The sequence below is a fragment of the Callorhinus ursinus genome, unplaced genomic scaffold (genome assembly GCF_003265705.2).
Source record: "Callorhinus ursinus isolate GAN/ISIS: 27379988/994484 unplaced genomic scaffold, GSC_fseal_2.0 scaffold9, whole genome shotgun sequence".
NCBI classification, from domain to species: Eukaryota; Metazoa; Chordata; class Mammalia; order Carnivora; family Otariidae; genus Callorhinus; species Callorhinus ursinus.
In genome coordinates, this window is record NW_027397071.1 from 18,575,925 (window position 1) to 18,720,103 (window position 144,179).

At 36.8% G+C, this 144,179-nt stretch overlaps 1 protein-coding gene and 1 long non-coding RNA gene across 6 annotated transcripts; one reads left to right on the forward strand and one right to left on the reverse strand.

Annotated features, from left to right (window-relative positions):
- Positions 1–1,750: 1,750 nt before the first annotated feature.
- Positions 1,751–109,017, reverse strand: SNX7 (sorting nexin 7). Of its 4 annotated transcripts, none has more exons than XM_073896259.1 (10): positions 108,789–109,017; positions 108,067–108,217; positions 83,008–83,190; positions 77,220–77,330; positions 76,714–76,878; positions 74,424–74,622; positions 69,613–69,812; positions 66,756–66,842; positions 32,630–32,782; positions 1,751–1,798 (listed from the first exon to the last, which is right to left on the reverse strand). In XM_073896259.1, exons 3-10 carry the CDS (start codon positions 83,176–83,178, stop codon positions 1,760–1,762), a joined length of 1,125 nt encoding a protein of 374 aa, XP_073752360.1. In that variant the 5' UTR covers positions 83,179–83,190; positions 108,067–108,217; positions 108,789–109,017; the 3' UTR covers positions 1,751–1,759. The 4 variants fall into 4 exon arrangements, with proteins under 4 accessions (XP_073752360.1, XP_025728052.1, XP_025728050.1 ...); XM_025872267.2 differs by lacking the exon at positions 1,751–1,798 and adding an exon at positions 8,093–8,517 and having other exon boundaries at positions 108,789–109,012; XM_025872265.2 differs by lacking the exons at positions 1,751–1,798; positions 108,067–108,217 and adding an exon at positions 8,093–8,517 and having other exon boundaries at positions 108,789–109,013.
- On the forward strand, positions 34,055–35,617 carry LOC112824421 (uncharacterized). Of its 2 annotated transcripts, none has more exons than XR_012379231.1 (3): positions 34,055–34,260; positions 35,047–35,216; positions 35,393–35,617. It is a non-coding gene; the product is annotated as an uncharacterized lncRNA (long non-coding RNA). The 2 variants fall into 2 exon arrangements; XR_003208428.2 differs by having other exon boundaries at positions 35,047–35,167.
- Positions 109,018–144,179: the final 35,162 nt, after the last annotated feature.

Here is a 144,179-nt window from a genome sequence, read left to right on the forward strand (position 1 = left end):
GCCACAAGAATGAGATTATACAGTCGGCCAGCAGAGAAAACTCTGAGTGCACAAGCGTAGACCCTGAGGGGCTTAAGGCAGAAACAATAGACTTAAAGGAATAGAATCAGATTGATCAAGTAGGATGGAGCAGAGCATAGATTCTGGGCTTTTGGATTTCACCAACTAGTGAAATTTTTTAAAAAATAAGTGAAGACAAAGTGATGGTGTATTAGTCAGGGTTCTCCAGAGAAACAGAACCAATACGTGTGCATGTGTGTGTATGGAGAGAAAGAGACACACACACACACACACACACACACACACACACACACACAGAGTGTATTATTATAAGGAACTGACTCATACATTATGGAAGCTGACAAGTCCCAATCTGCAGTTGGCAAGCTGGAGACCCAGGAAGACTCAATGTTTCAGTTTGAATACAAAGGCATGAAAAAAGCCGATATCCCAGTTTGAAGACAGCCAGGCAGCAGGAGTTCTTCTCTTAGTTTTGCTATTCTATCTAGGCAGTCAACTGATTGGATGAGGACCACCTTACTTTAGGGAGGGCAATCTGCTTAACTCAGTCTATAGATTTAAGCGTTAATCTCATCAAAAACACTTTTGTGGAAACACCTAGAATAATATCTGACCAACTATCTGGGCACCCTGTGGTCCAGTTCAGTTGACAAAGAAATAAAGGATTACAGATAAACTTTTATTTTACCAAGTTAAGGGCATTGCATTACCAGTACCTAATAAAATAAGAGGCACATTTATGACTTTAACAAAGACCCTGTTTCTAAACAATTCATAAACTAAATTAGGTTTAACTGTAGAAAACTACAGTGCATTGTCCTTAATTTTCTGATTTTAATGTGACCCAAAGAAAACTCTGCCAGGATGAAATGAGTCAGAAAATTGTGGTTTGGAGACTATGGGGAGAGAGCCTGCAAGGGAGTAAAATATTAAGGGGGCGGGCACACTGCTAAAATCCAGGAATGATGTGACAAAGAACTTATTTTCTGTTAATGAGAGTATGGAAGGAGTGAAGAAATTGTTAACCTTAAAAATAAAACTGCCAGTATTTTACCAGGAAAAAAAATGACATTTATTCAGGAATAGCAGAGAATTACACTCTGGGACAAACAAGCTACTGCAAAACCATAGAGCAGTCTGGAGAACAAAGGAGAGGAACACTCTTTTATAGAGGAAAGGGGGGAAGTTGGGAAGGCTATTATTATAAACAAAAAGGCTTTTGAAGTAAACTGGGAGTTCAAAGGATAGTGGCTTTTCATTGGCTGAGTTATGGCAGTCTCTCATTGGCTGGGCTGTTGCCTGGTTGAGCAGAGAAACCTTTCTTCCTTCTGCTGAACCAGGAACATCATAGCTAAAGCACTATTTGCTTGCAAGGTAAGTCTCTTCCTGTTGGGTCTGCAGTTGATGACGAGCTGTAGGGCATGAAAGCTACCCCTTCTGGTCCCCAGACTTCATCTTAAATGAGGTTTCCTTTTATTAATTTTTACAAAATACAGAGGGCAAGCAACTCAGAGTCATTATACTCCTTTGAGCTTTTCTTTTCTCATATGAGAAAGGTTGATTGAGATATTATTAAGATCTGGTTATCAAATGTCATGATTCTAGATGTCTAAATGAAGTACATCTGCCAGATGACAGAAATAAAGCAATATGTCAAAAGCTTAAGCTTCAGGGACCTGATGAATGATGGTGCTACAGACAGAAAATTGTGAAGTCATACTATACCTACCAGATGCCTCTAGTCATTCTGCAGTTGTAAGAAATCCACGATTTGTTCCTTTTATTTTCAGAAGAGAAAGAAAATAAGGCTTAATCTTATCTTTAAAAAAAAGCAAATTAAAATAAAACAGCAAATTAGGTCCTTTGCAAAATATCTGTAGAGAAGGAAATAAATGGGCACAATACTATTGCTTTAGCTGTGAAAATGTTTTTTAAATACTGTATATTTGTGCAAGTTCCATTTGAGACAATGAAAAAATTAGTTGCTTTTCAAATGGACAATCAACAATTCTCTGTCACAGGTTGCAGAATAAAGTAGTACACTGCTAAAGGGGGTAAAAATATAACATGGTGGAGGAGTCCAGGAACAAATTGATTAATTACAAGATCAGTTATAGACATCGTCCCTTACATTTAAATTAAAGGTGCCTAGATGCCATTTTTTAGGTGCTGGTTTAAAGACCTGGTTATCTCCATACAGAGTAATTTCATTACTCTAACATTTCAAATCCTTATGAAACAGTGAGAATATTGTACTGATCAGTGAAACTGGGTGTAGCAGTCCCTCAATACTCCATTCATGTAAGATGATCATGTATTTGAACATATTTGTAAAAGAATCACATCTTTGTCATTCAATATCTTCTTTACATCAGTGTACTTTGATGGAATCTCAATGCCTTATTTCAGCAGAGGAATATATTTTATACACTGGTCTCAATCAAACCTAATCTAAAGGTTTTATTTTCAATACAGATTAAGGCACTAATGACTCTAATTTCACAGTCTTGTGTATTTCTTAGCCAATAAAATTATGATTGACTTCCTATATAATTATATGTGCTGGACTAATGGTTTATTTACACTTGTAATCTCTAATTCATGTTCTTTGAAGAGCTATTTTTACTTTAGTTTTTTCTCATTGAAGAGTTTTAGGCATAAGAACAGAATATTGTTAAATATATAAATGTGTAGAACTTGAAAAATTCTAAATGAATAAAATCGTATTTTCATTTTAAAATGAGAGTGTGGACCTAAGGTATTATTTTATCTTCCCTGATATTCTGCTTACTTCTGCATAAAGTAGCTCTTTTCTTTTTGGCAAGTGAACATGTAACATGTGGTCTGAGTTAAAGCTGCCATCTTCTTTGGTCATAACCTCCCTGCCTGATATAGTTTGTATAAAAGTGAGAACCTGACCTAGGCTGTGTTGATTGCAGTATTTTGGTTTCTAGCCACAAAGATTGGCCTGGGGCAGAGTTGAGGGGGCTAGGAAGGCACTGGCTGTATCCGAAGGCAGGTCTTCCCTAGGAATTTTCAAATGATTTAAAACTGGAAGGGAAGAGCTCTTTCCTTCTTCACAGAGAGTTGGGAGCTTGTGATCCAGGAGCTTACTGGTAGACATTAATCTAGCCCAGGATTTCTCAACTTCAGCAGTCTTGACATTTCCAGTCAGATAACTTCTTGTTGTGGAGGCTGTCTTGTTCATTGTAGGATGCTTAGTAGCACCCGACTTCTACCAACTAGATGCCAGTAGTACCCTTCCCCCACAGTGTGGCATCCAAAAATATCTCTAGATATTACATATTATATATTATACCATACTATATTATTAGATTCTGCTAAATATCCCCCAGTTGAGAACCACAGAATGAGCCTCATGTAAAGGTAGCAATAGGAGTAAAGGAAGTCAACCCTTTCAAGAGAAGTAGGAAATAAAGACAGAAGGAGAAATAAACCTGTTCAGGACCAGTTATACCCAAATATACCCTTTTCATTTTTGGTTACATAACTGCATCAATTCCCTGTGATCTAAAGTAGTTTGGTTTGTTCTTTTGTCAAAAAGATAAAAATTCTGAAACAATAACAGAAAAATACAAACGGAGGAATAGAGCCAAAGCACAATAAAAGACAAATCAATCCATAATAGGACTTGATCAAGGCATAGATTCAACTGTGAGTTTTGAAAAAAATATAATAACTTGTAAACCTGTTTAAAGCGAAGATAAGATAAAGAAATTGATTATGAAATAGATGGTCAATAGCATAAGTGTACTTATCTTCACTTCAGAGCCTCTTATCTTCAAGGTAGTCATGGCATGAGGAAAAAAAAGAAAAGAAAAGAAACAAACCCAGATTTTTATTTGTATCTTCCTGGGATTATACACATGTCCAGTGATGATTTCCTACTTAAAGTATGTGTCTCTGTGTGTGTTTGTAGTTCTCTAAAAATGGAGTGTATATGTTTTCTATCCAATCAACTGCCAGTAATACAAAAAGAGAAGGAAAAGTACGAACAGTGGACCAGACAAGTAATATCTCCAGGTCAGATCTTATCCTGAGCCCACTGATTCCAAAGCTCACATGAGTCATCCTCTATGATGATGACTTTCATCCAAGTACAACCTCATTTCCTGTAAACATAAGGAATAAGTTTCTTTCTCCCTAGAATTTCAGGTCAAAATGACAGATTCAGCATTGATGTTTCTACTTTGAAGAGCCAGTTGAGGTAAAAAGACTTTTAATTTCCCCCTAGGTAACTGGAATGAAAGGGGTAGGGGAAGTGGAATCCTCAGGGGCGGGGGGGGGGAAGAACAGTAATACCTGGCTACAAGCAATATCACAAGATGGACTTAAACTATTTTCAAAACATACTAAGTCTATTACTAATTCTATATAACAGCTACTGGCACATCCACTTAAAATCCTTCTTTTGTCTTTTTTGAAAGGCTGTATGACTCAGAGAAAATTAACTGAAAGCAGGAAATCTGTGTTTTGGGAAGCAGTTATTGAAAGAAGGCATGTGTTGAATGAAAAGTATATGTAAACTTCAGGGGAAATCCTTCTTTTAAGTAAAAATCAAGTGAGTTATTTTGTTGTTGTTAAGAAGCTTTTTTATAATGAAGTATCCAGTAGTCATATTTCTATATTAATAACATTCATCATAGCACACATCACAACAACCAATTCAAAAGCTATACCAGGTGTCCCACCTCTAGGATGACAACATAAGGAATTCCATGGACTTGATCCCCAGTGTGAAAATTGTAAAACAGCCTCTTCAGCAAATAGTGTTGGGACAATTGGATAGCCTCATATAAAAGAATGAAATTGGGCCTTTCCCTCACATCATATGCAAAAATTAACTCAAAATGGATCAAAGACATAAATCTAAAAGTTAAAACTCTTAGAAGAAAACATAGGGGTGAATCTGCATAACCTCAGATTTGAGAATGGATTCTTAAAAATTACACCAAAGCATAAGCAACAAAAGAAAAAAAAAACAGAAACAATGAATTTCATCGAAATTAAAAACTTCTTTGCTTCAAAGTGCATTATCAAGAAGTAAAAAGAAGTATCTGCAAGCCATAATCTGATAAGGGACTTTTATCTAGAATATATAAATAACTCTTAAACTCAATAATAAAAAGACAACCTCACTTTAAAAATCGGCAAAAGATCTGCATAGGCATATCTGCAAAGAATATATATAAATAGCCAAAATCACATGAAAAGATGCAACAGGAAATACAAATCAAAGGTACAATGATATATCATTTCACCCAATAGGGTGGCTATAATACAACAAAAACAAACAAAAACAGAAAATAACAAGCATTCATGAGGATGTGGAGAAATCAGAACCCTCATACACTGCTAGTTGGAAATGTAAAATGGTGGAGCCACTTTGGAAAACAATCTGGCAACTCCTTATATCGTTAAAATACAGTTGTGCTATGACCCAGCAATTCCACTCCTATGTAAAGGCCCAAGAAAAATGAAACTATGTTCTCACAAAAATGTATACACCAATTTTATAGCATCATTATTCATAATAGTCAAAATTGAAAATAACGTAAATGTCTATCAATCAAAGAATAAACAAATAAAATGGATAAACAAAATGTGGTATATCCATACAATGGAATATTTTTGGCCATTTTAAAAAAAGAATAAAGTACTGACAAATGCTACAATATTTGTTGAAGACATGTTAAGTGAAATAAGCCAGTCATTAAAGATCACATATTATAGGATTCCACTGATATGAAATAATGAGAATAGGCAAATTTATAGAGACAGAAAACAGATTGGGGGTTCCTTAGACCTGGGGATATGGGAGGGGGTAGTGGTTAGAAAGTGATAGCCAAACGGTATAGGGTTTCTTTCTGAGGTGATGAAAAACTAGAAGCAAAGTAAATAACTATAAACAAGAAAATATCTGCATAAATTACTACATATTCACACCATGGTATATTGTAGACCCATTTAAGAAATGTATTAGAGCTATTCTTTACTTTGAACATTTCCACACGATATTGTTGAGTGACAAAACGAGAGACAAAATAGCATGTATAATAGGACCTCATTTTTATAAAACAAATTTTAAAACTGTGTTTGGGAGCAGGTGTATGTGTGCGTGTGTGTGTGTGTGTGTGTAAGTCTGTACCGAATACTATGGGTATGGGAAAATGTAAGGAAGGATACATACTACTTAACAAGAGTTAGCTGTGTGGATATGCATGGTATTTATGTGGGATGGCAGTCATGTGGACAGAAAGGGAGAGAGTGGGGGAGGAAAGACATGCAAAACTAAAGAGGAAGAAGAAAGGTACTGAATCTAAATATAAAGCATTTTTATGTGATTCCCGTTTAAATAATTAATGATCTTATTGGCTACCATTTCTCTGGTAGGTATTCTTTCTTTCCCCAGTTTTATTGAGACGTAATTGACATCTAACATTTCTAAGTTTAAGGTGTATAACAATGATTTGATATATGTATTTACTACAGAATGATTACAATAAGATTAGTTAACATCACATAGGCACAGTTACAACTTTTTTTCCTTTGTGATGAGAACTTTTAAGATCTATTCCTTTAGTAACTTACAAGTATACAATATTGTTAACATACAGTCATCATGTTGTATACACTACATCGCCAGGGCTTAAGTTATAACTAGAAATTTGTACCTTTCGACCACCCCACCTAATTCCCTCACCTCCTACTGTCTGGTAGATGTTCTAAGTTTACTATATCATTTTAACCTGTGAGTTAGAGATTATTATCTCCATTATCTCTAGACAGGGAAAACACAGCTTGGAGTAGTAAAATAGCTTGCAAAACAATATGGTTGGGCCATCCTAATAAACAGGAAGAATTCTCACCCAAAATTTGTGTTAGATGTCAAGGGTAGTGATGTCATAAATGCACTGAGAAGCTATGAAAAGGTTTATTACTTACATAATGAGCTTTTCTGGGGAGAGTTGGGCAGGCCTCTCAGGCTGTTCTGAAAATGATTTGAGAGAGCTAGAGAAGGAGAATGGTTTGGGGTTTTTATGGTGGGTCAGGGGGTGGGTTCCTACATGCAGAGACGGGGTCATATGGTTTGAACTTCATGTCAATGCCAAAGGAGGGAGCACTCGGGCTTTCTTAGCAGCTTGACCAGATGTGGCAGGAGGGGAAGAAGGGAAAGTGTGCTTAAAAGCTACCAGCAGTCGAACATCAAAAAATGGAGTCAGATTCTTTATCACAGATGGTTCAAAAATTATACATACCAATATTTATGAAAAACGTTTAGCTTTGTGTATCTAAAACAAATGTCTAAGTTGTTTTTGTGACACTTATTTAAGGCTAATACCCAAATGATACTTAATGTCCTGTATGTAACGTAACATGCATGACCAAATACTCAAACTTTAAAGTCTTGAGAAATATCTATTTCAAAAAATTAGCAAATATTAAATAACCAACATATACAGTTTCTAAATATAGCCATAAGATAAATATGAAATCACTCTGGGGGCGCCTGGGTGGCTCAGTCGTTAAACATCTGCCTTCGGCTCAGGTCATGATCCCAGGGTCCTGGTATCGAGCCCCGCATCGGGCTCCCTACTCCGCGGGAAGCCTGCTTCTCCCTCTCTCACTCCCCCTGCTTGTGTTCCCTCTCTCGCTGTGTCTCTGTCAAATAAAATCTTAAAAAAAAAAAAAAAAGATAAATATGAAATCACTCTGTATGGTATTACTTGATTACTAGGTTTCATAGGATTACTAACTAATAACTCAAAGAATAATGTAAATCTATCTTGGTAATTTTTTTCAATTGGGAAAAACAATTCACTCTTACCAAACCAACTTGTGAACAGTTATCATTAATGTTTAATGATACTAAATTAATTTTTATATATTTACTTCAAGTTCCTAATGTCAAAGTGAATAGTATTTTAGAGAAAATTGTGATGAAATAAAGGTGAATACATAGTATGCTTGGTAACATGCTGAATTCTTATCAGAATCTGCTTCAGAGGCTTGAGCTACTAGTACAAAAAGAACACACCACAGCCAGGCATTTCATATTAAACTTTTTATTAAAACTGAGTCTTCGTAATATATTTAAAATGACATGTTCCACAAACAAATATTTGGGCAAAAAATTTCTATATGTACTTATTGGCACACAAATTTAAAATAAAAACTAAGCTAATACATACATATATATATGTATGTATAACATATATATGTATGTATTATAAATTCATATCAATTATCTGGAATACCTGAGTTTCAAGCTGTTGGTTTTCCAGATAGTGTGAAACATTTTTCATCTACTTCATAAAGGACACAGCCCATCCAGAAAGAATAACTTTGGTTAATAGATGCTGTCTCCCAAAGATCACACATAAGTCCTCAATGGGATTCAGGTTTATCTTCAGAGGTTTCTTCCATGTGGAGGTCAGTCTGTGATGCAAGGAAGGATTCCCATGTAGCAAGGCACTGAATAATGGAAATACACCACGAGATCAACAGTAGTTAACTTTCAGCAGTGAAAGGATTAATAAATCCTTATGTATTTGTTCCTAGGGCAATCTGCCCTGCTCCTCTCTCCTACCAGCAAGCCAAAATCCTTGCTGTTTTCTACATATTTTAATTCCTAATGATGGATACTATTGCTAAATAAGAGGAAAACATAAAAGGTTAAAAAAATGAGCATGGATTAGTTTGCTAAAATAACCCAGTATTACCCCACTGTCAGGAAAGGAAACCACTAAATTATGGAGGAAAAGATGGACCATTTGCATCCAAGGAGGTAGGCGTTAAGCATCTAGACAGAGGACTGGGGATATAAGCACGCATCCATCAGATTTGAATCCCACTAAAAGTTTGAGTTTGGGCAAGCTGATGAATCTTTATTATAGTTTCTCCAGCTATAAATTAGATTAATGACAGTACTTACCACTAGGGCAACTGTAAAAATCAAAGTTCCATAACCTGTATAAATCTCTATGCAGAATGCTTAACACAAATTAAGTGCTCAAAAAATTAGCAATTATTATATTATGACGGTCTCGTGGGACTAGATGGTGAAACTTAGTCATTGATGTGCCACAGGAAATGAAAAAGGATCAGAGGAGACTGAAGGTGGTGGGGACATGACAACAAGAATGTGGCCACCTTTGTGATGTTGCCTAGGACTGACCTGCCTACTAGCCTAGTCTCAGTTATCTGTATGAAGTTTATCCACAGCATGATTTTAATAGTTCACACGTATTTAGGATTCTTCTAAAACATACTTACTCTAACATATATTTAGCACGAGTTAAAATTAATTGGGAAAGGAATAATTTTTTTTCCAAATGTGGACTGCTATATACAAATACACAGATATGTAGTTTTTTATATAATATACTGCGAAGTTGGACTGATTAACACTGGTTTACTTGCCTAAACTACTTTCACGTCACTTCTTTATCCTCTAATCCTGTTATAGCTTTAGTATGTCCACGTCTGACAAGTACTAAGTGACAGAGCAGCAATTTCCCAAAGACAGTACAAACTCAAAAATTTCAACCTCCCAAATTATAAATGTGCTGTGTTCCAAAAAGTATAAGTATGTATGGACTTATGTAGGTGTATGCGTGTGTGTATGTATATATATATATATATATATATGCATATATATATATACACATATATACATATATATATACACATATATATATAAAACAAACTGAATAATGTTTTTTTTCAAACTGAAGATTTAGAATATGGGAAGCATTTTGCCAAATAAGGTTTTTATAAAGGTTATATGCAGTGATTTGATTCTGAGATAGTTTCAAGAGCCTAGGAAATGAATAATAAGGCTATAAAATTATATATTTGCATGAGAACAGTAGAAAATACTGTTGAAAACTTAATTACCAAATTTTAAAAAACTGAGTAAATTACTGGGTAAAATGTTGAGTATTTACTTTGTGATATATGTATTTTGAAAGTCAGGCTTGGTATAATACAGGTCTCATAAGAATAATTAAGCTTATCAAGACTTTAAGGAATATTTTAGATTTAAAAACTTTAGAGAGTACTGGAAGCCAAGTATAACCCACAAAGCATAATTTTAGTCATTGTGAGGAATTAGTTCTGTGATTTACCTTTACTCTTTAGTAAGTTACTAACTCTCTGATTTTCTACTTTGGGTGTAAAATAATAATACCTATCTCATCGGGATGAAGAAATAACAAAATAAGATACGGGTAAGGAAGGAGAGGGCAGGGAAAAGAGAGAAGGCCAAGGAGCTATGACAGGGACCACCAGGCAAGAGTGGCCTCCTCTGACATGGTTCAGGAGAAGAAGCAGATGTCTTTACATCTAAATGCTTATACCCATGAAAGGGCATTAAGATAAATACCTCACATTTGATCTGTTTCAACTTTTAGACCTTACATCTTTTATAACAGTCCAAACTATACATAATTTGGGAGGTGGGGGTTGACATAAAACATCCATTTACTCAAAAAATATTTTTGAGTTCTTATTATGTCAGGCACTATGTCAGGGTCTGGGGCACAATCCTTGACCTCATGGAACTTATGATTTAGCAAAGAAACATAAGTAAGCAAATATAATCAACTTCAGGGTCTATGAAGTTACAGGATATGATGAAAATAAATAGTAGTGGGATCTAAATCAGACTAGAATGAGTTAAAAAACGTTTCTTAGTAGAAGTAAGCCCATAAATTTCTGTACATGTCTGTGGAAGGGCAATGTGAGGAATAACGTATGGTACAGTGGTTAAGAACTTGGGCTTAGGACTTCTGTTGCTGGCCAAAATGGTCAGTAGATAGATAGATAGATAGATAGATAGATAGATAGATAGATAGATAGACAGACAGATAAGAAAAAATATATGAAATGACAATTTTCAAGACCCTGAACATCAGGCAACAAAGAACAGTGATCCCTAAGAGACATGATAAAAACAATCTGAGCTCTACGATTACCCTACTGTAACGGGCAGAATTGTGTCCCCAAAACTTATTTGTTGAAGCATATTCTGAGATACTTCAAAATTCATTTGTTGAAAATAGAGGATCATACAGGAAGAGAGGAAAAAATAAAACAAGACAAAACCAGAGAGGAAGACAAACCACAAGAGACCTTTAATCATAGGAAACAAACTGAGGGTTGCTGGAGGGGAGGGGGTTGGAGGGATGGGGTAAATGGGTGATAGACATTAAGGAGGGCATGTGATGTAATGAGCACTGGGTGTTATGGAAGACTGATGAATCACTGACCTCTACCTCTGAAACCAATAATACATTATGTGTTAATAACGGAATTTAAATTAAAAAAAGAATAATATAATAAATAGAATTTTAAAAAATTCATTTATTGAAGTAGCACAGAATGTGAAAGTATTTGGATATAAGGCCTTTAAAGAGGTGATTCAGTTGAAATGAGGCTGTTAAGACGGGCCCTAATCCAATCTGACTAGCGTCTTATAAGAGGAAATTGGTTATAACAAGAAGACTACAGGAGTGACAGCAGAGAGAAAAGACAATGTGCGGACACGGGGAGAAGGCTGTCATCTGCAAAGCCAAGAAGAAAGGCCTCAAAAGAAACCAAGAAACCAAGCTTGCCAACATCCTGATCTTGGACATCTAAACTCCAGAACTGTAAGAAAATAATTTTTTGTTGTTTAAGCCACTTAGTTTGTGGTGTTTTGTTATGGCAGTCCTAGCAAACCAATACACCAATGTATTGCCTTAAGAGAACGTCGAGGCCACGGTGGAAGAAGGTGAACTTATATGTAGCCAGGCAGACTTTCTGAGTTGAAGAGATGGAGCTAAGAGTCTATAGAAAAGTAATGCAGGAGGCTTCGGAGAGCAGAGTACCAGAGAAGAAAGAGTGCAGACAGAGCACTCTGGAGATCTGTGGTGGGTCTCCCTTGGGTGTTCAGTGGAGTCCTGATCAGTACATGCATGTAGGAAACTACCTGAGGCCTGGAAAAAAAAGCCACCCATGAGAATTAGAGTGAACAGTGTCCATGTTCTCCCAGGGACTAGAATAGTACAAGATCCCACCAAAGAGATTGGAAAATCCCGTAATTCATGAGATATTGGGTAGGATACAAAGAAGGGTCTTGCCTCAATACTCTCCTGCCCTCTACTAAAAGCTGCTCAAGTACCATCTATCAGATCTTAAAAGTAAGACCCTAAAGGATCAAACTGTGTCCAAGCAACTGAATTAAGTGTGATAGGGATACAAAAATATTCAACATGCAACAAAATTCATAATATCTGGCATCTAATTAAGTTTAACAGGATAAAAAGAAGCAAGAAAACATAATCCATAATGAGGAGAAAAATCAATCAATTGAAATTTATATACAATGCAATATTACTCAGCCATAAAAAAAGAGTGAAATCTTGCCATTTGTAACGATGTGGATACAGCTAGAGAGTATAATGCTAAGTGAAATAAGTCAGTCAGAGAAAGACAAATACCATATGATTTCATTCATATGTGGAGTTTAAAGAACAAAACAAATGAGCAACGGGGGGAGAAAAGAGAGAGGCAAACCAAAAAAACAGACCCTTAACTATAGAGAACAAACTGAGGGTTACTGGAGCAGGGAGGTGGGCAGAGGATGGGTTAAATGGCTGATGGGGATTAAGGAGGGCACTTGTAATGAGCTCTGGCTGTCGTATGTAAGGGATGAATTCTACACCAGAAACCAATATTACACTGTGCTAACTAACTGGAATTTATATAAAAATTTGGAAAAAAAAAAAAAAAAAGAAACTGACCCAGAATTGACAAAGATGTTAGATTTAGCAGACAAGGACATTACACCAGTTATTATAAAAATGTCCTAGATGTTCAAAGAGTTAAGTAGAGGCATGGAACAAATGAAGAATAGACGTCTACAAATTAGCCTTCCAGAGATGAAAATCACTATGTGTGAGATGAAAAAATATAATGAATGGAATTAATAACATGTAAGACCAATGCAGAAGAAAAAAATTAGCAAACACGAAGGCATAGGAATGGAAAATATCTAAAAGAAGACACACAAAGAAAAAAGATCAATGAGGGGCTTCTGGGTGGCTCAGTCGGTTAAGCAGCTGCTTTCGGCTCAGGTCATGATCCCAGGATCCTGGGATCGAGTCCCACATCAGGCTTCCTGCTCAGCGGGGAGTCTGCTTCTCCCTCTGTCCCTCAACCCGCTCTCATGCTCTCACTCTCTCAAATAAATAAATAAATAAATAAATAAATAAATAAAATCTTTAAAAAAGAAAAAAGATCAACGAGAAAGAAAGGAAAAGAGCATCAGTGAGCCAGAGGACACAGCTTGCAGTAGGATAATATATATGTAATTAGCACTGCTAAAAAGGTGGGGTGCACAAAAACTTTTGGAAAATATAAAGGCCATAATTTTTCCAAATTTGATAAATTATAAACCCACAAATCCAAGAAACTCAACAAACTCTAAACATAAGAAACATGAGGAAGAATGCATCAAGCCACTTTATAACCAAATTGCTCAAAATCAGTGATAAAGACAATCTTTAAAGACAGAGAAAAATGATACTGTCACATACGAAAGAAGAAAAAATAGGGATGAGTATTTCTCATTGAAGATGATGTAAATGAGAAGACAGCAGAGTAATATTTTTAAGGTACTGAGAGAAAAAATACTAAAAAAGATAAAGGATTCTATGCCTAGCAAAAATATCCTTCAAACAAAGATGGAATAAATCTGAGTCCAGTCAAAAATGAGATTTTCTAAGAGTGACAAATAAATAAGATCGGGCATCAAAAACAAAAAAGATGGAATAAAGATATTTTCTGACATACAAAAGCTACAGAATTGTCACCAACAGACCACACTACAAGAAATGTTTTTTAAAAAAGAAAAATTTCATCAAGCAAAAAGAAAATGAGACCAGATAGAAATATGAATCCATTCAAAGGAATGAAGAACACAGAATATGACAATGATATGGAAACATATATATTTTTCTTATTCCTTAAATTTATTTAAAATATAATTGACTACTTAATTATTAATAATAATAGTAACAAAACCTTGTGAGGCTTATAATACATGTGCAAATAAAATATATGACAAAAAGAACATGAAGGCCAGGAGAAAGAAAATGAAGAATATGATTATAGGTTCTTAAATGACACGTGAATTGGTATAATATTACTTGAAGGTAGACGATGATAAGATTAAGCTACAAATGGGTGCCTGGGTGGCTCAGTTGGTTAAGTGACTGCCTTGGGCTCAGGTCATGATCCTGGAGTCCCGGGATCGAGTCCCACATTGGGCTTCCTGCTCATCAGGGAGTCTGCTTCTCCCTCTGACCCTCTTCCCTCTTGTGCTTTCTATCTCTCATTCTTTCTCTCTCTGAAATAAATAAATAAAATCTTAAAAAAAAAAAAGATTAAGCTACAAAAAATAAACCTGAAAATAACCACTAAAAAGTAAAAGGTATATCTAATACACCAACAAAAGATCTAAAATGAAGCAATACAAAATTGTCTATTATCCAAAAGAAGGCATAAAGAATAAAATGGGAGCAAAGAAAAAATAAAAAACAGCAAAATAATAGACTAAAACCTAGCCATATCAATAATCAATTTCAGTGTTAATAAGTACATACTCCAATAAGACACAGATTGTCCTATTAAATAAAAACAAGACCCACCTATATCCCACTTATAAGAAATACACACAAATACATTTAAATTAAAAGGGCGAAAAAAATATATACTATGTAACATATGTCAAAAGAAAGCTAGAAGGGCTATATTAGATAAAATAGATTTTAGAACAAAGATTATTATCAGAGATAAAGGTTATTTCAAAATGATAAAGGCATCAATTTATCTAGGCATAATTTAAAATATTTATATATATGTAATGGGAGAGTTTTAAAATACATGAAACAAAAACTGATAGAAATGTAAGGAGAAAGACAAATCCACAATTACAATTGATTTTCTCACAAGAATTGACAGAATATGTGGACAGAAAATCAGCAGTGATACAGAAAACTGGAACACCATTATCAGTCAAGTTGACCTAACCAGTATCTATAGAAAGGAAAATACATGTTTATTCTTGTGCATATGCAACATTTACCAAAATAGACCATATTCTAGGCTACAAAAGAAGTTTCAGTAAATTTAGAGTCAAGTCACATGAAGTTTGTTCCCTGAACATAAGGGAATTAAATTAGAAATCAGTAATAGAGAGATATCTGAAAAATACCCAAATATTTGAAATCTAAACAGGAAACTTACATATATAATAACCCCTCTGTCAAAGAAGAAATCAGAAGGAAATTTAGATAGAAAGTATTTTGAACTAAATAAAAATAAAAACACAGCATATAAAAAGTTCTGGGATGTGACTAAAGCAGTACATAGAAATTTATAGCACTAAATGTCTATTAGCAAAGAAGAAATTTTGCAACGAGCACTGGGTGATGAATGGAAGTGTTGAATCACTATATATGGTACACCTGAAACTAATATTATAGTATGTTAACCAACTGGAATTAAAATAGAAACTAAAAAAAAATAAAATAAAAGAAGAAAGGTCTTAATAAATGATTTGAGTTTCCACACTAAAAACAAACAGACAAATAAATATATAGGGGAGCCTGGGTGGCTCAGACGGTTCAGCATCTGCCTTTGGCTCAGGTTATGATCCCAGGGTCCTGGGATTGAGCCCTGCATCGGGCTCCCTACTCTTCGGATACCCTGCTTCTCCCTCTCCCTCTGCTGCTCCCCCTGCTTGTGCTCTCTCTCTCTGTCAAATAAAGAAATAAAATCTTTAAAAACATAAACAAGTAAAACAAATTAAACCCAAACAAGGGAGAACTAGAAAGCAAGCAACCTAGCAAGTAAGCAAGCTGAAAAGACCAGGGTGTGAATCAAAGAAAAAGAGAAAAAATATAGAAAAATCAATGAAACCAAATGTTGGCTCTTAGAGAAGATTAATAAAAGTGATAATCATTAACCAGACCCAAAAGAAGAGATATGACACAAATTTCTAGCTGTTAGAACTGAGAAAGGTGACATCACTCCAGATTCTACTGAAGGAAATAAAGTAATATTATGAAAAACTTTATACCTATACACTGACAACTTAAAATGAAATGGACGAATTCCCTGAAAGACACAAACTACACAAACTCACTCCAGAAGAAACAGAGTAACTCAATGAATTTGAATTTGTATCTTCTCACAAAGAAAAGTCTAGGCCCAATGTCCATCACTGGTGAATTTTATGAAACATTTAGGGAAGGAATCATTAATTCTATACAAACTCTACCAGAAAATTGAAGACATGGGAATGCTTTCCAATTTACCAAAACCAAAGACAGTGTAAGAGAATAAAATTACAGACCAATATCTCTCGTAAACATAGATACAAAAATTCTAAACAAAATTTTGGCAAATCCAACAATCTATACAATGACCAAAAGGGGTTGATCCCAGGACTGTAGGATTGGATTAACATTCAAATACTGATCAATGTAATTAGCTGTATTAAATGCAATATCATCTCAATAGACACAGAAAAGGCATTTGTCAAATTATAATGTCCATTTCTGCTTTTAAAAAACTGTCAGCAAATTAGGAATTGAGGAGAATTTCCACAACCTGAGGAAGAACACCTACAAAAAACCTAAAGTTAACATCAGAGGCAGACATGCATTAAATATTAGCTGTCATTAGTATTTTATTTCTTTTCAATGCCAAGGAAAAACAGAAAGTAAAACTCAGCCTTATATATACTCAAAAATCTCCTTACCAAATTTTGAGTATAAACAAAGCCGGAAACAGAAAAGAACCAAAATACAAAGCACTTTAAATCTCTAGCTACAGTATCTACAAAGCAAGGAAAGTTATTAACTGGGACCGATGGCCCAATAGAGAGCAGACCATACTTTGCATCTGGGATGAGCCCCATTTCCCCTGTGAACCTCATTTCTACTAGAGCCCTCTGGCCTCCTCTGCAAATCCATACACAATTCTACTATCTGGTAACCCTGCAGGGCAGCCCAAAGCAATTACTGCTTTCACAAGATATCACATCTTTTGGATAATTCTGCCAAACTATCATTTGAATAAACTTCTGAAGTCCTCAAGGTAAAATTCAAAATGTAATTCTGAGCAGTCTGCTCTATTTAGAATTCCTGTCAAATAAGTGATCCAAATTACACCAAAGACAGCATTAATTCTCCCGTGAAGAAACTTCTATTGTCATATTCTGCTTCAACTATTCTAGTTTAATAAATGTCTAAGGAAGATATTCAGTAGACATCCACTGATTAGTGTTGTGAATTAAAATTTTCATTTCCCAACTAAGTCCTAAATGGGACAGTGAAACTTAGTAAAAAAGACAAAACAGCTACAGAACTATCTCCTTACCATCTACCATACAATAGGAAGAAAAACAATTTATGTATTTTGAAATACGAGTTATAGCATGTTACCATAGAAAAACAATAGAAAAAACATGACACCTGCAATATATAGCAATATGAATATTTGCTCAGGCATTATCATGGTTGCTTTATTATGTATTACCTGCATATTACCACCTTACAATGACTGTTACGTATCTTATTTCACAGATGAGAAAGTTGAGGCACAAATGGTTAAGTACATCTGTGATATTACAAATCTGGTAAGTAGTACAGCCAGTTTTATTCATCAACAAATGGAAAGTAATCTCTCAAATGACCATCAGGATACATTCAACAAGTCACTGGGCCATCAAGATGAGATACCTTCTTTTACCTAGTGGAAAAAGGGCAATTCTGGAAGGAGAGGTGGGTAAGAAAATGCATGACTGCAGGGGGCATTAAGCCAAAAAAATTTTAGGAAAGTGTGTATGTGCAGGCTGAATGTGTAGAAATTGATTCCCTACACACCTCTTGGAAATTCTTTACATATTTCTAGGAGCACACACACCCTTTGAAGAGGACCTAGTTAATACATGCCAGGCATACATTAAGTACTCAGTAAATGCCGATGATTACAGAGAAGGAATGTATTGAACTACACATACAAATATGCTGGTCATCACAAAAATTGCAGTTTTCAACCTGAATATTAATTAATTGACATCCTGGCTTCTATTGCTCTCTAAACCTGAACTAGGTAGCTCCTGACGCTACCAGAACTCTTTTGGAATTGTGATAGATTTTTTTTTTCTAAATCAATATGTCAACTGCCCCTCCTGCCAGTATTTAATATTACCCTGTTACCTGGTATTTGCACATCTATCCAATCAATGCACATAAATCGATTTTAAAATAATAAGAGATAATCCCTAAAACTCTTTTCTTTCTTGTTTTTTTTTTAGTATGAAAAACCAAGTAAAGACTCAAGAAATGGATTGTTTGTACCATGTAGTTAAGCAATTTAGTTCAGTATCTCCTGTGTCCATGACTGTGATAATTGAAGGAGATAAACAGTCATCAAAACAACAGCAACACGATCTCAAAACCTACTGTGAGACTTGCTTATAATTGTAAATCATGTTTTTTGTAAAAAGATATTTCTGTTATTTGGCTTCTCATTGCTTCCTATCAAGGAACTGATTTTTTCCACTTTTAAATCATTACAATTAGTGAAGCAAGCTAATATCTATCAAAATTAAAGTAACAATCGAAAATACCCAGCACCACTGTGGGCCTGACCTTTTTAGCAGCACCCAGCAGCTCATTCTAGTTTTAGATTCTCATATTATCCTCTGAGAATCAACAACAGGAATTCCACTGTGAGTGGAATAGTGTGTCATAATCTTCCACACATATCATTTTATTTGATACAACAATACTTTGACAAAATCGAGGAACTGGATCTTACAGTTAAGAAAACTGTGTCTACAGATTTCAGTACTTTTCCCACTGTCTCCGGTGCCTCACTGCAGTAAAAGTGAGCCAATAAATATGCTGTACATGCTACTGGGCAGGATGTTGGGTGATCAAAAAGTAAATTTATCACAAATCCTCACTAATTGAGAATCCAGTGCACGTTTTCTCCAGGTGGCTCCAGTTTGTAGCCGAAGGCCAAAAACTGTAGCTTCTCTTTGAAGGGCAGGACTGGAAAACAAAGCTTGGGGGAGAGAGATCCAACAGGTAAACAAAAGTCTTTTTGTTCCTATACACATGCTTAAAACTTCTCAAATGCAGGGACAGAATATTTAGAAAATAAGTTTTAATTCCAAAGCTAGTTTTGAAAGTAAATCTGTTGCTATTTCAGCAAAAGTGGTGATAAGAATTCGCCATTAGAAAAGATAAATGTCTCTTCAGTTCTCATAAGTATGTGGTAATCCTACAAGCAGATGTGACCAAATTTTCCAGAGAATGAATGATCACAAAAATGGTGTTTCTACAGATACAATGTAGCTTCCAATGAAAGCTTGCATGTTTAAGAATCAGTATTTTCTCAAGTTGGTGGGGTGTGAAGAGGTTCTGTCCTGCAGTGTGACTTCAAGCAAATATCTTCACTGCTCTGGGCCTGTTTACTCACTCATAAAGTAAGGGGCTTGGACTGTAATGTCCATTAAGTGTGAGCCTAGAATTAAAAGTGAATGCTTCCAGAGGCAGCCAACAAGAAGATGGAAAATGAGATCACATACAACTTATAAATCTGTCTTGCTCTCTTTGCCTTGACACAGTGTGGAAATGCATCAAGCATAAAATTTTACCTCTTTCCTCAGTATTTGATATTTACAAGATAATTATCATTATAAATAATTTCCAAAGAGATGATTCATAAACTGAGAAATATTTTCAATTACTACTATGGCTAGTCTACATTTATTGAAACCTTATTAATGTGCTAGGAACCAAGCTAAGGACATCACATATATTTTTATTCATCTATCTATCTATCAGCTTTGAAACTTATTTCTTTTATTGGCAATTTCAGGCTCAAGTAGAGTCAATTGTAGCTTAAGGAGTAAGCTGCAGGAGACTCCTAGAAGGATGTTTATGAGTATAAAAGCTTCAAAATAATTTATTTTTACTGACTTACAGGGAATACTAAATTTTCCTTCTAGGAATTTTCTTTCATCTTTCCTTATTCCATTCCATACATGCATACACACATACATACAGATATATTTTAATACCCAAACAAATCTGTGATGGAGGTACTATTATTTTCAGCACTTTATAGAGAAGGATACTGAGGCTCACTAAAGTAAAGTCTTCGAGGTCTCTCAGCTCAAAGTTACAAACTGTGTCTGTCCAAAGCCATGCTCTTGGCCAACATGCAATGTCAATATAAAGTTAATGTCTCCATTGGTAATGCTACCACCCTGTTTGTGGAATAGCTAATAGAAAATTTAGTTCCATCCAAATTATCACCTAAGTCAAATTAATACAGTATTATTTATATATCTCCATGATAACAGTAAAATAACTATACATTTGCCTGAAACAATAACAATTAAACCTATCATTATGAAATGTGATAAAGCCAAACTTTACCATATATTTTTTTTAAACCAGAAGTTTCCATATTAAGCCAGAAGTTGTGCTTCTAGTTTTTTCCTACTAATCTAAAAATATCTTTTAGACAGTACCATGATAATTGCATGTCTTCTAATAAATTAAAAATGAAAAATATGACTGAGTGTCCTCTAAGTATTGTCTCAAATATAATGCTGTCTCAAATGATCTTGGGCACAAATGATATCACAAATGATACATTTGAGGAAACATTGAAGCTCAAATATGTAAACATCTCTGTACTAGGCCAATTTCACTGCAAAATAAATTACATTATAAGAACTGTAGATCATGCCTAAAATGAGGGTAACGGAATGCGTAACATTACAGTAATTGCTTTTTACCACCTAAGCTTAAGATTCTAAACAGTACCGAAAACTTACAGGGACTGCATATTTTAAATTGTGAATGTAATCAATCCAGAAAGAAATTAGAGATGATGTTGCTAGAGGAAAGCAACTTCTATTATTTTGTAATGGCTCAAAGTTGCTCATTACATTTCATTTTTGGAAAAGTCTAAATTCAGCTTCTAAGAATCATCTGCCAATTTATAATTTTAGAACTATCAACCACTTTAAAATAACAGAATTTGCATACTTTTTCTAAAAATTACTTTTACATATCTCTCAAGAATATAAGTAATAAGCTTGATTTATAAATCCTGCAAATACTTAAAAGACTAACAGTTAATGCAAAAGGGCTCATTAGCTACAAACGCCATCTTGTGGTCCACGTTTTTATTATTTTTGTCGTATTAGTCTGGATCTCTAACTCAAGATCTGCTAAAGAAAGAACGAACCCTGGATATCATTTATTCCCTTTCTCTCATTTTTACACATGGGAAAATTGGAGCTTCGAAAGGTCTGATACATTGGAAATCTTTAGAGAAAGAATTCATACAAGAGCCAAAATTTGAATTCAAATCTTTTCAACTCAAACTTTTTCTATTCCTTATCGTCATTGTTTTTGACCGATAATATGCATGATGTCCAGCTTAGTACTAGACACTTCAACACCAAGCTTATCTGTGTCTGTTCAACCACACCTTGAAAATACAGCAAACTATATACCTTTGAATTACTGAAAAATTATCAAGGCGTAGCTATGATGCTTCAATGCATTATTTTAAAGCATTTCACACATGTGTTCTAATTTTATTCTCTTAAAGATTTATGAGTTCAGTGTGTGGACAGGGGTGGGGAAGGGGAGGATTATCAATATGTCTACTGACAAATTAGCAAACTGGGTTTAGAGAAGACATGATTAAGATTTTACAATTAGCTAGAGGCAAGCATCCTGATACCCAACTTTAATTTTTTTCATTAGTCAATCCACCTTTTTTCTTCAAGATGTTGTATCATGCAGTGTGTACACGTGCACATGTGTGTCTTACATCCCTTCCTTTTCTTTATGGGAATTACATAGTTATTGATCTGTAGAATATAGTCTATCATTTACGAAGCACAATCAGATGAAAGTCCTTGATTCAGAAACTAGATACTTTTAGAAATTATAAATATGTAATCTTCTATTCAAATCCTTGATTAGCTTAACAGAAAAATTCATCTAATCCAAAGGATGGGAAAGAGGCAAAGACAGTCTATGCTCTAGCATAACTGTCCACTTCACACCTAAACTTGACTTCATTTGTACAGATAATTGAGAAATAATATCACAGAATATAAGAGATTAATGTGAGTTTTTTAAGGGAAGTTTTTAAGAAAGCGGAAACTTGAAAAACACAAAAATCTTCAAGACTCATGAAACCTAATAAAAGATGTCCATGGTTATATGAAAATGTGAGCTGTAGCTATGGCTTTTGAATGTACAATTCACAACAGAAATTCTCACTTAACAAAACAACAAGATACAGCTGACTCTTGAATGACAACAGGTTTGAACTACATAAATCTACTTATCTGCAGATTTTTTACAGGACAGTACTCTATATGTATTTTCTCTTCCTTACGATTTTCTTAATAACATTTTTTTCTTTAGCTTACTTTAGTGTAAGAATACAGAATATAATATATATAACTTAAACAATATGTGTTAATTGACTATTTTACTGGTAAGGCTTCTGGTCAACAGTAGGCTATCAGCAATTAAGTTTTTGGGGAGACAAAAGTTGCACACAGATTTTCAGCTGCACGAGGGGTTGGCACCCCTCACCCCCGCATTGTTCAAGGATCAACTGTAGTTAATTATATAATTACTTTAGAATTCTAAAAATGAAAATTGATTTTAAAGTTTCCTTAGAAGTAAATAAAAAATCACACCCTGTTACATATTTCTATAATTGACTGTTTTATATACACTTGAATATTAAATAGATTATAAACTTTTAAATGAGAAAGGACACTATGTTAAGCCTGAGATGAGCAGACTCTTAGAAAACAGATGGAACTTCAGAGCAGTGCTTCTCAAACTATCGATGGTGAAGAACACAACTTTTTCTTTCAATCTTCAAGGACCATTAAGTGATGCTACTGAGCATGACTGTCTGCAGTATAAGCCACATGAATCACCACAAAAGCTGAAAGATACTGGCCAATACTTAATTGGCCAATACTTAATCAACATAACAAGTCTACTAATCATCTACCTAGATGTCATGGCGATGTCTAATTGCTGTAGAAGATTTTAATTGATTACTTTCAACTTCTGATTTATCTTGTTATGAATCTGCAATAAACAACTTAAGGACTGGGCATCAGTCCACACGTTAAGTAGCATTACTTTAGAGATCAACATAATTACCCAAGGTTTCCCAAATTGTGTTCCATGACATGCTAATCCTGCAAGAAGAAGTGCTGATCTAGTCAAGGAAATTATATCTTCAGATTCACAAACCATATAAGCACATAAAGTAAGCTGAGAACTTCTTTAGGAAATAAACCTGTTTAACTTTATTTAATCCAAACTTCTTTGACTACAGAACTTTTTCTTTCAAAAGGATCACTCATTAACATTACAAAACACTAATTTTCTATAAAATGCATTGAGAGACTCTAGTATAGACAGAATTACTGATTTACATTATTCGACAATTGCTAAAAAACTCCCAGTGGCAAGGAATTTATTTCTTTACAATGGAATTTAATATAATTTAGAAAATTGTAACATAAAGGAAATAGTTTTGTGTGTGTGAGTTCAAATTATACAATTTCCAAGAGCTGGTTTTAGATATATTATCTGAAGCAACGATAAAATGTGTAATCCTTCCTCCATGACTGCCCTCCAAATACCTTTCTTCTTTTCTAAATTTTTGAATGAAGATGCATTTCTAAGACCATTATCACCACAACCTTATTCTGATTACCTCTTAGTTTGTCAATGTTTCTTTCAAAATGCATCATTAGGACTGAATTCAGTATTTTGAATAGCTAGTGAAGGATGTAGATAGTTACTTTGCTCTATTTTTTTAAGTCAGAAGTGTTTTCTAGCATAACAAGACTTTAAGATGGCTGTCATAAAACTTAAATTTGGAAGAGAGCAAATTTCAATGTGATCACCAGATAAAGACTTAGTGAATTAAATGAGCTGACTTCCACAAAGTATACTATTATTTCACATGCTGAAGATAATTTATTGCAAAATAATTTTGGCTTCAGTATAAAGACTCCTTTGGAAAAAAACCAGTTAGAGGTAGATTTACAACCTGGAATATGAAAGCAGGACCCTGTCATCAATGTAGAGGATAATATTTACCTTCTTATTTGCAATAGTAGGGGAACATTCACCTGTATCACCAAAAACCTGTATCAAATTATTGAGGTATAGTTCAAAAGGTAGTTGGCTACAATACAGCAGTCTTTTAAGCTAAGTAGAATTGAAATTTACTCTAAGAGCTCACAGTTACCTAAACTTCAGATGGTTTTACAATAAAGGTTCTAATGAGCACTAAAAGTTTCACATTTCTGTTAGTTCCCTAAGTCTTTTATAAAGAATATTTGTTTATTCCATAAATGCTTCCGTGAGCAAATAATCTGAGACATTAAACAAAGGTGAATAGGTTTTTTTTCCTAGAGAGTTTCTTGGAAATGTAAATGTGCTAAGGTGCATTGCCAACCTTCTCCAATAAAGTGAAACAGTATAACCTAGATGGAAGGCACTTGGCTATTAAACTGTCATAACCAAAGACAGCCAAAGGAAAATCAATGGAAATAAATGACTGTTGATCAACTATGCCCCCAAATATACAAGATTTAGAGACCCAAAGAGCTATACATAGGGACTTCCTCTATTTGCAATAGTTGAATTAAAAAAGTTATTTTTACACTCTCTTTAATGTCGTTTTCCCTCAGCTCAGATTCTCGCCTCTTCACTTACCCAAGAATCCTGTGTATAATCTATCAAACTGAAAAGGCAGCTTCCTGGTCTCTGTGGTAGCTAATCTCCAAAGATACACTTCCCCACAAACAACTGATAATAGAGAACTCTAATAGCCTTCCATGAACATTCTAAGGTTTTTAGTGATGATTTTATTTCTGTAATCAATGGTGAAACCTCTCATCAAACAGTAAGAATACAAAGTTTTAAAATTTTAGGATAAAACAGAGTTATTCATCTCTGTTTTCCTTGCTCTGATGATTATTACTGTATACCTTTAGATTCTATTTAAAATAGGAACTGATTGCTCACCAAAAAAATTATTTCCATGGCATAGATAATAAAAAGAAAGACAAGATGAATCATTAAATAATCAGTAGTGTTGGTCTCTCTACTAAAAACACAAAGGGAAAGCTCCTAGGTATTCAATGGGTTGCCATTTAACGGCAGTAAGATGAGAACTTGGTGTTTTCTTTTTGATGAAGATGACCATCCCTAAATGAATTGGATGGTCCATAGAAAAGTGGTGTGATGCAGCCTGAATTTGCTAATCGAGACATGCAGGCCCCCACTGAGTGACTTCCAGTAAGTAAGAAAGTAGATAATGTGGGCATAAGAATGCAATGGATTGAATATTTTAACTGGTATAAAATTGGTTAGGCTGATTAGAAATCTAAGCACCTTAGCCTTTCAAGCTGGGTGTGTTTGCTTTCCAGGAAATCTAGTCTACACACAATGGGAATCTATTCAATCCTGGGGTCTATATAATGTAGTTCTGAAACATTCTTCAAAGAGTTTCAAAGGTATAGACTCTTCTGAAGGGCTGTTTTAGCACCATCAAGAAATCTGTCTTCTTGGGTCCTGGGGATCAGGTCAGGTACCAGCTTTAGTAAATGGTATGAGGCACATGGATTTAAAAAAATCCCCTGACATGGATTTAAAAAGTCCCTGTCTGAGACAACTGAATTATTCCCAGCTGTAGCCAACTTCTTTGTTCTTATGAATAGGGAGTTGAGATACATTAACTTTAAAGAAAGGATCTGTTTACTCGGTTTCATCCTAAGAGACTGTCAATATAAAAAAATAGTTTAAATGGTTCAATATAGACCACTTATTATGCCTTTGTCCCAACATGTCAAAGGAAAGCTCAAAAACTACCTGTCATTCCTTGGGGTCAAAATGATATTAAATAACTCTCTCTGGGAAGATCTCTGGCACTCCTACCTTTCTCTCTACAAGAAAGGCTGTTCACAAAGACTTGAGCAGTTATGTGATTGTATATGGCATATTATCAGAAATTACAGAGGTTAACTATCTTGGAAACAAGTGTCATTGTTCCAGCATTACCCAAAACTTTCTCTGAAACTAATTTTAGTATTTACCTAGGAAAGAAAAACAGTCTGCATTTCTCCTGGGTGAGCAGAAGTCTGCTGATCTTCCTGACTTAAGTCAGTTTAGAACTAAGGGCTACACCTAAGGCTTGGTAAGCACTGCTTTGGGGCTGGTAAAAGAAGGACTTTGGCATCGCTCACTGGAAAAGAGAATTTACCCAGACTTCTCTTTTACTGGAAATGGATAGCTGTTGTTTTATTATCTCTTCAAATATACTGGATTTTAGTTACTTTTTATTTATATTTACCTTAATCTTTCAATTTATACTTTCATTCTCCTTGATGGAGAAAACAGGAATGAAACAGAATTGAAGTAGTTCTGTCTTTTCAGCTGCCATAACATGGCTTCCATTAGAGGTTCGCTTTACTAATTTTATTAGAGTTTATTAATTCCTAGCTTTCTTGCATCCAAAGAGGCTCCTCAACACGCACTTCCATGGGACTTTGATACTCTTTGGAAGTCATTCACTTTTTTCTCCCAAACCTCACTTCTTCCTGAAATGTGCCTCCTGACACTGTTTCCTCTGTCTTCATGTTTGTGTACTGTTGCATCTTTGCCTTTCATAGTCCATGGTCCGCAGGTATGATCATATCTGATTCTTAACTGCTTCCCTTTTACTTTTTAGAATTGTTCATTCCTCTTATGTCATATTCTCTTTTTCAGTCTGTGACTTTGCAATTACAAGTAAATTTTCTGTAACTTTCTAAAACCCCTTTACTAGATTCTAGGGAATATGACTGAAAATGGCCAGGGTTTCCTTCCTTTGCTCTTGCCTCCCAGAATGTGAAAAGCGTAGTTTCTCCCCAGGTTTCTGTCATGTTCTAGAACAGTTACTCTCTGTTGGATGGAATTAAGTCTAAGGAAGCTATTTCCCCTCACTGCTTCTTTTAATTCATGTAGATGAACATAGAGTCCATCACTTATCTGATCCCAGTTTTCAAAAGAAGAATGAAATTTTGGACAGAAATCTAAATGCCACCCAGAATCCTGCTTATCTGGCAGTTTTATAATCATTATTAATATAGACTGACCTCTTCAAGTCACCATGCTTGGGAGCTCTCTTTACCTGGACCAAGGTGCTTTAAATTTATGAAATTTATAACACGTTCCAAACTATGTAGTGCACCCCTGAATTGAAAGCAAACAACTCTTTCACTAGAATTTATTTTACCATTCCCCAGCATAACAAGGAATACATTTTTTAAATAAATACAACTATACTTGAACTTCTGGGACGTTCAATGCTCATCTATTACTTACTTTGTAGGACTACTATAACATATATATATGTTTGTGTGTCTTTTTAAAATTTTTCTAATTTTCAAGTGGTCCATAAATAAGAGGACTTGGATTTTAGGAAAACATTAGCTGTATTATTCATCTGGCTAGATGGTATACTTTTGCAATGATTTTTTTCTTTCTTCATTTATTTTCCAGAAAATGTCCTATGCTATAATAATTTTTTTGTTTCCAACACTTCCATGTTGACACATATATTTGTATTATTCCGTAGTGATAGAACCCTTCGATTAAATCTGTTCATTACAAGTCAAGTAAATAAAACTAATTTAAATACTCTTCCATTAAAACAAAGCCGTAGTGATCAAGTGAAAAATACATAGACTTACTCTTCTTCCCCAGTAAATTCTAAGGTCCTAATGGCAAGATTTAAAGTTTGAATTTGGATGCTCCATAGTGCTTAGCACAGGATTTTGATGGTAAGAGATTCTTAAAGGAATGATTTCACATGAGACAACTGACATTCTTAAATAAGATTGATATAATTTGAAATGAAATGTCCTCTGGCCTGGTTATTTCTTGAAATTCTTATCCAGAAAGTTTTTAAAGTCTAATGTTCATAATTATTTGTAATAGTATTGTCTGTGAGAGCAAAAAAATAACATAGAGGTTCAACTATTAGTTGTCACCTTTGCTAACAGAAGTATATTAACATGACTGTATTATGTTAAGATTATACATTATACAGAAAAGTAAACAAATGAGAAATATGGAATGCAAAATAACACATATCCACTGTAATCATCATGACACAGAATAAATAAGTCATCATGTTTTTCTGCTGACACATTCAGAAAGGGTCATGTAGAAATCTTAAAATATTTTGACCTGAACATAGCAAATTATTTTTCTGTAACTGTATTTAAATATGCCACTCTCTCTAGGAGAAAAGATTACAGGCATTCTTTATTTTTTAATTTATATATTAGTGTACCTAGCTTTTGTTGTTTTTGTTTTTAGTGTGCACATATATTAATTTTATAACCACAAAAATAAGACTATGAAACAAGGACTTCTGTACATTAATATTATACAGCAAACTGAGCAAAGGCATAAATTATATTACTTTAAGTATTACATTCACTTAAGTATTATATTCACTTAACTATAAACTGGTTTATTTGGCAAAAATTAACATTATGTGATCTTTTCACTATGATATTAAAATTGAACTTTCAAAGAGTATATTCTTTCAGTGTGCAATACCTACCAAAGACCACTTCCTTTCAAATCTCTCCATCATCATAATCATCATCATTAACATCAGCATAAACAACACATAAACAGACACACTTCTGTACCTACCAGAGAACAATTAGAAAATGTCCATGCACTTAATCTAGCATGTCATGTTTTATGGTTTTAACATCCCTCCACATTTTTTTTTTAAAGATTTTATTTATTTATTTGACAGAGAGATAGAGAGCACAAGTAGGCAGAGAGGCGGGTACCAATATACTTTGAAATTACTCACCTATGTTCATTTGGAATTTTGTTGTAATGCTTTGTTAATTCTTGTTTAAAAATAAGTGAAATTTATTCTCAATTATTGGTCATATAGGACAAAATGGAAATAGCTTCATTTTACTTATTTAGAGTTCACTTGGAGATACCTGTTTTATATTTGATATCAACTGTCTCCAAGTAAATTCACACATCTAAGTACTACATTTGAATATGACAATAGCTGGCTTCCTATACAGACCCATGCCTCATATTTATAATCTGATCTTCCTCTCTCACTTTGACATTTAAATTTTAAGTTGTAAACGAGCTGTGACCATTTCACTTCATAAAACAAGTCCAAAGGCAAATGTTTATACACCAATTCATCTATCATACTAGGAACAAACCCCTTTGGGGATTTATATTTGCAAATGTTGATTAAAAAAAAAAGTATTTCCATAAGAATGTGATTAAATTAAAAAAGGAAATGGAAAGATTCTGGAACATTTCACTTCTCTGTGTATCTAAGATATTCTGAAGTTAACAGATAACAGCAGACGGTTACTGTTTCAGGCCACACAGTCTATGTGCTAATTAGGAAGCCTTGATTGTTTAAGGGCTCCAACTTCCTGATTATGCTTGTACTGTTACAGCAATTCAGTTAAAAGTTATTCACTCAGGGAAAAAACAACAAATAATTGAAACCGTAGGGTTTTTCTGAATTTAAGGAAAACCAATGATTCCTTCAAAGTTACATATTTAAGATGCAGTGCACTTGATACATTTTAGTAACATTTAGAAATATAATTCATTTGGAGGAAAGAGTTAAAAACATACTGATATAAACTGCTGTGAAGAACAAGATTGGCAATATGGCAGTATGGCACAGTGATGCTAACTTAACTGTTTCTAAGAAAACAGTATTTTATATAATACTGTTTTGTATAAACTGAATTCAGTCTATGAGAAAATATGACAAAAATATGAATTTAAATGACAGGTATAGTCAAGACCCAAATATTTCAGTTGGAGTTCAGTGGAATTGCTATGAACATTTTCCCTTAAAAAAAATAAAGTCCACACTTAGAAAAAATTTTTTGCAGATCCTATCATTTAAAGGAAAATACAGTCAGTGCATTTGTCATGTGATTTTTATACCCTAATATATTTATGTTTTATAATCATAATCACTTATATTGTATATTTTAATTTTTGAGGCATTTTCTTATAAGTTATTTTGGTTGGTTGTTATAACAGTTCTGTAACATCAGAATGAACAGTTCTAATGTAAAGGAGAGAGAAGGCTATATTTGTGGATTTAAATAGTTAAGGGGTAATAAAGCCTATGGTGGTCAATGTGCTTTAGTCAACAAAATATTTTAAACCATTTCAAAATCTGAGACTTATGGGAAATTCCTTTGAGATACTTGAATTTACTTAAGTTTGTTAATGTAGAATAAAAAAATTAAGGAGAGAGAGAAAATGATCTTTTCAATCACTTGAGGCTCTAGGCCACGGCCATGAAATCCCTGTGTCAGGTCACATCTCTGTCTGGTGCTGCAACAGTTCCCTAACGATTAGGTCTCATCACGTCCAGTTGTGTTGCACTCTGACCCATAAAAGCCAGAGTGACCTTTCTAAAAGGCAAGTCTGATAGATACTGTTGTTTCCATGCTGAAAACTCTTCAATGGCCTTTCCTATTTCCCTTAGGATGAAAAATAAAAGATTTATATTATCAGGCCCTCTTCAGCCTAGTGGGGTTCAGGACACATGGCAGCAAAATATGGCACCTGGCCAGACTGAGTATTTTAAGCTGAAGGACTTTGAGACTACGGCAGAAGCAGAAAAGTCACTTGGACCTTTCAGAACCTTGATCCCCTGATGCAGGTGATAAAAGCCTCATATGAAAGGTGCCTTCCTTATATCCAGAGGAAAGAGACGTCCTTATCAAAGGGAAGCAACACAAAGAAGACACCTAACAAATAGGACTTGTTAAATTTGTTTATTATACTTACCTCATACTCCTTAATCTACCAGATTTCTACACAACTACCTACCTTTCATCAATCCTCGCATAAAATACTCAAGTCTGTTTCTTCTAGACTCCATGTCCTTAGGAAGGCTTCCGTGTCTCAGAGAACTTATATTAAATCAATTTGTATACTTTTCTCCTATCAATTTATCTTTCTCATTTTAATTTTCAGACCTAGCCAAGGACCCTAAGAGGGTTCAGGAAAACTTTTTCCTCCCCTACCAAAACCTTGTTTTTCAACTCAACATGACCTGTGCTTCTCCAGCCTCCAAAAAAGAACCTCCATTATTTGAACATGTTTGCTCACTTCTAGGATTTTCTGCATGTATTTTCTCTGACTGGAACTCTTTCTCACATCTTTATCCGTCTACCTTATTCATCATTCAGGTCTCAGTTTAAACACACCCTTTGCAGAACCTCCCTCATTCCTTCTAGATCAGGTTAGATGCCTTTGTAATGTCTTTCCAAGCTAGAATGACTTATACTTTATTACAATCTTTTGCATTAATTGTCTGTTCCCCTGGGTGACTGTGCCTCCATGAGAAAGGCACTGTATTTGTCTTGCATGCTGTGGTCCCCTCCAGGGCCCAGCACAGGGTCTGCTGGAAGTAGGGGCTTAAGAAACTCATGTTAAATGAAAATATCATTATCAGTTAGTTCATCTTTCAAAATATACAGTATTTTATAGTATTAAACTGACATGCACTACAGACTACAAAGCATAAAATAATATTCTTAATGTGCCAATTTCATACAGTCATTAATCCAGCCAGAGATAAGGTGAAAGATGTATATTTAAAATGTACCTGCTAGGAAGAGTATGTTTAGAATATGCCAAATTAAAAAAAAAAAAAAGTGATAGTATAAAATTTATTTAAAATAACAACTACCTTGGGGAACTGTTAGTTGTAAAAAAAATAATCATTTGAAAAGCAAAATGATGAGTAGGTTCTATCTTGAACTGAAAAAAAAGAGAGAAGGGCTGAACTAAACTAAACTGAACTAAAAAAAAAAAATAGAAGAGCATGCTACAGAAGGCTTTTTGAGGTTTTGAACAGTTACAGAAGGCAAGGTGGAATCAGCAGGGACACAAGATATAGGAGCCAATTTGATTTTCTGCTCGTTCAAACCTCTGGTCCTTTTCTCATGTTGCAAACCCTTTCTAACATAAGAGAAGGAAAGGGAGAGGAAATAAGATGGTGAATCAGTAGGAAGCATTACCAAGTGCTTTTGAAAAATTCAAATCCTTCCAAAACAAGAAAATATGGGGAAAACAAATAAAGCAAAATGGCATCATATTTCTTTCTCACATGAAGGCTCAAATTAGGCACTTGGGGCATGCTGTGTAAGAAGGAAGACTTTCATCCTTCCTCCACATAAACACATTTGTTTCAGTGGGTGGGTTCAGCATTACTCTGTTGGCACCGAGCCACCAAGGAGGCTTTTGAATGTGACACTTGGTTCCTTAATAGACTCTTTCAACAAAGGACAGACAGAAAGTTAAAGAGAGGATAACTTTCATAAGATGAAGCAATATCACATATCACTAATTACCTGTTCATAATAGTGGATATTCTCCTCAGCCATATCTGTAAATGCTGACTTGATATCATTTTGCATATTGTGTTTCCATCTTTCCCAATCTGCTTTCAGGGCATTATTAGCACATTCCACTTTATCCTCAAGTTTTCCAATCTCTTCTATAAGCTGAATTAGATCACAAAGAGAGAAGCATCAATCTACGATCTACCTATTCTTGTTACTGAATGAATTCATCATCAAATCTCAGCCAGTCATTATATCAAAACAGCTTAAGAGTAATTCTTTGTTTGGAAAGTCACCGGCATTTACCCTTTGTACTAACCAGCTATAGTAAAAAGAAGACTGGATTCAGCCAGAGATGCTGAGTCGAGTTCTAAGGTCTGCCACCAATTAGCATTTGCCCTTGGCTAAGTCCCTCAAACCTTGGGCTTGGGTTTCACTATTTATAAAACAGAGGAAATTGAACTACAAGTTATCTCAAAATTTTTTGCATTAAGTCTCATTACCACTATTGTTTATGGTGATAATATTTATGTTAAGAGGTATGGTTTCATTCCCCAGCTTCCCATTCCTGGCCTCATTTTTCAGCTGTTTTTAGAAGGATCAATTAACTGACATGTTATAACATCCACTCCGATTATGCAGCCCAACCTGGAGGCCCAGGGCATTAACCTGCCAAACACCACTGAGCTAGTAACAGAGGTAGGTTTATATCTCAAGACACCTGACACTGAATCCATGCGCCATCAGACAGGTTTAGTGTGATATTTACACCTCCTCCTATCTCACCCACCAACCTCTGAGCATGTAATCCATCAATTTATTGTTTTGTATTTGGTGTATTTACATATTAATACATATATTTATACATACTTTATTTATGTACACTATTTATTCATAGGTTCAGCACATGTTTATTAAGTGCCTTCTCTGTACCAGGCATTCTTCTAGGGCTTGGAGATTCAGCAGTGAAGATAACAGACAAAAAAAATCCCTGCTGGTAGCAGAGCTTATACTCAACCAGGGAGAGACAAACCAAAAGCAAGGTAAATGAAACAGGAACTATCGATCAAAAAATTAATGCTAAAAAGAAAAATGAAGCAGAAAAGTAGGGGATGTAGGATAATGCAAGATCACATAAGATGACAGGGGCAAGCCTAAATGAGGAAGTGTCATTTGATTAAACATCTGGAGTCAATGTGAGAGTGAACCATGAGACTCTCAGGAGAAAAATCATTCCTGGCAAAGGAAACCACAGGGCAACAGCCTGGAAGTGGAAGCTTGCCTGGATGGCCCGAGAAGAGCGTGGAGACTAGCATGGCCGTGGCACGTCGTGGAGTGAACAACAAAGGGAAGGTTCTAGGAGATGAAGTCACAGAAGGAACGGGTGACCATATCCTAGTGAGCCATGCAGTTTGTGGTAAAATTCATGGATTTTACGGGGTGAGATCCTAGGCCAGGAAGCTTCGAGCAGAAATGACACCATCTCTTTCATATTTTCAAAGGGGCATCATACTTTACCATTGTGGTGTGAATGAAAGTATCTGAAAAAGGCGATTACTTAAGAAGATCCCTATTTCAGAGGCGTTAAAATGTGAAAATGTCTTAGAATCAAAATACGTTATTTTGCTTCAAACGCTCATGTGAGTTATTACTCTTATTATTATTTTCATCATCATCATTATTATTTTTGCTATGGAATTTCACTTTTCTATCCTTATTTCATCATAGCTTTATTTGCTTTTATTTCCTAAGAATAGACATTTGGCATTATATAAATTTTCCATTGCCAATGGGAGATCTATTTTAATAGTAAGGTTGACTTCCATGTTTTTTTGCGGGGGAAAGGAGATATTTTTTTACTTGTTTTGTGTGTTAACTATCTCAGTGAGGCCACTTATTATTTTATGAGTATGTATACCCTTTGGGCTGATTATTTTGTTAAATCTTAGAGAATCTGTCTAAAGAGTTGTCAGTGGTATATTAATGGGACATCTGATGGTGGGCTGTGGATGCTAGGGGATAAGCTAAGAGTAAAATTGTTGAAAGTCCAAATATTTCAAACAGGATCTGGGTCTGCTGGAAAAAGCTCAAGGGTGGGTTAGAGAACTTCACTCCTCCGGGTTGTTGGATGAAATTGTGCCATTTTCATAGCCAGATGGAAATTATTAGCAAAATGTCTCTCTTACAGAGAATCAGGAGGTACATACACCAACTGTAAGCTCACTATTATTCTCCTCTGCTTAGCTTTTGCAGTCTAAAATTGCTATGCACTGGAGTGGGATTACTGGCAGACTGCTCTACTAAAATTGGCTTTAGGAAACAGTATCTAAGTCATATATATTTTATCTTTCTCCCCTTCCTAACAGTTTAACATGATGTCCCTGCCATAAGGGGTTTCTAAGAGTTTTCCCTTGATCAATCTGCAGCTCCCTCTCCTAAAAGCCCTTGGAAGTGATGATTTGGCTGATTGGCGCTTCTGCTCTGGCTGAGAACTACTAGAGAAGTCCTGTACTGTTCTCTGACCTCACTCTCACTTACAGAAAGAAGGTTTGTAGCCTTATCAGCACAGCGTTGGGATTAAGAAGACTGATAACAGGTTAGACTGACTTCAGTTTAAGTCCCACTTCTGTCTTTACAGACTATGTGGCATTGGGTAAGACTAGCTGTTGAAGCCCTAGTTTCTTCAACTGTAAAATGGATATAAAAATAGCAATGCCTACCACACAGGGATTTTAAATGCATGAAATAATGAACACTAATTGTCTTTCACAGTGCCTGACAATTTGCCTACTAAATGTTATGTATTACCATCACCACCACCACCACTATGACCACCACCACCACCATCATCATCATCATTATCAGTTGGTGAAACTGAAGTTGATTCCTTCTCCTTTTCCAGTATTTTGATCTCTGGAAGTATTGCATTCCTCTGCCAGGGTCTTGGTCTTAAGTCAATTCCTAGTGCTATTGCTTAATCTGTTCTCACCAGGGTGGAAGATGATGCATATGCTTTAAATATATATGATCAAGTCTTGTCATTTTTTGTAGCTATACAAGAGTAATTTTTCTTTCTTTGATGATTTCATCATTATTTCAGTTGGAAAAGGAGAAAAGAGACATTAGGTATTTCCCCACACTGAATCATCTTCCCATAATTTCAATTCTAGGAAAACTCTAATTGATAATAAGCACAAAGCACCTAGTTCAAATGAAGAGTGAGCTGGACCCTATCTTTCCTAATAATTCACAGAAGCATAGTATGTCCTTTCCCTTAGTTGACTTCAATTTTAGCAAGTTCTTTGGTATAAGGAACTGTGCATTTGGATGGTGCCATTGGGCTTAGGACATATACACTCCACAACAGTTAACAGAAGAGGGAGAGTAAGATGTGCCAGAACCTGGAGGCCAAGGAAGGTTTCAATAACTCTAAAAGTAGGAAATTCAATTCATATTCTCTACGACAAAATAGCACAGAAAAAACTGAATTAAAAAAGGATTAAGGCTTGAATAATTGTTTTCACAAATCCTGGAAGTGATTTTGCCCTCCGTTAGTGGAAAAACAGAAGAAGCAAACAACCCTTTTTGCCAGGAAAATGCTGTAGTACCAGAATAAGTAATACAAGATTGTAAGATAGTGAAAAAAAAAGGGGGGGAAGATTCATATTTAACAGCAAGGCTAATGGGTAATTTCTAGCTTCAGTTATATTCAGCTAGAAGTTAGCCACACAATCAAATGAAAACCATTAATACCAAGAGCTCAGGCAAACAAAACAAAGCCTTCGTCCAATAGTGATTCCCTACTATGGTACCAGTAATAGCAATGAGAATAATAACCATTTATTGCATTTCTGCCGAGGGCCATTGCATTAAGCTATATACTTTACATATATTATTTCATTTAATCTGCATAATAATGTTGCAAATTTGGTATTATTATCTTCCTTTTACAAGTTAGGAAATGGGTAGAAAAAAATGAAAGAGATCTCAGAGCTTTTGTGACATTATAGAGATTCAAACCACTGCCTGCCTAAGTCAAAGCCCATGTTTTTTCCACACTGACTAAACAGCACCAAGCTAGCTTGCCTGTGGATTTCAAGGCTGAACCAATTCAGCTTTAACTCAAGGAGTCTGTAATCTACTAGAATATACATATACAAAAATGAAATAAAAACTAAAGACTATAATATGAAGCAGAATGTGATATATACCACAATGGAGGAAAAAATTAAAGTGATATAGGAGGACACAGAATGGAGGATTATTTCTGATTGGAGCAGGGGACATTCTGACTGTCAATTCAGTAGGCAGAGACTGGGGAAGAAACACCAGGATGAAGGTAAGGCATAAACAAAACTGCACGCTACAGGCTGTGATAACAGAATGGATAAGAAGTACGTTTGGAGTCTGGAGGTAGGCAAGCAGAAACAAGAAATGCTGCTGGACAGGTTGATGAAATATTCACTGCTTGAGGGTATAAATGATATTGAGCATGAAACGGATTCTTCAGGAAATGGTAAATCACTGAAAGTTTTTGACCAGGACAGAGCTGTATTTCCTAAGTCAGAGATATGCAGGGATGGTTAAAGAGAAAGGAAGGAGGAGAGGGAAAAAAGGAAACCAGTTAACATTCATTGAAGAACGTTATGAAGAAACAATGGTAAGTAGGATCTGCTTCATCCCGATTCACTCACTCATCCAGCAGCATTCACTCAGCATCCGTCTAGTCTGTGTTAGGAACTAAGATAAAGGACATCCAAGACTGGTGCAGGAAGACCCAGAACTCACCTCCTCCCATGAACACACCAAATCTATACCTATATACGGAGCAATTTCCCCTGAAGATCTGAGGGCTGATTGAATAGCCAGACAAAAAATACCACAAAAAAAGAAAATTAGAGGCCAATATCCCTGATGAATAGAGATGTATTAGAGATGTAATAGAGATCCTCAATAAAATAGTAGTAAAACAAATTCAAAAGTACATTAAAAGGATCAGACACCATGATAAAGTGGGATTTATTGCAGGGATGCAAGAATGGTTCAATATCTGCAAATCAATCAGTGTGCTACACCACATTAAAGAGACAAAGGGTGATGATCTCAATAGATGCTGAAAAACCATTTGACAAAATTTGGCATCCATTTATGATAAAAACTCTCAACAAAGTAGATATAGAAGGAATGTACCTCATCATAATAAAGGCCATATATGACAAACCCACAGCTAACATCACACTCGATGGTGAACTGAAAGCTTTCACCTTAAGAGAAGGAATTAAGACAAAGCTGCCCACTGTACCATTTTTATTCAAAATAGTATTGGAAGTCCTAGCCAGAATAATTAGGCAAGAAAAAGTAATAAAAAGTATCCAAATTGGACAGAAGTAAAACTGTCACTATTTGCAGATGACATGATACAATATATAGAAAACTCTTAGACTCCACCAAAAACCTATTAGAACTAATAAATAAATTCAGTAAAGTGTCAGGGTACAAAATAATATGCAGAAATCGACTGTGTTTCGATACACTGATAACAAACTACCAGGGAAATTAAGAAAACAATCCCATTTACAATTGCATCAAAAAGAACAAAATACCTAGGAATAAATTTAACTAAGGATGTGAAAGACCTGGACACTGAAAACTGTAAGACACTGATGAAAGAAATGAAAGACAACACAAATAAATTAGGGTTATTCCATGCTCATGGACTGGAAGAATTAATATTATTAAACTGTCCATATTACCCTAGCCAATCTACAGAGTCCACAAAATCCCCATCAAAATACCAATGGCATTTTTCAAAGAACTAGAAAAAATAATCCTAAAATTTGTATGGAACCACATAAGTCCCCAAATAGTCAAAGCAATCTTGAAGGAAAACAAACAAAGACAAAAAACAAACAAAAACAAAGCTGGAGGTGTCATGCTCCCTGATTTCAAGCTATACTACAAAGCAACAGCAATCAAGACAGTATGGTACTGGCACAAAAAGAGACACAGATCAATGGAATAGACTAGAGAGCCCAGAAATAAACCTACACATTAGATGGCCAATTAACATACAACAAAGGAGGCAAGAATATACAGTGGGGAAAAGACAGTGTCTTCAATAAACAGTATTGAGGAAACTGGACAGCCACATGCAAAAGAATGACACTGGACCAGTATCTTATACCACATACAAAAATAAAATCAAGATAGAGACTCGAATGTAAACTTGAAACTATAAAACTCCTGGAATAAAATAATAGACAGTAAATTCTTGAACATTGGTCTTAATAGTATTTTTTCGGACCAGTTTCCTCAGGCAAGAGCAACAAAAGCTAAAACAAGCACATGGGACTATATCAAATTAAAAACTTTTGCACAGTGAAGGAAACTATCAACAAAACAAAAAGACAACCTACTGAATGGGAGAAGATATATGCAAATCACAAAACTAACAAGGGGTTAATATCCAAAGTGTACAAAGAACACACACAATTTAATATCAAAAAAACCAAACCACCTGATTAAAAAATGGACAGAGGACTTGGATAGATATTTTCCCAAAGAAGCCATACAGAGGGCAACAGGCACATGAGAAGATGCTCAATATTAGCAGTCACCAGGGAAATTCAAATCAAAACAATGAGGTTTGACCTCACACCTGTCAGAATAGCTATTACCAAAAAGATAAGAAAGAACAAGTGTTGGCCAGGATATGGAAGAAAGGGAACCCTTGAACACTGTTGGTGGGAATGTAAATTAGTGCAGACACTATGGAAACGAGCATGGAAATTCCTCAAAAAATTAAGAATAGAACTACTGTATAATCCAGCAACTCCACCTCTGGGTATTTATCTGAAGAAAATGAAAACACCAATTCAAAGAGATATATGCACCCCTATGGTCACTGCAACAGTATTTATAGTAGCCAAGATATGGATGCAGCCCAAGCGTCCATACACAGATGAATGGATAAAGAAGATGTGCTGTATATATACAAGGGAATATTACTCAGCCACAAAAAAGAATGAAATCATGACATCTGTGACAACACAGATGGATCTAGAAAGTATTATGCTAAGTGAGATAAGCCAGAGAATGACAAATAGTGATGATTTCACTTACATGTGGAATCTAAAAAACAAAACAGAAACAGATTCAAAGATACAGGAAAGAAACTGTTAGTTGCCATAGGGGGAGGGGTGGAGGGGTTGAGGGTTGGGTGAAATAGGTGAAGATGATTAGAAGGTACAAACTTGCAGGTATAAAATAAATAAATCATTGGGATGCAAGGTATAGCACAGGGAACACTGTCAATAATATTGTAATAACGTTGTGTGGTGACAGATGTAAGCAACTAGATTTCTCATGGGGATTACTTTGTAGTGTATATTGAATCACTACGATGTACACCTGAAATAAAGAGGGTATTGTATGTCGATTGCACTTCATTAAAAAAGGAAGAAAGAACTAAGATCAAGAGTGAAGAAACTGAAGGACTCATGCCCAAGGGGAGAGATTAAACAATCAAGCAGATAGAGAAATGTGAAAGACATTTCATGTAAAGCAAATAGCAGTATACAGTCTTAGAAGCATGTTTACCTGGGAGTATCTGAAAAATTACAGGTGGTTCTTTAAAGTCGGTACCTAGAGTTTGAGTGGAGGAATTGCAAAAAGATGAGGAAAGAGAGACAGGCAGCTGCCAGATCCTGAAGGGGTTTCCTTTAATAGAAGACAAGTAAAATCACCGAAGGAGTCTGAGGAAAGGGAAGGACCCAGGGACAGTGGTAACGATCAGATTCCTGATGCAGGGGCACTGAGAAGAGAAAACTGAAATGCTGGGAGACAGAATCCGCAGGGTTTGTCAACTGACAATATGTGGGCATTGGGAGAAAAGTCTGTTTTGCCGTGAAGACTAACGGGAACAACAGGTGGGGTAGGGTGAAAGAGGAAATGAAGGCCTGAGGGTGACAGGAATAGTCTCACAGGGTGAGGTACTCTTCTATGTAAACATTCAAAACCACTCAGTTGTATGTAGGGCATCAAACAATTTTTGGAGGTCAACAGGAGTCAAGATCACACTTCAGCTTTGCAACTTCCAAAGTGACTTTGCTGTAGTAATTTGGGTAGTTTGGACAAGCAGGGAGGGGATAGGGAAATACCAATTATATGCCAACACAGATCAGCCTTTTAAATAACAAAAAGTGAGAGCTACATGTTTGTGGGGGAGAAGGAAAACTACAAGGAAAATACCAGAGAAGTGCTCTGCATCTCAGTGCAGCTGATGCACACTCCCTAGCTTTTGGGCAAGACCAGACTTCTCTTTATTACCAAGGTTTTTAGTGTGATATTTTAATGATGCTTAAATTGCCTTAGAATTCTAGAACAGGAAACAGTGATGCGGTTCATTTGAAAACTATTAAAACATTTGTTCCAATAAAATGAATGCCTAATCCTACTCATTAAAATACATAAATATATAAATCTGGTTCTATTTTTTGGCCATATCCTCTTGTGATTCAATCAATTATTTTGTAGCACTATGCTTTCAAGGTTCTCAGAAAACTGTAAAACATTTTGCTGGTTTGAAGTAAGTAATTCCAATGTCATTTACACTGAATATCCTCATTTCCAGAACATTTCTGTATGTCCAGGGCTCTGCTGCATGTGGGGAGCAAGACATGTACCTGTTACAAGGGAGTGTGACCTGCCTCAGTGACAAGTTCCCTGCCTCCTTAACGACAAGATATTTTTGCATCTAGATTGACCCAGATTCCACATGTACTGTCCACTGAAGCAGCTCCGCTCTGAAGAAGTAACATTTTATCTTTTTTTGTTGCCTTAGGGCATTAATACATTGGTTTGGGCTCCTTCCCTTTTCCTGAATTTTGAAAAATTTCATAATCACACACATGTATAATAGTCAAGTTTCCTCATCTGTAATATGAGGAGAAAGAAAGTCCCTACAGAATAGGATTCTTTTGAAAAACGTGTTGGTAAAAACTCTGGGACTAAGCATTTAGCACACATTAGGGTTAGAGAAGCACTCCCAAGTGACCACAGAAGGATTAGTGTGTCAGAAATGTCCTGAATGAATCTGCCCGCTCACTCATTTGTACTGTCTTAAGAGAATCCTTATTGAGGACCTGCTTAAAAAAAGGAACGACAGTCATAAGGGAAACAAAGAGATCCTTTATCAATAGCTCAGAAAGCTTCCCCCCAAACCCTAATATACCTGAAAGTGTTGGTGGCTGAACTGGACAATGCAGCCAGGCCAAAAAGTCTATGTAAGGCCATTCTATCAGGCCCTCCTCCAAATCAGGAAGAGTCTAGACATTACTTCCATTTTAAGGAACTAGGTTGCCATGTCACCCCTTAATAAAGTATTCCACTTTAACTAAGGAATATTCGTATCTTGTTAATTATGGAATGATAAAATCCTAAAACAAAAAATGCAAATGGACCTTTTGCTTCCCCGACTCTGAAGGCACTTTAGAGTATACTTCCTAATAACTAACAATAACTGTTCAGCAACCTAAGAAGATCCGCCATATTTCCAAGCATTTTCTTAGGCCTTTAGTTTTTCTTATTTATCAGAGATTAGTTATTAGTTTTTAGAAAATATATTAGTTCAGTCAACAGCTACTTGTTGAATACTAACTATGTGCCGAGGACCATGCTAGCACTGGTGTAAAATATTTTTCTTTTCTCACTCATTTTTTGGCGTACTGATTTCACAGAGACAGATCTTTACATAACGTCAGGAAATTCTCTCAATTCTGATGCAATTTCATGATGAGACCAATATGGAATACCTTAATCTATGTCTCTCAAGTTGGAATTCTTATATCCACATTAATACTCCAGGGATGGCCTAGAGAATTGCTAAAGTCATGAATAAATGTGGCATAATCTTTTATGATATTTTATGTGGATAGATATTTTATGGAGATCATATACAAATATTTTTAAATTAACACAAACACAAATGTATTATGGAGTAGCGATACTCAAATGAAACTTTAAAGTAGAAGAGCTTAAACACATGTTGAGCTTATATTGGCAATTAATGGGTGTCTCTCAGATGACTGGGGTATATGTTCCAAATTTTCTATGTCAAAGAAAGTAAACTCTTTCGGTAAAAATGTTGGAATTACACACTACATTAAAATATGTGTTAGAAGCAAATCTGCTTGACTGCGGAACTACATATTTAATAAATAATTAATGTACTTTGGCACGATAATTCTAGAGGAGTTAATTGCCATGATTACCAACAATTTTGTCAAAGTATCATTTATAAAAATTACAGATTGAGAAAGCAGCTTCCTCACAAGTCTATTTCTCCAGGAATAGCTGCCAGGATGATGGAAGAAAATACCAAACTTTTTTCAATCACTGTGATCTATCACTGCTAAACAGCAGTCTAGGGGGATTTCACTGACCTCTTGAAGAATCGCCCTAGCTGACTATTCGAATCATCCATCTTTCATCGCTTATGTCTTATATTATAATCTAGAACAGGGGCAAGTAAACATCCCTTTTCTTCACCCCGTCACTGTTCTCCATTTGCAAGTACAGTAGTAAAGATATTCAGACAGCACAATTAAAACTTAAGAGTCTCTCTTAAGTCAGTATCATGACTAAGTCAGTATCATGACTAAGCCCCTAAACTAACACTGAAACAGCTCTTGAGGGTCTGCTCCAAAAGCGTTATTGGAAGAATTTTTTCTTCATTAACAAGTAATGGCCAACTCACAAAACTCAGTCCAACATGGAACTAATTATGAAGTTAGCAAGACCTTGATATAAAAACTGATATTCTTGGCATTAGCAATAGTAATGACAAGTCATTCTTTTTCTTTCCCCAGTTTTATTGAGATATAACTGACAAATGAAGTTGTGTATGTCTGAAGTGTACAAGATAATGATGAATCATTCTTATTTAGAAATATAGATATAAAAGTCCTAAAACACTGAGCAAGCCAAATCCACCAACGGTCAAGTTGAATTTGCCCAGGGTTCCAATGATGGTTAAAATGAGAAAATCTCTTAGTGTAAATAACCACATTAAGTGTATGATGGATAAAAATCATAGACTTATAGGAGTGGATGCAGACAACTATTTAATAAAATTCGCCATCCACTTATGAACCAACTTCCTATCACAGAGAATAAGAACTATCTGAACCTGATTAAAAATATGAGGGGGGGAGGGGATATAGCAAATATCATTACTAATGAAAAAAATCTTGAAAGCATTTGTGGTAGAATCAGGAATAATACAAGAATGTCCCATCACTAATAACATTATAATGCATTTTTTAGCCAGCTCAGTAAGAAATGAAAAAAAAAAAAGTATAATGATTGAATAAATATCATACATCAACTAAATAAACAAAACTATCAATATGCACCCATGATAGGATTTTCTACATAGTAAATCCCAAAGAGTCTACATATTATTAAAATTAAAACTAATTTAAAAGATCACTGGATATAAGATAATATGCTCAAGTGAATTACATTTCTATACTCAAGCTGGAAATAAAGTTATAAAATAAAATTTTTTAGATTTATAATTTAAGTACAAACAAAAAAAATAAGGTTCTTAGAAATAAATTTATCACAAAATGTATAAGAACTTTTTGGAAAAGACATTTTTGAATTTTACTGAGAGATATCCAAGAAGACTTAAATAAATGGTGAGTATCTGACAAATCATTCTATTTTACATCTTCTGGCTAGTTCTCTTTCCTTTAATTTAAGCTTAAATATGTTTCTCAGATAATCCTTTCCAGAACAGCATTTATGTACAAAGTAGGTCCGTTTGCTGTTTCTATTTTAGTCCATTGTTCATTTCTTTAACGTTGATTAGAAATAGCTATTATTTTTATTTCCCATGTTGAAATATAAGTTGTACCATGAGGACCATGTGTCTATCTTTTGACCATTTTACATCCCCAGTGCTTACACTATGTGGGAATTTGATAATTATTTGTAGAATGGATGAATGATTTTAGAAAAGTGAAATATTAGTAATGAATCTAGGCTTGTTTCCCTACTGCCTTTCCAGTGATTATTTCTTTACACTTTTAAATACCACCTGAAATTAAAATGAGCCTGTACCTAACCCTAAAGTAATATTATCACCAAATTTTTTAACAAAACAATACAATTTGAGAATAATAGCTATTCTTTCTTAAAAATACCTTCATTGTTTTCTTTTTGAAATGGCTTCTCTATTATTTCCTTTTTTGGAAAAAAAAATCAACCATTCAATCTATTTATTCAAATGCTAAAAATTTCTCTTCATCATCAGAAAAGCTGGGAAATTATCATTTCGAAAAGTTCTTGAAAATAATATACCTAAATAAAAAGATTTAGATTGCCACTCCATCAGAAGACAATAGAAAATTCAAAAATCCAATTCTAATCTGACAGCTACGTCTTCTTAACAAGTATTAATTAAATTGCAGGGGAGAGATAAGAGGGCTCTTAACAATAAAATTATATTATTTTCTGATTCGTGAGAGAGGTAAGATGTGTCTGGAGAAATCAGATGCCTGATTATACAATGCTGCTCAGGCATACATATGATTACTAAGTAGTACCTTTTTTATGTACTTTACAATACACACATTTCTTAAAAAGTAGAAACCTTTCTCCCTGAAACCCATTGGCAATTTTGTTATCCAAATGTAACATGTTCAGGAAAACACAATGCATTTTTTTAAAAATGTCACTTTGAGTCATAAACACCCACAAATGTAGCTGACACATCACCTTTCAAGTCAGCATCTCCACCACCACTAACATCCCTCAAATAAAGAATATGATTTCCTGTAACATTGGAGGCAACAAAGCCAATTATTTAAAAGGTCCTATTTTTTTAAAAATGTAGTGATTTCCTTCGAATCTTCTGCACAACAGAGGCATAGAGGCATAGTAGATACATATCGGATTAAAGAGGATTCATTGCTTTCTAGGTGTTTCCATGAGTCTTGTTCATTTAAACCTCCTAAAAAGGTATGATGTGTCTCCTTAAAAATTAAAAAGGAAGTCAAGGTCTTTGACTCTTCAGATGTAATAATTTCCTGTGTTTGTTTCTGAAAAGCATAATCTAAGCTTAGAAAAGCAATATGCTATATTATCATTAGGTTTTACTGAGGTTAAAAGTTACTTCAAAGCAAAATCTAAACATGTCTTTTACAGGCCTTTACAGGTTCTACAATTTTCTGCCAAGAGAGACTTTTATTTTATTCACTGTTTAACCAAACAATATCTCACTTGTAAAGCAAGCATTATTTTTCCCATTTTACCAACCAGAAAAAAAGTAAGGCTTTTGAGGTCTCAGTGACTTCTTTTGTAACTTCTTCCTAGAACCTGGGTTCTCTAACTTGTGATCCAACCCCCAACCTACTACTCAACTCCAAAATGGGCCAGGGAACTTCAGAGCATGAAAAAGCAGCTCATAGAGCTACACACAGGAACATCCATTAATATGTAACTCTTTTATTTAATTGATATATAACATTATATTAGTTTCAGGGGTACAACATAATGATTCAATATTTGTACATAGAGCAAAGTGATCACCACAATAATAAGTCTGGCTAACATCCATCAGCACTCAGCTACACATTTTTTTCTTGTGATGAGAACTTTTAAGATCTACTCTCTTAGCAACTTTCAAACATATAATACAGTATCAACTATAGTTACTGTGCTGAACACATTACATCCCCTTGACTTATGTATTTTATAACTGGAAGTTTGTATCTCTGGACAACCTTATATTTAACTCTTATTCCATATTTTTAACTTATTTGCATGGTTTATAATATATGAATTTAGGAGTATAACTTGATAATTTGTGAATTTAAAATGTACATCTAGTGGGTGGTGTGCTCAGAAATATTTAAGTGATAGAAGCATGTGATCAAAAAGTCTAGTGACTACATGTTATCTTTGCTGAAGTACTGTTACATTACACTTTTATTCAAGTGAATTCTCTTGATGTTTCCTTCAGACATTCATCTCTTTTCCATCTGAATTCCTACCAAACCTAAAACCTCTATTAGATATGACCGTTCCTCTCTGACCCAATCAACCAAATTACCACCCATAAAAAACAGCTCTTGCAACATATTCTAAAACAGAGCTAGCCAAGAGAACTTTCTGTGATGACAGAAATGTTCAATTCTGGACTGTCCAGAATAGTAGTAATAGCCCTATATGACTACTGAAATATAGTTAGTTCAACAGAGGAACTGAGTTTTAAATCGCATTTAATTTTAAGTAATCCAAATGTAAATGAGAATAGCCACATGTGACTAGTGGGTACTATCCGGTACAGCACAGCTCTGGAAAGCTATGATTAATATAACTGGAATAACAGATATGCTCAACTATATAAGTTAGATGTTCTCTCCCACAAAGGTATCCTTCAATAACACTCCTGTTTTCCTAAAAAGCCTCTCATATTATTGAATATTTTCTGAATTACTTCATTCTGAAAAACATGATAATAATTTGGAAGAAATATTAACTTGAAACAAACTCAGTTAATGGTACTTATGGAAATATAGATCCACTAATAGTCCACTAATGGAATTGGTTTTTTTTTTTTGAAGATGACACACAATAATTATTTCTAGGAAATGACTCATAATTCAAGTGCTTGATTATCATTACAAGTAAGTATTTTAAAGTTTACTTTTAAAAACACTGCAAATAGACAAACAAAAAGAGTAACAACTGGAGATAGACTAGTCCCATCATACATAAAATTCATTCTAAAACCTCCATTAGTGAAACAGTATGGTTGTGGTGCTTAACCAACAGGCAGATCAAAGGAACATACAAAAAGGCTTAAAATAGGTGCAAATGATCCTATACACCAACAACAAGACAGAAGAGAGACAAATTAAGGAGTCGATCCCATTTACAATTGCACCCAAAACCATACGATACCTAGGAATAAATTTAACCAAGGAGGCAAAGGATCTGTAGTCAGAAAACTATAAAATACTCATGAAAGAAACTGAAGAAGACACAAGGAAATGGAAAAATGTTCCATGCCCATGGATTGGAAGAACAAACATTGTGAAGATGTCAGTGCTACCTAGAGCAATCTACACATTCAATGCAATCCCCAGCAAAATACCATCCACTTTTTTCAAAGAAATGGAACAAATAATCCTAAAATTTGTATGGAACCAGAAAAGACCCCGAATAGCCAGAGGAATATTGAAAAAGAAAAGCAAAGCCGGTGGCATCACAATTCCGGACTTCCAGCTATATTACAAAGCTGTCATCATCAAGACAGTATGGTACTGGCACAAAAACAGACGCATAGATCAATGGAACAGGATCGAGAGCCCAGAAATGGACCCTCAACTCTATGGTCAACTGATCTTTGACAAAGCAGGAAAGAATGTCCAATGGCAAAAAGACAGTCTCTTCAACAAATGGTGTTGGGAAAATTGGACAGCCACATGCAAGAAGAATGAAACTGGACCATTTCCTTACATCACACACAAAAATAGACTCCAAATGGTTGAAAGACCTAAACGTGAGACAGGAGTCCATCAAAATCCTAAAGGAGAACACAGGCAGCAACCTCTTCGACCTCAGCCGCAGCAACTTCTTCGAGAAACATCGCCAAAGGCAAGGGAAGCAAGGGCAAAAATGAACTATTGGGATTTCATCAAGATAAAAAGCTTTTGCACAGCAAAAGAAACAGTCCACAAAACCAAAAGACAACCGACAGAATGGGAGAAAATATTTGCAAATGACATACCAGATAAAGGGCTAGTATCCAAAATCTATAAAGAACTTATCAAACTCAACACCCAAAGAACAAATAATCCAATCAAAAAATGGGCAGAAGACATTAACAGACATTTATCCAAAGAAGACATCCAAATGGCCAACAGGCACATGAAAAAGTGCTCAACATCGCTCAGCATCAGGGAAATCCAAATCAAAACCTCAATAAGATACCACCTCACACCAGTCAGAATGGCTAAAATTAACAAGTCAGGAAACGACAGATGTTGGCGGGGATGCAAAGAAAGGGGAACCCTCCTACACTGTTGGTGGGAATGCAAACTGGTACAGCCACTCTGGAAAACAGTATAGAGGTTCCTCAAACAGTTGAAAATAGAACTACCCTATGACCCAGCAATTGCACTACTGGGTATTTACCACAAAGATACAAAGGTAGGGATCCGAAGGGTTACGTGCATCCCAATGTTTATAGCAGCAATGTCCACAATAGCCAAACTGTGGAAAGAGTCAAGATGTCCATCGACAGACGAATGGATAAAGAAGATGTGGTATATACACAATGGAATATTATGCAGCCATCAAAAGGAATGAGATCTTGCCATTTGCAATGACGTGGATGGAACTGGAGGGTGTTATGCTGAGTGAAATAAGTCAATCAGAGAAAGACTTGTATCATATGACCTCACTGATATGAGGAATTCTTAATCTCAGGAAACAAACTGAGGGTTGCTGGAGTGGTGGGGGGTGGGAGGGAGCGGGTGGCTGGGTGATAGACATTGGGGAGGGTATGTGCTATGGTGAGTGCTGTGAATTGTGCAAGACTGTTGAATCACAGATCTGTACCTCTGAAACAAATAATGCAATATATGTTAAGAAAAAAAAAGAAGATAGCAGGAGGGGAAGAATGAAGGGGAGTAAGTCGGAGGGGGAGACGATCCATGAGAGACGATGGACTCTGAAAAACAAACTGAGGGTTCTAGAGGGGAGGGGGGCGGGGGGATGGGTTAGCCTGGTGATGGGTATTAAAGAGGGCACATTCTGCTGGAGCACTGGGTGTTATGCACAAACAATGAATCATGGAACACTACATCAAAAGCTAATAATGTGATGTATGGTGATTAACATAACAATAAAAAAATTTAAAAAAATAGGTGCAAATGAAAACAAAAACTTTCAAAGGTAGTGTCCTTCACAGGTAGCATCACAAATTACTGGGGAAGACATGAATATTCAATAGATAGTTTTGGCACAACTGGGTAGTTATCTAGAAAAGAAGATAACTGAATCCACATCTCACATTCATAACCAGAATCAATTCCAATGGCTCAAAGATTCAAATATAAAAAAAGAAAACCATAGAAGTTAATAGAAGAAACATGAGACAATTCTTTTATTATCCTGAATTAGGGAAGGACTTTGTCACGTATACTTAAAACTAAAATCCTTTAGAAAAAGATAGATAAATTTGACTTTATAAAAACTCAACATTTCTGCATAACAAAAATCACTAATAAAGAAAATAACAATACAAATGACCAAAAAAAAACCACAAAACACAAAAACACAAAAAAACTCAAATAATATTCCCTAACAAGAATCTTCTAAAAATCAGGGAAAGCCCAAGAATTAACAGAGAAAATCTAATGATCAAAGAACAGAGAATCAGGGGCGCCTGGGTGGCTCAGTCGTTAAGCGTCTGCCTTCGGCTCTGGTCATGATCCCAGGGTCCTGGGATGGAGCCCCGCATCAGGCTCCCTGCTCCGCAGGAAGCCTGCTTCTCCCTCTCCCACTCCCCCTGCTTGTGTTCCTGCTCTCCCTATCCCTCTCTCTCTGTCAAATAAATAAATAAAATCTCTAAAAAAATAGAGAATCATAAAAAAGAAATCAAATTTTATGTAAATTAAATAAAATGTAATAAATTTTAATACAATTAAACATACAAAAATTCTTAATACTACTCATCATAATAGCAATGCAGTTTAAAACTACTACTCTTCACTTAGGAGATGGGAGCATTCTAGTTTAACACTGACAAGCCCAGGGTGGAGGGTACAGGAGTAAACAGGCAATCAAAAACATCCTGGTGAGAATGTAAATAGCTCTCCCGGTAGAAAGCAATTTGGTGGTAATAATAAAAACAACATCAACAATAACAACAACAGCCAATTCTTTTAACCCTTCCTTTGTACCAGGCACTATTCTAAGCACCTTATATATGTTAACACATTTGGCCCTATGAGCTAGGTACTGTTATTTCTATTCTACAAACTAGTAAACTCAATCAAGGACAAGAAGTTAGCTCACTTGCCCAAGGTTCCACATTTAGTAAGGAAATATCAAAACTGAATAGCCTCTGATTCAGCAATTTAACCTCCAGGTATTTATTCTATAGATCTGCCGGTACATTTACGAAATAATATTTGTATGAGGTTATTCACAGAAGCACTGTTTATAGCAGCAAAAGATTCGAAGTAAACAGGCACCAGTGGCAGTCAGATTAAATCAATCCTGATACATCCATACAATAGAATACCATGTAGCTGTAAAAGGCCAGTGACTGTAATTCTGTCCAAGATCTCATATGGTATTAATAAAGCAAGGTGCTGAAAACTTTAGAGCATATTACTACATTCATTAAGAAAAGGGAAATCAGGATGTATATTTGTATTTGTTGTACATCCATGAAGAAACACGGAAGGCCAGAAAAGTCACTAACAACAGCATGCACTTGTAATGTGTGTGGTGGGAGTTGGGGGGACCAAGGATATGGGGATGGGAAGAAGACCTTTCATTAAATGTGAGTTTTAAAATTTATAAATTTCGAACCATGTGAAGGTATGACCTATTCAAATAAATCATTTTAGGTTTTTTTTAAAAAAACAACATGCTAGTTCTTATGTTAGAGATCAAAAATATACATGTTTTTGGGAGAAATGAAATATTGAAGTTTCCTATGTCATCTAAATGAGTACCGATGGTTGGAGGTAATATCTGTAGGGACGTATCACGTAAGGATTCAAAAGAAAGGCACAGAAATAGGGAATCTGGGTTCCTTTTTCCTGATTGTTGAACTGTGTGAATATACAAACTTTTCCAACTAAAAAGGACTGTTAGATGACTCAAAAGAAATGTTGAGGATGCATGTGAGTGGAAAAACTCTATTCTACACTGATATATTACTTAATTTATTTAATTATTAATTCTAATATTATTTAATATTAGAAAACTCCACATTCATACATACATGTGATCTTAAATGTGTATAACTAAGTTAATCTAAATGTTATAACTAAAAATTTGATATTGGAGGGGCGCCTGGGTGGCTCAGATGGTTAAGCGTCTGCCTTCGGCTCGGGTCATGATCCCAGGGTCCTGGGATCGAGCCCCGCAATGGGCTCCCTGCTCAGCGGAGCGTCGGCTTCTCCCTCTCCTTCTCCTGCTCCCCCTGCTTGTGCTCTCTCGCTCTCTCTGCCAAATAAATAAATAAAATCTTAAAAAATAAAAATAAAAATTTGACATTGGACAAAAACTTCATCTTTTCGTGAGGGATCTTCATTGGAAAACTTGTGTTGGGGGGGCTCACATTTGCATTTCTACATGTGATTATGATGACCATAACTGGTGTGTGTGCATGCCCTTTCTGCAACCTCATTTATGGACTTTCCATAACGTGTCTAGCATTTTCCTGGTAGAAAGAAGGGAGGCAAGATGACCCCTGCAAAAAGTGGTCTGGAGTGGGAAGTAACAGCCCAAGCAGGGTGAAGAGGGTGTCTTATTGTGGGGGCAGGGGGGCCTGGCATGGGGAAACAGAATCCTTGAGTGTGAAGATGTTCTTGCATGGGTGTGGCCCAGCGTAGGCTGCAAAATCCATGAACGTCTGCACCAGCTCTTTTAAAACATGAAAGATTTGTTTTGAACGCATTTCTCTGTCCTCTTTCTTACTCATGTTAAATTAAAAGCTTCTAGATCAGAGGGTCTCTTGGCAGGGCGGAACCTCTGAAAGTTGGTATATTTTGAAAAATGCCCCATTGATCCTGAACTCTTACCCCTTCCCAGGCCACACTGCTATTGAGAACCACTGACACACACTGGGGAAGAAATTGTGCCTCCTTAATTCATTTCACACCCTCTTTTTACTGAGAGATAAGCAAAGCAGGTCAATTTATGCTAAAATTAATACCATGAAAACTGCCAGTTCACGGTGACAGAATATTTCAAAATCACCACTAATGTTCTGCAGCAGGAATGGCAAATAGAATTTATCACCCATGCAAACTCTAACTTATTGATATTAGTTATCTGAAGCATGTTGATAAGCATCTTTTCACATGTTGCCCTGGAATATAGTTTTATATCTAATCTAATCTAATTGGAATAAGTTTATAGCACCCTTTCTGGAATCCTGCTTCGACAACTCCAACGTGCAATACTGAGCCAGTTAACTTTATGCCTCAGTTTTCACATTTGTAAAATGAGGAACTAATAGTACCTACCTCACTGTATTGTGTGAAACATAAATGAGATAACACATATACAGCACTTAGAAGCAAAGAAAGTGCTTAAGAAATGATAGCTATTACCATCACCATCATCATCATCATTTAGTTTTAGCATTACATTCTGACCTGGTAAAATAAAATTCTATAATAATTCCTTATAAGAAGAAAAAAAGAATTTCAACTTTCTGAGATCATCAACAACTCTACATGTTCCAAAGTGTTTTCAAGTTGAAATTTCTAATGTATCATGATTTCTAAATATGATTTTTTTGGAGGGGATAAAAGGAGAAAGCACTAAACTCTTAAAATTCCTTTCTGTTTTGATTTTAGTAGAAAATAATTGTTATTTGTCTTCAAATTTTCTGGGCTTCTGACTCACCCATTAGAAAAAAAATAGTATTTACAAGAGACTGGGGTGTGCAGTACCAGGTTACAGGTCTGGCTCTGCTGGTTAACTAGCTGTGTAACTGTGGACAAATCACCTAACCTTTCTTATCAAAATCTCCATGATGACCACAATGGTTTATGCCATCATCATCTTCCTACTGCACTGGACTCAGCAGGTCTTTTTGTTTCCCATGCAGGAAACAGAGTGAGGTCTGAAAGCAACTGCAAGTTCTTCCATTTCCCTTTCTCTTCTTGAACAATTCAGTCCTGAAACTTATGTGGGGGGGGCAGAGCAAAGCTGGTGTCCATGATGGTGGGGGAAGGGAGGCAAGATGATCCCTGCAAAAAGTGGTCTGGAGTGGGAAGTAACAGCCCAAGCAGGGTGAAGAGGGTGTCTTATTGTGGGGGCAGGGGGGCCTGGCATGGGGAAACAGAATCCTTGAGTGTAAAGGTGTTCTTGCATGGGTGTGGCCCAGCGTAGGCTGCAAAATCCATGTGGAGTGAGGTACTTAGGAAAGATGACAAGACCTATGTTAAGATTGGTTACAAACAGAGGACTGATCAAAGAGGTAGATATATGAAGGATAATGGGAACCTGTTTTTCATTGTCAGAAAGGGAACTACAAGTAAGGAAAGAAAGAAAACTAGTGTGAACCCTTACAATACTGAATTTGAACTGGAGACATTGGTATGAATTCTTTCTTTAATATATATATGGACAAATAAATATAAATAAAAATATGTGTATGTCTGATCACACATATATATATTCTCTATCTCTATCCACTCAGGTCTTGGAATTACTGATACCGCAATAGCAACAAACATATCTAATGCCAAGATACTATATTCCTTTCTTAAAAAAAAGATCTTATTTCTTTATTTGAGCGAGAACGAAAGTGAGAGAGATCACAGCGGGAGTCAAGGGAGAAGCAGGCTCCCCGCTGAACAGAGAGCCCAAAGCAGGGCTCAATCCCAGGACCCCGAGATCATGACCTGAGCCCAAGGCAGATGCTTAACTGACTGAGCCACCCAGGTGCCCCTACTGCCAAGATACTGTATTCTAAATATAATTTTTTCTACTAACTAGGGACTCAACACCCAAAGAACAAATGATCCAATCAAGAAATGGGCAAAAGACAAGAACAGACATTTTTCCAAAGAAGACATCCAAATGGCCAACAGACACATAAAAAAGTATTCAACATCACTCAGCATCAGGGAAATCCAAATCAAAACCTCAATGAGATACCACCTCACACCAGTCAGAATGGCTAAAATTAACAAGTCAGGAAACGACAGATGTTGGCAAGGATACAAAGAAAGGGGAACCCTCCTACACTGTTGGTGGGAATGCACACTGGTGCAGCCACTCTGGAAAACAGTATGGAGGTGTCTCAAAAAGTTGAAAATAGAGCTACCCTACAACCCAGCAATTGCACTACTGGGTATTTACTCCAAAGATACAAATGTAGTGATCCGAAGGGGTACGTGCACCCAGATGTTTATAGCAGCAATGTCCACTATAGCCAAACTATGGAAAGAGCCAAGATGTCCATCGACAGATGAATGGATAAAGAAGATGTGGTATACACACACACACACACACACACAATGGAATATTATGCAGCCATCAAAAGGAATGAAATCTTGCCATTTGCAATGATGTGGATGGAACTGGAGAGTATTATGCTGAGCGAAATAAGTCAATCAGAGAAAGACATGTATCATATGATCTCACTGATATGAGGAATTCTTAATCTCAGGAAATAAACTGAGGGTTGCTGGAGTGGTTGGGGGGTGGGAGAGATGGGGTGGCTGGGTGATAGACACTGGGGAGGGTATGTGCTATGGTGAGCGCTGTGAATTGTGCAAGACTGTTGAATCACAGATCTGTACCTCTGAAACAAATAATACATTATATATTAAAAAAAAAAAAGAAGAAGATAGCAGGAAGGGAGAAATGAAGGAGGGTAAATTGGTGGGGGAGACAAACCATGAGAGACGATGGACTCTGAGAAACAAACTGAGGGTTCTAGAGGGGAGGGGGGTGAGGGGATGGGTTAGCCTGGTGATGGGTATTAAAGAGGGCACGTTCTGCATGGAGCACTGGGTGTTATATGCAAACAATGAATCATGGAACACTACATCAAAAACTAATGATGTAATGTGTGGTCATTAACATAATAAAAAAGAAAGTAACTAGGGCTTGTTAGAAAAAGGACTGAGGACAAGAAAAGAATAAGAAGAGCCTGGAATGTTTTGTTGTATGAGAAAGAATGATGGGAGCATGTCAAAAGGGAAAAAAAACAGCTTGAAGACTGCCTTATTAGCCAAATTGGGAGTAATTTGCATATCAAAATACACAGTGATAGTAACGGACCTACTGACTAACATAGAAAACCACAACCACACACACACAACACACATACACAAATCAATTGGAAATTTAAAGTATGATAAGGAATGGTAAGATTATACAATCTCAAAGTAGCTCTGTACAAAGTGTTTATTACCTACAAAGGGAAAGGAGTGATTTTACAGTGGAGAAGCTGGGCAGACATCACCTTCATCAACTGATTGAAGAGGACATTGTCATTAATGGGCCAAATAAAAATCCTGTGCTACCTGACAGAGATCAATGAAAAGATCACAGCATCACTTGAGCAATATTCCTGTCAAAGATTGATAATTTAAATCTAATCATAAGGAAAAACCAAAGAAGTTGGTATTGGAGGCATTCTGCACAGTAACTGGCCTCTAAAATGTAATGGTCATGAAAGTCAAGGAGAGATGAAAGACCCGTTACAGACTGAAGAAGACATGTAACTAAATGCTGTCAATAACATTACAGAACCCTGGCAAAATCTGAATGGGGTCTGAGCATTAGATGAAAGTTATGTTCCCATGATAATTTCCTGATACTGCTAGTTGTATTATGGCTATGTAGGAGAGGGTCCTTGTTTGTAAGAAACGTGCACCATCAAGGAGTCCTGAGTATAAGGATTGCAATTTACTTTCCAGTGGTTCAAGGGGGGAAAAAAGATTTTTGAGCTGTACTTAGAACTTTTCTATAAGTCAATTCAAGATTTAAAAAATACCAAACTTACAAGCACACAACATTTTGCATCGTAAGTCTTCCCTGCTTGGAACTTGTCAGTGGCTCCCCACAGCAACTAGAATAAAACCCAAGACCTACGTGTTTTTATCCTGCTTGCTAGGTCCTCGTCCCCAGCCTCCACCCCTTCGTTTTCTATATTCCAGCTACACTAGCTGTGACTAATCTCCTGGAATGTGCAGAGCTCGCTCCCATTTCAGAGCTTTGCATGGATTCTTAGAACACTTGTGTACGGATCTTGGAATGATTGCCCCTTATCAGCATTCACCTGTTCTCTCAATGTTACCTTTTCAGAAAGGCCTTCTCTTCCCTTCCTGGTATTCTCTATCGAATTGCCCAGGTTCAGTCCCGTCATAATTTATTAAATTATTTAATTTAATTTAAATTTACTGTTATTAAATTTATTTCTTTATCAAATTATCATAGTCATTTATTATTTTTTCCTTTTTTTCAGTATCCCCCAACTAGACTGTAATCACCTTTAAGGATAGGGGCTTTGTCGGACTCCATCCCTGCAATTTCCCCCCAGCCAACTGCTTGGAGTGGGAAGCAGCTAATAACTCTTGGCTGACTGACAACCTAGGCTTCGATTTTCTCATCTACAAAATGGGAATAAACTACTACCGAACTTGTAGCATTATACATTGAATAATATATGCAAATGATTAGCATAGTGCCTGGCACACAACAGGTACTAAATAGATGCAAAATATCCATAGACAATGGAAAGCACCAGTTTGGGTCTAGAAACTCTTTGAAAGTTGAATGGTGCTTTGACCATTCAAAGGGTATCTCTTCCTAAACTTACTGCCCTATTGACTATGATTTAATAGAGAGGAAATGCTTCCTTTCCAAAGCCTAGAAATATAACAAATCAAAATGCACTTAACTTAGTGATCCAGCACTGTGCTGGAAGAAAAACTACTGGTTCTATTCTTTGTGGAAATATAATTTTTTTTTATTTTTAATAGTGCTATTTAAATGATTCATACTTTAAATAACATGTTTTATGGTACCATTATATCTTCCCTAACATATTATTCTTTTATACTTTCTTCCTCTAACTTACCAAAATTTTTACTGACACAAGCTCTAGATTTATAAACATTAATTCATCTTCAAAAAAATCTTCTTCAAAGTAAGCATTATTTCTATATGTTCATGGATAAAGAATAATTAATGTCTGATTAAGGTCACAAGTTAAGTAAAAGTGAATCAGAGCCCTCTCCAGGATTCAGACTCCCAGTGTGTTATTGCTCTAAGCATAATCAAATATTTATTGAGGGCCTAGGCCGGGCCGGGAGTGAAAGAGATATGTAAGACAGACCCTGAGGGACACATTTCTTATTAACAAAAAGTCTAAATTAAAAGGAAATTGAATCTATTTTGAGTTTCTTTATGGGACAGCTATTTAAACTATTATATCTATGGTGGGCAGAACTCCACAGACCAAACCACAAATCCACAAGGACACCGTTAAGTAGAATTTCTTAAATCCTGAGAAGAAAGGACTAGAATTTTAAACCACTTCTTTCACTTATCCATTTGTTACTTTTTCTGCTGCAGTTAAGACAGTGGGGGAAAAAATGTTCGGAGAGAAAGACACGGAGCTAACAATCTTCCTTTAGAAAATCATCTACAACAATGTTACACTGCCTCTGTTTTTCTACAGTCTTCCACTGTCTCCTCCCTCCTGCCCTCACCCACCACAAGCATACACAAGCCTTATTCATCAAGACTGTAGGTTTATGTGTTCTTTTTCTCAAATCAGTAAACATTAAGATGTAATACATTCCCTAAGCAAATTTCATAGGTAAAAATTTCTGGAGGTCATACGAGTTTCTCACTTCACCTTCAGATATCTCCTAATTTTCTTGGTAACAGTTAATATGAGCCAGCCAGCGTTCAAATTTGTGTTCACAACAGACATGCTAGTGTTTGTGGATTCAAAAAAAAAGTGACTAAAACATGGTTTCTCGTCATAAATATGTTATAAAAAATGTGTTGATCTTTTAGTTGATTTGAAATACTTTAGTTCTTTTTATTGATGTTTCTCACTTGTTCCATATTAGATTTGAAATGGCTTCAAAAGTTAATACTCTACAACTAGCTTAAACCCTGTAAGTAAATAAAGGCATTAGTGCAGAAGGAAAATAAAAGTAGGGAAAAAACATGGTTAAAGCCAAGGGTGAGGATGACACACAAAAGACACACTTAGTTGCCAAACAGAACTGGATCTGAACTGGGGCTCTTAATAGTCTAGTAACTAATGTAAAGGGTGGGTTGGATCAGGTATAAAACCTGATGTGTATATGCTAAAAAAAAAAGCTAATGGCTCAGGAGAAATTAGATCCTATTGCTGATGCTGAGAGATAAATGAAACTTTTCTCAAGAGTCATCATAAATGAAAAATAAAATGTAGTCAGTGCTGTTGATGCTTATCATAAAGGGATTTATGGTTCCCCTTCTTAAAAAGTCCTTCATTATAAATCAATGGCATAATACCAAGTACAGTTTAGTTAAAATAATCCCATGGAGTCCAAAACACAACTTCTTGATTGTACAAATTCAGATACGTTTTAAAGTATCTATTCAATTACCTAGAGTGACTAAGTGGGGTCACTGGGAGCAGTCACTTTTCAGCCAAGCGAACTGCTGCCTTTTTTTTTTCTTAATATATATTTTTGACATTGTGAAGGTCCAAGAAGCAAAACTATAGCCACACTTAAACTTGGCTCTAGAAGAATAAAACATCCAACACACACTTCAAAGAAAGCTCTTCTAGTATTGCTTATAAAAATAGTTACAATCTAACTCTAGTTAGGCACTGGACTAGGTTTTCAGATGCTGATTTAATAACACTCTAGGGAAGACATTCCCCCAACTGTTATAGTCGAGGACATTGAGGCAAGGGGGACGTAAGTAACTTGCCTAAAACTACAAAGGAGCACAGTGTTGTGGTTGCAATTACATGCAACTCTGCAATTAGGTTTGAGACCTTGTATGAAATACTTTTCAGGGACAGCTCTACATAAAAGTGCCAGGAGCATAAAAATAAATGTTAGAGGGGGAAAGTAATATGGTACAAATTCAGATGGAGATCCCAGACTCAACAGACTCCTATTCATAGGGTAGACATGATGTTTTACCATTGGCTCAAATATCCACTAGCCTCCTTTACAAGTTTATGTAAATTGGAGTACATGCCCCGCCCCCGCACAACCACTCAAACCAACAATGCCCTGAATGAGAGGCCTGCTGGCGAAGGTATAGAGGGACAGGAATTCTAGGCACTGGCAGGGACTTTGTTCTGGGAGGAGAAGCTGCTGAGGGCCCTTTTGATTACAGCCTCCCCCACTCTCCCGTCCCTAACTCCCACGCAGCTGTGGTATACTACTCCAATACGTGGTACATTGTGTATTTGCGGCACGTGTCTCTTAGTTTTTTACCGAGAATCCATTCTCCACTCCCCTTACTACCTGAAAGAGCCCTGGTTTTTTTCCTGGTATTTGCATCACGTGGCATATTGTTGGCTTATCTAAGTCAATTCTGATGGTCACATTCCCACTCGAAGTAACTGACTCGATCATGGACTTTTCACAACTCTGGCTAGTGAGAAACGAGGAAAAGTCTGCTGAGTGCCTTCCAGAATAAATGGATAAAAGGAAATATATGAGAAAAAAAGTCCCTTTTCCTTCCACTGGATGAGTGTCATATAGGTACCTGTGTGTACCTGTGTGTATGTGAGAGACACAGATGCAAACAGACAAAAAAGAAGCCAAGAGAGGAAAACAGATACTAAGAAATGAGGCATACAGAAAGGAATAAATTTGTAAAAGGTCAAGGGAGAGAGGTAGGACAATAAATATCCGAGAAAAGGTGGAGGTGACCTCTTCCCCCCCACCACACAAAAAAAGTTATGTCAATACTATCATTTCCTAGAAGCTTAGAGGAAAGCCAATCTTGCTTTGTTCAGTGTTTAGTACACTATCAAGAACATTTGAAGATTAATAGCCACTATTTGAGGACAAGAGTAAAATACTGGTTCAAAAATAGCAAGTCATACAGAGCAAAGACCAGCTTGAATAAATTTGGTATCTGTTTGCATCTACTGAATGTGGCTATATGCAAATCCAGATCATAATGATCTTATGAAAATGCATTTTTTTCCTCACATAAATATACTGCTAAACAGCTATGGCATTATATCTAGATCCAACTCTCAGATTCTATGCACATATTGCTAAATGTCAAATGTATTCATATTCATTTATATCTGAATGCTGCTTTGAGTGGAAAACTATAAATCATCCATTCAAAAATAAAAACAAAAATAAAATGGATATGCAGCATTATTTAGCACCACAGATGAACCTTATTTATCTTGCAGTTAAGCAGCGAAGTGAATAAGCATTTTCAAACAGAAGCTCTGACTCTGAAAACTTAATAACGAAACTGCAAAAACCACAAGTTTCTTCAAAATATCTGAATTTTCCTCATAATCTCAGTTATTGTTATGCTTTTATCTCTATAGTCAGAAATTCTCTTACTTTGACTGAACAGTATCTATTTCATTGAGTATCTTCTTCATTGAAGCACATAATACAACTCTCAGTTTCTCTTGAAATACTTTATTATTGGGGTGCCTGGGTGGCTCAGTCAGTTAAGTGTCTGCCTTCGGCTCAGGTCCTGATCCCGGGGTCCTGGGATGGATCCCCAAGTCAGGCTTCCTCCTCAGCAGGGAGCCTGCTTCTCCCTCTCCCTTTGCCTGCTGCTCCCCCTGCTGTGCTCTCTCTCTCTGTCAGATAAATAAATAAAATCTTTTTTAAAAAAAGAAATACTTTATTACCTATACTTACCTTAATTATTCTGTATCAAGCTGTTTTATAAATTCCCCATAAATGGAGAAGTGGTTAAAAAGTTGAATGACCCTAAATAAATTTGTTGAGTTCATTGTGTTGATTCCATCATTTACCACCAGCCAAAGCATAGAAATTTCCTTTCCTTCTCCTCACCAGCTAATCCTGCTCTGGTTTTTAATATTGGAATATGCCATGGCGCAGTCCCATTAAGTCCTGGGACCTCTTTTTTCTCATCTGTTAGTACACATCCTCAGCAAATCTCATGGCTTTATATACTATCTGCTAACAACTCCCAAATATGTATCTCCCAGCTGGATCCCTGACCTGACCTCTGGATTTTTATACAGATTTTTATATGTACTCAAAATCTCCACTTGGATATCTAATAGGTACATCAACTTTAAATGTCTAAATCTGATTTCTTCATCTTCCCCATTAATCCTGTCCCTTCTGAAGTCTTCCCCATTTTTAATTCATGCCAACTCTTACCTTCCAGTTGCTCAGTCCAAAAACCTTGGTATCATCCTTGCCCACTCACAATCTACAGATGTCCAAATAGCAAACAGCTCTACCTTCACAATATATTTGGAATCTGACCACTTCACACCACTTCCACCCTGGTCCAGTGGGATTGTAAGAGGTAGTCAAGTCTCCAGCACTGGTGTTCTCCTATCCCATGCACACACCACATACATACCATCTCTTGTCTTTCCCAAGAACAGTTATTGTTTCATGACTTACATCTGATGGTGTTACTCCTCTGTTCAACTGTTCTCTTCCTATTTCACTGAGACCAGATCTCATGATCGGATCCCTCTGACCTCATTTCCTATAACTCTTTCACTTGCTCATTCCATTCCAGCAACATTAGTCTCCATGATTTTTCTGAACCGTGCAGGCATATTTACCCTTTGGTACTTACTGACTCTACCTCAAATGCTCTTCTTCCAGATATTCATGGAGTTCAAGACCTCCCCCCTTTCAGGTTTTACTTGATCTCCTTCTTGGTAAGACCCTCCCTGACCCCCCGGGGCGCCTGGGTGACTGAGTTGGTTAAGCGACTGCCTTCGGCTCAGGTCATGATCCTGGAGTCCCGGGATCGAGTCCCACATCGGGCTCCCTGCTCAGCGGGGAGTCTGCTTCTCTCTCTGACCCTCTTCCCTCTCGTGCTCTCTATCTCTCATTCTCTCTCTCTCAAATAAATAAATAAATAAAATCTTTAAAAAAAAAAAAAGACCTTCCCTGACCCCCAGTTTTAAATTTCACTGCTCCCAAACACTCCCTCTTCTCCGCACTTATCATTATAGGACAATCAACTTAAATTTTAATTAATTGTTTGCTATTGTCTCCATCCACTAGAATGAGGGCCTGCTTTTCTTGACTGCTATCTCCCCACTGCTTGCAATAGTGTCTCTCTTACAGTAGGTCCTCAACAACATTTGTCGACAGGTTTCATTAAATACCTCTACCTTAAAGGTCATCTTAACATGACAAAAAGTTGCATATCTCTCATTTTTTCCTCCATTTTATATGCTATAGTTCAGTCTATAGAGCCATTCATTATCTGCCCTCCTTGCAAGCTACAGATGGAAAGAGTCACTAACAACTTGAAACACTGGCTTCCCTTCATTCTTTAACTGCTGTGGATTCTATCTTCCACCTACAACTCTCTCAAATTTATTCCCCTCTGTAACTCCCCAACTACCTCTTCAGTTCAGGCTCCCACTGGATCCACGCTGCCCGAAGGATCAAGTCCATATTCCTCATCCTGACAGACAACAAGGCTCCCTGACTGTGGCCTATCTTTATAGCCACATCTCCTTATCTCCTGTATACCTGCTCCCTATACATCAACCTAGTTTTCTCAGTTTAGCATGCTTCTTGAGCTTTTGCTACTTTTCATAATACTGACTGTACATGCAATATGCTCCCTGCTCTTCAAGGAAAAATTCTGAAGTCATTTTATGGGAGCCATCTCAAATATTACTTCTATAAAGTCATCAAAATAACAGCAGCTAACAACCATGTAGTGCTTACTAGGATTCAAATAATTGACTTGCACTGTACCATTTAACCCTTGAACAATTCTATTAGAAAGGTACTAATAACTTCCCCCAAATTATACATGATAAAACAAGGCTAAAAGAAGTTAGGAAACATGTCCTAGGTCACAGACTTAATAAGCAGATGAGCTAGGATTGGATCCTACCTCTACCTAATTCCAAAGCCTAAATGTCAAAACCAAATAAACAGTTGAACTGACTTCAAATGGGTATTCTAAAAGTCTTTACTGAGTTTAGGTCATTTTAAAACGATGTATTTTATTGCTGTGAGATAAGAACTACAAACCACAAGCTCTAAGAAGCTACCACTTTACAACTACCCAGATAATAAATCAAAGAATTCACTCTAAAGCACTGTTTTTAGTTTGCAGGCAAACACATAATTTTTGTAGGCATATTTGTGTGATGAGAAAAACTAACAACATTACCATTATTGTCAATTTACAGCATTTACAAAATTACAGGCAAGGTAAAAGTCCAGAACCTTGTTTCTGTGTGCCACGAAGCCCACATAACCGTCACCTGATATTTCTAAAAGGACCTCTGGAATATTACAACTCTGCTCATTTCTACCCAATAATTATAACTCTCCTAGTTTTTGCCCTTTTTGGTAAAGCTTCATTTCACGGAGCTTTCTATTATGAGTTGCTTTGCTGGGTTTGCACATAGCATCCCACCCAAAGGTGATTTTGATGGGGCTTCTAAAGGCAGCCCCGGCAGGTCTCCATAGAAATGGCCCCAGGGTTGTCTCCAAAGTGGCCCTGCTTGAGTTGCCATGGTAAACAACCAGGCTAGATTGCTATATTCAGTTCTCTGCCAGGGTCGCCATGGTGACTGCAAAGGATGGCTCCTTAGAAGGACCTCACAAGGGCGCGTTTCCATGGTGACCCTATCCTGCATATTTCTAAGCAACTTCCCTCTGGTTGTTCTGTGACCAATCATGGCAGGTTCATTCTGAGAGTCACCCTGGACAGTTTCACCCAAAGATACCGTCATAACACATAGGGATTTGGAAGTGAGGTCTGTAAACAAATAAACTGCTTGAAAACGTAAATGGTACCATTCATAAATCATTAAATTAGTCCCTATACATTTTAGGAAGGATCTGTTTTGATGGGTAACAAAAAAAAAAAAAAAAAACAACCCATTTGCAACGTCTGTTAAATGTGTCTGTTTCAAATCTTAATTTAAAATATCTTACAGAGTATAATGCAGATAATTAAAGTCTCAAATTTCTCCAATCCTACAACATAGCAGATAACTAGGTAAAAAATACTTTATAGTGGATATGACACATACACATAAAATGAAATCATAAATACAGATGGATCATTAGGTTATAATGAGATATCAAGGAAATTTTTATAGAGCAAAAGACAAAATATTTGCAAGTCAAATGAAAAAAAAATGTGTTTTTTTAGTTGAGTTGGGAAAGCCTAGCCGTATTTGGGCCCAAGCTATTTTTTCCTGTATTTTTGTGGTTGGAACAATCTCAATTACTCTTCCTTTCAATTTAAAATATGAATATAAACCATTCTGAACAGATGCTTGGTTTTTAAGCCATGTAACTATTCTCCTGAAACTTTAAAATCCTGTACTTTATCTAGTATTTAGTCAAGGGCAAATTTTATCTAATTGCTAATTTTTCAGTATCTTTAAAAATTACCTAACAAAAAGAATCCACAGTTCAAAAGATACAATTATAATTTCTGTACATGTGCCCACTCTTTTTTGTTCTTTCCAAGGGACTCTTTAAATTTACACACACACCAAACACACACATTCCCTGTTGGGAAGAAAAGGTTAACCTTGGGTTTCCTCTTTTTTTCTCCTCATCTTGAGGTAATGGCAAACATGATTTTCCCCACTGAGCATTAGTTCCACTGGCTTTACATTTCCCATTATTTTCTTTCTCAGATGCCATTCTCCTACTCTGTCCACTGCAGTCCACCACTGCCCATTCACCTTCCATCCAGGAGAAAGAACTTTGAGTTTGAAAAACAAAAATAGTTCAAGGAAGATGAGGATAATTCATAGTCACTTCTTGGTGAAGGCTCGATGTTCTACACAAAGTCTGAATTTGTAGAGACTTCTTGCTTTAAGCTTCAGCGTATTTTTGTGAATCAGAGCAATCACTGCAATTTTCATTCATTCATTTATTCACTAAATATTTATTGAGCAGCTACACAATAACTCTGGCACTGTTTTAGGGGCTGAGAACACTTCGGGAATCAAATAAAAAATTCCTGCCTTTCAGGTGCTTAGATTATAGACAGGGAGAGAGAGAAAGATAGTAAGTACAAAGAAAACCAGTAAGTACAAAATCATATCTCTTGTTAGAAAATGATTAAAGTCAGGGAGTAAATTAAAGCAGAGAAGAGGGAGGCTGACCCCAAGCCAGGATGGGATGGGGGCTGTGATACTAGGATTAATGGAGGGTTTCAAGAACTCCCCATGCACCTGCCATAAGCATACTCAATATTGTACTCAATACTAAACAAAATCCTTACATTAAAAAGGATCATAGAGAACTCAATAGACGTTAACCAAAGTAATACTCAATTTTTCCCACTTTTATACTTGTTCTCTGGGAGGCAGCACAGTCTGAGGAAGGCAAGTGATATCACCACCTCTGAGCCTACTTCTGCTTCAAGAACTATATGAACTTAGGAGAGTTACTCCACCTTCAAAGCCTCTTTCTCAATTTTAAAACAAGAATAATAATTCCAAGCTGAAAGTAGTACTCTGAAGACATGCAAAGACAATAAAATATAAATACTAACATATTGTGGGTGATACGACAGTGTCTGGAATCAGCATGAGAACACTTCAGAAAAAAGGTGAGGAAAGAGACAGATGAAGAAAGGCAGACAAAATGTTGGAAATGAATGAAGCCCAGTGATGGGTATACGAATTCATTATATCACTTTTTATGTTTGAAATTTTCCATAAAAATCTACTGCAAGGAAAGGACGAAACTTGAAAGCAAAGACACTTCCTCTCTAAAGGTTTTGACAAGAACTAGGGAAAACTGTACAGGAACATTGACTTATTTTTGTATAAAAACCTTATAAAACGAGCAAAAAATGGATTTATCTACTAACCTTCTGGAACAATGCTAGGTACTTTCCAGACCTTCTTCTAACACTCTAATTTAAAAAAAAAATTAACTTCAAACTTTACTCATAATAAGAGACAAAATATAAGATGGAAAAGCAGAAAAGCATCATTGTTGAGCTTGCGGACTCAATGTACTCAATGGGTACTCAATGTACAATCAGTTTTTAGAAGAAAGTTTAGTATCATTTGCTGAATCCTTAAAAACAAGCACGCAATGGAGTTCTACACGCTAATAAAAATTTAAGACAATGAATTCTATCTATATGATTAATATCAAGAAACTTAAAAACTTACCAGATCAGTATCTGCCTTTTTATACGTCAAAGCTTCCACTTTGGAATCCAGTTCTGCTTGTATTTGGTCTCTCCTTTTCATAACACCCTTCATATCAAAACACAAGGTCGGGATAGGTTGCACTGAGGTTTAATAATATTTGTATGACAAAAAATATACACTTTAGAATATAAATAGCATCTCTTCCCCCAAGTCATCAGTCATTTGGGGATACAATGACTTAAAGAAAAAAAAAATTTTTTAATCTCTAAAAGCTAAACTGAAAGCAAGCATTTAAGAGACTTCCCCCCCAATCTTTTATTCATTTTCCCAATACACATCTTACTGGGTTAGGTATTTTATGTACAACTCTTGATGGAACACCCTAGACATACACAGTTCTTCAAAAAGAACAAAAAAGCAAAACAAACAAAAAAAAATCTGTGAAATCACTGAAAATACATGCTATAGTGTAAAGTGGTTGCAGTTGGGATGTCACATGGGCCATGTCACCTAGGATGTCTGTAATAATTGGTAGCCCACTTACCCAATGCCAAGGCATGGTGAATCAAAGAGTTAATTACAGTGGGGAATCAGAAAACTGAAGTGTGCACTCACATTCTGAAACTCTGTCTTAGCTTAAAATATATCAATATTAATCAATTAGCCAAGCTTTTGATGAGAAATCACAGCCTCTTCTCCAACTGAGAGGAGCTCCATCTTGTTTTCTTGCATAATCATTTCATGTTTTGGTGTCTTTAAAACACCCTTGTGAAGGAATTTGAGTGCAGAATTCACCTTCACCTTTTATAATGTTTGCCAGTCTTTTACAATGTCTTTCCCCGAGTGACTCACTTTTCTTCCAAGACATGCTCCTTGGGCTTTATGAACCCAAGGACTCATTTTATTTGTACTCATTTTCGCTGGTTTTCACAATATTAGTTTAAGTAATAAAATTGTGATAATGAACACAAGTGGCCTAAACAGGTTAAGGAAGAAAAATGAAAACAAGCTCCAGGTAAGTGAACAATTCAACCAGAAAGAGTAGAAATGCAGGGCATACAAGAGAAGGGCCTTAATGAGGCGCAGGTTGTTAGGGGTTTTCAGAGGAAGGTTAAGAACCTACCTATAAATATAGTTAAATTTGGGAACTAAGAGGCATTAAGGATAAAAAGCATCCTGAAAATTACTCAGTCTAGTTTTGTGCCTGGTGGAATCACTCTTAAAACACTCAAAAGAGATAAACCTTTCTTGTATTTTCAAAGAAATCAATAGAAAATTCAGCTAATTATCACAGATCTTTTATATTTATTTCAATGTTTCATTGCCATTACTATCAGGAACCCCTTCCTTTCTCTAACCCAAATGACACGTACTACAATTTAGGCTCATTTAAGGTCTGTTTCCATAAATATGAAGTACGGTGCTTCACATAGGTAGAAATAGTTTAAGAGTTTGCTTCAGAAGACGAATAGTAAAATTACACAAATTTAATCATTTTGTCAAGGCATACACTTCATTATTTTAGCTCACATTGAAGAAAACCTTCCAATACAAAACAGACCAAAACTGCAATATAAATGCTACTGATTATACCCTGGGAATCTACAAAATAATATAATCAAAAGAGAACCTACAAAATAGTTCTTTCGGGTTACTATTATTAATTTTTCCACACCTATAATGATATATGACTTAAATTACATAATTTTCACCTTGACATAATAGAGAAACATCTAATTAAGGGAGAAGAATATACTATTTTTAATTATACAAATCAGATCTCTTTGAAGAGCCACACAGGGGGATATCAATAATGAAGCAAAACAATGAAATGTGGCCAAGGAGATTGATGGAGACAAGGAGACTCCTCCACAGTGAAACCTCAGAGGCTTTTGGGAAGCCAGAAGGGTCTGTTTATAGAAGACCCCAAAAAAAGCAAGTAATGGCAGCAACCTGAAATATCTACAAAATATTTAATGGCTCTGAAAGAAAAACCTAAATGTGATAAGCACAAAAGGGGCAGAACCTCATGCTGAAAGGCTAAGAGAGCTTTTCTTACCAAGACAGAAGCAAAATTAAAAAAAAAAAAAAATTCCCTCCAAACCAAGAGTACATGAAAACATGGCTCCGATTAGAAATGGCAGAAGAAATGGACTATATCTGAATGTAAGCAGATTCCTGCCCCCACGGCCACGCTAAAACACCAGAACCCTGAGGGTACCAGTTTGTGCCAAGGTATTGTGCGCAGAGGATAGTACAGGATGAAAAACATTAGCTCTGCAGATAGCATTGCTAAATCCCAAATATCTGGAAACCTTAACTTGAATTGAGGAGGTTAAATGCAAAACTTTGACATAAGAGGAAGAGAAGGCTTTGCCACCACTGAAAGAAACACATTTTAACTTAAAGGAATTTTTTTTAGAAGCAACCAGAAAACAAAACAAACATCAAGATCCACTCAAGTACTTTGTACATAATGATAAATGAATTGCTAAATCAAATGTACCTAGAAGGGGGTAAGCAACAACTCTTTCATGAAAAGAAATTTCTAAAGCACTAAAAATTTTTAAAGTAAACTTTTAAAAGCTTGGAAAAACTAATCATATCCTCTATGTAAATCTTGACTGAGGATGTTTCAGATCTACGTGTAATCTTACATGTCCTTATTGCTACTGAGTATTCTGCCTTTTATTAACATATTCTGCTACTCATCAGTTCACTCACATAGTGAACAAATATTTATGGAGTATCTGTATATGCAAAGCATTCTGCTCAGATAGGAGGACAGTGGTGAAACAACAGAAATAGAAACCGCCTTTGTAAAGCTTGTAATCAGGTTGGGGACTAAGGCGAAAGTGTAATGAGGCATTCTTACCATTACCATTTCACTGTAAAGCACATACTCATGTACAGCAGGAAGCAGGGCCTCTGAGAGTCCAGACATCCGTTTCTCAGTGGCCTTACAGCATTGGTCAAGGCATCTGGCAACCCCTCTTAGACTATCAACCAGATCTTCTTCTGACGCCGACCACAGAACATGAATCGGGCCGTATTCTTTCATTTCATCAGAATATTCTAAAAACGAAAATTAAGTCCTTCAATTTATAAAAGCTTTAAAAGCCCCTATACTAAAGACAGTAAGAAAGCTATTTTTCATTGTGCATATATTCTTCCAAATGCACATAAAAGGAGGGATATTCTCTTTCATCAAATTGAGTGGTCATTCCAATCCACTCAGGCCAGTTCTTGAATGACTACTGTCCAAGAGTGATCAGCAACAGCCACCTTTTTCACTCTCAAAAGTATCCTGGCTTGGAATATAAATTATACGATCACTGTCATCTATCATGGACATCTGCCTACCAAATAAACTATACCTCAGTGTCTCAGAGGTAACATTACCTAAACAAACTTGTCTTCTTTCTCCCCTTCTCCTGAATACATATCCTACTTAACAGTAATTGTTTCCAGTGATCTAAGCAAAAAATCCAGGTATCATCCTATACACATACCTGCACAGAACTACTCAATCACCAACTCCAGTATTTCTTAATATCCATCCATCCATCCATCCATCCATCCATCCCTCCATCTACCTATCTATTCTTGCTTCCACTGTCATCAGCTCACCAGCATCTATAACTATACTACTGCAAGGGACTTCTAACTATTCTCCCTCTTTTAATTTTTGTCACAGTATATAAACATTGAAGCTTCTTAACTGAATTAGAAAGTCCTTTATGATCAGTCCCTACATTGCCTCTCCAGGTGCAACCCTTGAGATTCGCTCCCAAAGATATTTTAATTCAGGCCAAAATAATTACTCATTCATGAATATCTCATGAATTCTCCTCATTTAAACATTACACATATCCCTTTGCCTTGCCCTTTGCCATTCCTACCATCTGACAAACTATTTCTAATCTTTTAAATCCTAGCACAAATAAATTCCTTCTGATTCTGTTCCAAAAGATTTGTAGATGCTTTCTCCTCAATGAGCTGATCATAATTTTATATTTCTATTAACGCCTATCATAATTTTATGCTTGTATTATCCCATTCTATTATAATTGCTTGCATAAATCATATGCTCCTAGGCCATATGCTCCTTAAAACAGGGGCTGAGTCTCATTATTTTCTTTTGTCTCAAAGCCTGCTACATACTGTGTTCAATAAATATTCTCATATTAGTGAGAGAACGAATGAACAACAAAAGATTATTCAGTGCTTGATAAGCCATTCATTCAAAAATTTGGATTTCATTTTAAAATCTGAATTATTTTTACATTTTTGCTTTTGTACTATCATCTTTGATAAATGATAGCTTTTTATGGTAGAGAATGTATAAGCAGTAAGCAATTTTTTGTCTAATATCCATTAGATACAATGAAATTCTCTGTATTTCATCATCTTACTACTCATTAGGGTTAGTTGAAATATGTCATATTACTCTAAACTATTAAAATATCAAAAGTTCATATGATCAAGCAAACTGAAAAATATTTTTAAAAATAAAAATAACGGAAATATTAGTTGTCACTGAATAAAGGTATGAGGCTTCATGACCACTAGAGCCTTTCCAATTGCACCCTCCTGATCTAGGCCTATCCTTTGTTTTAAGTAATGGCCATATTAAACTAATATTTCTAGCAAAGAAAAATGTTTTCCTTTATCTCTTTTTCTCAATTTTTGTATACAACAGTGTGTATCATTAAACCCTGCAATATTTATGTTTATATAGAGAGCTTTCCTAAAATTCTGCACTGTGCTTACACAGCACTCAGATCACATTTATATGCAAACACTTAATGAGTTGCACTGTAATGTCTATTAATATATCTGTTTCCCCAACTAGACTCTGAGCTCAAGGACAGGTACCATTTTATTCCTCCTTTAGCCTCCAGCACAGAGAAGCACCACAGCATGTGGTCAATACAAACATGGCAAGTAAACTGGGGAACACAAAAGAAAACAAGATCAAAGAAAAAACTTGAATAAAAAAACTTTTAAGATTTTATTTATTTATTTGAGAGAGAGAGAGAGAGAGAGAGCATGAGCAGAGGGGCAAAGGAAGAAGGAGAAGCAGACTCCCTGCTGAGCAGGGAGCCTGACCAGGGTCTATCCCAGGACCCTGAGCCAAAGGCAGACACTTAACCAACTGAGCCACCCAGGCACCCCAAAACTTGAATAAGAAATTTCTAAAAAGAGAAACCACTAGTTATGATCACCAAATTTTCATGATTTGAATATGAATGAAATGTCCTTTATAGGTTAGGCTCCCAAGGCTATAAATGAAAACATTCCATCATTTTGAATAGAATCTGACAAGTGGGCTTCACATTGGAAAGACAGAAATCCCTCAAGTTTGGGCCAGTGGCAATCACTCCCTGAAAATTAGAACTCAAATTTATAAAGTCTAACATAAAATCCAGCTTTCCTTCTGAGCATTTCACCAACTTTAGAGTACACCAAAGATTTTAAAACTATTCCTTTGCACCAGTAGATGTGAAGCAGCACATTGATATTCTACAAAACTCCTACATCTCAAGAGTTTCCAGCGGCTTCTCTGAATCGCTATCCCACTTAACTATGCATCAAGAATATACTTAACAGAACTGGAATCACAGAACACACTCAAAACAATTAGCCTCTTGAGATTTAAAAAAAAAAAAAAAGACAAATGGTAAATAACAAAGGCAGACCCATAAGTCTTAAAAGAAATTATTAAACTATATTCAGTTACCACAATGACATCATCAAGTAGCAGTGCATTGAAAAAAAAAAGGTAAAGGGAAACGTACATTCAGCTATAACATTTTTTTCTATATTTCTTTTAATAACCAATCGATTCTTGATAAAGCAAATTTTCCTACCACCAAATGTTAATTCATTTATTTTTTCAATCATTGAACAGGTTTTAGTTGAGTACCTACTATGTGTTAAGTACTATCTAGATACTAGAAATAAATCTTTTCCCTTTTTGGTTCTGATGGAATTTACTGTTTAATGGGGGACCCAGAAAATAACAACAACAGAATAAGCCATCAATATAGAGACTCTCAAACCAATTTATATTAGGAAGCAATATAAATTGACTTAGCCACCTATTTTTAAAGTAGTTAAATGCAATTAGAAAATTAGCAAAAAGTCATCATGGAATTGGAAAAAAATCATCATGGAATAAAGTCTAACTTATAAACTGAAAAAAATAAGAAAATTGAAAAAGGAAATGGTCACAGAAAATAGAAAGAGGGACCTAATTTCCAATATATAAATTTCTCTGCCATGCTGGAACAGGCCTAATAGAGAGTACTTGTTCCAAAAATACCAATAGGAAATGTGGAAACCTGATTTTCTTAAACATCACCTTTTTGATTTTAAGCTATGATCCATGTTGTACATTTGAGACCAACTTCATACAACTACATTCAAAATCTGAAGCTCAGGGCTTACTTTGCCACTATTACTTAAAAATGGGAACAGAATAGCTAGTGATTGATTAACGCAAATGTGGACTGGCCATGACTACCTTCAAAATCGTATAGAAATCAAAGATGTTCTCAGTAGGTCTGGGCATAAGCCACACTTGAAGGTGAAATTCTAACTTAATGTTATGTGATTCCTCATGTAAGGAGCATAGACGTCACTCCTCAATCTTAACAAGTAAAATGCTGAAGAGACTGAAAAATGAACAACTTTTCTTGACTCTGGAAGATAGGAGAAGACACAGGACAAACCATTGCCCTCGAGGTTGGAAAGACAGGTGAATACAAGGAATTGTGGGTTCCTGGGCATACACGAAAGAGCGGAACCACCTCCAGCCACCCACTGCTGGGGTAGGGGAACTGCAACCGTGACTGAGGGACTGCTGGGGGCTCAGGGTGGACAACTTAAGAGTTAAAACCTTCAGGAGGACCCAGTCATGGGGGGTCCCCACAATATTGTGGGATTTACCCAGAGGAGTTCAACGAGGTTCCCACAGTAAATACTGAATAAAAACTACTCCTGCTTCTTGCAGGGGAAAATGAACCATTTTGAAATAGCCAGAGCATCTGTTCTTCTCAACAAAAGCCTGCCCTCAGGGGAAACTAGTTACCAGAGAAAGGGAGATACTCAACTCCAGCCCACTCTGGCCATTCTGTCCCAACCAAGCAGGGAGGGGAAAACTGAGAAACTCTTGTGACGTTCACAGTCCAGAGGCACAGGCTCTCACCAAAAAACTGAGACCTGATCGCAAAACTATAGAACTGTTCAGGTATAACAATTTTTTCTATATTTAAAACTATAGACGCTTTCTCCTCCCCCACGCCTTACTTAGTGCATTACTAAAGGCCTGTTTACAGCAGTTCCTTTTACCCAGTATCATGTCTATTAAGAAAAAAAAAATCACAAGGCATAATAAAAGGCAAAAAAAAAAAAAAAAGATAATTTAAAGAGACAGAGCAAGCATCAGAATCGGACAGGGCAGGGACCTTGAAAAGATCAGACCAGGAATTTAAAGCAATGCTCTAATGGAGAAAGTAAATGGCATGCAAGAACAGATGCAGGCTGTAAGCAGAGAGACGGAAGTCTTAAGAGAGAACCGGGAAGAAACGCTAACTTCACGTGGCTTTACTACACCAGCAAATGTGAAGATCCGTCAGAAACTGAACAACTTTGTGATCACATTCCAGTGATTCTACATACCCCTTTCTTCCTTGTAAATTCTCTGAGATATTTTATCTATCAAATTTATTTTCTGGCTAAATATTTCAATAAAGTTATTCATTTCCATGAACTCCTCCGGGCGGCTTTTCACTCCTCTCATTGATAACGCGACAGCTCTGACTGTCTGCCCCATCCTGCTGAGCAATCCAGGCCCTTGCTTCTTGTGAGAAGACAGTTCCTAGAAACAGACAGACAGACAGACAGACAAATGAAATATTTGTGCTGAAGCAAATATTCCAATATTCCCAACAAAAGGAAATCTGATTGGAAGGAGAGAGAATAAAAATGTTTCATATACTTTTCTTTTCATGTAGTTTGAAGCAGCTGAGTTTTAATGGGGCACATTTCTTCCTCTAAGTCTGCCTTCTTGATAATATTCCTTTTCAAAGTACTCGTGTGAAACATGTATACCTGCTTCCTCTCAGCATGGATCTTTAAAAGAACGAGGTTTAACAGAGGGGATTGTGCTTAAGGAGATGTTGGAAAAGATAAGAGGATAATATGAAATGCAATCTATATTTTATAACAGGAATTTAATGGGAAAATGATTGAGAGAAGATTTCTTAGGGTCTAAACTACTCCCTGAAAAAAAAAAAAAAAGGAAAATTTCATTAATTCTTTGGTTATAATAATAGCTAACATGTATTGAGAGCTTAGTATGTTCCAGGCACTATACTCACATTTTTTTTCATCTATAACTCACAATAACACTAGGAGGTAGGTTCTATTATTATCCTCATTTTACAGAAGAAAATACAAGCACAGGAAGGTTAGGGAGCTTGCTCTAAGTCCAAGAGCAATTAAGTGCTGAACAAGGATCAGTCTCACTCCAGAGGCTTTACAGCTCAGCACTAACTAGCTTTGTCTTCATACTCTTTCTACAGTAGTTTGTAAATAGATACTCCCTGACCATAGATAGCTCTTCAGTCAACTGAAGTTGGGTAAACTGTGACACTACCTCTACTTGCTGGCTGGCTGTAGAGAAAGATTTTTAAGAATATATGTAGCCGGCTGTTTCATAGTTAATCTGGGAGGGAGTGCTACAGACTTGCAAAAAGAAGAAATGCAAGAAAAGGATACACCACACAAAAGTAACCCTTTAGAAGTAGAGCATATTGAAAAAGAACACCAAGAAGACCAAGGGATTCTGGTGATGGTTATACCACTTGTAAACGTAGGTTTGGGATCAAATAAAAGTTGATCAAATAAAAGGTTACCCACCATGAAAAAAAAATCTATAAATAATACTGCTGACTACCAAGTCCACAGATAAAAATATTATTATGTATTATTTACCCAAATATTAAATAACACATTTATCCAGATTTTCTTTCCTGAAGGTCTTACACAGAAGAATACATAGAAAGTAAACTTGTTTGCTTCCAAGTCAGTATGATTTTATGAGCATATAATGACAGATGCCACCCCTTGACCAGGTAACACATCTCTCCAGGAGTGCTACAGCATCTCTCGGTACAGTTAACATTATCAGAGACAGCACAAGTCACAACTGGCAAACTATTATTGTGAATGTTGACTACAGAGAATGTTTCTAGCAGCTTCTAAGGTTCTGGAGTCAGGCCACAAATTCATTTCACAGAAGTCTCGAAGGGCTTCCAAAAAGTAGTACTATCTGTCAAGACAGATGAAACACTTTCGAGCCTCTGTCACTTTGGCAACAACTGAGAGATATAAAACTCAATATTGGTCAGCAATCATTTCATATTGACCATCTTCCCTATCCATTCTTTTTTCGGTGAGTTATATTTTCATAGGTGACAAGAAAAAAGAAGAGGAACATATAAAGTTTCTGCATTAGAAGAGATATACCCCCTTCCCTTCATTAGGTAATTGAAAGAAAAATAAGAAAATTGCATTCTCTATCTGGCTATCCATCCAACCATCTATCCATTTAATAAAGACTTTTATCCTAACTTGAAAAGTCCTAACCCATTATAAAAGAAATATATTTGTATATGTTCAGTATTAATTAGCTATATATGTGAGGAGTACCCTGACATTATAAAAAAAATCAGCTACTAAGAGAAATATGAATATGTGTATGTGAGGAAGATAAAAGATGTCTGTGATGTTTACATGTAGATTTGACACAGGGTTAAATCTGAAGGATATTTCTCGAAGGTCTGATAATCCATCTTAATTCAAGGATGCTGCTGCCTGATTTATAAAGCTAAACAAGAGGAAGCGTACAACCTACTATACATAAAGACACTAAAGGATTATATGAGTATAAATCAAAATTCTTTACCCAAGCTTGTGCAGTAAGAAACACTTTGAAGTCTTCATTAAATGTTAAAGTTGGATGATCAGCAATTCGGTTCAGGAATTTCTGCAGTGCCTTCCTGCGTGTCTCAATGAAGTCATCATTAAAGCGTTCCACCATTCCTTTCACGATAAACTTCTCAGGCAATGGCTGAGGCAAAAAAATTTTAAAATGCATCTGAGCATTATGTGGCATGGGATTACAAGGAATTCTGTACTCTTCCTTTCTGGAAGACTATTCAAACACGTGATGATTTCTTATAAAAATAATTTTTCAAGATTCACAATGCTAGAACCAAAACCTGTAAAATCTTAACATATTTAGAATTTTTAGGAAAACAAATCTGTACATAGATTGAATGTTTAAGAGCAAATGTTTCTAAGATCAATGAGTTACACTAAATTTAAAGGTCTGACATTAGGTTTTCAGCATTCTAATGATTCACAAGACAAAATGGTAGTCACCCTATGGAAAAAAAAATGTAGACTTACTGGAATAATCAGAGTGGGGTGTGCTTCTTCAAGTTTTCCTTTCAACCAAAGGAAATCTTGATAACGTCTCCTAACTTCAAATTCACTGGAGTCAAATTCCCCACGAGATGTCTGAAGAAAGAAGGAGAAAATAACAGCACACGCAATATGAGACGGAAGACATTTGCCTAATGTTATTTTAGACATTCTGAAATAAATGGGTCTCTAAGAAAAATTAACAAATTCTAATTATTCAGTGTTTGTCAGCCTGTACTTTTTTTGCAGTCATCAATTCATGTAGCAGATGAAACAAAGCAAACTTTTCAGTATTTCCAGAAAGAAAGCAAACATCATGCTCAAATTTAAAATCCAAACTGAAAAATCTGTCTTAGAGCAGCCATCTGCCTTCCAGAAGATTTTAACTACGATTATATTTGGCGTGACTTTCTTGCTAACAAGAAAGTGTGTTCTGAATTTAGGTTTCAAATATATTTTTCTCAAGATGATTAGAATTCAGAATTTGAGGAAAGTTCTATTTTTGTAATTTGGAAAATAACCTGAACATAACTGAGAAAAAATGTTTTCCTGGAATTTGCTCAAATGAATTGCTTTGGTAAAATCTGCTTTTAGTATATGAAAATTCTAACATTTTACAGTGATTTTACCACTGTTTAAAAAATGTTATTAATGAAGATTTGATGTGAAAAGAAAATCTTCCTGTCATTTCTCAAGGGATTTTGAGTTATATCCCTAAACTCCTAAAAATTAAGCAAATAAATTAAAATATCTGTTCTCAACAAACCAAAAATCTATGCCAACACATATGACAAGAAGAACATGGGTATAATATCAACCTCACTTCCACTGCATGAATTCCAAACCAAATAAAAAAAGATTATCTAATACACACCCACACCAATATTGCATTAACTAAAATTTTTGCATATTAAAAATTATACACATTAATATTAAGGTTGAAATTTTCCTGGAGGAATAATGATGGATTAACACATTGCATGCATATTTCACACTCACCAGAAATATCAATCACCCACATAGATGAATGCAATAGTAAAATTAAGTAGTTCAAGTCATAGATGCAATCTTAATTGTCATGAAATAAGGTTCACAAAAGTTATACTTTCCAAGGTTTATCCTTTTAAAATGAATGTTTAGAATATCATACAATATATTTTATCAAAACATTTCCTTTTTAGTGGGAAAAGTGGAGGCAAATGAGATGCAGAAGTCTAAGGAACTAAATGTTCACAAAACACTATGAAATCTTAACTATGGGTACAAGTTATGGAAATGGTAAAAATAGGAAAACTAAATCTAGTAGAAACACAGTTTAACAACATATATACGAGTTGGTATATGTACATATATATGCAAATACACACATATGCATACATATATACACACAAAACATGGTTTATAGTCACTCATTAAAAAATACTTATTGAACACCTTCTTGTACGTGGCACATATGTATAGGTTCACTACCAATTTCCAAAAATATAAATTGGCATAACCAACACTAAAATACTAAAAAATTGGGCAATTAAGAGCTTTATATGTCCTCAAGAATTTTCAACACTTTAAGTAAACATAGAACAATCTGATATAAATTCTGGCAAGAGGAAGATGTAAAATCAAGTCAAATAATTGGTTGATTCTGTCCCCACACTCAGTCATTGACTTAGAAGAATTTTCTGACATACAGCAATAGCAGAGGAAGAAAACAGAAGGTAAGTACAAGTCTCAAAGACAGTGTGTTCTTTTGTGCTACTTTAAGAATTTATTCTATTCCCAAGGAGTTATAAGACTAAGATATGGCAAGGAAAACAAGTATTATCAGCTGGGCTCAGATCATGGTTAATTTCCCAACAACAGGGACAGAATCGTTCTCTCATCTAAAGTGGCCAATTTCGGTCATTAGAAGATAGATAGAAACTTCCAAACTATAGGAATAACACGGTTTGATGACAGATCTCCAACTTAGAAAGAACATGTGTTCCAAAAAGTTAATTTGAAGCACAAATAATGCTTCTAATATAGGATACAGTTTTCCATGGAAGCTATATGGTAAACGGTGTTTAATTTCTCACGTCTGACTTTAAAAGCTTGGGTACTTGAAGTTTAGGATGAATAGATTCATGTGATCTATACCCCAAAACGCACTTATGCAACAAACACTGACCTTTGGTCAAGGGCAGTTACTCTAGGCTCTGAGGATTTAGAAAACTGGTTTTGAGGGAAAACGAATCTTAGAATCAGGAATATATTTTAACCCCTACTCCACACCGGTAGACATTTAGGAGTCTGTCTTCATGATGAGGATGTGAGAGAGAAGACCCTTGTTAAACCTCCTCACTCTTGTTTCTATATGTAGTAAAGGAAGGCACATCTCTTGATCTCCAAAAGAGAAAATACTTTAGAGCAGTCACTTCAGATAGTCTAACCTGGAAAGTAAAGGGTACTTTTCCACGATGAGAACAGATGCCAGGAACATGGGCTTCCTGACACTCATAATTATTTACAGCCAGGTCATTCTTAAGTGTTCCTAAGTAGATATTGTCAGTATACAAATGTGTGCATGTATATGTGCATTTACCCTTATAATTTTAATGTCATAAATATAAATTTTCATGAAACTAAAACTTTCTCAGGGAAGCCACCTCTGAACCTCCAAACTAGACAGGGTGCCCATACTCATAAAATCATAGCATTTGTAATTTTTAAATAATTAAATAATTAAGCATGTAATTGTTTAATATCCATCACCCCCCCTAGATTGAAAGCTCCACGAAGGCAGAGGGTATGTCTACTTGATTGCTGGTGTTGTCTCAAAATACAAGCACAGTACCCAGGACATAACTCTCCCTCAACAAAACTTCACTGAATATATGAGAAAGTGAATAAATGATAATAAGTGAATAAGACAGAAAAGACTATTTGATAACATAATATCCATTTACTAAATATTTATATATTTGTATCTGCAAGGCATATTTTAGCATATATAGGTATACTGTAAATATTAGGATGTAGTAAAAATAATCAGAAGTAGAACAAAGGGATTTATTGTATAAATAAATTTCATATTTCATAAAAATGAAATAAAAGATAGTTGGCCATAACCATGTAGAGATGCAGAGAAAACACATATAGTGTGAAAGTAAATAGTCTGGATTTAAATCCCAGCTCAGGTAATCATTATGGTGTGTGACCTTTGGCAAGTTACTGAGTTTCAGTGTCCTCATGCACAAAATGGGGGTAACTCATAACATCTAGGTCCTAGGATCATTGTTAAGCTTTAAATAAGTTAGTATGTATAAAGTGGTTAGAACATTGCCTGGCACAAAATAATCACACAATAAATATTAGTTAAACACACTGTAATATCACTACTACTACTACAATGAGAACAATACATTTAAAGTATGATGTAAATTTGAGTAACTCATCAGAATTATATGTCAGTGATTAGAATAAAATTCACAGGGTGGCTTATAAAAAAGTGTCTTTCTAAGAGAAACTAATAATGATAGGAAAATTAGTCAGTTACACAAATTCTTTGCTAGGAAGAAAGATAACAACGGGTACTTATAATTAAAATAGTAATACCAGGAGAAATCTGGTTCTGTTCTTAGCAGTATGTCTGTATAAACACATTAAATATTCACAAAGACCCTACAAGGTTAGTACTGTTATCTTATTTATAACTGAGGAAACTAAGCATAGAGAGGTTAATTAAATTGCCCAAGATACATAGCAAGAAAGGGAAGTCATCAAGATTCAATTCCATGCTGTCTTGTTCTACAGCCTCTTGATATAAGCATGATATCACAAATTTCTTCACTCATCCATTCACCAAAAAGTTAAATTGCTTACTTACTATATCCTAAGGATTGTGTTTGGAAATATGGATAACTTAAGATACAATTACCTTCCTTAGGAAGCTCACAGACTTGTTAGGAATAAATACAAATAAACACATACAGATAGGTGAGTACTGAACATATATTATGTGACAGGCATTTTGCTAAGTGTTTTGCATTGATTACCGATTCTAAATCAATTCTTACAGCAACTCTACAGAACCAGATTCGATTAGCATTTCTGTTTTATAGATTAAAAAAAAAAAAAACCTTGAGGCTTAGAAGGATTAAATATAGACCTTTAATTTCTTTGCTATATTGACTCCAGTGTTTTACATTCTTTAAGAATCCAATTAGGACAACATGAGAAAACAGAAGAAAGAAAGAGAACTTGAGCCTGCAGGTGCCAGGGAGAGGGGGGAGCAGGCATCATTTTGAGTTGCTGAAAAATAAACAGTAGTTTATTCTTCCTCTAGAAGAGGAAGGACATAGCAAACAAGGAAAAATATATGCCAAGTCATGAGAGTAAGAAATACCCTAGAGGGGCACCTGGGTGGCTCAGTCGGTTAAGCGTCTGCCCTCGGCTCAGGTCATGGTCTCAGGGTCCTGGGATCGAGCCCCACATCGGGCTCCCTGCTCAGTGGAGAGCCTGCTTCTGCCTCTGCCCCTCCACTCCACTCCTGCTCTCTCTCTCTCTGGCTCTCTCTCTCTCAAATAAATAAATAAAATCTTATAAAAAAAAAAGAAATATTCTAGAGTATTCAGATAACAAAAATAGTTCTAGTTGAGTGGAGAGCAGGAGTATTAAAAATGGGGAGGTAGGAGATGAGTCTTATATGGTAAGCCGGCATCAGACTGAGAAGTTCTTTGTATGTCATTCAAAGGAATTTGTACTTTGTTCTATAGGAAATGAGGAACCGAGGAAGGATTTTAAGAATCTGAGCGAAGAGATCAATATATTTTTATGAAATATAACTAGCAGCAAGGTGGAATTTGCATTGGAAGAAGTGATTACAGGAAGATGGTCCAAACCCTTTTCAGCTATAAAAGAGATGTACAACAAAAGAGATTAGCATGGGGCTTCATAAAGAAAATATTATAATAGGGGCACCTGGGTGGCTCAGATGGTTAAGCATCTGCTTTCAGCTCAGGTCATGATCCCAGGGTCCTGGGATCAAGCCCCGCGTAGGCTCCCTGCTCAGCGGGGAGACTGCTTCTCCCTTTCCCTCTGCCCCTTCTCCCCCCTCGGGCTCTCTCTCTCTCAAATAAAATCTTTAAAAAAAAAAAAGAAAAGAAAATGTTACAACTTATGAATATAATTCTTAAAGGCTGCTGTTACATAAAGGATTTTAAAAAAACCCAGTTATACTATTTGGTTGTTTTATTCTGTCAGAAGTAAACTGTCTTTTTACAGGGTCTTCTCCTAGGATTAAGAAGATTTGATTCTAGATTTACTCTGCCTTTGAATTATTGGACAACTAACAGTATCTAATAAAGCGGCCACTTGCTCTTATTTGGAAAACAAATGAAATTATATTTTATAATCTTCAGAGATATGCTACAACATTATATATATTATATATATATCTGTATATATATATTATATCAAGTTTTTAAATAGTTTTCTTTATTAGCAAACTGAAGCTCTTCTTTTCCTAAGATATTTCTTCATAATTTTTGAAACTAGAAACTAAATGTTCCTCTTTCAAGATGCATAACTGCTAAAAGATGAGTGACTGTTGTAATTTGAATTTCACTGATTTCATACAGAACAAGGGAAGGATAGATCAGATGCATTGTCTTACCCAAAATGGTTGAAAAAAAAAAAAAGTCAATTCAGCTAAGATTCTCTACTGTTGAAAGTCATAGTGAACAAAAAGCACTTCCAAAAGTTCAAAGAGCAACTGTATTCATTAAAAATTTACCTTAGTAATAATCCTGTATGTAATGAAAGTTTCAATTGTAGTAACATGGCTTTCAGGTTCATCAACTGTAATGAAGAGATCTTTCAAATCTGGCTCATCTTCAAACTTGACTTGATTTATCATTGACAGAGGGGATGTTGGCATCATAGGGCTGAAGGAATTCATGTCCATCAGTGAGGCATCCTAAGGAATTAAACACATTCAAAAATTAGTATCTATAGAAGAAATAGTTTAAAATCCTCTTTTTTCTTAGAAACCATGAAGACTAATGATATATGTCAAGAACAAAAAGGATGATTGGACTCATGGTTAAATATGGTATGTTGAACATGTATTTTTATCTGTTTCCTCTTAAAATCCCACTTTAAAAATGACAGCAAAGAAACAAATTAAAACAAGACAAAAAGGCATAAAAAGGCATAAAGCCTCAAGGTAATAAAAGAGAGAGAGAGAGAAGGAGACTAAGCAAACAAAAGTAACAACTTTTTGGAAACTGGAAATCTGATCGTTGAGGGGTAAGTGAAAGAGCAGCACAGAGAAAGCTGAACAATAAACCTAGGAGATGATGGTAAACTTAGAAGGCACGTTTATAAGAGAGAATCCCAGAGTGACTTGAAAATTACAGGCAACAGAAGCCCATGGACACAGAGTGCTGGTAGAGCTAAAACCAGAAGACTGGCTGAAGAGCTAATAAAAACCAAAAAAAAAAAAAAAAAAAAAAAAAAGAGAGAGAGAGAGAGGGAGAGTTAGTACCTCAGATTCCCTCACCTACCCCATGCCATCAGGTGACACTTCTTTCCCAGTTTTGCAGAAAACTGGAAGTTTACTTTCTGGAGTGTCTCTGAACTCAAGGTTGCCAGGCAGAATGGAGGAAGAAAGAGCAAGGGAAAGTCCTATAGACTAGATGGGAAGATAGCCAGCCCTCATCTGGCCGCAAGGATGCTGGCAGCAATGTGCAAAATTCCACACAGTGCTCTTCAGAGGGTTCCTCTCACCTCACCATTCTGAGTAAAAACTAACAGCTGCAGTCCCTGATGAATTAGCCAGGTCTCTGCATAATCACCCTGCTGTGAAGCCCCTACCATACATGCTGAATATCTACTCCACTTTTTATTACCTGATGTAGAGACTACAAAATATCTAAATACGCAGAAAGCCTCTGATGTGAAAGACTCACAAACAGAAGACAGGAAGCAGTTAGAGAACAGAACGCTTAAAAAAAACAGAGGAAGTCATCAGAGATAAGAACGATATCTAATTCGTGAATAAAAACAGGAGTTATATTCTTAACAAATTCAGAGAACAGCAGCAAGACAATAAAAAGGGAGGCTCATGAAAACTGAAATATGATAATAAGATAAGAACTCAACAGGAAGTCTGAAAGCTAGAAGTCAAGAACTAAGTTGAATTAAAAGAACAAGAGATGGAAAAGGAGAAGGAGGTGTTTTTAAAAATTAAAAATTTTAAAAATTAAAGGATCCAGGCAGGCAGTACCTTAATAAAACTAACTCCATAAAATGAAGAAGGAAAATGTGCTTTGAACTGAAGGGTTTCCAGGTTGATAGGGCCTCTCACACCTCTTCAAAATGAATGAGGCAGTGGTGGGGTGGGATGTGCTCCTGCAACCATCCATTACCATGACATTTCATAGCTTCCAGAGAGAATATAAACAGGTAAAATACAAGAGGAATCTCAGGAATCAGAATGGCTCCATATTTCTCAATGGTAACACAGGAAACTAAATGACAATAAAATATCTTCCACATTTTGAGAGAGTATCTTCTACCTAGAACTCTATATAGCCAGGCAAATTGTCATTCAAGTATACACGTAGATTAAAGCCATTTCAGATAGAAAAGATTCCAAAAACTGACTTCCCTTGAACCCATTCTTTGAAAGCTTCTTTAACTTGCCAAAATAAGGGCATAGAGCAAGAAGAAATAGGGTCTAGGGGGCACCTGGGTGGCTCAGTCAGTTGAGCATCCAACTCTTGGTTTTGGCTCAGGTCATGATCTCAGGGTTGTGGGATCAAGCCCAGCATAGGGCTCTGAGCTCAGCAGGGAGTCTGTTTGAGATTCTCTCTCTCCCTCTCCCTCTGCTCCTCCCCTGCCCTTCAAAATAAATAAATAAATCTTTAAAAAAAGAAGAAGTAACAGAATCTAAAAACAGCAGATTCAACAGAAAAGAGAACCAGAAGAAATTCTTCAAGTGATTGTGAAGGAATGTTCCAGGTTGACAGCTTTGCAGCATAACTAGGGAACAACCTATATAGACCTGGTCAGGAAGACAGAGTCACCAGGGAGGCAAGGAGATGAAGAGGGAGAAAGAATAAAGGGAGAGAGGGAAGAAGAAAGGAGGGACAGAAGGAAAGACACAGGGGAGTAAGCAAAGGAAGGAGGAAAAGAAAAAAAAAGAGAGAGGAAAGGAAGGAAGGAAGGGAGAGAGGGAGGGAAGAAAGGAAAAGAAAGAAAGAAAGAAAGAAAGAAAAGAAAGAAAGAAAGAGAGAGAGAGAAAGAAAGAAAGAAAAAGAAAGAAAGAAAGAAAGAAAGAAAGAAAGAAAGAAAGAAAGAAAGAAAGAAAGAAAGAAAGAAAGAAAGAAAGAGAAAGAAAGGAAGAAAGAAAGAAAGAAAGAAAGAAAAGAGAAGGAGGAAGAGGGAGAGAGGCAGGTGACAGAATACATGATATGTTTACACATAATGAGAGGAAGCATGCCGTGTTAGATTTTTTTTCACTGTCTTTTTTTAAATTTATTATGTTATGTTAATCACCATACATTACATCATTAGTTTTTGATGTAGTGTTCCATGATTCATTCTTTGCGTATAACATCCAGTGCTCCATGCAGAACGTGCCCTCTTTAATACCCATCACCAGGCTAACCCATCCCTCCATCCTCCTCCCCTCTACCACCCTCAGTTTGTTTCTCAGAGTCCATCATCTCTTATGGTTCGTCTCCCCCTCTGATTTCCCCCCCTTCATTTTTCCCTTTTTTTTTTAACATATATTGTATTATTTGTTTCAGAGGTACAAATCTGTGATTCAACAGTCTTACACAATTCACAGTGCTCACCGTAGCACATACCCTCCCCAATGTCCATCACAAGCCACCCCATCCCTCCCACCCCCCACCACTCCAGCAACCCTCAGTTTGTTTCCTGAGATTAAGAATTCCTCATATCAGTGAGGTCATATGATACATGTCTTTCTCTGATTGACTTGTTTCGCTCAGCATAATACCCTCCAGGTCCATCCACGTCATTGCAAATGGCAAGATTTCATTCCTTTTGATGGCTGCAATGTCCACAATAGCCAAACTGTGGAAAGAGCCAAGGTGTCCTTCGACAGATGAATGGATAAAGAAGATGTGGTATATATACACAATGGAATATTATGCAGCCATGTTAGATTTTGTAGATGAATTGAGATGGGTACAGAGAAAGCCAAGATGGAGAGAAAGCAAGAGCGAGGGATAAGGAAATAGAGGAAAAGAATGAATGAAGGAATAAATGAATGATGAACTCTCAAGAAAGCAAAAGATGTACAAGAATGAAAATGTAATCCTAATTCACTATATGGCTTGACTGTGAATAAAAATAAATTGTTCTTAATCCTGAATTTAACTAAAAATGGTAGTATAATTATACTGATCAGAAGAAAAATACAGGTACTGTATATGTTTGAGGGGAAGAGACATTGCCTATAAAATAGCTTCAAAAATGCAATTCCTATGATGGAAAAAAGGAAGATTAGCAGCTGTTCCAGACTGAAGAAGACCAAAGAGACATAATAGCTAAATACAACATGTGATCTTGAATTGGATTCCATACCAAAGGAGGAGAACCTTTGTTTTTTCTCTCTAAACTATGTTATTGGGACAACTAGAGAAATCTAAAAGGGTCTGTAGATTAGAATGTAGTATTGTGTCAATATTAGTTTCCTGATTTGGATATGTATACTGTAATTTGGTAGAAGAGTGTCCCTGTTTTCATAAAATACATGCAGACCTAGTCAGGATTAATAAAACATCATGTCTCCAATTTACTCAACTAACACAGAGAGAGAGAGAGAAAGGAAAAATTGTGAAATGGCAGTCATTGGGAAATCTAGGTTCTTTGTGGTATTGGAAATCTAGGTTCTTTGTGGTATTCTTGCAACTTTTCTCCCAGTTTGAAATTACTTCAAAATAAAAAGTATATTTATAGTTTTTAGAAGTCAAATAATTCTACAAAGCTTAAAATAAAACAAATTAAAATTTAAAAACAGCTTCCTCTGCTCCAGAATTGCTGTTCTCAGTTCACGCTCCTCAGAAACAAATGCAGAACTCTATTAGCTGTTTTTGTTCCTTGTTACATTCCTTATTTCAAAATAACATATGTATTGCTTCATTTTTTTTTTCAATTTTGACATTATCAGTAGGTTTCCTACTAAGGAGAATAAAGAGTATTTATTTACTTAGTCAATTAATTATACAAGTATAGACTCACAGATTCCTATGTTATTCAATAGGTTACAATCCATTAATATCACAATTTATTTTGATGTTGTTAAGTGTTCAAGACCTGATAGTGGGACCCCCTAGTGGCACCTGTGTGTTTTTGATTTGTCTTCATTATTCCTTGAGCACTTTACACAACATAACTTGGCAGAATAAGATGTTTCAGGTTTATCATATTTTCCCTGACCCAGCTATGGAATCAGACATGTCTCCAAGGAGCTCTGGTTCCTTCTAGAGGAAACTGGAATTTGGAAACCAAGATGTGAATGATAGGAAATATAAGTATAATACACACACACACACACACACACACACGCACATACACATCTGGATCCAGATATACACAGATAGGTATTAAATAAAAAATGAGTTCACACTGATACCTCCAATTACAATTTGACACCATTTGACTGTTCCGGCCTTACCTCTTTCCATATTTGTAACTCTTTTCTCCAGCAGAGAGAAGCCTGGCTCCCAGTATCCTGAAGATATTTATTAATATGTTCAATCCCCCTACATGTAACCAATCTCCCAACCAGGCTAACTACCTCCTCAGTCCTGATCTCATGAGCCAAGGGAGTCATTCTCACTCACAGCCATACGGGTTCCCTCCTCAGCCCCAATCCCACTGGCTACGTCCTTGGACATACTGTCTCCTCAGGCATTTTCAACAGTTTGTTTCTAAAGAAAGGGCTGCATGTTATTTTTTTTAATAAAAATTTTTAAATGAAACAAAGGATAATATGCAGTAAATTCTACAAGTAATATTTTATTCATATGCAAAGATAAAACTAACAATACCAATATAACATTTGAGTTATTTCTTCAGTAGTAATAATGACTTGTTTCCAACTCTCTGCTTTCTCTTTTAGATACCACTTTTTTCCCTCCAAAATTAAGAATATAGATGTCAGAATTAAAATTTTGTCTGTTGTTATGAACAGATTAAATTTAACCAACACACTTAAAGATGAATTTGGCAACAAAGTCCATCATAACTTAGCAACAGAGTTTAGCCAGTCCTAAATGAAAAAAAAAAAATCATTACAAAGGAGGCCCAAAACTGGGTTCCAGTCCCTTCTCTGCCACTAACTAAGCAGGTAACTTTGAACAATTAATTCAGCCTTTCAAGGTTAAACTGAGGATCTGGAGTTGAAAATCTGCAAAATCTCTCCCATCTCAAAGGCTAAGACAGGACAACTTCTAAATGTATTAATATAGAAAAATGTAGCAAAACCATGGTATTTTAAGAAAAGGAATGCTTTTGTAGTACTAGGAATGAAAAAAAAGATTGAAATCATAAAACTGACTTATTTTTCCCCTCAAAACAAATCAACTTAAATCCTTGTGAAGCATCAGTAATATCCAGAGCACTATTCTCAAGGTTTATCCCACACAAAAAGTTAGTTATGTGAACTATAATATAGAATTTGGTAACCCCTCAATGCAATAATGCAAGAGATATTATGGTAGGACACACCAGTTGAAGAGAAGAACAACAATGGCTGTTTAAATTAAGAAGATTCAGGTTATTGTGATTACAAAATGATTTGTGAAAGGAAAAACATTTAGGCATGATTTAGACCAAGGAATAGAAGACAGGTAACAGCTGTATTAATGAGACATAAAAACAGAGACAATAAATGTCTTGCAATGAAAGTTTAGCCAAATAAATCATGGTATATCCCTATTGATAGGTTACAATAAAGTCTATCCATGTGATATTCTAGAAGTAATTTTAAAAGTAATATTCTAGAAGGAGCTTAGAATACAGTGTGTTGGAAACAGGGTCACAGTATGTTATTAAAAGAAAATAACAGGATATAAAAATTGTGTACAATTAGATTCTTATGTGTGTATGTGTGTTTATATGTGTGTAAGACAGAGAGGGTAGGAGAGAAAAAGTGTCAGAGAGAGACAGGGGACACAAACTTATAAGCTATACCAAAAAAAGTTAACAGAAGTTGTTCCAGGTGCTGGGATTGCTTTTGAGTTTAATATCTTTCTATGAGTTTCTGCATTTCCACATATTATAAAATAAACATATATTGAGGAAAATATTAAAATTGTTAGTGTCAACACCATGTATAATATGTTCCAAGGCAGTAAGAACTACTCTTACAAGTTAAAACAATTGTCTAGGGCCATTTGGGCAAAGGACCTCGGATTACATTTGATTTTTTTTTTTCTTAACTCATCAAAGTTGCATAATTAAATAGGAAATTTTAAAATGTTTGGAATCACATGGAAATTGGATTATCAAGATAAATTATGGAATGCTAACACAATGGAACACTAAGGAGCCATTAAAAACGTAATTTAGAGGTTCCAAGTAAATATGCAGTCAGCGTTACAAAAATATCTCTCCGTATAGTATATATTGTATATAGTATAGCCACTTCACTACATAAGTATCTGTTTTTGCAATCCAAAGATTTTCACTCTTACGGAAAAAGATGAAAAGGAAAAATAGTGTTCAACAACTGCTCTGCAGCAAGCCCTTAGAGAGGCGGAGTGCACCCCAAGCAGTAAGAGTGGCAATACCAAGCTCCTTCCCCAGGAACTACACTCAGCATCCTGGCATCAAACTCCACAGCTTGAACTGTGTCTGTGAACATCTGTGCTTTATCCCCATTTATTTTGTGCATCCATTAGCAAAATGTGTCCTAAGGTGTCAGAAAAGCCTAGGAGGGGCTGTGTTTTGGGCCTGGGAATGTTCAAAAAAATGTTCCATATAGATTAATGGTATGCCATTTTATGCCATTTCAGCTTACAAGAGGTTTCATTGGAATGCTCTACTTTCAGATGGGGAGGGGTGTTCCTGTAGTAGCTTTTTAAGCTGACAAATTTTAATTTGACAGGCAAATGTACTTTAAATTTCCCTGACACTGCACACAACCATGTGCTTTGGTATTCTTTGTAGTCACCCCCTTAACTCACCACAACCCACTTCTTATACCTACTACATAATTTAGCATTCTATTTCTTCTGCTTAAAATGCATCCTTTTGTAGAGCGGGAAAGATCTGCATGAATTTACAAAGGCTCACAATTCCAATGAGCATAGTGTGGTGTCAAAAATATGCTTCAACATCAAGCAAAGGGAGAAAATTACAAGCTGAAATTTAGCAACATCCAAGAATTCAGTAGAAGGATTTAAATTACTATGAATCACTCAAAAACATTCTTAAAATCTCAATAAAACTGACTATCCAAAGAGTTTTATATTCACTTCAAAAAAAGGGAGAGAAAATATAATGACAATGCTTAAAAGATTTACATTTGGACATGAATAAGAGAAGAAAATAAGTGTTTGAGAAGATCCAAAGAAGCAATTAACCAAAAAAGCCCTCCATTTAACCTTTTGTGGTGGATGCTTTTCAGGAGAAATGGATCATTAAAATTTGTTCTTTCCAAACAAAGGTCTCACCTCCACAATAACATGTGCTTCTTCCTCCTGTTACTTATCTCTCCCCACCCGCACCCCTGAACTTTATTTATACATTCATTCATTCTTAGCATTTGGATAGATGTCCATTATCTTCTGATCTTTTAGACAATGAAAGTACACCATTTATTTCATTTTCTTTCTTCAAGAGATTAAAGCAGAAGGGAAATGATCTGTGTGGTAAATTTCGACTTCTTAAATGACACTGAATACCTTTCTTATAGCTAGCATAGTGAAGACACACAGGCACACACACACCAAAAATCCTGGGATGGTTTCAAGCCCAGATGTGAACATGTATAATAGCGAAGCCAAATTATTGCAAGAAGTCACTGTCTTCTACCTTTATTCCAAACCAACACATCCATCAAGAGAGAAACCACTTAAATGACTTTACTGAAATTAATGGACATTAGAATTGTGTTAGCATGATATTGAAATTTATTGATACAATCACTTACAAATTAAGTGTAAGTTTTCCTTGTTGTTACGTTTGGTTTAGTACAAACATTTGTTATGGGTTAAATTATGTCCTTCCAAAATTCATAGGATGAAGAGACCTAATACCTCAGAATGCGACTTTATTTAGAGACAGGGTCTTTACAGAGGTTATTAAGTCAAAATGTGGCCATTGGTTTGGGTCCTTATGCAATATGACCGGTGTCTTTATAAAAAGAACAAATTTGGACACAGAGACATGTACAGAGGGAAGACAATGTTAAGAAACATAAGGAGAAACAAACTGAGGGTTCTAGAGGGGAGGCGGGTAGGGGGATGGGTTAGCCTGGTGGTGGGTATTAAAGGGGGCACGTATTGAATGGAGCACTGGGTGTTATACGCAAACAATGAATCATGGAACACTACATCAAAAACTAATGATGTAGTGTATGGTGATTAACGTAACATAATAAAATAAAATTAAAAAAAAAAAAGAAACATAAGGAGAAGACAGCCATCTACAAGCCAGGTTGAGAGGCCTGGAACAGATTCCCTCCTCACTGCTCTCAGAAGGAACCAAACCCACTGACACCTTCACTTCAGACTTCTAGCTTCCAGAACTGTGAAAAAGGTAAATAAATGTCTCTTGTTTCAGACATTTCAGACACAGACACCTATTCTATGGTACTTTGTTATGGCAGCCCTGGCAAACTGACAGCATTACTACACGTAGAGTTGTACACAATAAAAATTTAAGGAAGGAAGCAAGGGTGGAAACGTAGGAAGGAATTATGATTACTGCATTTCATCCTTGCTCCATTCCTTTATTTTCTTACAGTTTAACAATCAACTCCAGTAATTTCTGAGAAATATTGTGGAAACGTAGGAAGGAATTATGATTACTGCATTTCATCCTTGCTCCATTCCTTTATTTTCTTACAGTTTAACAATCAACTCCAGTAATTTCTGAGAAATATTTTTGCCTCCCTCCTTTAATGCTCTTAGATGGTTCCAAGGTTCTACTACTGAAATAAACAAAATACATCGCTGAAATTTAAAACAAACAATAGCCTGTCAATATTTGAGTACTCAGGAGATAAACACCCAAAGAAACAGGTTAAACGGTGAGAGATGACCTTTCTAAGAGGTGTCCTTCCTGAATATCTCCCACTAAAAGGCTACTTGGAAACATCTCATAAATATAACATGAATTACTCTTATAATACTAAATCATATCTACCATCTGTGCACAAACAGCTATTTTCTTTTTACAAGTAGAGGGGAAAAAAAAATCAATGTGAGAAGTGTGATAAATCAGAATAGTGGCATGAAAAGGCCATGCAAATAAAATTTGCTGATGCGCAAGAAACTCGCACACCAAGAGACATCTGGTAAAAAAGCAACTTAAAGTGGAAGGAGTTTGAGAAACTGTGTTATGAGGGACACTCATCCTGATGGGCCTAAATTTAGACTTACCAGCTGTGTTTTGGTTTACAGCTCCTTCCAATCTGCCTGCTTATAATAATAATAAAAAATCAGAAAGGCCTTCTGTGGAACACTGTTGAAAATGTGATTGGGGGAAAAGCCAGCCTGTGTCATGTTCTATAAAGGGGCATACAACACTCTAATCTTGTTTGACATAATTTCCAGGGCTATGTAGGATATATCCCCTTGTATGCACATATGATAATTTATTTATCCATTTTTCTGTTTCTAGTATTTCTATTTTCTAACACTGTTGCCTTGAATGTACTTGGACTTCCTCAGGTTTTGGGCACTACAAAGCTATATACTAACCATAATAATTTTTCACATCATTCTATTTGACAGAATATTCCCCTCTGTCTACCTCCCCCAAAATGTAGTATATTAAAAGAAAAAGTCTCTGTAGTCAGGCAGAGAGGTCATATCTCACCTTGGATCACAGAGAATTAAGGAGAGGATAAAAAAGAGAGGAATAAATGTGATGTACACATCATCTGCCTGAAGGCTTTGTATGAATTATCTTAGGTAAACCTTACCACAACCCTGTTGAGTATGTTCTATTTCTACACCCCCACCACTTTTTTTTTTTTTTAACCAGACAGCAATACTTCTGATTTTTGACTTTACACTAATGAGAAAGTGACACACATTCGGTAGAAACCATACTTTGATTTTGAATTTTGATCTTCTCTTGGGCTTGCGATATATATGCAACACAATACTCTTTCATAAGCTGGACAGCAGTATTCCAGTTAGCCATGTGATCATGAGGGTAAACAGCCAATACACTTACCACCATGCTGTAGACATACAATCAATCTGTTTTTCACTTTCAGGAGAGTATTCAACAAATTCAGTATCTCAGGTGAATGAGATATTCACCGCTTTATTATAAAATAGGCTTTGTGTTAAATGATTTTGCCCAACTGTAGGCTAATGTAAATATTCTGAGCATGTTTAAGGTAGGCTAGGCTAGTTATGATGTTTGGTAGGTTAGGTGTATTAAATGCATTTCAACTCACAGTATTTTCAATTTACGATGGGTATACCATACCAGGATGTAACCCCATCATAGGTGAAGGAAGATCTGTATATTTTTTTGTACGCATGAAAATACTCTATAATGAAAAATCATTTAAAAACTTATAAACGGGGTCACCTGGATGGCTCAGTCTGTTAAGCATCTGCCTTTAGCTCGGGTCATGATCCCAGGGTCCTGGGATTGAGCCCTGTGTCTGGCTCCCTGCTCAGGGGGAAGTCTGCTTCTCCCTCTCCCTCTGCCCCTCCCCCTCACTTGTGCTTGCTCCTTTGCCCTCTCTCAAATAAATAAATAAAATCTTAAAAGTTATAAAAGGTGTATTCAAATAGGATAAAGATACATTCTTGATTGCTGAAAATTGTCCAGTAATTTTCTTTTAAAGTTTTCTCATAAAACTTAGAAATAAAAATAAAGTCCTGTTGACAATTCGTAGGTAGGCAAAGGTAAGTAAGTTCCAGATTTTTAGCATTTGTATTCTTTTAAGGGCTTCTTTTTTTTATACTCAGACACACACACACACACACACACACACACACACACACACACACATTAATGTTCTTATTCACCTCAGTAAAGATCACTGCATATGTAAGCTAGGACAAGTAAATAACAAGTAAAATATTAAGGCTGAAAGACAGGCAAGGCTCCCACATGAAGTGTGTCCTCCAAACCACTGGTACAGTTCTATGTAGGCCTCACCAATATGTCATGTTACTACATGCCAAAGATATTTAAAACCATTAATGTTAAATCTACAAATGACAAAGGGTCTATTAAACTTGCCTCAAAATAAGTTTGGGGTACTGGATACACATATTAAACACAGTATCAGCCAACTACCTATTATAGATTCAGTGATGACTAAGTAGAAACAGAGCAAGCCAGGAAAAAGAATTATTCTAATCGGAACGCCTGAAGAAGTTGAAAATATGTTCTATGGCCAGACAACACTGCAGACCCAACTTAGGAATGTAATAAAATAAAATAAAATAAATTTAAAAAAAAACCCAACTGACTGTATACTTACTAGGCATGACTAAAATGGAATTCGGCATACAGTAAATTATAACTACTCCCCTACACCAAAGTTTCATCTTTGTAAGTGTTTTCCAGGCAAAAGGTTGAGTTGCCTTGATATCCAGCCACACCAACAACCTTAAAAGCATTCCTAAGAGACTTAATATATACTTATATCAAGAAAACTAGTAGACCGTTAAAACAGCTGTACCAAGAATATTCTTATCCTCTAATCCTTTCAAATAACATGACAGGTACTACATATCATGAATCATTCAACTGGGGAGCTATATCCACACACAGGCACACTTTGGAGATATTGAGGGTTTCCGGTTCCAGACAACCACAATAAACGGAATATTGCAATAAAGTGGGTCAAATGAATTTTTTAGTTTCCCAGTGCATAGAAAAGTCATGTTTACACTAAACTGTGTCTATTAAGTGTGCAGTAGCATTATGTCTAGAAAAGGTACAGTACATATTTTAATTACAAAACACGTTTTTGCTAAAAAATGCTAACCATCATCAGAGCTTTCAGTGAGTTGTAATCTTTTTGCTGGTTGGAGGGTCTTGCCTCCATGTCAATGGCCGTTGACTGGTCAGGGTGGTGGCTGCTGAAGCCTGGGGGAACTGTGACAATTTCTTAAAATAAGACAGCAGTGAAGTTTGCTGCAAACATTGACTCTTCCTTTCATGAACAATTTCTCTGTAGCGTGTGATGCTGTTTGATAACACTTTACCCACAGTAGAACTTCTTTCAAAATTGGAGTCGGTCCTCTCAAACCCTGCTGCTGCTTTATCAACCGGGTTGATATAATGTTCTAAATTCCTTGTTATCATTTCAACCATCTTCACAGCATCTTCACCAGGATTAGATTCCAGCTCAGGACACCACTGTCTTTGCTCATCCGTGAGAAGCAGCTCCTCAGCCGTGAAAGTTCGATCATGAGATCGCAGCCGTCCAGACACATGTTCAGGCTCCCCTGCTGCGTCTAGTCCTCTCGCTGTTTCCACCGCATCTGCAGATCCTGCCTCCGCTGGAGTCCTGAGCCCTCCAAGTCACCCATGAGGGCTGGAATCAACTTCTTCCAGACTCCTGTTCATGTTGATATTGTCACCTCTTCCCATGAATACAAGTGTTCCTAATGGCACGTAGAATGGTTAATCCTTTCCAGAAGGTTTTTGAGGGACTTTGCCCAGATCCATCAAGAGGAATCACTATCTGTGGCAACTATAGCCTTATGAAATGTATTTCTTAAATAAGAACACTTAAAAGTCAGAATTACTACTTGATCCATGGGCTGCAGAATGGATGTTGTGTTAGCAGGCATGAGAACAACATTAATCTCATTGTCCAGCTCCATCAGAGCTTCTGGGTGACCAGGTGCATTGCCAATAAGCAGGCGTATTTTGAAAAGAACCTTTTTTCTGAGCAGGAGGTCTCAACAGTGGGCTTAAAATATTCAGTAAACCATGTTGTAAACGGATGTGCTGTCATCCAGGCTTTGTTATTCCATTTATGAAGCACGGGCAGAGTAGATTTGTAATTCTTAAGGGCTCTAGCGTTTTCAGAATGGTCAATGAGCACTGGCTTCAACCTATAAAGTCACCAGCTGTATTAGTCCCTAACAACAGAGTCAGCCTGTCTTTTGAAGCTTTAAAGCCAGGCATTCACTTCTTTCTAGCTATGAAAGCTGTAGATGGCATCTTCTTCCAATAGAAAGTTGTTTCGTCTACATTGAAAATATGTTTTTTGAGTGTAGCCACCCTCATTAATGATCTGAGCTAGATCTTCTGGATACTTTGCTGCAGCTTCTCCATCAGCACTTGCTGCTTCACCTTGCACTTTTATATTATGGAGATGGCTTCTTTCCTTAAACCTCACACACCAACCTCTGCTGGCTTCAGACTTTTCTCCTGCAGCTTCCTCACCCCTCTCAGCCTTCACAGAACTGAAGAGTTAGGGCTCTGGCTTAGGCTTTGGGTTAAGGGAATATTGTGGCTGCTTTGATCTTCTATCCAGACCACTAAAATTTTCTCCCTATCAATAAGACTTTTTCATTTTTACCATTCATGTGTTCACTGGAGTAACACTTTTAAATTCCTTTAAGAACCTTTCCTTTGCATTCACAACTTGGCTGTTTGGTGCAAGGGGCGTAGCTTTTGGAATATCTTGACTTCCGACATGCTTCCTCGTTAAGCTTAATCATTTCTAGCTTTTCATTTAAAGTGAGAGACGAGACGTGCAACTCCTCCTTTCACTTGAACGCTTAGAGGCTACTGCAGCGTTATTAATTGGCCTAATTTTAATATTGTTGTGTCTCAGGAAATAGGGAGGGTCAAGGAAAAGGAGAGCAACAGGGGAATGACTAGTGAGTTGAACAGCCAGAGCACACACAACATTTATGTATTAAGTTCCCCATCTCATACGGGTGCTGTTCGTGGAACCCCAAAACAAATTACAATAATAACATCAAAGATCACTGATCACAGGTCAGTAACAAATACAATAATAGTTAAAAAGTTTGAAATATTGCAAGAATTTCCAAAATGTGACACAGAGACGCAAAGTGAGCAAATACTGTAAGGAAAATGGTGCCAAGAGACTTGCTTGACACAGGGTTACCACAGACTTTCAATTGGTAAAAAAAAATGTAATATTTACAAAGCCTGCAATAAAAGAAACAACAATAAAATGAGTAAGCCTATAACACAGCATTTAAGAGACAATACCAAAATTCTGGTAGCACTCTCAACAGTAATTAAAAAACATACAGGAACATATATATGTTTGTGAGTCTCTGAAGATCTCATTACAAATTGCAAACCAGATGCATCTACAACTTAAAAACATTAATCTTATGTACCATAATAGCAGATACTGAAATTTTCTAAGGGACGGGGACTGTGCCTTAGCACCATATACTTACATTACTTCATTTAGTCCTGTCAACAACATGATGGGAAGTAAATGCAATTATCATCAACTGCATCTTACAGATAAACTTGTGGCACAGGGTGATAATAATTCTCCCCAAATCACTTATCTCAACTGGCAGAGCCAAGACTCAATCACCACCACCATCACCACCAGCCATACGCACACACAAAAAGCATCCAGTGTAGAAGCTTTACTTCATTTTACAAATGTTCACTGAATGTCAACCATGTGTCAGGCACTGGGTTGGGGCTGCAACAGATGGCAGGCTTCCTGGGCTCGCATGAAGCCCACACTTTAGGTAAGTGGGAGGGCTGGGGATAATAAACAAGTAAACATAGAGAAAAAACAAGAAAATTCCAGATTTGAATAAGTATTGATAAACAGGGTTATAAATTCCAAAAGAAATTGGGGTGGGTTGCTGGGCTAAGGGGTTTAGGCAGGGAGAAAGAGGAACTCTCCTGATAGAGCTATCAGGGAAGGTGTCTTTCAGGAGGTAATACTGAAAAGGAGGCAGTCATGATAAACACCGAGAGAAAAGGATTCCAGTCTGGAGAGCCAATGAAGCCTATGACAGGAAAGGACTCAGAATGCTGGAGGGACCAGAAAGGTGGCAAATGGCAGGAAGACAGGCTTTGGTGAGGTCTAAACAACAAAAAACTCATTTTAACATTTACTGTGTCAGAATTGTAAGTATTCACATTTTCATCTTATAGGTCTTGAAAAACGGGAGGGGAGAACTCCCTGATAAATGACTGTTCCACCTAAAAATCCAAAAGTGAGACATTTGTTGTACACTAGAGGTTTTTAAGGATCTGTATGGTCTTACTCAGACTATCATGAGCATTAGCCAATTGGAGATTAGTAATCATGATGTTTTTCTATTTGTCTCAATTATGCTCCTTACCTAGTGAAAAAATTTCTTTTTTGTACTTAATACCCTATGGGGGGAAAAATGTTTTTCCTTATTCAGAGAGGTCCAAGTGTCATTTGCCTCTAGCTTTGCCACAAGACCACTGTGGGAGATGGTATGATTGTTCCCAGTGGCCCTCTGTCCTCCTATGAGAGCATTATATCTCCTGGTCAATTGCCAGGTAAATTTCAGTGCCTCCTTATGGAAGGAAAAGAGTCTCCTACCGCAATGGATTTGATCATTGACTTAGTTTGGATAATGGCATGTGTCTGGGCAGATTTGGGAGCCACTGCCTCTTTCCACCAGTGCTCCTATTCTTCTCCCTCTGCCAGAGGAATGACATGTCCCAGTTAGGGGTCTCTCCTTCAGTCTTGATCCCAAAATGAAGAAGACATGTGAAACAGACTCAAAACTTGGGACAGACTCATAGCTCAGTTACAGTTGACAGATTCATGAAAAAGAAATAAGTCTTTATTGTAGGTAAGTCACTGAGATCTTGTTGCTTATACTACAGCATAATTAGTGAAAGCTGATGAAAATATTATTCAATGTTCAATTACATTAAACATATAAATATATACTTATATATGTGTGTATTAACACACACACTTAACTTTCTCAGAGTTAGTACAAAAGAACAAAATCTTCTCTAATTTTGGAGATCTTTTTTTTTTTTTAAAGATTTCATTTATTTATTCGACAGAGAGAGAGACACAGCGAGAGAGGGAACACAAGCAGGGGGAGTGGGAGAGGGAGAAGCAGGCTTCCCGCAGAGCAGGGAGCCCGATGTGGGACTCAATTCCAGGACCCTGGGATCATGACCTGAGCCGAAGGCAGACACTTAATGACTGAGCCACCCAGGCGCCCCTAATTTTGAAGATTCTTATACAAACAGTTTGCCATTTGCTTTTGGTCTCACATAATAAGGCTTTCAACATTAAACAGAACTTCTATTCCTAACATTTCATTTAAAGTGATTAAGCTCCGTTTTTCATTTCAAAATAAAAATTTTATTTCTTATACCAAAAAATTAAAGCCATGACTAAAAAAATAAAATTACAAGAAAAATGAACCTAAAAATATTATGCTAATTAAATGAAAGAAACCAGACAAAAAAGACCACATATTGTCTGATCGCATTTATATGAAATTTCCTGAAAAGGCAAATCTGCAGACAGAAAATAGTAGATTAGTGGTTGTCCACGGGTGGCAGTGAAAACAGAGATTAATTGTAAATGACGTGATGGATTTTTGGGAGGTATAAAAATGTTCCAAAACTGGTTTACAGGGATGGCTATGCAACTCAGTAAATTTAATTTAAAAAAAAAATCACCTCTGGGTGAAGTTTATAGTATATAAATTATACCTCAGTGAAGTTACCTTAAAAACAATAAAAAAGAGTATGTCATACCAAAGCATTTTTAAAATTAAAAAAATATATAAGCATATATATAATTATTTCAGTTTTAATTTTAAAAACTACTGGTTTAACCCTCTGTTCTATTGTTAAGTGCATTTTGCTGATTCTTTATGTCAGTATTTGCTAATAAATTTGATTTCCTGATTCTATCCTTTTTTATTAATACTACAGGTAACAACACTGTGTTATCCAGCATGACTGGTATATGCAGTGTCAGAGTTAATAAAATATTCAATTTAAAACTGAGAAAATCTTTCAAGCATATAACTTTTCACTTGTTTATTGAGAAAACTTTAACATACATTCCTAAAGTAACTATGAAAATTTACTTTAACTTTTAGTCTTATATCCTGTTTGGAAAAAGTGGGATACAAATAAATATAAGAACAAAATAAACTTTGAAGACAACAACCACATAGCTATTGAATCTGTGTTTCTTTTTGATCACACTAGCCATTTGTAAAAATGTAGCAGGTTATCAGTTAAGAGTTATACGAGAGCATCCTATCAGAACCTCAAGGATGCAGAAATAAAATTGCACCTTTAAACTCTATTAAGTAAACTTTATTAAGTATTTTTTAGAGTATATTATGTTCAAATCTGGTGCCCTTTGACATCATTTTCCCAAAATATTTTTAATAATATTCTCCATTGTCACGGATCAATAAATAAATACTCTTGTCTGCATAAAAACCTTTCCTAAAAGTTCTCATGGATTTTTACTTTTGGCTATACAACATCCAATCCCCTTTCCAAATATAACATTGACTATAGTTTCTGCTAGTGCTTATCCCTTTCTGCACCTGCCATCTCCAGCCTTCACCTCTACTTTGTGAGTACCTAATTGTGCTGCTTTCCTTTCCTGCTGTAATTAGTTTCCATTGCTTGCAACTAAGCTTTTTGATTGAGATAGGAGCTATTAGCTCTAAAAGTTATTTTTCCTAGTAAAAGAAGGTTCTTAAGTGATTCCCTTGGGGTTGTTGGGGGTTTTTGTTGTTGTTGTTTGTTTTTTGTTTTGTGTTTATTTCTTCTAATACAATTCAAAAAGGAGATTTTTGTCCAGGATTGACATTCAACATAGCTCTGTATCATCCAGCAACAACATTTACTCACCATTTATTAAGACCAATTTGTTTTAATTCTATTTGGTTTAGTATCCTGATAGGAAGGACCAACACGATACAAATTGAATTTACTGAAAACAGATCATTAGCAAATTACTGTAATAATTGGGTCTATACATAGGAAAAAAGTCATAGGCCATATTATTCATTAAGCTATTTATCCCATAAATATTTAAAGTTCTTACTCCTCTACCATCAAGAAGTTTAATCTATTGGAGATAGACAAGCAATCAAAGTTTTACAGATGAGAAGTAAATACCTATTCATAAGGTAATGTAGTAAGTATTATAAGATTCAAAACAGCATTATGGGAAGCGCAGAGTGGAGAAATTAATTCTAGCTGAAGAATGAAGAAGCTCTTAGGTAAGAGGTAGTTTTACATTAGGCCATACGAAACAGAAAGGAATTTGCTTTGTCAACCCAACAATAATTACACAGAGGTAGAAAAATTAGCAGCAAGCTCATGTAGTGGCAAGTGAACCAACCTAGATCAGTGCTTCTAGTCAGTACTTTTCAAACTCTTAAGGTGCAAACAAATCAATATGGACTTGTGGTAACATACAGATTGATTCATCTGGCCTGGAAAGTGGGTTCCGAGACTGCATCGCTAATGAGCTCCCAGGTGATGCAACAGATTCATGGACTCAGCAGAGTAAGGCTGTAGAGGACAGAGCGATGAGGCGGGAGAGCCGCAAGCAGCCTGATCAAGCATCTTGAATGGCAAAATGTGACCATATGATCAGAACTGTGTGCTCTGGAAACATCGGTGCACTTGTGAGCACGTGGAATAGACTAGAGGCAGAAAAGAAGAAGACCAAGACTTTATGAGACTATTTTAATGGTTCTCAGAGACTGTCTTAATGGTTCTCAATCTCTTTAATGGTAACTGTATAACAACGCTGATGGTAGCAGTGGGAACAGAAGAAGGAGGCATGGAATCTGGAGATACCAAGAAGATAAAACTGATGGGGACTTCTTAGGTATGTCGGGCACATGGAGAGTGAGTGAAAGGGATAAATAGAAAGTAACACTAAGCATTTTATCCTGGCTATCTAAGAAGTTGTCACATCATTAGCAGACAACTAAATGGAAACCATAACCAATGTGGGAAGAGAAGTATAAAAACTAGGGAATGGTAGAAGACAAGTTCATTTGGGAATTAAGTTGAAGAGACAAGTAGGACCATCTAATTAAGACTTTCCACTGCTCTTGTAGTTAAATTTAGTGTAAGTTAAAATTCCACTTGTAACACCCTCTTAATAGTGCAAATGGACAGTCCGATTGCCACACCCTCCTCTCTCCTCTGGGACAGTCAGTCATCCAGCTTGTGCTCGAACATTTTCAGTGACCGAATTCATGACCATGCTGAGTAATCCTTTTCATTTTCGAACCTTCACTTAGAAAATTCTTCCATAAATTGACCTAAAACTTGTCTCCTATTTTTGACCTAGCAATTGTAGTTTCACCCTTCAAAACTACAACCATCTAATCAACCTAAATCAAAATAACTCTTCATAAAGAATTAACCCAAGTCTTTTCCAAGCTAAACTACTTTTTGTTCTTCCCCAGCCTTTCTTCATAGGCCATGGTTGCCAAAACATATCATTGGTGAAACCCCTTTGTTTATTCTCCTTCACAATGGCAAATGTGTGGCAAGACTGTTGCTGGGGCAGCCCTCCCCACTGCTCATGCTAGTAGAAAACAGTGTAGATGGATCCAAGCCCTCTTTCTGCTGAGCCCAGAGAAGATCTCAGGCTCAACCTCAACACAGCATTCCAAAGAATCAATACAAGGCACTGGCATCTGCAGATGAGAAAACATCCCTTTGACATTTTCTGATATAATCAATTCCCCTTTAAAATACAGAGAATGCGGGGCGCCTCGGTGGCGCAGTCATCTGGGCATCTGACTCTTGGTTTCAGCTCAGGTCATGGTCTAGGGGGCCGTGAGATTGACCCCGCATCGGGCTCTGCACTCCCCTCTCCCTCTGCCCCTCCTGTTCATGTGCATGTGCTCTCTCTCTCTCTCTAAACTAAATAAGCACATCTTTAAAAAATATAAAATAAAATACAGAGGATGGAATGAAATTTCGGAAGTGGCATGGACAAATCAGAGTACAGTACAATTAATACTCCATATGACCTTGAAAATATGGTGCTTGTTTAGATTCAGTATCACGTCATTTGTGTACATTGATCTTTCAGTCACTGAGAACCACTGGGAATGTCTGTACATAGAATGGTCCCATACAAGGTCTCCCTAAACTTACTCTGAAATTTCCTTATATATTTAAATTCTATTGTTGACCATATATACTCACTCATAAGGAGATCTTGAGGATTTTTTAATCTTCTTTCTACTTCACTCCACCTCCTCCTCTGGCAGGAATATGAGAATACTTAACATATAACAGGGCAATGATGGTAGATGATGGAACTTCAGCAGGGTAAATGTCCTACTTTCCTTTGTTTTATGGGTTCCTCTTTTTTTAACCATCAAAATGGTAACACCCACTGAGGCAGGATCAGGATACAGACCGGGAAAGGAGAACACATGACCTGACTGCTATAATCCTGCATTCTAGATTTTAAGTGAGCTGGACAGTTGAGCATATACACACAAATATTCACATACATTCACGCTCACCCACTATACACACACATAATCCATGCATGCACACACTGCACGTATATGTATGCACATATGTGTGTGCATACGTTGTGTACGATGCATGTGTGTGTTTTATATATTTCAGTGCAGATCACCAAGGGAACTATTCATTCATTCAAGAATACTTCTTGAGTAACCACAAGTCAAGCTTGTAATGAAATAAAGATTTGTTTAGTCTTCTGCTCAAACTGATAGCCACTAGCCCCAGGCGGCTACTTATATTTAAATGTAAATTAATTAAATACAATTAAAAGGTCAGTTCCTCCAATGTACTAGCCGCATTTCACGTGCTCAAAAGCCACCTGTGGCTAATGGCTGCTACAGTAGACAGGCAGATACAGAATATGTCCACTGTTGCACTTCTTTTTGGACAACAGAATCCTATGGCTGTGTATAGCTGATCAACAGTCAAGAGTGTTTACTAAAGGCCAGGAACTATTCACAAGCTCTTTACATATAGTAACTCATTTAATTCTCATATTTATTATCTGCCCTCATTTTACAGATGAAGAATCTGAGGCATTGAGAGGTTAAGTAATTTGCCCAAGGAAACAAAGCTATTAAGCGGTGGAGCCAGGATTTCCAATACAGACATTTCTTACGTATCAGCTCTGAAGAGTTCAGTGTCCCACTGGACAAAGCACAGCCTGCACTGCCTTTTATCATCTAGCCCTGGAAGCTGCATGGTATCACTTCCACCAGACCTTATTGGTGAGGCAGTCACAATCCCAGCCAGATTCAAGGAGGGGGCAGAGATCCCACCTCTTATGAGGAAGGTGGCAGGTCACTGTATAGAAGAGCCTATGGGATAGGAGAGAGAGATGTGGTTATCTTTATCCAAAGCTACTTGCCACACTTTGGTACTATGTATTATGCTGGTTATTCTTTATTTCCACTCCCAACCTCCCAGCTCCCAGCATCTACTCTTGGTGTGGATGACATCACCCGAACCACTTGCCCAGGGGGGTCACAAGCAGGAGATCCAAGAGGAGCAGAAGAGGAGCTCAGGGAATATACTATTTCTTCCTTGCTTTGGCACCACGTTTCTGGCAGGGGTACACTTCTATAGACATCTCTCTGTATATACAGCTCCTGTGGAAGTGGCCCCTTCACTACAGGTCCAGTTCTCACTGGATTCCAGCAACACCATATCTATTTCTCTTCCCATTAAACTCTGGGTGCTAATGGCTTTTTTGCCTCTGCAAGTATCTAAGTACCTCACTATCTCTTGTTTGCTCCTGAACCCTGCCCCAAATCCTGTAAGTAGTTCTTGCATTAAACATTCTTCATTTAAGTCATTGGAGAGAATTCTGATTCTTAACAGAGCCATGACTGATACAGGCACATAAAAGGAACTCAACAGAGACCATTCAGGGAACAAATATGAAAAATTAATAACCAAACTTCCAATATCTTCTACTAAGTATCTGATATAATTGTTGAATAGTACAATTATGTCCCTCCACTATGTCAGGATTGACAGAGATCCAATATATATAGGAGCTGGATGTCTCAACAACTATATTATTCTTTCGAAAGTAACCTTCTTCGCAAATGAGTGATTCTTTCAAAAACACTGTTCAAATAAACATGCTCATTGTTGTATTTCTGATTTACCACAAAACTATTTTCTATCATTGTTATAAAACCAGATCACCTCTTTCTTTTCAAAGTGTTTATAAACAAAATACTAAATAGTTCCATAGGTTTGATAGCTTTGCTGAAGATTGAAATTTTGCCTGCTTATACCTTCCAGAACTTCTTTTTGCCCATTAAACAAAAAAATTTTTTTTTTTTTTAGTTTTGGTGCACCATGCTTATCTCCTCAAACATGACTAGCGGTGATGAGGATAATTATATCTGTAGATCCCCTATTTATCTTAGATGATATAGATCTTATTTTATGGTCCTGAATACCTTTTAAAAAGACCAATAACAGTATCTATCATTTACCGAGTACCAGATAAGTACCCCACTGCTTCACTGTGACCTAGTTACCTTAGTTATGTTTCAGTTGCTTCTCCTTCTACACATTACAGTATTTAATAAAAATAAAGGCTAGTTATTTTAACATTTCCAAAAAAGAACTTTTTTTTTTTTTTAATGTAGAGAAACCGGACTCTTTTCTCTAAATTTTTTGCAAGCCATGCGTCATTTTGGCCCAGTCCTAACACTATTCCTACACTATCGTTATAATTTTTATCCTTTTTCCTTTTTCTGTTTTTGAATCATTGGTCATGTTCCCCTACCTTCCAACATCTATATTTACTCTTTCAAGTCAATATCCTCTGCATTCCCTATGGTCTCTTGAGATTTGGTATCATTTTCCTCTCACTGGATTACCTGAAAAGTCTGAAAAATACCGTTTTGTTTCCCATCTCTCCTGATTTATATTGCCATTTAGAGTCTCTGTCACATCTTCCACCTGGACTCCAAGACTGAATCATGTCTTTCTTTTTTCCAAATACTCAGCACAGTATCTTACACAAAAATATTTAACATGTATTTGCCATGCGCTTGTAAGGTATTGTGGGAAGAAAAGAATTAATAATAAGCCAAAGATTCTACTCTTTAAAAAGCTTCTGGAGGAGATTATGATATATATTCACAAATAATCTAAGGGAATAAGGAATGACAAATGTAAGCTGAATATTAAAGTAGGGGATCTCAAAGGATTAAAGGGTAGTGAGAGTATACTTTAGAAGTAATTGTTGAAAGTATCCCAGGGTAAACTGGTCAGTGGGAGAGGTCTACAGAGGAGCTGGCCAAAAAGGGAGTGGTAGAGAGAGCAGTCCAAATGGAGAGGACTTTCTTAAATCTGCTTGTCTAACTAACTGTGGTTAATGGTTGTAAAATTCAACTTATAAGCAGGCAGCTAACTTAAAATTTTTCCAAGTATTCTTTTCATACTCTAACCAACATTACAGCTTTACCTGTATCTACGTGGCCAGTCTCTATAAAAGTGGTTCTTAACTTTTTTCTAAGTGTCCAACACATGTAGTGATGAAGCACTAACAGGTAGTGTGGATCCAGGTGTATGGAGCTGAAGCTTACAACCTTTTAAAAAGAATCCAAACTTAAAACAAAATTAGATAGAAAAATAAATGTCGATTTAGAATGAGAAAAGAAATCTCAACAACTCTTCTTCGGAGACTTGGAGTTCTAGATTCCTTTCTTCTGAGATAGCTTTAGGCAATTTACCAGAAATGCTAACTTAGAAATGCTTCTGGTTGCAATCTGTCATTCCCTTCCCACCCAGAACATCTAGAATTCCCAGTAACTTTCAACGTTTCCAGAGGCCTAAGCACATAAACATCTGAAGCTTCAATTTCATTAGCTTCATCTTAGATCTGCCTCTGACAACAGGGGCTAATTAAAACAATGATTCTTAAGAGGGGACTGGGACACTTAGAATCTGGGGAAAAAGAAAGCACGGAACTAGGTTAAAACAATCCTAGATGATTCTGATACACAACTGCCCCTCCCAACCAACACTCCCCCTCCCCCATGCTGGAAGTTTCACAATGCAGAGCCCTACACCAATATGCAAAGACTTATAGTATCTTAGAAGGCAATGTGAAGGATAGGCCAACTGTCCTCGATCTGAACATAAAGTACGTGTGGAATATAAAACAGCAGTGTTAATTTTTTACAAGTGAACATAAAATAATTCCATTGTTTTACATTTTAAACACATTGAAAGGTCAAATAACTTTCTCAAGAGCACAAAACTGTTACTCTGTCTGAACATCTAGAATCCGATTGTGCCTACCATTCCATTTAATCCTAAAGGGAGAAGGGAGCTTTACATATTCCTCTTTGGGGTCTGAGTAGGCTTGTTCAGTTTGTAACTTCAGTTCGCTCTCCCAGAGTATAGCGGTGGTTAGGAAGGTCGCTTTCCCTAACACCTCAAGGTAACAGCTAACTACTAAACAGGCTTCTTATTAATTAATACAGCAGCAACGTTAAGAAACTGGGTTGACATTTTAACAGCCCTGCAAGAAAGGTATTTTTCTTTTCCAAAAAGAAATTACAACCAACCGTTGTACAGGCACCACAAGTCTACCACTGACCTGAGTCAATTTCTCTCCAACTCTACTGCAAGTTAGGAGGGCCCTTCCGTCCTGATTTTCCCCGGGGAAAGGAAAAACGAAAGCGGCTGGCGGTGGGTTGGGAGGCAGTCGCTCAACTGAAAAATCCTCAACTCCGCAGCAGAGGAGCTTCCTGTTGGACACACAGAACCCGTTTGCTCCTCAAGAGGGGACTCCCTTGCCACCTAGTCTCACTGGGCTTGAGGCTCACCTCCGGTGTCAGTCAGCCCAGTCTTAAAACCCACAGTCAGTACCACTAAATCAGGAGTAATTTCTCTAGACTAGGGTGATCTCTCTCCCAGAGTTCTGGGCTGGCTGCGCCCAAAAAGAAGCGGCCAGGGCGGGGGCACTCTCGGGCCACCGCCTCCCGGGTTCGGAAACTGTCCGGGGGAGGCGTCCGCGTCAGACAAGAACCGAGAAAGAGAAAAAAGGGGGGAAAAATCACAACTTTGCCGACTCCACAAAGCCACGGCCGTGCCGAACGGAGGGTTAAAGTGCAGAGGAGGGCGCGGCTGCGGCCGGGACGCAGCCCTGGGTGCCGCGAGCCGCCTGGCGGGGTTGGGCGGCCGGGGAGATCCCACCCACCTCCAGCTCCGAGCCTCCGCCGGGGCCGGGCGAGCGCACTGGGGGCGGCCGCCGCGCCACGGTGCCAACTCCTGGAGTTGACTTGGAACTTTCCTGGGACGCGCCGCCGCCGCCCTCACCTTACTGAACACCTCCAGGTCGTCCTCGTCCTCGTCCAGATCCAGCACCTCGGCCTGCAGCAGGGCAGAGGAGCCGCTGCTGCCCAGGAGGGGGGCGTCGACCCCCGGGCTCTCCGCCGTGGCGCCCCCAGCCGGGAGGCCGGAGGAGCGCGCCTGAGATGCCAGGCGCTCGCCCTCCATCCCGACAGTGCGCGCCCGGCCGGCCGCCGCTGCCAGCCCGGCTCCCCCGAGCGTGCCCATTGGCTCCCGCGCATCCTGCACCTCCCCGGCCGGCCCCGCTCCAGCCCCTCGCCCGCTGCGCAGACGCGGAACTGCCGGGGCCAGCGCGGGGCCGGCTCGTCCCCACCTGGCCTGGGGCCCGCCGGAGACGCGGGAGTGGGGCTCGCGGGCCCTGGCTAGGGTGGGGAAAGGGCCGCTGTAGGCTGGAGGAAAGCCGAGCACGCGAAGGTAGGAGGAGGGCGTCCCCGCACTGCCCTGGCTCGGGGACTGCCGAGCGTGGGTTTCCGCGGCGGCGGGGGGTCTGGGCATAAGCGACAGAGCGAACCGTCAACTTCGGGGGATCCACAACGAGGCTGGAAGGCAGCCGACCCATTCTGCCGAGAGAAAAAGCCAGTACTGTATTTCCTGTATTTTAAATGGTTGTCTTTCTTGGTTGTGGTTTTGGAGTCCGTCTTTTACTAAGGCTAATGCAAAAATAAAAGACCTGAAAAGCTCCCTCTGTTTTTGTAATTGATTTTTGACCCAGTGACCGGACTGTGTGGTCATCTCACTGTCAATCCAGGGAAGTCGGATTTAAAAAGTATTTTCAGCCACTTTAAAATGTGCCTTTACTTCTGGAAGTCTTCCTGAAGTTAATGAGCAGGAACATTTCTAAGAGCCGAGGACAACGAGCAGGACTGGACCTCGCCACCAAGAAATAATCTTCAATCTTTGCGCTGCCAATGCCAAGCTACAATTAGTTGTTCACTGCTTAATATTAAAAAAAAATCTAAGTTCTAAAAAAAAAGGAAAATTGAACACAAATTGATATATATCATTTTGGGACTATCTTCATGTTTTATTATTTAACTCCCCTCAGTCCCAGCCAGCTCTTTTCTCCATCCGCCCTGGAAAGGATGTCTAATAGTTTGCACATAGGCAGGGAGGAGGCTCAGTCAGGGACTTGACTCCCTGCAAAATATTTAACCCAATGTTTAGAGTTAATGAAATTGAAAGATAGATAGATATAAAATATTGGGGGAAATAGAGCATTTCTCTGCTTCTGATTAGAGGACATGGCCTTAATAATATGTTCCCTCTTAACCATTCAGATGTACCTCCCATTGCTTTCAGTTCACATATGTGCTTCATAAGTCCCGCTGGTCAGCTGCCCTGTGAATATACAGCCTTCTTCCTACACTGTTTGGTTCCTGTACCCAGAATACCATCTCCTGCTCATCCTTCAGGAATTAACTATAGTCCCATCTCTTTCCGGAAGACTTTCCAAGTCAACACCTCCTGTTCCCAATTTAGCATTTAATTTTATGCCATCTTATAGACTGTATTTATTTCATGTAAAAGCCTTATATTTCTTAGCAAACTCTAACATTTTAAGGTTAGGGTTCACATTATTTATTAATAAGCCACAGTGTCAGATAGACTCACTTAAAAAGGCTCTGTGCTAATGTCTAAAAGGAATACAAGTTATTAAAAGTCTATTTTTTTCCCCCTCTCTAACCTCATTCTGCCTAGTGAGAGATTCAAGGTTTTCTAATTGCAGTCTGAACCAGGAAATTCTTAAGGATACCGTGACTCACACAATTGCCAGAAAGCAAAGAGACAGGTTCAGAAAATGGGCAGAACAAACCGGGACTACATAGCTTGGATCACAGCCAAAACCATGCCACAGAGCTAAGGTGCAGACCTTGCAGCCGCCATTGCTGAACCCGGGATGCCGCTGACACTGATGTCACTGGACTCAGGGTGCCGTCACCAAGAGCAGCATCACAGCTGCCTCTGACAAGTACCTCTGCTATTAGTGCCACAAAAATGCCCCACAGTCCTCTTTCTCGGTGTTAGTAGTTCTAGTTGCAAAACCCAGGAGGAAAGATCTGCTTGGCCCACCTGGCCAAATCCTATAGAGATTTCTAAGGCAAAGAATTTTCTAAACATAGAAAGGCCATATTGATGCTGGTCAGAAGATTAAAAAAACAAAACAAAACAAAACAAAAAAAACCCCACCACTAGACTTCACTCCTTTGACTGCCTAACGATAATATCATGTTTCTTCACGTACTGTCTCCCCCTGACCTCCATTCCTGCTAAGTATAGTTCAGCTATGCCTCAAGCACTTGGGAATATAGTCCTTAGCTCCCCAAAGGAAGAAAACCCAAACCTATTCATTACTGGTGCAGCTCCAAGTCTAATATGTCCATTCCTCCTGCAGTTCTACAATCCTGTGGATATTTGCCACTTATGGACTAAATTTTTGAATTTAATTACCAACATGCCAGGCCTGCTTATTCAATGGCATGAAAAATCCTAAACTGCCACATAACAGTCTAAGCTTCCATTAAATGGGATCATCAGTGGGTTCTTTAATGGAAGAATTCTTATTTGGGTACCAAAGCCTATAAACCAGCATGGCTCAGAATTTTAAGCACAGGTGTAATATTAAGAGGAGGCCTACCCAGTCCTGTTCCTTGGTTTCTGGACTCTTTTTCCGATTATAGGAGAAATAGTATCATATATTAAATTTTGTTTCTGAGAACGTACATCTTGTCAAAAACCTTCGTCTCTCTCTCACCCTTTCCAGTTGGGATCTCCTGAGACCATAACTGACTCTTTAATGTTACATTCAGCCATCCATAAAGTTAGCTGTTTCTGGTAATGGGATTCATGATACAACAGGTCACCCCTTGGGTATTGCCCAGTGGCTTTGTTTCTTTTGCTGGAAGATGATTTAATTGATTAGGAAAAAAAAAATGTTATGTGTAAAATCTGATGGGAAAGCAACCAGTCAGTGAGTTCATGGATGATCATGTTGGGAGAAACTGAGCAGGAAAAGCAAACCCAATGTATCTTTGCCATTAAGGACAAATCATGGCATCCTCCAGATGGGTATCAAGGGTGGACCAGAAGTAGCTGCTGCTGTGGCGAGATGAACACTTACCCGTGGAAGTAGCCATTTGTCCTTTTAGTGTGTGGGAAATCCATGCTGTTAAGCTGGTGCATAGCATACATCATCCCCACCATCATGGCCATGGAAAAAGCATAGGAGTGCCTGGGAAAGCAATAGTATTAGCATCCACAGAACAAGAATTCTTATCAAACATACTATTTGATCATGTAAATTCATCAAATGGAGTTTTGGGAAAACATTGCCATGGGCTACAAATATGCTTTTATTCTGGGACCATTCCAAGAGGCCACATACATTTTCTCAAACCTCCTTGACTTCTAGGTCCTACCTTGTTCCTTCTAAGTCCCACCCAACAACCCTTAAGCCCGTGTCCTTGGAGCAATATAGAATCTCATCCCAGCCTCTCTCCTTTGAAGCCTAATGGACATTGTTATATACCATGGGGAGGATTTCTCTATTCCATCATCCTTTTTCACAGCAGTACACCGATTCCAGAATATGATAAAGAACCATCTGTAACCCAGATCTGAAATTTTTACCCCTTAGTTAACTGTTCAAATGGAGCTCCCTGTAAGATCCTAACAGTATGCCTGTTGGTAGCAAGAGCCAAATGCTCATGCAATGTATGCTTTTAGGACTATTTTTATATATACCATTTCCACATGAGTATGGTTGGCTGAGGGCTTATCTAATTTTATGGTTTTTTGTTAATATATTGTTAATAATTGTTTTGTTAATAATTTCATGATGAGCTGCTCAGGTCACATAATCACATGATGTCCCATGCTTAGGTATTTAGTATTTGTCAAAACCCCATAGCAAGCCTAGGGCTGGTTTCCTAAATGAAAAAAGAGGACATATTTTGCCTTAAAACTTGATGTTTTTGATTCTCTTTCAGGACTTGTCACAGTTTCCAGAGAGCATCCTGTTTCTACAGGCTCATCAATAATATTGTCATTAGTAGCTAATTGGTACCTCCTTTGAGTCTGACAATGTTATTAGTACATTATGTATGTTCACTCATTTAATTCTCAAAAACACCTTATGAGAGGTGCTATTATTAACATCCCCATTTTATAGGTGAGGAAACTGATGAACAGCGAGGTTTAGTAACTTATCCAAGGTAAGTAGTAAGTGGTAAATAATTTACAGCTCACTGAAAGACAGTGTTATGTATGTTGCCTTAAAAAAATAAAAAAGAGGAATTATAAGGATATTTTGGGATTCTTGGTTCTTGAGAGAATGAGACTAAACATTTCAGCTGATGCTCTGTGTGCCCCCAGGGTGGGGTGGTAGGACTGGCCTCTATAATCCAAAAGTTTTAATTAAAGAATAATGGAAGTGAAAATTTGTAAAATATGCACTCAATAACGAAACTTTTCTCCATCAGCCTGGGCTCCGTGTGAGAAAGATATCTACTCCTCCCCCAAATCCTAACCATAGTTCAGGAAGTCACACTTCAAAAAATTCCAAGTGTCCCTGGGTTAATGATATACACCTGGAACCTCTGGCACAACCAAACAAAATCTCTCTTCAAAACACTTCTGACAGTTTCTACAGATAAAACTCTACTGTACATGAGATCAGTGTTAATCAATGAAATTAAAATTGTTCAAGGAAACCATCCACCATGAACCAGAATCACTATATAAAACTATTAAAAGGATTAGAGCCTAGAGAACTTTAAGCAGTACACAAAAATATAAATTATTTAATAAATGAAAAGAATGAAAATAACTACAAGATGCTATAAAATAGCTAAGAATTGAGAAATGAAAAATACAGTTATTGTGCTGATGGTTAATTTTTTGCCTCTTCACTCCATATCAACTCTTGTTGCCTGCTCTGGAATGATGGTGCTCGGCCTTGTCACTATTTCTGTTTTGCCACTAGGCATGATGTCAAGCCTTGTCAGTAGACAGCCTGGAGGAGCACTGGAGGAGGAAGGATTTTCCTCTTCCTGTTTCTGGTATGCTATCTTACCAGTGTCCTGTGGAGAGCTGTTTTTCCTCCTTTGTTCAGCCCCTACATAGTTTCTCTAGTGTAAGGTTCCTTCAGGACACAGCTTTGATGGTGTTTTACCCACTATCAAACTCATACGACTGTGGTGGCATAGTCTAGAGACCCAGACATTGTGAGCCTGCCCCCAGCCTAGGTTGCCACAACCCATACCCTCTCCTCAGTCCCAGGCATGGACATACACCCAGGGGCACTGGAGGTCTGCCATCCCCTGACCTTTATCCTGCACCCAGCCCAGAGCTGACCCAGTCTGAACTGAACATGGAAGTACACTAGACTCCTGAAGTGGGGGACCTCTCAAGTTCCTGACTCCAACAGTGTCCAGCAGCCTCTCTTGGTGCCTAACAAGTTTTAAGGCTTAGCACTTCCCAGAGGGTAGATTTCCAGCAGGTTCCACTAATGAAGCACTTTGCTGACTTCGCCATTCAGGAAGCCAGTGTGGTATTCTTTCCATTGATATCTGGATCTTAGCCCTAACAGTGTAGGACATTTTCTTGGGTACTTATCTCAACCCTAGGGATAGTGGTCACATCTTTCTCTGCTATTCTTACTTTAGAATTCTTTGAAACACTCTTACTCCAATCCCTTTCTAATAAAGCTTTATATTAAACTTTCCCTTTTTAAATGATGGTGGGGTCCCATCTCCTGACTGGACCTTGAACAATATAGAATTCATACTAGGAATGGTCCTAGGAGATAGACCTACAAAAATGGCATTCTGGGAATCTCTGTACAACCAGGTGACCGAGGAAAAAAATAACCCTGAGCCTGATCTACAGATGAATCTTCGTGATATGCTAGTAGCTAGTAGTACCTCAAAGTAGCAGCTGCAGCAGTAAAGCGCCCCCCTCAAGGGTGAACCTGAAGAACAGTGGTGAAGGAAAATTCTCCTAGTGGCCAGAACTTCAGGTATGAAATGTGGTCAACTACTACATCTGGAGTGAGAAATGTCCAGAAATGTAGGTCTGTATTAATTCATAAGTAGTTGTAAATGGTTTGGTCAGATGGCTAAACACTTGGAAAGAATGTTGGAAAACTGACGAAAAGGGAGCTTAGGGAAGAATATGTCAATGAACTTTCCGTAGGGGCACAGGCTGTAACAATATTAGTGAATGTGAAATGTCTACTAAAAGACCTCTACTGCAGAGAAGGTTCTTAAGGATCAGGTGGAAAAACCATAGACTCTAGGAATGTCAATTATCCTTTCTCCCTAACCATCACATTCCTTACTTAATGGGCCTGTGAACTTAAGTAGCAATGGTGGCAGGAATGGAAACTATGCATGAGTTTGATAACACGGACATCCCTTTATATCACTGACCTGACTAGTGTAGCTGACCTGACTAGTGTCTAATCTGCCAACAGCACAAACCAACATTGAATCCTCAATATGGCACCATTTTGGGGATATGCGATGGCAAGCCAGTCATTGGTGGTAAGCTGATTACAATGGATATATGCCTTCATGGAGTAGGTGGAGATTCATCCTCATTGAAACAGAAATTCTAGATGAGTTTTCCTGCCATTGTTTTTGCCAACATCACCGCTGATAAGTTCACAGAGAATCTTATTCACCATCATGGCATTCCATATAGCATTCCATCTGATCAAAATGAAAAAATTCATTTCACAGCAAAGGAAATCATAAGCTCATGCACATGGAATCAACTATTCTTACATATATCCCGTAACCTATATGCTTTCCATTCCATCTCTTCTGGCCTAAAAGTGACTTATGTCTCTTTTGTTCACAACAAATTGGCCAGAACTGGTCATGTGGCTCCATCTAACCCCAAGGAGGTCATGAAGTACAATCATATGTTCAATAGGCAGAGGGTCAAAAATACTTGATGAATAGCACAGTTACAACCTATGTGTGGATAAATCTAGGTAATTAACATGAGGCAAAAACAAGATGATGGAAAGCAATAACCCAAGTCTTTGATTAATACCCATTTATTCTGTAAGTGTACAGTTCTTTAAAGAGAATTCCTTACTGGCTTAAAAAATTCAAGCAAGTATTTTAAATTATTAGCTCAATTTTCTCATCTAAAAAGTGGGGATAATTAGTATATACTTCAAAGGCTATGAGGATCAAAGAAACTAATAGATGTGAAATAATTTGTGAAATAAAGACAAATAGAAATCTTAGTTGTTTCATTACTCTTAATATTATTAATGTAAGCAGTAGCATATGATTGCCATATTTTCTCCATAATTTCATTTAAACACCCAAATAGTAATGTCTGGGTTAGTTCCCATAATGTATCATGATGCTTTGCAGTTTGATTAGAATATAGGGGCTTGGTTTTTGTTTTTAATTTTATTATGTTATGTTAGTCACCATACAATACATCATTAGTTTTTGATGTGGTGATCCACGATCCATTGTTTTTGTATAACACCCAGTGCTCCATGCAGTACATGGCCTCCTTAATACCCATCACCGTGCTAAACAATCCCCCCCCCCCCCCCCAAAACCCTGTTTGTTTCTCAGAGTCCATAGTCTCTCATGGTTCATCTCTCCCTCCAATCCCTCCCCTTTTTTCCCTTCCTTCTCCTCATGTCCTCCATGCTTTTCCTTATGTTCTACAAATAAGTGAAACCATATGATAATTGACTTTCTCTGCTTGACTTATTTCACTTAGCATACTCTCCTCCAGGCCCATCCATGTTGATGTAAAAGTTGGGTATTCATCCTTTCTGATGGCTGAGTAATATTCCATCGTATATCTGGACCACATCTTCTTTATCCATTCAACTGTTGAAGGGCATCTCGGCTCTTTCCACAGTTTGGCTATTGCGGACATTGCTGCTATGAACATTGGGGTGCATATGGCCCTTCTATTCACTACATCTGTGTCTTTGGGGTAAATACCCAGGAGTACAATTGCTGGATCATAGGGTAGCTCTGTTTTCAATTTTTTGAGGCACCTCCACACTGTTTTCCAAAGTTACTATACCAACTTGCATTCCCACTAATAGTGTAAGAGGGTTCCCCTTTCTCCACAACCTCTCCAACATTTGTTGTTTCTTGCCTTGTCTATTTTTGCCATTCTAACTGGTGTAAGGTGGTATCTCAATGTGGTTTTGATTTGAATTTCCCTGATGGCTAATGATGATGAACATTTTTTCACGTGTCTGTTAGCCATTTGTATGTCTTTTTCAGAGAAGTGTCTTTTCATATCTTCTGCCCACTTTTTGACTTCATTATTTGTTTTCTGGGTGTTGAGTTTGAGAAGTTCTTTACAGATCTTGGATACTAGGCCTTTATCTGTAGTGTCACCATTTGCAAATATCTTCTCCCATTCTGTGGGTTGCCTCTTTGTTTTGTTGACTGTTTCTTTTGCTGTGCAGAAGCTTTTTATCTTGATGAAGTCCCAAAAGTTCATTTTTGCTTTTGTTTCACTAGCTTTTGGAGATGTATCTTTTTTTTTTTTTTTGGAGATGTATCTTAAAAGAAGTTGCTGTGGGTGATGTCAAAGAGGTTACTGCCTATGTTCTCCTCTAGGATTTTGATGGATTCCTGTCTCACATTGAGGTCTTTCATCCACTTTCAGTTTATCTTTGTGTGTGGTGTTAGAGAATGGTTGAGTTTCATTCTTCTGCATGTGGCTGTCCAATTTTCCCAGCACCATTTATTGAAGAGACTGTCTTTTTTCCATTGCATGTTTTTCCTGCTTTGTCAAAGATTATTTGACCATAGAGTTGAGGGTCCATATCTAGGTTCTCTGTTCTGTTCCACTGGTCTATATGTCTGTTTTTGTGCCAGTACCATGCTGTCTTGGTGATCACTGCTTTGTAACATAGCTTGAAATCAGGCAACATGATGCCCCCAGCTTTGTTTTTCTCTTTCAACATTTCCTTGGCAATTCGGGGTCTTTTCTGATTACAAATTTTAGGATTGTTTGTTCCAGCACATTGAAAAATGTCATTGGAATTTTGATCGGGATGGCATTGAAGGTATAGATTGCTCTGGATAGCATAGACATTTTAACAATGTTTATTCTTCCGATCCATGAGCATGGAATATTTTTCCATCTTTTTGTGTCTTCTTCAATTTCTTTCATGAGTGTTCTGTAGTTGCTAGAGTATAGATCCTTTACCTCTTTGGTTAGGTTTATTCCGAGGTATCTTATGGTTTTTGGTGCTATTGTAAATGGAATCGTTTCTCTAATTTCTCTTTCTACAGTTGCGTTGTTAGTGTATAAGAAAGCAACTGATTTCTGTGCATTGATTTTGTGTCCTGCCACATTACTGAATTGCTGTATGAGTCCTAGTCATTTGGGGGTGGAGTCTTTTGAGTTTTCCACATAAAGTATCATGTCGTCTGCGAAAAGAGAGAGTTTGACTTCTTCTTTGCCAATTTGAATACCTTTTATTTCTTTTTGTTGTCTGATTGCTGTTGCTAATACTATGTTGAACAACAGTGGCAAGAGTGGGCATCCTTGACGTGTTCCTGATCTTAAGGGAAACGCTCTCAGCTTTTCCCCATTGAGGATGATTTTCTCTGTGGGTTTTTCATAGCTGGATTTTATGAGCTTGAGGAATGTTCCCTCTATCCTTATACTCTGAAGAGTTTTAATCAGAAAAGGATGTTGTATTTTGTCAAATGCTTTTTCTGCATCAATTGAGAGGACCATATGGTTCTTCTCCCTCCTCTTATTAATGTGTTCTATCACATTGATTGATTTGCGAATGTTGAACCACCCTTGCATCCCGGTGATAAATCCCACTTGGTCGTGGTGGATGATCCTTTTAATGTATTGTTGGATCCTATTCGCTAGGATTTTGTTGAGGATTTTGGAATCCATATTCATCAGGGATATCGGTCTGAAATTCTCCTTTGTGATAGGGTCTTTGCCTGGTTTAGGGATTAAAGTAATGCTGGCCTCATAAAATGAGTTTGGAAGTTTTCCTTCTGTTTCTATTTTTTGTAACAGCTTCAGGAGAATAGGTATTATTTCTTCTTTGAATGTTGGGTAGAATTCCCCAGGGAATCCATCAGGCCCTGGACTCTTGTTTTTTGGGAGGTTTTTGATCACTGCTTCAATCTTGTTACTGGTTATTGGCCTATTCAGGTTGTCGATTTCTTCCTGTTTCAGTCTTGGCAGCTTATAGGTTTCCAGGAAGGTATCCATTTCTTCCAGGCTGCTTAATTTATTGGCATATAGTTTTTGATAATACTTTCTAATAATTGTTTCTATTTCCTTGGTGTTAGTCGTGATCTCTCCTCTTTCATTCATAATTTTATTAATTTGGGTCCTTTCTCTTTTCTTTTGGATAAGTCTGGCCAGTGGTTTATAGATCTTATTAATTCTTTCTAAGAACCAACTTCTAGTTTCGTTGATCTGATCTACTGTGTTTCTGGTTCCTAATTCATTGATCTCTGCTCTAATTTTAATTATTTCTCTTCTAATGCATGGCTTAGGCATTGTTTGTTGCTTTTCCTCTAGTTTTTTAAGGTGTAGAGTTAGTTGGTGAATTCGGGATTTTTCTATTTTTTTGAATGAGGCTTGGATGGCTATGTATTTCTCCCTTAGGACCGCCTTTGCAGTATCCCATAGGTTTTGGACCAATGTGTTTTCGTTCTCATTGATTTCCATGAACTGTTTAAGTTCTTCTTTGATTTCCTGGTTGACCCAAACATTCTTGAGCAGAGTGGTCTTTAGCTTCCAAGTGTTTGAATTTCTGCCAAATTTTTTCTTGTGATTGAGTTCCACTTTTAAAGCATTGTGGTCTGAGAATATGCAGGGAATAATCTCAGTCTTTTGGTATTGGTTGAGACCTGATTTGTGACCCAGTATGTGGTCTATTCTGGAGAAAGTTCCATGTGTGCTCGAGAAGAATGAGTATTCCATTGTTTTAGGGTGGACTGTTCTGTAAATATCTATGAGGTCCATCTGGTCGAGTGTATCATCCAAAGCTCTTGTTTCCTTGTTGATTTTCTGTTTAGATGATCTGTCCATTGCTGAGAGTGGAGTACTGAGGTGTCCTACGATTAACGTATTATTATCAATATTTTGGTTAACAGTTGGCTTATGTAGATGGCTGCTCCCATGTTGGGGGCATAGGTATTTACAAATGTTAGATCTTCTTATTGGATAGACCCCTTAAGAATGATATAGTGTCCTTCTGTGTCTTTAATTGTAGGGGGAGTGGGAGAGGGAGAAGCAGGCTTCCCGCCGAGCAGGGAGTACAGACTTTAGATTAAAATCTAATTTGTCTGATATAAGAATTGCTGCCCCAGCTTTCTTTTGAGGTCCGCTGGCATGGAAGATGGATCTCCATCCCTTCATTTTTAGTCTGGACGTATCTTTAGGTTCAAAATGAGTCTCTTGTAGGCAGCATATGGATGGGTCCTGTCTTTTTATCCAATCTGGAACCCTGTGCCATTTTATGGGAGCATTTAGGCCATTCACATTGAGAGTGATTATTGAAAGATATGAATTATTTGTCATCATGTTGCCCATGAAGACGTTGTTTTTATAGATTGTCCCTGTAAATTTCTGTTGCATATGACTCTTGGGGTCTTTCTCCTTTTATAGAACCCCCCTTAATATTTCATGCAGGGCTGGCTTAGTGGTCACATATTCTTTCAGTTTCTGCCAGTCGTGGAAGATCTGCACTTTCCATCCGTTCTAAATGACAGCCTCGCTGGATAAAGTACTCTTGGCTGCATGTTCTTCTCATTTAGTACACTGAATATGTCTTGCCAGGCCTTTCTGGCTTGCCAGGTCTCTGTGGATAAACCTGACGATATTCTGATCTTCCTCCCTCTGTATGTAAGGAATCTCTTCCCCCTAACTGCCCTTAAGATGGTTTCCTTGGTTCTAAGATTTGCAAGTTTTACTATTACATGCCGGGGTGTTGGCCTGTTTTCCTTGATCTTGGGAGGGGTCCTCTCTGCCTCTAGGACACGAATGTTTGTTTCATTCCCCAGATTAGGGAAGTTTTCAGCTACGATTTGCTCAAATACGTCTTCTAGTCCTCTCTCTCTCTCTCTCCACTCCCTCCAGGATTCCAATTATTCTGGCATTGGAATGCTTCATGGTGTCACTTATTTCTCTGATTCTATTTTCATGGATTCTGAGTTGTTTTTCCCTAGCCTCCTCTTTTCCCTTTTTATCTATTATATTGCCTTCCAAGTCGCTTATTCGTTCTTCTGCCTCACTTACCCGAGCTGTTAGATTATCTAGATTGGATTGGCTCTCAGTGATAGCATTTTTAAGTTCTGCCAATTCACCTTTCATTTCTGCCCTTAGAGACTTTATGTTGCCATTAATTGATTTCTCCATTCTAGCCACTGTCTTCACAATCGCTAGCCTGAATTCCAACTCGACATCTTGGTTATATCTGCATCCATTTGTAATTCTGCAGCATAAGTCATAATCTCTGAGTCTTTTCTATTTTGGGGGTTCCTCCTCCTAGTTATTCTGTTGATGAGTGTTTGAGGGAATGTATAGAGCAGATTATTGACCAGAACCCAAGCAAGATGCACCTATTTTCTTGGGACCTTAGGGTTGCTGGCCTCTTATTTTCCCAGCCTGTCTTCTGGGGGAGGGGCCTGCGGCGCTGTTACTCAGGCAACCTTGTTTGGGCGGAGTTGCCCTGCCCCCTGTGGCGGGGGATGGGCTCAGCGGGAATCAGTTTTTGGGACTTTTGTTCTCTGGCGGCTTTCTGCATGTCTTCCGCGAGTCAGAGCGGAAGAGACCGTTTCCAACCCTCTGCCTCAGAGCAGAGAGACCGCAGTCTGTTCTTCATTGAGCTCTCCAGGCCACACTGTCTCCATTTCTGTCCGTGCTGCTATAAACTGCAGGAGCCTGGGTTGTGCGCCCCTCCGCAGCGCCCCCAGTCCTGCCTCCAGGTTGGAGCACGTCTCTACTACCCTTTGTGCTTCTAAAACGGCCAGCCACTTCCAGTTCACAGGGGCGATCCCGCCGCTCCGGGTTTCTGCCCTGGGGGCTGCCCTAAAGTCCTTTCCCCGCTGCTACCGGTCTGCGAGTCTGTGCCTGGTCCCCAGTGCGGGAGACCGTCACTCACCGGTGGTGTAGGATTCCCACGGACAGGCGCCCTCCCGCTGCCGTTTATCCTCTGATATTTGCCCGCAGAATCAGGGCTCCCCACTTCATACCTCAAAACCAACCGCCTGTGATATTGTTTGTAGAGATCCAGATCTTCTTACATCTCAGGCTGGTTTTGTGGGTGCTCAGAGTGGTTTGGTAGATATCCAGCTCAATTCCAGGGACCAGTTGAAATAGGGTCCCCTACTCCTCCGCCATCTTTCCTCAACCCTTGGTTTCTGTTTTTAAGGTCTCCCTTACTTTTAAGGGACACTGGCAATTTCAAGTCCTCAGTCATTTATTGTGACAAAGAAACAAATAAATGTGTTAGACTAATAAGGCAACATGATTTTAAACATCTTTAACTCATCAAAACCCAAAGGACATAGATTATGCATGTAATTCCATGACTGATAATGGCCTGCTTTTCTGTTGAATGTAAAGCAATGATCCTCCTCCTATCAGGAAAGCTAGGAATTATTTTCATTGAAAACAAGACACAAATTTACTATCTAAGATAACTAGAAATACAGAGGTAAGAGGCATAAGCAGGCAGGCATTTTAAGATAATTGTTCAATAATGGTTACCTAATTAATTGGATGAATGAACTGATTTAGAAACAGCTTACTATTGCCAAACTTGTTTTTAAAATGTTAATGTTTTGAGGAGGCTGGGGGGCTCAGTCGGTTAAGTGTCTGACTTCAGCTCAGGTTACGATCTCAGGGTCCTAGGAATGAGCCCCATGTGGGGCTCCCTGCTCCATCTCTTTCACCATCTCCCTCCGCATGCCCTCCTCTGTCGCCACTACTGCTCACTTTCTCTCTCTCTCTCAAAAAATAAAATCTTTTTTTATTTTTATTTTTTTATTCTTTATTTTTTTTTTCTATTTGACAGAGAAAGAGCACAAGGAGGGGGAGTGGCAGGCAGAGAGAGGGAGAAGTAGGCTCCCTGCTGAGCAGGGAGCCCAATGTGAGGCTCGATCCCAGGACCCCGGGATCATGACCTGAGCCAAAGGCAGACGTTTAACATCTGAGCCACCCAGGTGCCCCTAAAATCTTAAAAATAAGTAAATAAAATGAGGTTTTAACAAATGTTCAGTTTCTCAGGTCTACCATACTCCTGTTCTATGGACAGACCCATTAACAGATCATTGCTATCATGGAATTTCATTTAAGTGGTACCTAGTATAATGGGAATTTATCTCCAGTTCATTTTAATTCTAAAAGAAAAGTTCATTTGAAGATATTTGCTTTAAGGAAACTTCAGAAAAAATTTCCAGTAAGTTATATGTCCTTGGTAATTTTTTTTGAAGATTTATTTATTTATTTTAGAGCGAGCGATAGAGAGTGCAAGAACAAGTGGGGAGAGGGGCAAAGGAGAGAATCTCAAGCAGACTACCCACTGTGCACAGAGCCTGAGGCAGGGCTTGATCTCAGGACCCTGTAATCATGACCTGAGCTGAAATCAAGAGTCAGATACTTAACCCACTGAGCCACCCAGGTGCCTCATGAACTTGGTAATGCTTTTAAATGAAGGAGTTATGGAACATAGAGATGCCATATATTAAAAGTGAGACTAAGATATTTTCTTTCTCTTTTTACAAATTAATAGCTTTATTGAGATATAATCCATATACCATATAGTGTACCCATTTAATTTAAATTATAAAAGTCAATGGTTTTTATATATTCACATATTGGACATTTCCATCACTCCCAAAAAGAAGCCCCTACACCCATTAGCAAGCACTCCCATTTATCCCCAGCCACCAGCCCATGGCAACTACTAATGTACTTTTTGTCTCTATAGATTTGCCTAGTTCTGCACATTTCATATAAGTGAAATCATATAATAGTATTAAATCTATCCATGAACATGGAGTATCTTTCCATTTATTTAAGTCTTCTTTAATTTCTTTGAAAATGTTTAATAGTTTTTAGCAGTAAGTTTGCATCTCTTATTAAATTTACTTCTAGATATTTTATTTTTTATTATACTACTATAAATGGAATTATGTTCTTAATTTTATTTACAGATTTTTCATTGCTATTATATAGAATTATGATTGGGTTTTTTTACTTAATTAATTTATTTTAATTTTCATTTATTTACTTACTTATTTTGAGAGGGAGAGGGAGAGGGAGAGAGAAAATCTTAAGAAGGCTCATAGTAGTTAAGCATTGTTAGTTTTACATCATAGTGTTTAGGTCATAGAATATCAAGGAAAAGAGTAAACATCACCCGGGCTTGATCTCACAACCCTGAGATCATGACCTGAGCCAAAATCAAGAGTCAGATGCTTAACTGAACCACCCAGGCACCCTAGTTCTTTTTATTTTGATCTTGTGCCTTATAACCTTGCTTAACTTGATTATTCGGTTTAATATTTTTTAGTGAATTCTTCAAGATCTCTAATATGCACAATCAAGTAATCTTTAAATCGCGATGGTTTCACATCTTTGTTTCCAGTATAGCTGCTTTTTATTTCATTTGCTTTCTGTATTAGTCAGGGTTCTCCAGAGGAACAGAACCAATTATATAATGAGTAATTGGCTACACAGTTATGGAAGCTGACAAGCCTTGAGATCTGCTATCAGCACGGTGGAGTTCCAGAAGAGCCCCTGGTGTAGTTCCGGTCTGAAGATCAACAGGCTCAAGACACAGAAAAAACCAGCATTCCATTTCAAGTCCAAAAGCAGGAAAAAGCCAGTGCCCCAGCTTGAAGGCTGTCAGGCAGGAGTTCCATCTTACTCAACCTTTTTTTTTTTTAAGTCCTTCAACTGATTGGATAAGACTTACTCACATTAGGGAGAGCAATCTGCTTTACTCGGTATACCAGTTCAAATGTAATCTCATCCAGAAACACCCTCACAGAAACATCCAGAATAATGTTAAAGTTAATATCTGGACATGCCATAGCCCAGTCAGTTGGACACATAAAAATAACCATCACCAAGTTCACTCCTTGTCAATTTGGCACCCATTCACCTCCCTCTCTCTCTTTTTTTTTAAGATTTTATTTATTTATTATAGAGAGAGAGCACACAAGTGGAGTGGAGGGGCAGAGGGAGAGGGAGAAGCAGGCTCCCCACTCAGCAGGGAGCCTGATACAGGCTCTATCCCAGGACCCTGGGATCATGACCTGAGCTGAAGGCAGACGCTTAACTGACCGAGCCACCCAAGTGTTCCCCAATTCACATCTCTTTAAGTCATACTTCATATCCAAATCAAGAAATGACAAGGTCATAATGCCACCCAGCATGATACAACTATCTTGCATACAACCAAAAATGCCCCTCTCTTGGAAGAAGAGGTAAAATTCTTGGGTGATGTTTACTCTTTTCCTTGATATTCTATGACCTAAACACTATGATGTAAAACTAACAATGCTTAACTACTATGTTATAAAGTCAATACATCTTATGTTATATGATAAGGGAATAAGAGAGGAAAGAAATGGCAAACATCTTTGTTCCTTTCATATGTGTATATACATGCACACACATACACACATACAGAAATATATCCATAACAGAACAAGGAATAAAGATGAAACACTCATGAGAATTAGAGTCCTCATTTCTGTAATAGATGATGTGGTCATAGCTGATACTTATAACAACCATCTTCTATTACTCATTCTGTATTCCTTTTGCCTTCAGCAAGCACCCCAGCTAGTCATAGTTCTTTATGTGATGGAGCAACCCAAACCTTCATTCCTGAAGAGTTTGGGCCATGACTAGTCCTGCCTCATTTGGGTTGCTGTAGTTTGACACTGATCTTAATCACAGCATGGCAATGCTGAGATGTCTTAAGGGATCTCCTGTATTCCACATATACTCTTCCTTACCTCCTTTGTGGAGTAACAGTCCAATTTCTCCTTGGTGACAGGGGTGACCGAAGAAAGAGGCTGACTGGTAACCACAGAATGGTCATCCTGTCCATTTGATTGTTAAAATTTCCTCTGCTAAGGTCACCATTTGGTGAGCATTTATATAGGACTCAAATATCTTTACCTCATTTGCCCATTCAGACATGTCTAGCTACATATCTTCTCCCCAAATTTCTTTGTCATCAATATTTTAATCAAATTCCTTCTAAGTCCCTGACCATTTAACTAAACCACTAGCCAGAGGCAATGAATTGGAATATAATCACATCCCTGGCCATTGCTCCTTCCAAGCAAAATGAATGATCAGCTGCACTGCTGGAAGTTCTGCCCACTGGGAGGATTTCCCTCTTACTTAGTCTTTTTGTTCTATTTAGGCCTTCAACTGATCAGATGAGGCCCATCCACATTAGAGAGGGCAATCTACTTTACTCAGTCTACCAATTTGAATGTGAATCTCATCCAGAAACAACATCATAGACACACACAGACCAATGTTTGACCAAATACCTGGGCACTTCACGGCCCAGCAAGTTGACACATAAAAGCACCCATCACACTTACCTAATTGACCTGGCTAGTAACTGTAGTGGGTTGACGAGATGGAAGAGAACAGACATCTTTGTCGTGTTTCTGATTTTAGAGAGAAGGAATTCAAAATTTACCAGTAAGTTTGATGTTAGCTGTGTGGTCTTAATACATGTCCTTTATCAGGCTGAGGCAATACCCTTCTGTTTCTAGTTGGTTGAGTGTTTTTTGTTTTTATCATGAATGTGTTTTGGATTTTCTCAAATGCTGTTTCTTATGGATTGAGAGAATAATGGGGACTTTGTCCTCCTGGGGTGAAACTTCTGTCCTATGACTGAGCACAGGAGGATTATCACAGCCCAATATTCTTGTATTCTTGGCCTATAATGCCTAGAGTAGAGCCTCCACCCTATGTGTGGGAGCTGGGTAGAGGGAAGGATCCCCATACATTGACTGCACTTGCCTCAGATTTAACCTCTGGAACATGAGCAAGGGGAAGGGAGGAATGGAAATGCTGGTGGCCTGTCCCTCACAGGGAGATACTCAAGCTCTTAACTATAGCTGGGGAAGAGGGATCTAGGTGAGGTACACACTCACCTAGAGTAGAGCTCCCATCACCATGAGCTGGGAGGGAGAAAAGAGAGAGAGCAGGTTATGTCTCAAGTGCAACAGACTCACTGTTCTGACAGATTTTAGATTTTCTTGAATAAATGTTTCTACATTTCCTACATGCCCTTAGGTCAGTTACCATTTATGGTTGTCTCTCGGGAGTGGGTGGCGGGGGGAGCAGGTCTGCAGAGCTCCTCATGCAGCTATTCCGGAAGTTGTCTCAAATGCCTACTTTCTGTGAATAACACAAAGTCAAAAAAATTCCTCAGACAAGAGTAGTTTGCACCCCTTTTCATTATGATACAGACTTTGGAAGACATGAGTTTTATAATGCGGCATGATCCCAGGGTAAACTTCTATTTCTCTGTGCCCTCTGATTTTTTTAATTAAAACTGCATTTTTATTTCAAAAAGGAATGTGTCAAGCAAATTCCTTAGTATCAGAACTTAGGATCAACTCTTTGGCCTGGAGAAATATTTTAAAAGATCTACATTAGATACAGTTTAAGAAAATTAAAGTGTTCTTATTTAAAAAATCAACTCTTTAAAATTCCTACTGGGTTGTAAATAATGATGATGTAAAACAAATATATAAAAAAGACAAAGAAGTACATTAAAACTCCCACATTTAATACCTTCAGGAAAAAGAAAATGTGCAGTGAATATTTAATATACTTTGAGAACAGAGGCAACAGTTTTGAATGTTCTTAAGTATGAAACACCAGTTTTAACTTCAGCCACCTCTTGAAAACACTGCAGTTGTCATTATAAGATGGAATATTTCTTCAAACATGTTTTATAGAAGTTTGATCTTACAAAGTAAAGCTGTCTTGTTTTGCTTTATTTTAAAAAGATAATGAGAATTTTATATGTAGAAACCTAAAGTAAAAAGTTTCTCTCTCTTTCAAATGGCTACATCCAAAGAATGATGTAGTTGTGACAATATGCGTGAACCACCTGACCATACAGCCTTTGAAGGTAGAAACCCTGGCATACTATCTTTCCTAAGAATCTAAAGAGTATTTGTTTGCTATGTGATCTTGCATATCAAACTCCACTGAGGTGTTTGCCATTTGGATATAGCCTACTCTCCCTGTTCTTGATAACACCATCTACTTACTTCTCCATTGCTCCTTTTAATATATAACATTTTTGGCATCTGGTCCACTGCCTTTCTTTATACTCAGAATCCTACACTCATCCTGAGTAAATCCATTCCACGTGATGACCTATAAGTTCCTTTTCTTCTTCAACTCTAAAGGTTTTCTTGTCCATTTCGACTCAGTCAGTCATTTCTACTGTCACACCCTCACACCCACACACATACACACAAATTATATTTTATATATATATATAAAAATTTGATTTTAAGCCTATAAAAAAACACTCAAATGCAAAGATAAAAGATATAGATAAAATTCACAGTAAGTTCCAGTTTTTTATTTATATGGTTGTGCAAGATCTCAAAGTTTACTTTTTCAAATTTTATTGCTTGGAGAATTTGATAAATTTGGTAAAACTTCTTTGGAGAGCAATTTGGTGATATTTATCAAATAAAAATTGTACATAGATGTTACGGCTAAATTGTGTCCCCCCCCAGCACCACCACATGACTGTATTTGAAAATAGGACCTATCAAGATGTAATAAAGGTTAAATGCGGTCACAATCTGATAAGACTGGTGTCCTTATAAAAGGAGGAAAAGACTCCAGAGCATTCTCTGTCTCCACATGGGCACAGAGGAAAAACCACTTAGGAAATGAGAAAGATGCTATCTACAAGCCAGGCCGAGAGGTCTCACAAGAAACCAAAATCCTTACAGCACCTTGATCTTGGACTTCTGGCCTCCAGAACTGTGAGAAAATACATTTCTGTTATGTCACTCAGCTTGTGGTATCATTTTGGCAGCCTGAGCTAACTAACACAATACCTTTGACTTAGAAATTCCAATTATAGGTCTTTTCTCTAGATAAAGACAGGGGGACACAATCGGGAATGCTCATTACAGCGTTTTTGCAATTGCAAAGAATTGGACATAATTCCAGTGCCTTTCTTCTGTGTTAGATATTTTGAAATTGCTTATTCAGATTTCATTTTACCGCCTCTTCTTCAAATTTGGAACACTAAGAACTTTATTTTCCAGACACTATTGCAGCTAGGGCTCTGGGTACAAACTGGATCAACCACTTAGATGCATTCGTATGGCATTTGGAAGTGAGGTGGACACCATCTTCTTGCTTTTACTTGGTAATTTCCAAAGGTCAGCGAGGTGGTAGAAATGAACAGTCTTTTTGCTTTTGCTCTGGTTGGTTGATTGACTGTTCCCAGAGCAGCAGCATTCCAGGATCCATTCCCCAGCTTCCTGGGCGTCGAGGGGAGGTTGTGGAGGAAGAAGCAGAAGGAGGGTTGGCATCTTGATTTTGGTACAGCTTCAGAGGTGGTCTCAGAGGTAACAGCTACATGAGTCAGTCAATCCTGTACTGTTTCAGAAGATATTCTTGAACCCTCTCTTTTTAGCCTTTCTAATGATTTTGTAAGCCCCAATTCCCTATATGCTATCTCTGCCTGCTTAATCTATATACAGCTATTTGTTTCCCGAAATGAACCCTGACTGAGGTACCTCCGATATGGAAATGACAAAATTAAGTATAACATATGCATATAATGAAATGATCTATGTTAATTAGAGGAATAAAGAGCAGCTCCATGTATCAATAAAGCCAGATGTGGCTGTTAAATAAAACATCATTATGTGAAAAAAGGCAAGCAGCAGAATGATATGTATATACAACAAATACATAGCCACATAGCTCTATACATACACACAAACCAATAACATATATTCTCTGTGGCTAGGTATGTTTGTACATGAAATCGACATCAAACGGTTACTGCGGTTTACCTTTGCAAGAAACAGAGAGAGGATGTGGGTAGCCAAAAATGGTTTAGCTTTTACTCAAATGCATCAAAGAACTTTGGTTTTTCTCTAACATTTAAAGGGGGATGCATCCATGTTTTCATGCTTTATAAAGAATTAATTTTTAAAAAGCTCCTTTGCCACCGAAACACTAATTCAAGCATTGGGTTTCCCGAGCACAGTCTTCTATTATTCTAGCTTATTCTTTCAGCTGCTCCCTCTGTGATCATTCTGTGTCTCAGTGGGCCCTCAGGTCACTGCTCTTGCTACTTCTCTCTAATACATCACCATCCAGCTTAGATTTCTTGCTCCTTCATTTCAGTCATTCTAGGACTCAGTCCTCTCATCCCTTTTTTCTTCCTTTGCACGTGCCTCTAACACCTTCAATCTGGATAATTACAACTGTTCATTTTCTGAGTGAGAATTACTGAACATGACAAGTTGTTCTCAGTGTAACTTCCTAATCACCTACCTCAACTGGGTCCTCACCAATACTCAGTTATTCTACTGTTTCTTTGTTCAACTCCCATTCTTACTCCCCGCGATGACTATTTCAAAAGTTGGCTAGAACTCAGAAGTTCAGAGAAAACTCTGAACCTTGATTGCATAACCTCCCTCCTTACTCTCAGCAGGTGACTCTATCTCCTACTTTATAAAGAAAACAGAAGTGTCAAACACACAGACTCACTCACTTCTGCCTACATGCAATCCTCCTTCCCTCTCTGTTTGAATACTTGCCCCACTTCTGAAGACCTGGAAGTTGTTGATTCTGGATTTGACGTCTGGAAATGTTGAGCCCATTTGGGGACCACAGGAGGATGTATCCTGAAAACAAAACGAACACTCTACAGTTAACAGACAGATGAGAAAATATTTGGATCCATAAAGACAGTAGTGTTTATCAAGCAAATCTGGCAGTGTCTTGATCAAAGATTCCATGGTTGTGCATGTAGATTGAAATGATAGATGTCTTAATTGTTGAAGTTATTTGACTCACTCTTCTTCTCTACATTCTGAAAAAACTACGAAATTCAAGTTGACTTGAAAATGGCTACATGGGGATTTTACTTCTGGTCTACTCTTACCCACACAATTATTAGAGAGTGTGAGGGGATGAGATGGGGGCTCTTGTTAAACCCCCCTCATGTGATATAGGATGTAACATTTTCTTATCTACTCCTATGAGATTGGAAAGACTAAAATTCTATACTTCTGGATTGCCAAATGCCTTCAAGACAAAAGTACATTTCATGTTTTAAATACTTAATTCAGTATTTTTTTCTGATAGAGAAGGTGATCTGAAATACCTAATCTACTATTACTGGATACAGATGCTATCATAGCTTTTAAAATTTGGACCAGCTTTACTGAGGTATAATTTATAGTCAGCAAATTTCACCAAATTTAAGTGTACAACTTGATAAATTTTGACAATTATATATAATAGTGTAACCACAACCATAATCATGGTATAGAATATTTCCATCCATTAAAAGAATTTGTTGGTAGCCATTTGTCATATATAAAACCTGGATTCCCAAAGTTTGACCTAAAACCATAATATGTTCTTCATATGTACCTATTCTTTAAACTTATCATAATTGTGAATAATTTTAAACAAGTTAACGGACAACAAAAGATTAGACAGCAAGCCAGGTGACACTGAAAGGGAGATGGGTGTGCAGTACCTGACTTAACATACCAAAGAAAGCGAGTTTTCAGGACTTGGGGTAAAGTGGGAAAAGCAACCTAATTTCCACTTCATAAACATTTAGGAATTGAAGACCCCAAAATGTGTGGGCTGAGGAATGGTTAGATATGCAGATCCCTTTCCTCTGCCCTGGAGCCAGGTGACTGCAAGAGAAGACTGGAAATTAATTAGACCCACTGCTGTTGTGGGTATAGATAGAAACTACTCTCCTAAAATACCAGTGGATAGATAAATTACTGCACCACTTTGTGCAAGCAATCTCATGATATATGGTAAAATATAAAACATACCTATTGAAATGTTTATTAAAATTTAAAAACTGACTTATGGCCCTTAAAAGCAAGAGAACCAGTCTATAACAATTTTTTAATTTTAGCAGTTTATATAGTGGCTGAAACTGGAAAGGATTTGAATGCCTGTTTACAAATGATTAGGTAAATAAGTTGTGAAATTTATTCTGGAATATTATGCAGCCAGTATAAGAAATGAATTCCAGCCATACATGTTGACTTGGCAGGGTGTTCCAAAGTATTATTGCACCTAGAGGTAAAAATATGACTAGAGACAAATTTATAATTTATTTTATAAAATAATGATTTTTAAAACATATTTGTATAGCATATGTATTTATATTTAATATTAATGTTTGGATATGATTGTGTGATCTTAAAATGTTTAAAATTGAATTTAGGGAACTAAAGGAAAAAAGGGATTTGAGAGAAGTGATTAGGAGTCAGCGGAAACAGCTTTGCGAATGTGAATAGAGATTTTAAGTGTGTCAGATACAGGGCCAGGAGTGTATTCCAAATATTCTGTCAAGACAGAATACAAAGGAAAGAAAAAGCAAGACTTAGTGTGCAGGAAATGAAGCAGATAGCTGGAGGCTGAGGAGGCCCCGACAGTCCTGGGAGATATAGCAAAATGAGACATCTCAGGGACCTCGACCAAAGAACGAAGCGAGGCAGCCCTGCTGTTCTGCAGGAGCTATGGTGGGAAACTGCCGGACTTAGTGCTTAAGCTTTAGACTTTAGATCAGAAGGAGTGACGACAATTTCCAAACTTTGCTATTATTAAGCTGAACAGCTGCATTGTCACTGCCCTTAGAAGAAGAAAAGGTAGCTGAAAGTCACTTGATATGGTTTGATTTAAAGGTCAACATCCTAGACAGATAAAGTGAACTAATTTTACTCTCATGCCCTTTAAAACCAATTTTTAAAGTTTTTCGCATCAACATAGTCCAAATATGACAGTTTACATTACGACTATTAAAAAACCTTTATCAAAAACATTTTCGTGACGGGGCGCCTGGGTGGCTCAGTCGTTGAGCGTCTGCCTTTGGCTCCGGTCATGATCCCAGGGTCCTGGGATCGAGCCCCGCGTGGGGCTCCCTGCTCGGCGGGAGGCCTGCTCCTCCCTCTCCTGCTCCCTCTGCTTGTGTTCCCTCTCTTGCTGTGTCTCTCTCTGTCAAATAAATAAATAAAATCTTAAAAAAAATTTTTTTCATGACTTACATTGTTATTTAATGCAATTGTTAGGCATGCGTTTGTATTTCAACAAGAAATTTTCTATAAATGTTTTATTAGTTTTTTAACAAAAGTCAGTGTAGTCTACAAAAGCAGTGACATATTTTATCTTGATTTTATTTGCCAGTTTAGTTGACAATTGAATAGCTTTTAAAACCTAATTAATGTTAGTTCTTTAGGAACTGAAATATTGTGGACAGATCATGCGAGAGAAAGTGAAGTGGCTTTTTCCTTTTAATAGTATCTGTAAATGGGGGACAAAGCAAACTAGAAGGGTGGTACAAACTCTAGTATATAAATATATAATAATACCAAAGTCTTTGAAAAATAATAACCGTCCTTTAAACAAAATTACTTTTGACCATGTATCATATTTTAAATTCACAAAAGAAAAAAAGTTATCCAGAAAATTATGAAAGTTTCTGTATCTACATCAGTTATTAATATGTAGGCAGTTTCAATTTTCCAGTGTTAGTAAGTTTGATACTTCAGTAAAAATAGTTTCCGTTTAGTGTTGGAATCCAATTGTTTCTTGCAACTTTACAATGCTCTAACGAATTCATTTTGTTTCAGACTTACAGTGACATGCAAATGACTACATTCATTCCATTTTAACTCATAATGAAAAAATGTTATTTATTCATTCAGACATTTAGGATGAAAATATCCTTCCCCACAAGATAGTTTAAGAATACTTTTTTGTTGTCTTTTTTAATGTTTCAAGTTTTTATTTAAATTCTAGTTAGTTAACATATAGTGTTACATTAGTTTCAAGACTAGAATTTAGTGATTCATCATTTACATAAAACACCCAGTGCTCATCACAAGTGCCCTCCTTAATACCCATCACCCATTCAGCCCATCCCCCAACACATTTCCCCTCCAGCAACCCACAGTTTGTTTTCTATAGTTAAGAGTCTGTTTTATGGCTTGCCTCTCTCTTTTTTTTTTTTTATTTTCTTTTCCTTTTGTTAGTTCCACTCATATGTGGAATTTAGAAACAAGAATACCTTTTTACGAGAGACAACAGAGTATAATGATTAAGCATGTGGGCTCTGGATTCAGAATGCCTGCTATAAAATTCTGACTTTGTCCCTTACCAACTAAGTGATAATTATTTAACACCTTCAAGCCCTAGTCTTCTCATCTCTAAAGTAGAGTAATAGTTGTGATAACTGAATGACATAATCCATAAGAAACACTTTGTAAAATGCCTTGCAAATAGTAAGTACCAAATGAATATTAGTCCTTACTATGAAAAAGGATGCCATGCACATATTTAGAGGACCCCCTGGGAGCTTGCTATGATCTGACAGGGCTATAAACCCTTTTTGCCTCCAAACAGCTTTTGTCTGCAATTAAAGGCCACATAGTGTATGAAGAATACATTAGATTTTACATTAGAATACAGATGCTAATGGAATCTGTCTCTTACAAGCTATATGACTTTGGGAAACCTATTTAAAATATCTATACAGGTTAATTTACAATGTTATTGAAAAGATGAAAGCAGATCATATATAAGAATCACAAAGGATTTTATTATTAATAGGACTGAATATAACGGTCACAGACATATTCCCAATCAGCTTCATTCATATCTTCATTCATTACTTCTCGAACTTTAGTTTTTTAGGTTGAAGAATTCCTAGTTCAAACTAAGTCTTACAAAACTGTAGTTAGAAGTAAATCACTGTAAGTCATTAGCCACTTGATTAGCTGGTTTAGCTCATTTTTGCTTCTTAAGGTCCATAAAGTTTTCTCTAGCTTTCCTACATATCCTTTAAAAATTAGCTCCAGGGGGGGGGGGAGGGATGGGGTGGCTGGGTGATAGACATTGGGGAGGGTGTGTGCTATGGTGAGTGCTGTGAATTGTGCAAGACTGTTGAATCACAGATCTGTACCTCTGAAACAAATAATATATTATATGTTAAAAAAAAAAAAGAAGATAGCAGGAGGGGAAGAATGAAGGGGAGTAAGTCGGAGGGGGAGACGATCCATGAGAGACGATGGACTCTGAAAAACCAACTGAGGGTTCTAGAGGGGAGGGGGGTGGGGGGATGGGTTAGCCTGGTGATGGGTATTAAAGAGGGCACGTTCTGCATGGAGCACTGGGTGTTATACGCAAACAATGAATCATGGAACACTACATGCTACGGTGAGCGCTGTGAATTGTGCAAGACTGTTGAATCACAGATCTGTACTTCTGAAACAAATAACGCAACATATTTTAAGAAAAAAGAAAAAGAAGAAGATAACAGGAGAGGAAGAATGAAAGGGAGTAAGTCAGAGGGGGAGAAGAACAATGAGAGATGATGGACTCTGAAAAACAAACTGAGGGTTCTAGAGGGAAGGAGGGTAGGGGGATGGGTTAGCCTGGTGATGGGTATTGAGGAGGGCACGTTCTGCAAGAAGCACTGGGTGTTATGAACAAACAATGAATCATGGAACACTGCATCAAAAACTAATGATGTAATATATGGTGATTAACATAACAATAAAAATTTTTTAAAAATTAGCTCCAATACCACTTCTTCTGTAAGGTCTTTTCTATACCACCTCCAGGCCGTACATATTAGTCACAGGGGCCAGTAATAAAAATAAATCCTTTCTAAATCACCCAACGAAGGTATTTCATAAAGAAGACTTTGCAAAAAGAACTAGTTACATAGATGTTAGGGGGCTGGCAAATCAAAACACAGGCCATGGGTAAGGAAGAAATAACAACTGTGGGAAGCAGCTACCACACAAAGGTTGGGGAAAAAGGGGAAGCAGTTGGGGCTATCAGAACTAGAAGCTCAAAGGTGAAGTCCTATAGAGCTGAGCTGTAGTCCTTCTAAGGAAGGAAGTCATGGCGGCTATTGTTGGCTCCTGTGAAGGACCAAGATAAGGACGGTTCTAGGAGTCTTGAAAGAAGCTGGTATCTGAAACCAACAACTCCTGGCTGTGGCATCACTCCATGGCTCAGAAACACGGTCAAGATCAGCAAGCAGAACACAAAGGAGGAAGCCCCTTATCTACCCTCCTCTTGCCTTCCAATCTTTTCTTTCTTTTGGCAAAACACAGTTCCAGTCCCAGAGTCACAGAAAAAATATAAAAGAGTGAATCTGGATCTGAGAGATAAGAGCTAAAAAACTTGCACACAGAATTAGTTCTTTTTTCCTTCTTTATGTGCTAGTTCTGCAACATCTTGTTCCTGTCTTGTTAATATCTTGACATATTGTTAATATTTTGCCATATTGTATCTCTGAATATGTTAGTCATCTACTAGACTCAGTTCAGTATAGTTTACATGAGTTTGACCAACACTTATAGAGTGGCTATTATGTTATAACCAGACAAATAAGGGTGATATAAAGATGAATATAATGCAATTCTTCTTATAATCTTAGCTTATAACCTGATATTTTCAATACAATGAAGCAAACACAATGATTACCTAGACACCAAGAAACCCTGAAGAGGAGCAATTAGTGAAGCCTCCAACAGGAAGGAATAATAGAAAGATATGAGAAAGGGATGCTTCAATGGGACTTGAGCTGAAGCTTAAAAGATGGGGAGAGGTGCAAATGTGAATAGCCTGAGCAATGTGATTTTAATAGAGCATAAGACGTGACCCAAGAAATGAGAAGAGATCAGATTGAAGAGATAGGCAAAAGATTGTGCCTTATTTCCACATGTAACCCCAATAATTACTGTAACATCAGGCACATGGTGACCACTCAATAAATACTTGATGAACAATAGAATAAATGAGGGACCATTTGTAGGACTATAGCTCACCATTAAATATCTAGGGAAGCAGACAGCTAAAGAAATACAGTGGAACCTCAAACATAAACTTCAAACAGATATTCTTCTCATAATAAAATTGCATAAGAGATAGCTATGACTAATTTCCAAGACAGTCAACTAACATCTGGATGTTGATTTAACATTAAACCTATGTGTTCAGAACAGAAAGAATAAATGAGAGAACAAACTGTGAAAGATCGTGAAGAAATGTTCTTTTGACATTGGCTCCAAGTTTTTTTGAGGCTGCAGGTGAACCCTGGGACAATACCCTAGACTGATGCCCACTAAAGAAGATGAGAGAACAGAGAAGTTAAATTGACCTGCTGCCCCATGAAACCCTGATAAATAGATCTGCCTGTATTTGGCTATTTCACATATAATACAGATGAAAATGAGAATGAAAATTATTTTAGGAATGTCTCTTTAAAAATTCCATGTGTTTTGAAAATTACTCTCCACGCGGAGATCATGACCTGAGCTGAAATCAAGAGTTGTTCTCTTAACTTACTTACAATTCTCTGGCCAATCATTTGACATTTAAATAGAAGACATAGACAAAGGGGCCCCTGGGTGGCACCGGTTAAGCATCCAACTTCAGTTTCAGCTCATGTCATGACCTCAGGGTCCTAAGATCAAGCTCTGCATTAGGATCTGAGCTCAGCAGGGAGTCCGCTAAAGTTTCTCTCTCCTTCTCCTTTTGCCCCTGCCCATGCTCTCTCTCTTTCTCTAAAATAAATAAATCTTAAACAAAAAAAAGATGTGGACAAAGACTGGAAAAAAATGAGACTGTAGTAAATATCTCACATCTCATAAAGACTCAGCTAATATTTTTATCATGAATGAATAAAAATGGGTAATATTTTGTATTCAACTTGGTAACTTTTTTCTTTTAGTTCCAATGTATTTCCTTGTTAATTAAAATTTTATCTCCTGATGAAGTTGTTTAACCTGGTTAGCTGATCAAAGGGAATTAAACTTCTCTGATGACTAAAGACAGAAATTTCCTGAAATATATAGTTAGGACACATTCATGCTAAGAATAAAATCAATATATGAAAGTGAGAAAATTTAATTACTTGTTTTGAAGAGTCAAAAAAAAAATACAAAGATGATAGTATCTTACTATGAAGCCCAGGAATATTTTTAAAGTCAAAGTGGATTGAATCATCAAAGATAGTGCATTTTAATAGAAGTTAAATACAGAGTAATTTTTATGAAGAATTTCTCTAATGCCTATTCCTTTTCCATTTCCAGAAAAGACAATAAGCTTAGGTAAGAAGGAGGGAAATCTATAATTGTTATCAGAAAGAAAACAGTTATAATATCCAAAGTATAAAGAAGATTTGAGTTGATGGCTTTTCTAAAAAATATATTAAATTAAGAAACACATTTTCTGATTTTATATTAATGGCATTAACCTATTTTCTACCAGATGAGTTGAAGTATTTTTTCCAGAATGCAGGTGACTATTCACTTTTGATTTTGGTGGTCTCTGGTGTAAGGTCTTTATTGTTTATAAAGCAAATCTCTTTTTTATTCAAAATAAATGGCAATGCCTCTGTTGTTCCACCATAATGGTTAAGACACTTCCTAGCTTAGTTCTTCCATTTATTTCTGTATAAAGTAAATTTCTTTAAAAGCAGAACAATAACTTACTTTCTAGTGTTGAAATGATTAATTGAAATAAATGTCCAATAAATGGAAGAAACTATTAAAATTACTCTTAAATATGATTTCACCATTGGGAAGAGTTTCCTTATGTTAAGGATATATTCTTTAATACACACTTCTCAAAAGCATTTTATTTTTTTTAAGATTTACTTATTTATTTGAAGAGGGGGAGAGGGGGAGTAGAAGAAGGGGGAGAGAGAGAATCCTAAGCAGACTCCCCAGTGAGCATGGAGCCCCATGGAGGCTCAACTTTTGACCCGGAGATCATGACCTGAGCCGGAATCAAGAGTTGGTTGCTTAAATGACTGAGCTACCCAGGGGCTCCTCAAAAGCATTTTAAAAATAAGCAATAGCTGCAGAGGGGTATTGAATACTTTTTTAAGCACAATCTACTGATTACAGAAAATTTTTAAAACAAACTGATGAATATATTTTAAAAAATAACTTAAGATGTATAAATCTTTATGTAAATAAAGTTGTGTATATGATTCTTTTCTGCAGTCTTTATTGATTTGGGTTTAGAATTATCCTACATCTGACAAATTAATTGGGCAGCTCTTTATCATTTTCCTTAGCCTGAAATAAATTATACTAGAATCAAAAAATTCTATTCTTCCAAATATTAAAAACTCATGTCCACAAAACCACATAGGTCAAAACATTCTGGACAGTGATAATTATAATCATTTAATACTTTTCCCTCAAATTTTCCTTAAATAGTATGTTTAATTAGTAGCTCTTTTTGTCAATTATGATTACTTTTTAAATTTCTACAAAAATATCTTATTTCATTGAGATGCACTAGCTTGGATTTGTATATAACATTCTTTTAAATTAAAACAACAACCAACTATTGTTAACTTACTTGCTTTTTCATATTACTTCTAAATTTCTCATTTTTTACAAGTAGATTTATCTTTTTGGGGTTTTTTCCAATGTTTCACAGAGTAATAATTCCAATGTTTTCATGATTTCTAAAATAAATCTTAATTTATCTTTTAAAATTATTTTCCTTAGAGCCTTTTCATATTTTAAGAATAAATATTTATGAATAATTTTTCTTTTTTAAAAAATATTTCATTTATGTATTTGAGAGAAAGAGAGAGCACAAACAGGGGGAAGGGGCAGAGGGAGGGAGAGAAGCAGACTCCCCACTGAGCAGGGAGCCCAATGGGGAGCCCCAGGACCCCGGGATCATGACCTGAGCCGAAGGGAGACACCTACCAACTGAGCCACCCAGACTCCTAATTTTTTTCTTTGTTAAAAAAGAAAAACAAAAGAAAAGAATTGAACCTTATATATCTCTATTTTTGTATGGTATTTTATATGGTTTCTGTCTTTGATCGCTCTAGAATTTGTTTTGATATAAGGTATGAATTAAGGATCTTTTTTTTCCTACTAAGTGCACCAAGGGGTTGCAATGCTATTTATTTAATCACTAATTTTCTTCATTGACTTGAAACACCACCTTCATAATAAAATAATGACATTTATAGTTGTGTAGATTTTTGTGTCTGTTTATGGGTTTTTTAATTTTATTCAGTCAATATATCTGACACCTATTACACACTTGTAATATTTGGAATCAATATTGATATCCTTATACATTTCCCTTTTTCTTATCTTACTTAACTTCCCAAGATCAGTCAACAAATTATTCTCTTATACAGTCTTGAATAATCTTTTTTGACTTTCATTATTTCATGTTCTCTTGGTTTTTTTTTTTACATCTGTCCTCTGTATTCATTTTTAGTCATCTGCAAATGAATTCCTCCTATGTCTAACAATTAAATGTATTTTCTATAACAGACATATGTGAAAGAAACTTTTTTGTGATGACAATAGTAAATAAAAAGTTATTTAAAATGCCCACACCTCAGAAGTACCTAATTCAGACTTCCACTTTTGGCTATTAAGAGTTAACTTGTATTAGACCAATATTCCCACAATGGACGACTGTAAATGTTTTTTAGATAAAAAATAAAGACTGTTCATAATCATTAGGGAACAATCTGGATGGCATTCAGAACCTGAGAAACCAGGATCCCAGATAGAAGGAAAATGCATTGAGCTTAGCCTAACATTTGGTGTCACTATTCCCCTTGAAGTGTTTTTGTTTTTAAGTTGTAGCTAAGAGTGAGAAGTCAAGCAGAAAGCAGTAACTAAAAAGCCGAGAAAACTAGCAGAATTTTCAGCACTCGTGGTATGAGGAAGACAAACTTCAATTCAGGACCTACCAAGGATGAAGCCCCTGGAAGTTACCTTAGATACTCAGTTGGGATTCCTGAATAGTTACAGCCTACAAATACATAGGATAAACAGAAAATCCTACAAAGGATAAACAGAAAATAGATTATCCCTCACAAAGATTGAAACCCAGTTTTTCAACAGCTCAATCCATACTGGATTAAGGTGATCCACTGCCATATCAAGCTGACAGCCAGAAACAAATGTAAATCTATGAAGAAAGAGGACATCATCTAGAACTTCAATGTGCATATGCCTTGTCTGGCATTAAAAGCAAAATAAAACAAAATTCCTGTTAAGATGGGATAGTGTATTAAATAATTGAAAGCAACAGAGAAATAGGCGGTATAAATAGACCCACAGGCGATACAGATATTGGAGTTACTAGACTTAGACTTTAAAATAATTTTAGTATATTTTTAAAATATATCACAAAACATATATTTTCAGTAGATAGCTGAAATCCATAAATGAGCAAAATGGATAGCCTAGAATGCACAAATAAGATAACTAAAATTAAGAAATTAATACATTGATTAATAGCAAATTAAAGACAGCTGAGGAGAACATTAGTGAACTGGGAGAAAAGTCAACATGAGATATCTGGACTGAAGCGTGGAGAGGGCAAATAAGACGAAAATTCAGGAAAGAGCTTAAAAGATATATGGAGATGATTAAAAAAAAATTAAAATATTTGTACTAAAGTCTCCAGGTAGAGGAGAGACTGAGACAGAGTCAATATTTGAAAGAGATAATGGCTAAGAATTTTACAAATTGGAAATTAGAGTCATCACTGATAGATTTAAGAATTGTTACAAACACCAAGCAAGAAAATACAAAGGAAATGGAATCGAGGCATATCAGACAAAGAGACCATTGTAAACTGTCAAAAGGAAATGGAGTCATTACTGTAAAATAGAAAAATAAGAGCTTCAAGACAAGCAAGCCAAAACCCGAAGCAGAGTATTAAAATGCTGCAAGAAACCTACTGCTAAACAATGAAATTATTTTTCAAAAATGAAGGTGAATTTAAGATTTTTGAACAAACAAAAACAGAGAATTGTTTCCTCATAGATTCACACAAAACTATTAAAATAAATTCTGTAAGCCAAGGAAAATGCTGCATAAAAATGTTGAAAAAAAATTTTCATTACTGTAAACTGTGGCATTACATGGATGAACCATAATTTATTGACTATTGCTATGAACCTAATTTTTATGTGTCCCACCCCCCAGTTCATATGTTGATGCCTTGCTCTCCAACGTAGAGCCTTTGTGAGATAATTAAGTTTGGATGAGGTCATGTAGGTGGACGTAGAGCCACTATGGTGGGATTGGTGCCCTTATAAGAGACCCAAACTCTTGCTCTCTCTTCCATACATGAATAAATCCTGAAGAAGGCCCTCACCAAAACCCAACCACATGGACACCCTGATCTCAGACTCCCTGGCCTCCAGAACAGTGAAAAATAAATGTTTGTTATGTAAGCCACCTAGTCTATGGTAGTCCACTTAGAGCAGTCTGAATTGACTAAGAAATCATTGATGGACATTTATATAATCCAGTCTTTTGTTGTTAAAAACAATAATTCAATAAACTTGTACACATGTCACTTGGCAATTTTGCCAGTATATCTGTAAGATATTACTCAAAGTTGAACTACTAGGTAAAAGAGTATGTACATTTCTAATTTTGATAGACATTACAAAATTGATCTCCAAAAAGTTCATGCAATTTATACTTCTACTGTTCATGTCTGAGGATGCCTTTTCTCCTATCTGCTCTCCCAACAGTGTGAGTTTTCAAATATCTTTTCATTTCTTAAAAATAATAGGTTAAGAAGTGATATCATCACTTTTATCTAGCATATCTTTATAAAATAAAGCAACTTTTAAAAAATATTTAAACACCCAATATTTTTTATTTTCTGAGAACGGTCCTCTGCCCGTATTTCTTTATTGCTGTTCTTTTTCTTATTGATTTGAAATGTCTCTACAAAGATGAAAGAAATTAGCCATTTGTCAAATGTGTTGCACTTTTTCTTACTTTTTGTCTTAAGACTTTGTATGTTTTTATGCAGATATTTTGATTTTTATATGGTCAAATTAATCATTCTTCCCCTATGGTGTCTGGGGTTTATGCCTTATAAAGCATTCTTAATTCTAAGATTATTATGGAAAAATACCCCCATATTTCATTTTAGATCTTTTATGGCTTTACTAAATCACTGATATTTCAAACTAATTTGATAAAAGGAACATGGTAGTGCTTATTTTAATCCATCTTTTTTCCACCTTTATTGCACACATTTTTATATCAGCAGAGTTTTAATTGCTGTGACATTATAATGTCTGGTAGGATTAGTCTTTATTTCCTTTTTTCAAAGTTGCTGGCTATTCTCAGTAACTTGTTTTTTCTCTACAAACTTTAGAATTAGCTTGCCTGGTTTCAAAATTTAAAGAACTGCCATATTTACAATATTGTCTCCTCTTATCCAAGAATATAATAAATCTTGGCATTTATTCAGATCTTTTTTAATGTCCCTTAGTAGCATTTAAAATTTTTTGTTATATAAATATACTACCCTTCTCATTAAGTTATTTCTTTAGTGTCTCACATGGAATGTTCCTTTTAAATTTGACTTTTATTTCCATTATATTTTCTAACAGGTTGCTGTTTATCTATAGAAATGTAATACATTTTTATATATCTAGCATACTTACTGGTTTCTTTGTGTCTAATAACTTGACAGTTTATTCTTCTGTTTTTTTTAGAATAGAATAATACTTACCTGCATTAATGAAAATACTGCATTCTCCCTCTAAATGTTAGGCTTCATATTCCTTCTCTTGCTATTTACCTTGGCTAGATCTGCCAGAATAATTAATGATAGTAGCATTTTTGGTTTTAATACGAATGTTTCTATTGTTGAAACAGTCTGATTTTAGCTTTTGTACTGATGTATATACAAACACACACACATACATGTTAGTGTTTTACATTATATATATATATATATACACACACCCATGTATATTTATTCATCATAATAAGTAGATATCTCTGTTCCTATTTTAATGGGAATCTCTTAAATGGATGTTTTAAATCTTATCTAATATTTTTGAGTCTATGAAGATAATAATTTTCCTCCCGCCAGGACATACTAAATGGTGGATCCTAATAGATTGCTTTATATTAAATCATCTTTCCATCCCCAGCAAGAGCCTATTTAATCACAGCAAATATGTACTTTCAATTCTACTTGCTAATATTTTATTTAGAATTTTCTTTTGCATTG

Bases quoted from the DNA above. Each gene is read 5' to 3' on its own strand.
- SNX7 (XM_025872265.2), bottom strand. From the start codon at position 108,968: ATGGAGGGCGAGCGCCTGGCATCTCAGGCGCGCTCCTCCGGCCTCCCG. The intron at 76,879-77,219 runs GTAAGTCTACAT...TTTTTGCCTCAG, and splicing joins ACCCCACTCTGATTATTCCA to CCATTGCCTGAGAAGTTTAT. The intron at 8,518-32,629 runs GTAATTAGTGAT...TCCATTATTCAG, and splicing joins ATATCCACTATTATGAACAG to TGCCTTGCTACATGGGAATC.